We start from the raw sequence: 112,313 nt of genomic DNA on the forward strand, positions 1-112,313 counted from the left end.
CACATTTTCAATGGGAGACAGGTCTGGACTACAGGCAGGCCAGTCTGGTACCTGCACAATTTTATTATGAAGCTTGGCATTGTCTTGCTGAAATAAGCAGGGGCGTTTATGATAACGTTGCTTGGATGGCAACATATGTTGTTCCAAAACCTGTATGTACCTTTCAGCATTAATGGTGCCTCCACAGATGTGTAAGTTACCAATGTTTTGGGCACTAATACACCCCCATACCATCACAGATGCTGGCTTTTCAAATGTGTGCCTGTAACAATTCAAACGGTTCTTTTCCTCTCTGCTCACAGTTTCCAAAAACAATTTGAAATGTGGACTCGTCAGACCACAGAACACTTTTCCACTTTGTATCAGTCCATCTTAGATGAGCTGGGCCCCAGGGAAGCCGGCAGCGTTTCTGGGTGTTGTTGATAAATGGCTTTCGCTTTGCTTAGTAGAGTTTTAACTTGCACTTACAGATGTAGCGACCAACTGCAGTTACTGACAGTGGTTTTCTCAAGTGTTCTTGAACCCATGTGGTGATATCCTTTACAAACTGACGTCGCTTTTTGATGCAGTACCGTCCGAGGGATCGAAGGTCCGTAATATCATCGCTTTCGTGCAGTGATTTCTCCAGATTCTCTGAACCTTTTGACGATATTACGGACCGTAGATGGTGAAATCCCTACATTCCTTGCAATAGCTCGTTGAGAAATGTTGCTCTTAAAGTCTCGGACAATTTGCTCACGCATTTGTTCACAGCCTTGTTTGTGAATGACTGAGCATTTCATGGAAGCTGCTTTTATACCCAATCATGGCACCCACCTGTTCCCAATTAGCCTGTTCACCTGTGGGATGTTCCAAATAAGTGTTTGATGAGCATTCCTCAACTTTCTCAGTCTTTTTTGCCACAAGTTGCCAGCTATTTGGAAACATGTTGCAGGCATCAAATTCCAAATGAGCTAAACTTTGCAAAAATCATTAAGTTTTCCAGTTTGAATGTTAAATATCTTGGCTTTGCAGTCCATTCAATTGAATATAGGTTGAAAAGGATTTGCAAATCATTGTATTCTGTTTTTATTTACCATTTACACAACGTGCCAACTTCACTGGTTCTGGGTTTTGTATATTACTCCTATTATTATTATTAATTCTATAATTTATATTCCTTCTATTTTATATATTCCTCCTTTTAGTTGTATTACTTCTATTGTTTATATTACTTTTTTTATTTATATCTCATCTATTTTTCTATTGTTTGTATTGCTTCTATTTTGTGACTCATATTACTCCTATAATTCCTATTCCTTCTACTTTACTATTATTACTAATACGCCTATTATTCATACTCCTCCTATTATTATGCTTACATCTAATATTTATATTAGTTTTGTATTGTTTTTATCATTTCAATTACTCCTAATATTTCGATAACTTTTTATTATTTCTAGTACTCCTGTTATCACTCCTATTATTGCTATTACTCCTAATATTTATATTTTGGTTCATTTCTATTTTTCACATTATGTATATTCTCCAATTATCACCATTATTAAAACAGTTATAATTTTCATCATAGGTACACTTCAACTGTGAGAGACAGAATGTGAAAAAAAATCCAGGAATTCACATTGTAGGAATTTTAAAGAATTTATTTGTAAATTATGGTGGAAAATAAGTATTTGGTCAACCATTCAAAGCTCTCACTGATGGAAGGAGGTTTTGGCTCAAAATCTCACGATACATGGCCCCATTCATTCGGATCAATCGTCCTGTCCCCTTAGCAGAAAAACAGCCCCAAAGCATGATGTTTCCACCCGCATGCTTCACAGTAGGTGTGGTGTTCTTGGGATGCAACTCAGTATTCTTCTTCCTCCAAACACGACGAGTTGAGTTTATACCAAAATGGATACATGGATGATACAGCAGAGGATTGGGAGAATGTCATGTGGTCAGATGAAACCAAAATAGAACTTTTTGGTATAAACTCAACTCGTCGTGTTTGGAGGAAGAAGAATACTGAGTTGCATCCCAAGAACACCACACCTACTGTGAAGCATGGGGGTGGAAACATCATGCTTTGGGGATGTTTTTCTGGACGATTGATCCGTGTTAAGGAAAGAATGAATGGGGCCATGTATTGTGAGATTTTGAGCCAAAACCTCCTTCCATCAGTGAGAGCTTTGAATGGTTGACCAAATATTTATTTTCCACCATAATTCACAAATAAATTCTTTAAAATTCCTACAATGTGAAGTCCTGGATTTTTTTTTCACATTCTGTCTCTCACAGTTGAAGTGTACCTATGATGAAAATTACAGACCTCTGTCATCATTTTAAGTGGGAGAACTTGCACAATCGGTGGCTGACTAAATACTTTTTTGCTTGTACCCCTATTATTCTTCCTATTACTAATTTGACTCCAAGCATTTATCCTGTTTTTTCCATTACTCCTATTAGTCATATTCCTTCTCTTATTTCTATTACTTTTATGATTTATATTCCTCCTATAATGCATTTTCCTCCTATTTCTTGTATGTATATTCCCATAGTTACTCCTATTCTCGCCATCCCTGCTAGAACCCTTGGTGTGTTCTGAAGCAGCAGTAGGAAAAAGTGGCCCCTACAGGGCCCGGCAGGAAGTGAAGCGGGGACAAAGAGTGGCGATTAAGGCTACGTGTGTCTCTGCTGCTGCGTTGAAGGTCAAAGGTCACCAGTTCCAACCTCCAAGCACTTGGCCAAAACACTTCCTACAAAGTTGTCCCAAAAGTAGACCAAATGGAGAGCTGCAGACGTTCGAATGTTCCCCAGAGAGGAGCTTATCATCTGTATGTGTGCGCGTATCTGACCTGCTGCAGATAAGAAGTCTCCCATGGTGGAGCTTCTCAGGTCCACGGGGTCTTTATCTTGCCTGCGTGGTTCCAGCCGCCCCCACCTTTCAACTGCTGCCGCAGACTGGGACTCGGCGTCCTCGTGTCCCTCATGTCCTTCTTCTCCTGGCAGCTTTTTTAATGAGACGCATGAAAGAGGCACACGGGCTGGGGGAGAAGAAGAGAAGCCGTCTTATTCGCCGCATTGCCCTGCAGCTCCAACGCATCCGTACTGTACTACAGTAGTAAAGCTGCTTTTCATTTGGACTTTTTCGGGCTGTCATTCCCTTTCATCTTTTCAGCATATTTCTCACCCCCACTTTCATGTCTGTCACAGTGGCACCGTGCGCACCACTTGGACCATTAAGAGACAGGAAATGCTGCAGACTTACCGCTGTGTTAGGCTTCATATACATCTCAGTTGCATTCGGGCGGAAGGCGGCGTACACCCTGGACAAGTCGCCACCTCATCACAGGTCCAACACAGATATCCAATGATTTGCCAATCCTTTTCAACCTACAGTTGTGATCAAAATTAGTCAACCCCCACACAATTTTGGTGTTTTAGAAAGTTGGACATTTATTCCGTATTTTGTTTATAGTCATATCAAATAAAGATGTGTCAAATAGACAAATGCAACTTAAATTGTAACACTGTATTTTACAAAATACCAAAAAAGGACATGTTTCTTAATATCTCCTTGACAAAATTATTCAACCCCTTGAAGATCATAACTCTTAAGAACAGAATAAGGTCTTTTCAATCAGGTGTTGAAAACACCTCTAGATGTGATTAGAACCATAACGAGCAACAATTAAACTGATTGAAAAAGAATGTGACGCTCAGCTTCTTGTAGATGGTCAATTGTGTATTTGCAACATGGTGAAGTCCAGGGAGTGGTCAAAGAAGTCAAGAGAGGAGGTCATTTCTCTTCATAAGAAAGGATATGGATATAAGAAAAAAGCAAAGACATTACACATTCCAAGTCACACAGTTGGGAGCATAATTCGCAAGTTTAAAGCTAAAGGCACAGTGGAAACACTACCTGGGCGTGGTAGAAAGAGGATGCTGTGTGCGTACAGTGGTGAAAAACCCCCGGGTAACAGCTGAGGAACTACAACAGGACATTGCAGAGGCGGGAACGCAGGTTTCGTCCCAGACAATAAGGCGCGCACTACGAGATGAAGGCCTCCATGCCAGAACTCCCAGGCGCACCCCTCTTCTGACTACCAGGAACAAGAAAATAGACTCCAGTATGCCAAAAATCATCTGGACAAACCCCAAAGGTTTTGGGAAACTGTTCTATGGAGTGATGAGACAAAACTGGAACTCTTTGGGCCTATGAATCAACGTTATGTCTGGAGGAGAAAAAATGAAGCTTACAAAGAGAAGAACACCTTGCCTACTGTTAAGCATGGTGGGGGGTCAATCACGCTCTGGGGCTGTTTCTCTGCCTCAGGTACCGGGAATCTCCAGCGCGTTCAAGGCATTATGAATTCTATTTCCTAGCAGGATATATTAGCTGCAAATGTCATGAAGTCAGAGACGAAGCTGAGGCTTGGGAGACGTTGGACCTTCCAACAGGACAAGGATCCCAAGCATACCTCCAAATCAACATCAGAGTGGTTGCAGAAGAAGGGCTGGAAGACTCTGGAGTGGCCTTCACAGTCGCCAGACCTAAATCCTCTAGAAAAGCTGTGGTGGGACTTGAAGAAGGCAGTTGCAGCACGCAAGCCCAAGAATATGAATGAACTGGAGGCCTTTGCCCAAGAGGAATGGGCTAAAATACCTGTAGATGGTTGCAAGAAGCTTGTGTCCGCTTATGTATCACCTTTGAAGGATGTCATTACTGCCAAAGGGTGTTCTACTAAGTACTAAAGATGCATGGAACTAGGGGGTTGAATCATTTTGTCAATGAGATATTAAGAAAAATGTAATTTTTGGTATTTTGTAAAATACAGTGTTACAATTTAAGTTGCATTTGTCTATTTGACACATTTTTATTTGATATGACTATAAACAAAATACGGAATAAATGTCCAACTTGCTAAAACACCAAAATTGTGTGGGGGTTGAATAATTTTGATCACAACTGTATTTTCAATGGAATAGACTGCAAAGACAAGATATTTAACGTTCGAACAGGAAAACTTTATTTTTTTTCCCAAATATTAGCTCATTTGGAATTTGCTGCCTGCAACATGTTTCAAAAAAGCTGGCACTAGTGGCAAAAAAGACTGAGAAAATTGAGGAATGCTCATCAAACACTTATTTAAGTTAAAGTAACAATGCTTGTCACACACACACACGAGGTGTGGCGAAATTATTCTCTTGACCCATCACCTTTGATCACCCCCTGGAAGATGAGGGGAGCAGTGAGCAGCAGTTGCGCCCAAAAATAATTTTTGGTGATTTAACCCCCAATTCCAACCTTTGATGCTGAGTGCCAAGTAGGGAGGTAATGAGTCCCATTTTTATAGTCTTCGGTATGACTCGGCCGGGGTTTGAATTCACAACCTACTCATCTCAGGGTGGACACTCTAACCACAAGGCCACATCCCACAGGTGAACATCCAATTGGGAACAGGTGGGTGCCATGATTGGGTATAAAAGCAGCTTCCATGAAATGCTCAGTCATTCACAAACAAGGATAGTGTCAATGCGTGGACTTTAGGGTTTGTTTTCCCGGAAGGCAAAGGAAAGTTGGCGTGGGCAAGGCGTAAAGGTAAGGACATACTTATTTATTACTATTAAAAAAGGTACAAAACTAAAGGCGCGCACAAAGGCGGAGAACAAACTTGACTAATGAAACAAAAACTAGCACTTGGGCAAAAAACTATGAACATGAAACAAATAAACACTTACTGTGACAAGGATAAACAAAACTTACGTGGCATGGCAAGGAGCATAACTATGGACAGTATCAGAGGTAGCATGCCATGAAGTGAACAGAGGTAAAGTCGCCAGGCTGACTTCCTGGCAATTTTCGGTTTAAATAATAATTACATGATTAGTTGCGTGACTCCAAATGTGAAAGAGGTGAAACTAATGGTTGCTATGGTGACAAAACAGGAGTGAAAAAACAGGAACTGAGTGTCCAAAAACCAAACAGAACATGACTTAAACCGAAACATGATGACAGACATGACAGAGGGTCACCACTTAATGAACAAATGCGTGAGCAAATTGTGGAACAGTTAAAGAACATTTCTCAACAAGCTATTGCAAAGAATTTAGGGATTTCACCTTCTACGGTCCGTAACATCATCAAAATTTTCAGAGAATCTGCAGAAATCATTGCACGTAAGCAATGATATTATGGACCTTTGATCCCTCGGGCGGCGCTGTATCATACAGTGACATCAGTGTGTAAAGGATATCACCACATGGGCTCAGGAACACTTCAGAAAACCAGTCAGTAACTACAGTTTGTCGCCACATCTGTAAGTGCAAGTTAAAACTCTTCTATGCAAAGCGAAAGTCATTTATCAACAACACCCAGAAACGCCGCCCGCTTCGTTGGGTCCGAGCTCACCTGCGATGGACTGATGCAAAGTAAAAAAGTGTTGTGTGGTTGGACGAGTCCACATTTCAAATTGTTTTTGGAAACTGTGGACGTCCTGTCCTCCAGAACAAAAAGGTAAAGAACCACTTGGACCGTTCTAGGCGCAAAGTTCAAAAGCCAGCATTTGTGATGGTATGGGGGTGTATTAGTGCCCAAGGCATGGGTAACTTACACATCTGTGAAGGCACCATTAATGCTGAATGGTCCATACAGGTTTTGGAGCAACATATGTTGTGGAAGTGCGACTTATACCTCGTTTATTTCATGACAACCTCCTTAAAGTTTTGCAATCAATCAGAAATATCAAGCAGCTAAAATGCACCAAACATGGTTAAGTGCAGGGAGTGTTTTGCCACTTTCCCAACATGTTTTGTGATGGATTAAAAAAAAATATATATATATACATATATGTATAAATAATTTTGATTTTTTTTTCTATAATAGACACAATGTCGAGTGAGCAGTTCGTGTCATGTGTGACCATGACTGTTGACATTTTGTGTTGGTTGGATGTTTTTTTTTTTTTTGCACCATGACTAGGGGAGGTTGTTTGCATTGGGAAATATAGGTGATTGCTGCACTGAGATATATGCAAGCAGTCTTTTAAAATAAATGCAATCTCCCTGCAGGCCAGATTTCTTATGTAACTCGTGATGTTTCTAGGGCCAAATTAAGACGAGGGCGGGCCGTAGCTAGTTTTATTGTTGCTGCTGAAATTTAGACATCTTAAAAGTGCTTTTAGTGAGCGCTACTTGGAACACGCGATTGTTTGTGTCTGTTGCTTTAATCAAATCTCTTGAAGTCTGAATATTTTTGTTATTTCCTTGCTTTTAGTCGAACTTTCCGAATACTTGTGTTCAGAGGACCTTATGACCCTAACACAGAGGTGTCAAACGCAAGGCCCGAGGGCCAGATATGGACCGCCATATCACTTATGTGTCTCGCGGAAGCCCATAGAAAAGATATGTCAATAAAGTACTTTATCTTCCCTTACTGGATACATTTAAAATGACATTTTGACCCAAAAAATGGTTATCTTTAAACTACTGTATCTAATAAAGCAACAAGTATTATATTACAATACATTTCAAGCAAGGTATCTTTTAAATAGTAACACTGCAAAAATGAAGATAGATTTTACAATAATAAAAAAAATTTTTTTACTGTAAATAAAAAAAACTACGGTACCATTTTTCCATGTACCATAATTTTACTATTATTTTAAAAGTGGAACAGTTTGTGTGCCGTGAAAAACAACATAAATGTTACGGTAAAATTTTGGCGACTGATCGGCCAGTTTTGTACTGTAAAATCTATAGATTTTTCTTTAGTGTAAATAAAAATATATTTAAAAATTATTGATAGTTGATTTAATTAAAATATTTTTTAAAATGCATAGCAATTGTGTAATGATATCATGAGGCGAATGCATACATATTTATATTCATGTATTATTCACTGTTGCAGCCATAACCTCAATTAAAAACAAATTAGACAGCCCTGGACTCACAATAGCAAATATGGATCACTTGGCGTGTTTCAATGCTGCCACCTAGTGGACATTTCTCTTCACTGCACCTCATAGCAAATAACCTATTAGATTTCTAAGAAATTATATACATTTTTATATATATTTGGCTGTCATTCCTGCTGCTGATGTAGTTGTTTAAAGTACATTAACAAATATTGCAGAACAAGTAAAGTGCATGAGTTCAGTGTTGAGCAAAAACACTTAAAGCAAGCTGGCGTGAAGGACTGTTTTTATTCAGCACTTTTGGGAAGGCACATATAGCAACAATATTATTATTAATAATAATACTTGGCAGCTGCTGAGAGTCAAACGACAGAAATGTAGTTTTGACGGTTGAGTAACATTCTTCCACAGCTTTGAGCAACAAAAATGTGCACCGACGAGCGTGACGGCCAAATGGCTGACAGGGACCGTGACGGATGTACATCGTTAGGATTTTATCGGTGATGATACAAACATTCCTCATGGGTACCGGTATTAAATATATGTAATTGGTGTAAACAAAGATGTAAAAAGATGCGTTTTCGTTAGCAGGAAATGTTGTACACCACCAACATCATGTAACATCTCACAGCAGGGAAGTATTTAATTAGCACTTGCTTCTGAAGTCTTTAACAAATCAAATACGCTGACAATGCAGTTATGTCATCATCTTGTCAGATCACAAAGATCCAACACTGAGTTTCTATTCATTATTACACTCAGCTGGAAATAATATTGATGTAATAATAATCGTATGTATGTCATGTGCAGAGCACAGACCTTTTACATCAGACCTGGGAAAAATTAAGGCCCGGGGGCCGCATGCAGTCCGTTACGCAATCTGGCCCGCCGGACATTCTCAAAATATTTTTCTTAGATCTTTAAGATGGAAACTGTAGCTGCCATTATGATGTGCAGTGATGTTTTTACATTACAGTAAGTCTTGATCTGCACAAAGTATTTCAATGGTTGGAATCTGTGCTTTTGCATGATATACGAGTTACTATGGTAATAGAATTAGTTTCTATGGTAATGTAAGCGACAGCAGGTCAGACGAGGCACTAAGCAGTGTGGGTGGGGAGCGTTTCCACAGAGTGTTTCCAGAGCGGCCAGCCTGAAATGTGGGTGTTAGGGACAGACGTGGAAGGATATTTTTACAACAAAGTTCTAAAGCAGGGGTCGGGAACCTTTTTGGCTGAGAGAGCCAAAAAGCCAAATATTTTAAAATGTATTTCCGTAAGAGCCATATAATATTTTTTTTAAACACTGAACACAACTAAAAGTGTGCATTTTTGAGTAAGACCAACATTTGTAGAGTACAATAGGTCTCTTATTCTTTGTAATAACATTGTTATTCTGAGGCTAACTATGGAGAGGGCGTGGCCCGCGGGCCTGCATTGAACTGGGGTGTGCCAGGACCGGCCTCGAAATCAGCGAGAGCTGCCTAGATGGCCCACCTGAGCCTTGTTATCTAATCACCTGTCGCTCTGTCATAAGCAGCAGCCAGGAGGAGAGATGGGGCTGGGGCTGGAGCCAGAGCGCGAGCGAGAGCGAAAGAGAAAAATACAATTGCTGGAAAGCAACTGAGAGACATATTGAAAAATAAAACAATAGTGTAACCCGGAAACGGGCTCTTATGTCGGTGCTTGGTGGTCTGAAGAACCCCCAGGAGGGCAAGCCCCACACTAATCAATAATAAATAAATAACTTCTTACCGCAACTTCTTGAACAGGTGCGGTAGTAAACGGATGGATGGGCTAAAAATGCATGAGAATGTTTTATGTTTTGAACATTATTTTTAACACTTTTTACAAGTGGAATTATTCATTATTTATCTTGTTAAACAATGTCAGCTCAGATTTATCCGAGACCCAGATGCAGTCATCAAAAGAGCCACATCTGGCTCGCAAGCCATAGGTTCCCTACCCCTGTTCTAAAGCTTAGTGATATATCAAATATATCAGATTGAAGGTGGGTTTGTTTTTACTCTTCGTGTTCATATTTCACTGTTTGTGTTGTATTTTTGTTGGGTTTCACTTGATTGTAAAATATGTCGAAGGAGAGGGGGTGTGAAATTCATATTTTGTCAATATTCAGTGTTCTATTGTTCATAGTTAATATTGTAAATCCCACGTTCTTTATTTTCATGTTAAATCTGGGAGTCTCATTCAGTAAAAAAAAGTAAAAATACCATTCCGTTTTTTAAGACAGTCTGTCATAACGTTTTTAGCATTCAATCAGACATTATTGTGAGGTTTTGTATTAGTGTTTCTAGAAATAGATATACCGGCCCCCAGACACATGTTTTTCTTTAAATTTTACCCTCTGGGTCAAAATAATTGCTAAGGCCTGATTTACATGATGTATCATATCAAATCAATATATTTGCATATTAGGTGTGTGCATTTAAGCAAGGTGTGTTTTGATGCCCCGCTGACGCGGCGTGATGGAATGGCATCAGACAGCGACTAATGAGACCTATCAACTGATGTTATCTTGCTTCAGTGCAGTCCTTCTCAAATAGCGGGGCGGGTCCGATGCGATGCCAGGGGAACATGCTTTTTTTGAATATGATAAATTGTATGTAGTACTTGGCTTTCCTGTAACCACAATGGAAGCGAGGAAAGACCGATGTGTTGATTCCTTTATTGTTAATAAGCTGACAGTGTTGTGCAGAGGTACAGTTATAACAATTTTATATACAAATTATAGTATTTATAGTCACGGTGGGGGGATAGGTTGATTGGCAACACTAAATTGGACGTGGTGTGTGAATGTTGTCTATCTGTGATGGCCCTGTGATGAGGTGGCGACTTGTCCAGGGTGTACCCCGCCTTCCGCCCGATTGTAGCTGAGATAGGCACCGATCCCCAAGGGAATAAGCGGTAGAAAATGGATGGATGTATAGTCACGGTGGAGGGTAGAGGGACGCAAAATATTTTCTTTTTCCTTGGGGGTGCGTAACAGAAAATATTTGAGAAGCACTGCTTCGAAGCAACTTTATGGATTATTGTATTACTTAAATGTTTCACTTTTTGGAGTGTATTATTAGCGTGAATGACTGTGAACGACTTTTGAGGAGAAAATATTGCGTGACAAACTTTTTTGTGGTGTTGCTTCCTTATTTGTGATTATTCCAGGAGCAGCAGCGGCACCTGAAGTGAATGTGACAGCCTGTCATAATTAGGACGGTCAGCCGGATAAAAAATACGGATAGCTATATCATTGTCCACCTGGAACCTGTAGAAAAAAAAATACTGGTACTCGGTATGCATCCCGACAGTGTCCTACAAGGACTTGGGCTTGTTGTCCCGGTTCTGCCTGTACTTCTGGTAGACCACGCCCAGTGTAGTGAAGAAGTTCCCCAGGTAGAGCACCATGTAGGAGCAGCCGCACATGACAACCTCGACACAACAGACAACTTTTGTTAACCTCCAACTTAATGTGCTCAGCAATGTGTGCGTGAAGGCTACACACCTGCCACTCTTTGCACTCGGGGAGCTGGAACATCTTGAAAAGTGTGACGCTGTTGTAGAGCTGCCAGAACTGAGGACGATGAGGAACATCTTATTCGATCATTTTCATGAGGGAGGATGCTGACGATAAGTGCTGCTTTAGCACACAATGGCTATTTGTATGGTTTGTCCATTACAAAATATGAAGAAAAGTCACGTGACTCCTAACCACAGAAAACCATCGCCGCTAGGAAACAAGAATAAAACACTATGTGACGTGTTGCTGTTCAAAACATCTGTGGATATACAAACGCATAGCAAATAACCTGATTTATTAACAAAGATTTAGTAAAAAAAAAAGCATAAAAGGATTCACTTCAGGATATTTTAAAGGATTGGAGAACTGTTTCTACTGGGCATTGTAATTGTATATAAGTTGCTTTTACTGAAATATACAGTGGGGCAAAAGAATATTTAGTCAGCCAGCGATTGTGCAAGTTCTCCCACTTAAAATGATGACAGAGGTCTGTAATTTTCATCATAGGTACACTTCAACTGTGAGAGACGAAATGTGAAAAAAAAAAATTCAGGAATTCACATTGTAGGAATTTTAAAGAATTTATTTGTAAATTATGGTGGAAAATAAGTATTTGGTCAATCATTCAAAGCTCTCACTGATGGAAGGAGGTTTTGGCTCAAAATCTCACGATACATGGCCCCATTCATTCTTTCCTTAACACGGATCAGTCGTCCTGTCCCCTTAGCAGAAAAACAGCCCCAAAGCATGATGTTTCCACCCCCAAGCTTCACAGTAGGTATGGTGTTCTTGGGATGCAACTCAGTATTCTTCTTCCTCCAAACACGACGAGTTGAGTTTCTACCAAAAATTTATATTTTGGTTTCATCTGACCACATGACATTCTCCCAATCCTCTGCTGTATAATCCATGTGCACTCTGGCAAACTTCAGACGGGCCTGGACATGCACTGGCTTAAGCAGGGGGATACGTCTGGAACTGCAGGATTTGATTCCCTGTCGGCGTAGTGTGTTACTGATGGTAACCTTTGTTACTTTGGTCCCAGCTCTCTGCAGGTCATTCACCAGGTCCCCCCGTGTGGTTCTGGGATTTTTGCTCACCGTTCTCATGATTGTTTTATATCCCACGGGATGACATCTTGCGTGGAGCCCCAGATCGAGGGAGATTATCAATGGTCTTGTATGTCATCCATTTTCTGATAATTGATTCCATAGTTGATTTTTTTCACACCAAGCTGCTTGCCTAGTGTAGATTCACTCTTTCCAGTCTGGTGCAGGTCTACAATTCTTTTCCTGGTGTCCTTTGACAGCTCTTTGGTCTTGGCCATAGTGGAGTTTGGAGTCTGACTGTTGGAGGCTGTGGACAGGTGTCTTTTGAACAGATAACGAGTTCAAACAAGTGCCATTAATACAGGTAACGGGTGGAGGACAGAAGAGCTTCTTAAAGAAGTTACAGGTCTGTGAGGGCCAGAGTTCTTCCTTGTTTGAAGTGACCAAATACTTATTTTCCACCATAATTTACAAATAAATTCTTTAAAATTCCTACAATGTGAATTCCTGGATTTTTTTCACATTCTGTCTCTCACAGTTGAAGTGTACCTATGATGAAAATTACAGACCTCTGTCATCGTTTTAAGTGGGAGAACTTGCACAATCGGTGGCTGACTAAATACTTTTTTGCCCCACTTTATATGTAAGTCATTTATTTGTAATTGTGGTGTGTAACTGCTGCCTTTTTCTGTCGTTTTTAGATGCATTTCTTTGTTTTGCTGCCCTTTTGGCCACATCACTCTTGGAAGAAATTTTAACCTGAATGAGTTAAACAGACTGTTGGAGATATTTTTTCAGTCTATTGTGGCCAGTGCCCTGTACTTTACAGTGGTTTGTTGGGGGAGCAGCACCAGCAAAAACGACTTAAACTGAATTGACTAACTGATCGGGAAAGCCGGCCAAACTATTGGCACGCAGTTGGAGGTTCCACTGTACATACAGTGGGGCAAAAAGTATTTAGTCAGCTACCGATTGTGCAAGTTCTCCCACTTAAAATGATGACAGAGGTCTGTAAATTTCATCATGGTCACCGTGAGAGACAGAATGTGGAAAAAAAAATCGAGGAATTCACATTGGAAGAATTTTAAATAATTTATTTGTAAATTATAGTGGAAAATAAGTATTTGGTCAACCATTCAAAGCTCTCACTGATGGAAGGAGGTTTTGGCTCAAAATCTCACGATACATGGCCCCATTCATTCTTTCCTTAACACGGATCAATCGTCCTGTCCCCTTAGCAGAAAAACAGCCCCAAAGCATGATGTTTCCACCCCCATGCTTCACAGTAGGTATGGTGTTCTTGGGATGCAACTCAGTATTCTTCTTCCTCCAAACACGACCTCTGTCATCATTTTAAGTGGGAGAACTTGCACAATCGGTGGCTGACTAAATACTTTTTTGCCCCACTGTAAAATTCTAAGATAAAAATACTATATAGTGATCAGGATATAAAATGACTTCAATGGGGATAAATATTTTTTTATCCGTATTGCACAGCACTAATGTTGATAAGTCTGTATGGGGGACACTGGCCCCCTGAAAAGACTACTTCCTGCTTTTTGGAGTAAAACAACATGTCACACTTCACTAGGATTCAGTGGACTGTTCCATTAACTCAAGAAGAATACAAAATATCCCAGCTAAAAATGTATTTTAGTTTTAAACTTACGTGACCAAAGAACAAGAAAGGCAGCAAGAAGGTGAGTCCTCGCCACATCCAGGACTGGAAGCCCTCTGAACAACAAGGACAACAAATTAGACTGCGGGTGTACCTAATGTTGTGACCAGCGCGTGTCCACTAACCGACGGTGAGGTCCATGTTGTGTCGTTCTCCCAGAGCTCGTAATCTGTACAAGCAGCCACTCTGATAGTAGTACTGTAGAAACTGCACAAAGCCTAACAAGGGGAAACATCAGCATGGAAGTGTAAAAAGAAGTGAACCGCTGTCAAGAGTCGATGCTGAAGACAGTAATACAACCGAGGACTAGTTCAGGGGTACGGAACCTATGGCTCTCCAGCCAGATGTGGCTCTTTTGATGACTGCATCTGGCTCTCAGATAAATCTTAGCTGACATTGCTTAACACGATAAGTAATGAATAATTCCGCTGGTAATCACAGTGTTAAAAATTACATTCAAAATATAAAACATTCTCATACATTTTAATCCATCCATCTTGTTTTCTACCGCACCTGTTCAAGAAGTCGCATTAATGGTAAGAAGGATTTTATTCATCATCGGTGAGCTTCCGGATAAAAATGTTATTAAAAAGAATAAAAGACTTATTATGTGAAGATCTGTCACTTCATTTCTGTTTTTGCTTCTTTGTTTCGTATTTACTTCCCATCAGTGCTTTTATTTTGTTTCCATTTCCTGTTTGTCCCGCTGAGCGCTGTGTTTTTTTCCCCTCAACTGCTGCCAATCAGTATGTTTCTATTTATGCTTATCTTGCGCGTTCCTCAGGGCTCAAAGATTGACTATTGTTTAGAACTGTACATGCAAGACTGCTTCATTCTCCTCTGTTGGTGATATTAAAAGCATCTTACCTGCGCCTTGCTCTCCTGGTTCCTGCATCTAGGGGTCGCTACTACTGCTGACATGCGAGTTTGTGACATATTATACTCTATAAATGTTGGTCTTACTTAAAAATGCAGACATTTAGTTGTATTCAGTGTTAAAAAATACGATATGGCTCTCACGGAAATACATTTTAAAATATTTGGCTTAAATGGCTCTCTCAGCCAAAAAGGTTCCCGACCCCTGGACTAGTTGGTACACTGGAAGCTAACACAGTGGTTGATTGGGGTGCACAAAATGGTCAATTCACAAATGAATTGTTTTTCTTATTCATCCTGATTCCAAATCAATTCGACATTTTCAAAAATCTATTTTCTTTTTATAAAAACCCATTAAAAAAACAAAACAACCAGGAGCTTTTCTGACTTGCAACCTGTTTTGAAAAAGTTTTACTATAATTATTATACAAATTAATACATTGCGGGAATCGGGCTTAAATAAGAGTTTTTTTTATTTGAAGGACAACGTGCAGCTACATTAAAAAGATTTAGCACCATGCTAATTTTTGTCTGTGGTCCTTTTATGGCACATTTAACATCTACAATTAAAGTTACGCAGGATTAAAAGTACATAACAAAATTTAAACTAATTTAAAATACAAGTGCAATACATATAGAAAGTGCCAGTTACAAATCAGTTGGCGGTCAAGTTACAGTGTTCTAGCAGCATCATTTCAAAGTGCTACAGTTTTTATCAAAATCCATTAACACAGCATGCAGTGCAGTAGCCATCTGATGGTACCCAGCAATAGCTACATATTGTATACTCTACTGGTACTGCAAAGGTAGTAAACAAGATTGAGATATTACACGTGAACACTAATACTCTCGCAGGAACGATCTGACGGCCTAATGAGTTTTGAAAAACGTTGACTCTATTAAGAATAGAAATTAAACAAAATCGCAATTCCAATGCGAATACATTTTTTGTGCACCCCTAATAAACAAATAATCAATCCGCAGAAGCAGGAAGTTGGAAAAAACGTTTAAAAAAAATAAATGTGGTTTTAATTTACTCGGGTGCACAACAAATTGATTCGCATCCGAATTGCAATTCTGGTTCATCCTGATTCAAAATTTAAAAATCTATTACATTTTTTTTTTTTTATATGTAAATCAGTTTCTAAAAATACATCTCCGTGCAACCAAAAGGAGCTTTTAAGACTTGTAACATGTTTTGAAAACGTTTCATTACAATTATTATAGCAAATAATACATTGCAAAAATCTGTTGTGAATTAAAAACATTTTTTTAACTGATTTTTGAAAATGTTGAATCTGTTTAGAGTAGGGATCAAAAAGAATCATAATTCAGATGTGAATCCATTTTTGTGCACCCCTAATAAACAAGTAATCAATCCGCAGAAGCAGGAAGTTGAAAAAACGTTTGGCATAGCTCGGTTGGTAGAGTGGCCGTGCCAGCAACTTGAGGATTGCAGGTTCGATTCCCGCTTGTTCCATCCTAGTTACTGCCGTTGTGTCCTTGGGCAAGACACTTTACCCACCTGCTCCCAGTGCCACCCACACTGGTTTAAATGTAACTCAGATATTGGGTGTCACTATGTAAAGCGCTCTGAGTCACTTGAGAAAAGCGCTATATAAATATAATTCACACACACACAAAAAGATAAATGTGGATGTAATTTACACGGGTGCACAAAAAATTGATTAACTTCTGAATCGCAATTCTGGTTCATCCTGATTACAATTTAAAAAATCCATTACATTTCTTTTTTTTTATATAAATCAGTTTATAATTGTAAAGTAAATCTGGGCATCTACATCAACTACATGATTTGCCTGAGAAGCTGGACAGGACAAAAAAATAAATAAATAAATAAAATCTGTTTATAAAAATACATCTCCATGCAACCAAAAGGAGCTTTCAAGACCAGTAGCATGTTTTGAAAATGCTTCATTATAATTATTATACCAAATAATACATCGCAAAAATCTGTTTTAAATGAAAAAAAACATTTTTTAATTGATTTTTGAAAATGTTGAATCTGTTTGGAGTAGGGATTAATAAGAATTGTAATTTAGATTTAAATCCATTTTTGTGCACCCCTAATAAACAAGTAATCAATCCGCAAAAGCAGGAAGTTGAAAAAACGTTTGGAAAAGATAAATGTGGATGTAATTTACTCGGGTGCACAAAAAATTTATTCACATCCGAATCGCAATTCTGGTTCATCCTGATTATAATTTTAAAAATCTATTACATTTTTTGGAATATGAATCAGTTTCTAAAAATACATCTCCATGCAACCAAAAGGAGCTTTTAAGACCTGTAACATGTTTTGAAAACGTTTCATTATAATAATTATACCAAATTATACATTGTGAAAATCTGTTGTAAATTAAAAACATTTTTTTAATTGATTTTTGAAAATGTTGAATCTGTTTAGAGTAGGGATAAAAAAGAATCATAATTCAGATGTGAATCCATTTTTGTGCTCCCCTACTAAACAAGTAATCAATCTGCAAAAGCAGGAAGTTGAAAAAACGTTTGAAAAAGATAAATGTGGATGTAATTTACACGGGTGCACAAAAAATTGATTCACTTCTGAATCGCAATTCTGGTTCATCCTGATTACAATTTTAAAAATCTATTAAATTTCTTTTTTTTTTAATATAAATCAGTTTATAATTGTAAAGTAAATCTGGGCATCTACATCAACTATATGATTTGCCTGAGAAGCTGGACAGGACAAAAAATAAATAAAATAATAAAAAATGTTCATGAAAATACATCTCCATGCAACCAAAATGAGCTTTTAAGACCAGTAGCATGTTTTGAAAATGCTTCATTATAATTATTATACCAAATAATACATCGCAAAAATCTGTTTTAAATAAAAAAAAACATTTTTTAATTGATTTTTGAAAATGTTGAATCTGTTTGGTGTAGGGATTAATAAGAATTGTAATTTAGATTTAAATCCATTTTTGTGCACCCCTAATAAACAAGTAATCAATCCGCAAAAGCAGGAAGTTGAAAAAACGTTTGGAAAAGATAAATGTGGATGTAATTTACTCGGGTGCACAAAAAATTGATTCACATCCGAATCGCAATTCTGGTTCATCCTGATTATAATTTAAAAAATCTATTACATCTTTTTTGAATATAAATCAGTTTCTAAAAATACATCTCCATGCAACCAAAAGGAGCTTTTAAGACCTGTAACATGTTTTGAAAACGTTTCATTATAATTTTTATACCAAATAATACATTGCGAAAATCTGTTTTATATATAAAAAAAAAAAAGTTTAATTAATTTTTGAAAATGTTTAATCCATTTACAGTAGGGATTAATGAGAAAAGAAAATGGATTCAGATTGAATCCATTTTTGTGCACCCCTAATAAACAAGTAATCAATCCGCAGAAACAGGAAGTTGAAAACGCGTTTGAAAAATTAATGTGGATCTAATTTACTAGGGTGCACACAACATGTATTCACATCCAAATCACAATTCTTGAATACATAATTTTCAAAACTTTTTTTTTTTTTAAAACAAATGTTTTAAAATACATTTTAGGCTATCTCCATGCAATCAGAATGAGCTTTTCTGACCTGTAACATGTTTTGAAAAAGTTTCATTATAATTATTATACAAAATAAAACAATTAAAAGATTTTTGAAATTTTTGATTGATTTAAGAGAGGGGGGGGGGGATCGCAATTCAGATGTGAATCGATTGTTTGTGCATCCCTAATAAACAAGTCTGGAGTATAAGGAAGTAAAAAAAAAAGTGGATCCATTTACTAGGTGTGAGCAAAAAAAAAATCTATAACATCTAAATCGCGATTCTTATTCATCCTGATTCTAAATTGTTTCATAATTTTCAAAAATATATTTTACAGTTTCTTTAAGAACCAATTTTCCATGCAGCCGGAAGCAGCTTTTCTAACCGGTTTAACCAGGATTTGGAATGGGATCAAATCATCAGGTGCCCAAAGATTCACACCACTAGTGGTGAACTTCTTTTTACACTTGAAACAATCAAGAGCTGTGAAAAAGGCGATAACGCGTGCGTTCGAGTAAGACTACATGGCAATTCTGTGCTAATAAAAGTGGTTAGCTTCTTTTTACGCTTGTGATGCCAGTTGGAGCGATGTCATACTTTGGTACAAGCAGTACGAGAGGAACTGGTTCCGGAACATCTGGTACAAAGTCCCCTCGGGCCTGCGAGCAGAGACGGCGAGAGTTTTTAGGCAAAGACCTTCGTGGGCGCTAGGGAGGCAACGCGGCGGGAAGCTGTCCTTACCAGGTGAGCATGACTCCGGACAGGAAGGTGAACACGTAGTGATGGAACACCCACCAGCCTCGGATCCTAGGGGCCACAAGGGACAACTTGGGTGTTTTTAAATACAAACAGCTGCACATGCCTTTTTTCCCCCTGTTTTTTATGCTTTCTTTAAAACAAAGCGCTCCATGGCAGAACCCAGCAGAGGGCGCTGTCTCACAAGTCCACGCGCTCCACATTTTCCAGCAGGAAAATGCTTTGGCAAGACATAACTGCACGTTTTACAGGTACAATAAAATGTATTACCCTGTAAACGTAAATATGAAATGTGTTCAATAACTGTCAGCAGGGGTGTCCAAACTTTTCCCACTGAGGGCCACAGACTGACGAATCAAAGAATGCGGGGGACATTTTGGTCATTTTCACCGTCAAAACCAGTATATTGTTTTCAAAAACTAAAAAAAAAAAAAATGCAGTTTCAGTAGAATCCTGAAGAGACAAAGCCAAATTTAAATGCTAAAAGTTACCAAGTAGGCTGGATAGCGTCAAGTAACAAAAAATTCAAAAGATTTTACTCTCTGGCGTGCACTTTTAACATGAATTGATTAACGTGGACCCCGACTTAAACCCCGATTTAAACAAGTTGTTACCATTTAGTGGTCAATTGTACGGAATACAATAAAGAGGGCTTCACGGTGGAAGAGGGGTTAGTGTGTCTGCCTCACAATACGCAGGTCCTGAGTAGTCAGGGTTCAATCCCGGGCTCGGGATCTTTCTGTGTGGAGTTTGCATGTTCTCCCCGTGACTGCGTGGGTTCCCTCCGGGTACTCCGGCTTCCTCCCACTTCCAAAGACATGCACCTGGGGATAGTTTGATCGGCAACACTAAATTGGCCCTAGTGTGTGAATGTGAGTGTGAATGTTGTCTGTCTATCTGTGTTGGCCCTGCGATGAGGTGGCGACTTGTCCAGGGTGTACGCCGCCTTCCGCCCGATTGTAGCTGAGATAGGCACCAGCGCCCCCCGCGACCCCAAAAGGGAATAAGCAATAGAAAATGGATGGATGGAAGTTAGCAAGTAGACTGGATAGCGTCAAGTAACAAAAAATATGTGCTAAATAAGTTAGCATGCAAACAATAAAATGCAAACAAGCCAACAATAGAGTGCTTACAGTTAGCATGAAAGAAAATCCAAAAGATATTACTCTCTGGCGTGCACCTTTACCATGAATTGATTAACGTGGACCCCGACTTAAACAAGTTGAATAACTTATTCGGGTGTTACCATTTAGTGGTCAATTGTACGGAATACAATAAAGGGGGCTTCACTGTGGCAGAGTGGTTAGTGTGTCTGCCTCACAATACGCAGGTCCTGAGTAGTCAGGGTTCAATCCCGGGCTCGGGATCTTTCTGTGTGGAGTTTGCATGTTCTCCCCGTGACTGCGTGGGTTCCCTCCGGGTACTCCGGCTTCCTCCCACTTCCAAAGACATGCACCTGGGGATAGTTTGATCGGCAACACTAAATTGGCCCTAGTGTGTGAATGTGAGTGTGAATGTTGTCTGTCTATCTGTGTTGGCCCTGCGATGAGGTGGCGACTTGTCCAGGGTGTACGCCGCCTTCCGCCCGATTGTAGCTGAGATAGGCACCAGCGCCCCCCGCGACCCCAAAAGGGAATAAGCAATAGAAAATGGATGGATGGAAGTTAGCAAGTAGACTGGATAGCGTCAAGTAACAAAAAATATGTGCTAAATAAGTTAGCATGCAAACAATAAAATGCAAACAAGCCAACAATAGAGTGCTTACAGTTAGCATGAAAGAAAATCCAAAAGATATTACTCTCTGGCGTGCACCTTTACCATGAATTGATTAACGTGGACCCCGACTTAAACAAGTTGAATAACTTATTCGGGTGTTACCATTTAGTGGTCAATTGTACGGAATACAATAAAGGGGGCTTCACTGTGGCAGAGTGGTTAGTGTGTCTGCCTCACAATACGCAGGTCCTGAGTAGTCAGGGTTCAATCCCGGGCTCGGGATCTTTCTGTGTGGAGTTTGCATGTTCTCCCCGTGAATGCGTGGGTTCCCTCCGGGTACTCCGGCTTCCTCCCACTTCCAAAGACATGCACCTGGGGATAGGTTGATTGGCAACACTAAATTGGCCCTAGTGTGTGAATGTGAGTGTGAATGTTGTCTGTCTATCTGTGTTGGCCCTGCGATGATGTGGAGACTTGTCCAGGGTGTACGCCGCCTTCCGCCCGATTGTAGCTGAGATAGGCACCAGCGCCCCCCATGATCCCAAAAGGGAATAAGCAATAGAAAATGGATGGATGGAAGTTAGCAAGTAGACTGGATAGCGTCAAGTAACAAAAAATATGTGCTAAATAAGTTAGCATGCAAACAATAAAATGCAAACAAGCCAACAATAGAGTGCTTACAGTTAGCATGAAAGAAAATCCAAAAGCTATTACTCTCTGGCGTGCACTTTTACCATGAATTGATTAACGTGGACCCCGACTTAAACAAGTTGAATAACTTATTCGGGTGTTACCATTTAGTGGTCAATTGTATGGAATACAATAAAGGGGGCTTCACTGTGGCAGAGGGGTTAGTGTGTTTGCCTCACAATACGCAGGTCCTGAGTAGTCAGGGTTCAATCCCGGGCTCGGGATCTCTCTGTGTGGAGTTTGCATGTTCTCCCCGTGAATGCGTGGGTTCCCTACGGGTACTCCGGCTTCCTCCCACTTCCAAAGACATGCACCTGGGGATAGGTTCATGGCAACACTAAATTGGCCCTAGTGTGTGAATGTGAGTGTGAATGTTGTCTGTCTATCTGTGTCGGCGACTTGTCCAGGGTGTACGCCGCCTTCCGCCCGATTGTAGCTGAGATAAGCACCAGCGCCCCCCGCGACCCCAAAGGGAATAAGCAGTAGAAAATGGATGGATGGACGTTAGCAAGTAGACTGGATAGCGTCAAGTAACAAAAAATATGAGCTAAATAAGTTAGCATGCAAACAATACAATACAAACAAGCCAACAATAGAGTGCTTACAGTTAGCATGAGAGAAAATCCAAAAGATATTACTCTCTGGCGTGCACTTTTACCATGAATTGATTAACGTGGACAAGTTGAAAAACCTATTCGGGTGTTACTATTTTAGTGGTCAATTGTTCGGAATATGTACTGTACTGTGCAATCTACTAATAAACGTTTCAATCAATCAATCAAAACCTGAAAAAATGGTTTCAAATGCTAGCCTCTTAATGTTAGCATGCATCAAGTACCAAATATGACTGAGGTCTATACCTACAATTATCTAAAAAAAGCTTACATATTAATGATAGCATGCTAAAAGGGATCATTCATCAAGTGACAAATTATTTGGTGCTGAGGTGTATACCTCCAATATTAGAAAAGCTAGAATTCTAACAGTATTACCCATACATGCTAACAATAGTATACTTACAATTAGCATTAGAGAAATACTAACATATATTACTGAAAAGTGTACCAAGAATTCTTTTTTTTAAATGTTAACCTAACGGTAGTATGCATCAAGTACCAAAATATGACTGCGGAGTGACTGAGGTCAAAATTAGCAATGTTAGCATACTAACAGGTATAGCAACAAAAATGCGCTGAGGCGTATACCTGCAAAAAATTTAAAAAAAGAAAAAAAGATAGCATGCTAATATTAGAATGGTAACAATCTGACTGTTAAAAAAAATAGCTCCAGGCTGCACTCTGGACACCCCTGAGTTAGAATACAGAACAAATTCTAGCATTTGGCCCCTGCTGGCCAATGTTAAAAGTGCATGCAGTTTATTAGTAGGTTGTCCTAATTGTGGACCTTGAGCCGTTGTTGATGAGGATGCTCTCGCGGATGGTGAGCGTGCAGTAATACCACACCAGCAGGAAGTTGAACAAGGCGTCTAAGGCTCTAGAAAAAGAAAAAAATTACTGTGACAGTCGATTGGCCAGAAATGTTGTTTATATGTCTGTCCATTACAGGTTTGTATCAAAAATCTAAATTCTAATAGAGATAAATTAATTTATGAGCTTCTGTTTTGGAAGCTTTTTTTTTTAATCGACAAAACCTAAAACCAGTGAAGTTGCCACATTGTGTAAATGGTAACTAAAAACAGAATACAATGATATGGAAATTCTTTTCAACTTATATTCAATTGAATAGACTGCAATGACAATATAGTTAATGTTCCAACTGAGAAACATTTTTTTTTTTTTTTGCATACCCTAACCCTAACTTAGAATTTAATGGCAGCAACACATTGCAAAAAAGTTGTCACAGGGGCATTTTTACCACTGTGTTACATGGCCTTTCCTTTTAACAACACTCAGTAAACATTTGGGAACTGAGGAGAGCAATTTTTTAAAGCTTTTCAGGTGGAATTCTTTCCCATTCTTGCTTTATGTACAGCTTAAGTTGTTCAACAGTCTGGGGTCTCCGTTGTGGTATTTTAGGCTTCATATTGCGCCACACATTTTCAATGGGAGACAGGTCTGGACTACTGTCTAGTACCCCCACTATTTTACTATGAAGCCAAGCCATTGCAACACATGGCTTGGCATTGTCTTGCTGAAATAAGCAGGGGCGTCCATAACATTGCTTGGATGGCAACATATGTTGCTCTAAAACCTGTATGTACCTTTCAGCATTAATGGTGCCTTCACAGATGTGTAAGTTACCCATGCCTTGGGCACTAATACACCCCCATACCATCACAGATGCTGGCTTATGAACTTTGCGCCTATAACAATCCGGATGGTTCTTTTCCTCTAGGTTCCAGAGGACACGATGTACACAATTTCCAAAAACAATTTGAAATGTGGACTCATCAGACCACAGAACACTTTTCCACTTTGCATCAGTCCATCTTAGATGGGCTCGGGTCCAGCAAAGCCGGCGGCGTTTCTGGGTGTTGTTGATAAATGGCTTTGGCTTTGCATAGTAGAGTTAACTTGCACCTCCAGATGTAGCGACCGACCGTAGTTACAGACAGTGGTTTTCTGAAGTGTTCCTGAGCCCATGTGGTGATATCCTCTACACACTGATGTCGCTTTTTGATGCAGTACTGCCTGAGTGATGGAAGGTCCGTAATATCATCGCTTACGAGCAGTGATTTCTACAGATTCTCTGGACCTTTTAATGATATTACGGACCGTGGATGGTGAAATCCCTAAATTCCTTGCAATAGCTCGTTGACAAATGTTGTTCTTAAACTGTTCGACAATTTGCTCAAGCATTTGTTGACAAAGTGGTAACCCTCGCCCCATCCTTGTTTGTGAATGACTGAGCATTTCATGGAAGCTGCTTTTATATCCAATAATGTCACCACACCTGTTCCCAATTGTACACCTGTGGGATGTTCCAAATAAGTGTTTGATGAGCATTCCTCAACTTTCTCAGTCTTTTTTGCCACTTGTGCCAGCTTTTTTGAAACATGTTGCAGGAATCAAATGCCAAATGAGCTAATTGCAAAAAAAAAAAGGTTTGCCAGTTCGAACATTAAGTACTATATTTCCTTGAATAACCACCGGGCATGTAAAATGCATCTGCTTTAAATTACGGCCGGGCAAAATTTGTTTCCCAAATTAATACGCGCATGCTTACTTTTACTGCCAGGTCAAATTTGTGACGTCACGAGTGACCTTTTCCCTGCCGTCATTCAAAACCGGAGGAGGAGTTTTATTGCTTTTACTGTGTGTAAACCAGGGGTCTTGTTCCACAGCCATACAGATCACACTAATGGTTGTGATATAAAACAACTTCAACACTCTTAATAATATGCGCCACACTCTGTGAACCCACACGAAACACATTTCTGGAGAACATATGCCCTGCAACACACCACAAACGCAACACAACACCTACCCAAAATGCAATGCATCCACGACTCCTGGCGACACCGTCAATACACCCGCTGGAACCAAACCCTGACCCCCCCCGTGCGTTGGTTGAGGTGGGCGGGGTTGAGGGCGCATATATAATAGCCAAGAGTCACGGATACACAGCATTATGGGTAATCCCTATGCTGCGTTTATAATGTGCCACAGAGCCAATGCTCTCCAGAAATGTGCTTGGTGAGGGTTCACAGAGTGTGGCGCATATGTGATATAAAGTTGTTTATATCACAAACATCAGTGTAAAAGGTATGGCTGTTGACCAAGTATACATTGCAATCTCGTATAAGAAGCAGCGAAATGCATGCCTCCGGCCGGCACGCAGACAGCATGGTGAAAAAGTGGGCGCGATGACATGCTGTAGAGCAGTGATCCCCAACCACCGGGCCGCGGACGCAGAATAATTTTATATACTGTATATATTTTTTTTTTATCACATAACATTTTTTACTGCATGCCATTGGTAAGCGCAGGGGTGAGCAGAGGTTTTTAAATTATTAGTCCCTGCTTACTTTTACCGCATGATTTGAATAAGCGCAGGAGTGAGAAGAGGTTTTAAATTAATTAGCGCCCCGGCGGCTATTCAAGGAAATACGGTATCTTGTCTTTGCAGTCTATTCAATTGAATATAGGTTGATGATTTTTAGTAGGAAAAAGGAAAGCTATAATAAAGGAGATCAAGCATGTGAAATGTGACCTAAAACATTGCCTGTACGGTAAATACAAGTTTTATGATGGCCACAGCTTGACCTTGGAACAGATATTTTGTCTTTGCACTACTTATTGCTTAGTTATTTACACCTGAAGTCATGTGGCGCACACGTTCCCACCTGTAGCTGAACAAAAAGCGACAGGTGAAGGAGAAGAGGAAGAGGATGACGGTGAGGACCAGCTTAAATTTCTCATATTCGTCTTTGTAGGCGAACCTGTGGCGTGACAAAGGACATTTAGGACGTGAGCGTCAGCAAGGCCGTCGCTATGACAACGGGTTGCGGGCGCTTACTTGGACTGCTTATTGAGGAGCGTGACGTTGACGTTTCCTAAAACGAGAGTGAGGTACAACCTGGGAAGAGGAGGAAGCGGGAGTCAGTGGCACGTTAAGGCTTCGCTACACAACGCGGCGAAGGAAATACCCGTTCTTCTTTGGCAGGAAGGCTTCCATCTCGGAGAAGGCGTTGTCTCTCTCTTCAATTGACATCTTGATGTCGGCGATGGACTCCGCTTCCTGCCGACTTAACTTGAGCTCGGGATGTTTGACTTTGCATCTTAAAAAACCCCCCAAAAAAAGAACAGTACAAAAGTGACAAAAATGTGTGTAGTTCAGTGGTTTTTAAACTGTTTTTCCCAAATGCCAGCTCAGAAAACACTTTGGTCTCTAAATACCACCGTAATGACCAGTAGCACAGTAGGCCTATATATTCATTAAAAACAAGGCAAAGGTTTTATTTAACGAGCAGGGTTTCCCCTACATGTAGTTGATCAAGGCGTATCGCCACATCTTTGAAATAAGTTGTTTTTTTTACATTAAAACACTTTTTTTTAACTTGGAAAAATATACCGTATAAATATAAGTACTGTATATAGTCTATTATTTGCATAGCAGCCATAATAAGTTTGAAAAACATTTCAAATATAAATAAATAAATGTAAATGGGTTGTACTTGTATAGCGCTTTTCTACCTTCAAGGTACTCAAAGCGCTTTGACACTACTTCCACATTCACACACACATTCACTCACTGATGGAGGGAGCTGCCATGCAAGGCGCTAACCACCACCCATCAGGAGCAAGGGTGAAGTATCTTGCTCAGGACACAACGGACGTGACGAGGCTGGTACTAGGTGGGGATTGAACCAGGGACCCTCGGGTTGCGCACGGCCACTCTCCCACTGCCCCACGCCGTCCCAACAGTGTTATTAAAAAGAATAAGACACTTATTATACTCTAAAAAATGTTGGTTTTACTTAAAAATGCACGCATTTAGTTGTGTTCAGTCTTAAAAAAATATTATATGGCTCTCACGGAAGTACTTTTTAAAATATTTGGCTTGTATGGCTCTCTCAGCCAAAAAGGTTCCCGACCCCTGACCTAAACAGTTGACATAAGTGACTAAATAAAGCTTGCCTAACTTGCAATAATGACCTAACTAGCTTAGCATATATTTTATTGCACAAAAAGAAGGCAGAAAAAATGTCCAGTCTAAATTTGGCACAGTAACCGTGATATGAAATTTTCTTATTGTCAGGATATATTGTCTACCACACCCTTCCCAAAGTGCATACCATTGCACTACAGGAATTACCTTCTTTTCCGGATTACAAGGCGCACTGCTGATGAGCGGGTCTATTCAGGTCAAATTTCATACAAAATGTACACCACATTACAAAGCGCAATAAAGGGGTATTTTTTTTTTTTTTTCCTAAATGTAAAAAGACTTCCTTGTGGTCTACATCAGTGTTTTTCAACTAGTGTGCTGTGAGATACAGTTTGGTGTGCTAAGGGAGATGATCTAATTTCACCTATTTGGGTAAAAAAAAATGTTTGCAAACCAGTAATTCTAGTCTGCAAATGATGTGTTGTTGTTGAGTGTCGGTGCTGTCTAGATCTCGGCGGAGTAACCGTGTAATACTCAGATCCCACACATCAGTATGAGACAACTGGTAGCAAATTGCTTTGTAGATGTCGGAAACAGCGGGAGGCAGTGTGCAGGTAAAAAGGTATCTAATGCTTTAGGGGAACATTATCACAATTTCAAAAGGGCCAAAAACAACAAAAAATATCATGCATAAAAACATCCGTTTGTGCTTTATTTTGAAAAAAAAAAAACAAAAAAAAAAAAACATGGCTTTCGATACTCAATGCTAACTCAGAAATACGCCAACTTTTCCTATGTTATCGTGCTATCGTTTTATGCTCGTATTTTAGCTCATTTTATTTGTTTAAACCTAAAAATAATGGCTTTTGATACTTTACACAATCTTAGCTAACTTTTCTCACGTCATCATGCTAACCTTAGCATGCTATTGTTATTGTGTTATTGTTTCATGCTAGCATTTTAGCTAATTTAGCTAAGCAGGGTTTCCCCTACATGTAATTGATTACGGCGCACCGCCACGGCATGATACATGCCACCACATTTTAGAAATAAGTTTCTTTTTTTTTTACTTGAAAAAAATATAAGTAATATATTGTGAATTTATTTAGTGAATAACATTTATATAGCGCTTTTCTGTAGTGCTCAAAGCGCTTTACATAGCAAAACCCAATATCTAAGTTACATTTAAACAAGTGTGGGTGGCACTGGGAGCGGGTGGGTAATGTGTCTTGCCCAAAGACACAACGGCACTGACCAGGAAGGCGGAAGTGGGGATCGAACCTGGAACCCTCAAGTTGCTGGCACGGCCACTCTACCAACCGAGCTATACCGCCCCTTGTATGAATAGATGTACTGTGTATAGTCTATTATTTCCGTAGCAGTCATAATACATTTGAAAAACATTACAAATATCTTGGATAAAAACTTTATTTTAAAAATGTTTAATAAAATCATGGTTTTCAATACTCAATGCTATCTTAAAAGGATGCTAACATTTCCTATGTTGTCAAGCTAATGTTTTATGCTGGCATTTTAGCTAATTGTATTTATTTACACCTAAAAATGATGGCTTTTGATACTTTACACAACCTTAGCTAACTTTTCTCACGTCATCATGCTAACCTCAGCATGCTATTGTTATTGTGTTACTATTGTTATTGTGTTAACGTTTCATGTTAGCATTTTATCTAATTTAGCTAAGCAGGGTTTCCCCTACATGTAAGTGATCGTGGCGCACCGCCACGGTATCATACATGACGCCACACCGTCAAAATACGTTTTTTTTTTAATACCAAAACACTTTTTTTCACTTGAAAAAAATATAAGTAATATATTGTATGAATGGATGTACTGCATATAGTCTATTAGCTGCATAATAACACTAAATTGGCCCTAGTGTGTGAATGTGGGTGTGAATGTTGTCTGTCTTTCTGTGTTGGCCCTGCGATGAGGTGGCGACTTGTCCAGGGTGTACCCTGCCTTTCGCCCGATTGTAGCTGAGATAGGCGCCAGCGCCCCCCGCGACCCCAAAAAGGGAATAAGCGGTAGAAAATGGATGGATGGATAGCTGCATAATAAGTTTGAAAAACATTTTTAATATGATGCATAAAAACTTTATTTTGATTAAGAAAACAAAAAATAATGGCTCTCGATACTCAATGCTAACTTAGAAGTACGCTAACTTTTCCTATGCTAACGTTTTATGCTCGCATTTTAGCTCTTTTTTTTTTGTTTGGACCTAAAAATAATGGCTTTTGATACTTTACACAATCTTAGCTAACTTGTCTCACGTCATCATGCTAACCTCAGCATGCAATTGTTAGTGTAATCGTTTCATGTTAGCATTTTAGCTAATTTAGCAAAGCAGGGTTTCCCATACATGTAAGTGATCGTGGCACGCCGCCACGGTATGATACAAAATAGTTTTTGTTTTTTTATAGCATCCATCCATCCATTTTTCTACCGCTTATTCCCTTCTGGGGTCGCGGGGGGCGCTGGCGCCTATCTCAGCTGCAATCGGGCGGAAGGCGGAGTACACCCTCATACCGAAACACTTTTTTTGACTTGAAAAAAATATAAGACATTTTTTGTATGAATGGATGTAACCTCAGCATGCTACTGTTATTGTGTTAACGTTTCGTGCTAGCATTTTAGCTAATGTATTCAGTTTCAACCCCCGGGCCAGAGGTTCACAGCACAGATAAAAGGCCCATCAAATTTTTCGCTCGAATTTTCTACTTTTATTTATTATCAAAGCACACACTTTAAAAATGTCAATGTTGATGATGCGCATTTATTACAAAAATAAAACGAAGGTTACGGTAAGCAGAATAATCGTTGTTTATTTAAAAAATACACATTAAGGCTAAAAAAGTGTGATAATCACCCTAATCTTACACTTTATTGATTTTCATCGTAATTAATGTCTGACATTCCACATTGGATGTTTTTTTTTATTTTAATCGCTCTTCATACAAGCTAGCTAACACAGAGGCAAACGTCGAACTAGCGGAGTGCCGATAAAGAGAGATGTCTCAGAAAGTCCGCCCTGAGATCGGTAGATTGTGAATTCAAACCGACTGAGTCATACCAAAGACTATAAAAATGGGACCCATTACCTCCCTGCTTGGCACTCAGCATCAAGGGTTGGAAATGAGGGTTAAATCACCAAAAATGATTCCCGGGCGCTGCCACCGCTGCTGCCCACTGCTCCCCTCACCTCCCAGGGGGTGATCAAGGGTGATGGGTCAAATGCAGAGAATAATTTCACCACACCTAGTGTGTGTGTGACAATCATTGGTACTTTAAAGGCCTACTGAAATGAGATTTTCTTATTTAAACGGGGACAGCAGGTCCATTCTATGTGTCATACTTGATAATTTCGCGATATTGCCATATTTTTGCTGAAAGGATTTAGTAGAGAACATCAAAGATAAAGTTGACAACTTTAGGTCGCTAATAAAAAAGCCTTGCCTTTACTGGAAGTAGCAGACGATGTGCGCGTGACGTCACGGGTTGTAGGGCTCCTCCCATCCTCACATTGTTTACAATCATAGCCAGCAGCAGCTAAAGCTATTCGGGCCGAGAAAGCCACAATTTCCTCATTAATTTGAGCGAGGATTAAAGATTGGTGGATGAGGAAATTTTGTGTGAAGGCCTAAGAAAAAAAAAAAAAAAGTAAAAAAAAAAAAAAGACGAGAGCGATTCAGACGTTTTTAGACACATTTACTGGGATAATTCTGGGAAATCCCTTATCTGCCTATTGTGTTGCTAGTGTTTTAGTGAGTTTAATAGTACCTTAAAGTCGGAGGGGTTTGGCCACGGGTGTGTTGACGCCAGAGTCTCTGAGAGAAGTCACGGCAGCTGCAGGAGGACGCTGGCTCCGCTGATCTCCGGTAAGAGGCGACTTATTTCCACAATTTTCTCACCGAAACCTCCCGGTTGACATGTAGTCGGGATCCATGTTCGCTTGACCGCTCTGATCCATAGTAAAGCTTCACCTCCGGGAATTTTAAACAAGGAATCACCGTGTGTTTGTGTGGCTTTAGGCTAAAAGCTTCCCACCTCCATCTTTCTACTTTTACTTCTCCATTATTAATTGAACAAATTGCAAAAGATTCAGCAACACAGATGTCCAAAATACTGTGTAATTGCGCGATGAAAAGAGACGACTTTTAGCCTTAAGTGGTGCTGGGCTAAAATGTCCCCTCCAACCAATAACGTCACAAACACGCGTCATCATACGGCGACGTTTTCAACAGGAAACTCCGCGGGAAATTTAAAATTGTAATTAAGTAAACTAAAGCGGCCGTATTGGCATGTGTTGCAATGTTAATATTTCATCATTGATCTATAAACTATCAGACTGCGTGGTCGGTAGTAGTGGCTTTCAGTAGGCCTTTAACTTCAACTTTAACGACGCTGACAAAATGTAAGGGAGAGTGAAGGGCCTATAGAAGATGAGAAAGAGGTTTTGCTAACATTTCAAAGTAAATAAGACAGACATCGTGGTGAAATGTTAGCGCTGTCAAACAGACATGCCACCACTAGGGGTGTAACGGTACGTGTATTTCTATTGAACCGTTTCGGTACGGGGGTTTCGGTTTGGTACGAGGGTGTATCGAACAAGTTTGTAAACTAAAGTCTTAGCAAGCTGCTCTGCTTTCTGCCTCTGTCTGAGCAGTGAGCAGCCAGCATTGTCCCGCCCACACAACCATCTGATTGGTTACATACAAAGCCAATCAGCAGTGCGTATTCAGAGCGATGTAACAGCCAATCAGCAGTGCGTATTCAGAAAGCATGGAGACAATGCTCCGGAGTCGAGATGAGCAGATATGTGTTTAGCAACTGACATGGTACACTCCCCAAATTATAAAAAACACTTCCCAGTCACAACTATTACAAACATCACTATGAGCCCGTTGATCTTCTAGAAACTTAAACTGCAGCTCAGCTCGCTCATGGTTGAGGTGAAGGCTAATTAGTTTTTAGCGTTACGTTAGCTCATTTTTCCGTGTGTGTGTGTGCATGTGTGTGTGTGTATAATAAAAGTCAACTACAGGCTTCCCAAATGCTGTAATAAATGAAGCATGATGAGTTGACTTGAAACTGTTTAATGTTGCACTTTTTATATGTAGAAGAAAGGTTTTGTCATTTTATTTAATCCGAGCAACAACTTGAGGCAGTTTAATGTGGATTAACATTGGCAGAATTATTATAGTGTCCCCAATGTTAAAAGGATACAGCCATTGTTTACAAATTTGGTAAATAAATAACTAAAAAAAATACATTTTGTGGTTTTCTTACTGTACCGAAAATGAACCGAACCGTGACCTCTAAACCGAGGTACGTACCGAACCGAAATTTTTGTGTACCGTTACACCCCTAGCCACCACACAAAATCACCGCATTAACGATACATCCATCCATCCATTCATTCATTTTCTACCGCTTGTCCCTATCAGGGTCGCGGGGGTGCTGAAGCATACACCAACGTTTCCAAAAAGCCTTCTGCTTATTTAAATTCAGCAAACAAGCAGAAAGAAGTTGAAGTCAGCCAACATTTTACATGTTTGACTTGCATAACAAATGTTATATGCAAACACATGTGAAGACATGTTAGCACCCACAGTGTGTATGTTCAGTCTAACCTGTTCTTTGTCCAAAGACCAAACATCCAATTAATACCTTTGACCATTGTCACTCAATGTACCATACTTTACTTTAGTAATCTTGACTGTTTTGAAACGTTTAAGAAACATTTGAAAACGTCTCTTTTTAGGAAATCCATCCATCCATTTTCTACCGCTTATTCCCTTTTGGGGTCGCGGGGGGCGCTGGCGCCTATCTCAGCTACAATCGGGCGGAAGGCGGGGTACACCCTGGACAAGTCGCCACCTCATCGCAGGGCCAACACAGATAGACGGACAACATTCACACTCACATTCACACACTAGGGCCAATTTAGTGTTGCCAATCAAACTATCCCCAGGTGCATGTCTTTGGAAGTGGGAGGAAGCCGGAGTACCCGGAGGGAACCCACGCATTCACGGGGAGAACATGCAAACTCCACACAGAAAGATCCCGAGCCTGGATTTGAACCCAGGACTGCAGGAACTTTGTATTGTGAGGCAGACGCACTAACCCCTCTGCCACCGTGAAGCCTTTTTAGGAAAGCTTTTAGTTAATGCACCTTTTAACTATCATTTTTAATCCACTTTGTATCCTTTTTATGATGTTGCCCCTGTTGTTTTCATTGAATTGTTGTTTTACCTCACCTATGTTTTGTACAGCGCTTTGTGATTGTATCTGTGAAAAGCGATTTATAAATAAAATGTACTTAATTACATGTACTTTAGTTCTTTTTTTTAATTATCTAATACTTGGCTCATGTTCATCGAGCTACACATTTTAACTACCGTATTTTTCGGACTTTAAGTCGCAGTTTTTTTCATAGTTTGGCCGGCCGGGGGTGCGACTTATACTCAGGAGCGACTTATGTGTGAAATTATTTACATATTACCGTAAAATATCAAATAATATTATTTAGCTCATTCACGTAAGAGACTAGACGTATAAGATTTCATGGGATTTAGCGATTAGGAGTGACAGATTGTTTGGTAAACTTATAGCATGTTCTATATGTTATAGTTATTTGAATGACTCTTACCATAATATGTTACGTTAACATAGCAGGCACCTTCTCAGTTGGTTATTTATGCCTCATATAACGTACACTTATTCAGCCTGTTGTTCACTATTCTTTATTTATTTTAAATTGCCTTTCAAATGTCTATTCTTGGTGTTGGGTTTTATCTAATAAATTTCCCCCAAAAATGTGACTTATACTCCCGTGCGACTTATAAATGTTTTTTTTTCTTCTTTATTATGCATTTTCAGCGGGTGCGATTTATACTCCAGAGCGACTTATATTCCGAAAAATACGGTTGTTGGTTTTTTTATGTAAGTGATATATAGTGATGCTCCCGTTGCTAAAGTGCTATTTCATTGTTATGTGCATTTATAAAGAGGAAAGGTCTTTATAAAAATCATTTTTAATTTCAACAAAGTCACATTGAGGCTAGAAAGTATGTTTTATTTGATTCCTCAAATAATCCAACAAATTAATCGGAAGAGGACTCGATTAATAAAATAATCGATAGCTGCAGCCCTAGACTAAACTGCAATTTACTACATTTCATGTAGGATTTGACAGGTAATTTACTTTCAAAATGTACATTAGGCAGTTTAGAATGTTGTTTTTGTTATCTTACAATAGCTAGTCATAATGACTGATTTGCATATTGCAGCTTCTGAATACTGTGATTTTTTTGGGGGGGTTTATTATCAAGCTAATAGCTTTGATGTAATGTTGTACTTTGACGTGATAAAGTAGCAGGAAAAAAGTGGTGATTCTTAGGGGTATATTTTACAGCACTTACCTCTCAGTCTTAAGGGCTAAGATAAAGGTCAAGGGGTTAAAGCGGCGGTCAGCAACACGCGGCTCTAGAACCACAAGCGGCTCTTTAGTGGCACCCAGGTGGCTTCGTGGAGCTTTTTCGAAAATGTATTGAAATTTAAAAAAAAATGGGGTGAAAAATATATTTCAAATTTCTGTAGGACAATCATTACACAAAGCTTCCTAATTGTTACAAAGCCCACTGTTGAATATGTTTGTGTTTATGCTTCACTGAGGAGATTATTTAGCCAAGCCCCGTTTTCTGCTGCTAATTTCAGCGGCCTTTGAACTCACCGTTGTGTGGACTGTGACTCAACAGTTTGTTTACCTGGATAACTTTTTCCAACGCTGCCACAGAAAGATGTGTTTATGCCACTCCTTTGTCTCATTTTGTCCACTAAACATTTTATACTGTGCGGGAATACACAAAGGTGAGCTTTGTTGATGTTATTGACTTGTTAATCAGGCATATTTGGTCAGTGCATGACTGCAAACTAATCGATGCTAACATGCTATTTAGCCTAGCTGTATGTACATATTGCATCATTATGCCTCATTGGTAGCTATATTTGAGCTCATTTAATATCCTTTACTTTTATCCTCTTTGTATATAATGTATAATTGCATGTCTCATGACATTATCTGTATGTAATATTGGCTGCATTTCTGATAGTTGTTTGTGTGCCATGTTGTTCCAGACCACTGCAAACATTACCTTTCTTGCCAAAGATTGTAATAACTCTATTAAAAGAAGACGGCCTGCCGTTTTATTTAACTTGGACACACATCTATACCTTTGGCCATTAAAAGCCAGTAATTTCCAGGAGTTATCTCACCTTCTGAGTAGCCTCCGATTTACTTATGTTTTCCAATGTTGTAAAAATGTGTACAATAAATATTACATTTCAGCATTTCTGTCAACGAAGATTTGATTCAGCCTGCGACACATAGTCATTTTGATAGTAGGCTATTATAGCTACTATTGACATTTACGTCATTTTCATTTTTTGCGGCTCCAGACAGATTTGTTTTTTGTATTTTTGGTCCAATATGGCTTTTTTGACGTTTTGGGTTGCCCACCCCTGAACAAGGTAAGGATTTACCTAAGAGGTCTGTGCGAATCCATCATTTTAGTCAATAAGCTTCTTTTTCTCTATCCTCTTGTTGTGGGGCAGACTGGCTCGTATATGCATATGCATTCTCTGCTGTTGCCATTTCTAATACAAAGTAGCGTATAGTTCAAACTTATATCTGTCGGTAGTCTCGCTATGGAAGCACCTCCTGAAGAGACGGTCAGAAAGCGGCTTGAAAACGGTCTGCACATAATTTTTGCAAAATGTTGCCAAAAGAACCACCATTACATGTTATGTAGACCACAAGGAAGTGTTTTAAATGTAGAAAAAAACATTGTAATATGAATACTTTGAACTTTAGAAAAATAAATATGACCTACAGTATTATTGTCTGTTTATTTGCATGGCATCAAAATAGAAATATGCTAAACCGCTCCTCCGTACGTCATCAGCCTGATTTGTGTAAACTACCCTGAAGTCTGAAATGCGGTGGAAACCCAAACCACACACTTCTACAGGAACTTAAAGGGAAACATTATCACAAAACCTATGCAAGCGTCAATATATACCTTGATGTTGCAGAAAAAAGACCATGTATTTTTTTTTTAACCGATTTCTAAACTCTAAATGGGTGAATTTTGGCAAATTAAACGCCTTTCTGTTTATCGGTCTTTTAGCGATGACGTCAGAACGTGACGTCACCGAGGTAACACACCCGCCATTTTCATTCTCACATTACAAACACCGGGTCTCAGCTCTGTTATTTTCCGTTTTTTCGATTATTTTTTGGAACCTTGGAGACATCATGCCTCGTCGGTGTGTTGTCGGAGGGTGTAACAACACTAACAGGGAGGGATTCAAGTTGCACCACTGGCAAGAAATCTGCCGCCAGACCCCCATTGAATTTGCCAGAGTGTCTACACATTTGACCGGCGATGCTAAGACAGACATGGCACAGAGATGTATGGATAACCTGCAGATGCATTTGCAACAATTAAGTCAACGAAATCACAAAGGTGAGTTTTGTTGATGTTGTTGACTTATGTGCTAATCAGACATATTTGGTCACGGCATGACTGCCAGCTAATCGATGCTAACATGCTATTTACGCTAGCTGTATGTACATTTGAAACTACATACCCACATTAGATGCGAAAAAAACACTTACTAATCGACGGATTTAAGTTGCTCCAGTGTCACAAGATGCAAAAGTCCTGATCGTTTGGTCTGCACATTTTACCGGCGATGCTAATAAGGCAGCCCTGCTATGGGCCACTTCATTAGGTACACCCATGCTATGGCCGAATAGCGTCAATAGCTATTCGCTCAATAGCTTCAATTTCTTCTTCAATTTCGTTTTCGCTATCTGCCTCCATACTCCGACCATCTGTTTCAATACATGCGTAATCTGTTGAATCGCTTAAATCGCTGAAATCCGAGTCTGAATCCAAGCTAATGTCGCTATATCTTGCTGTGGTAACCGCCATGTTGTTTGTATTGGCAGCACTGTATGACGTCACAGGGAAATGGACAGTCGCAAAGCAAATAGCGAAAATCAAGAACTTTAAAGCTTTTTTTAGGAATATTCCGGGAGGTGTAAAATTTTGGAAAAAACTTTGAAAAATAAAACTAGCCACTGGGAACTGATTTTTATTGTTTTTAACCCTTTTGAAATTGTAATAATGTTCCCCTTTAAAGCTCCAGGAACTTAAGTTTCCTGAACTTTGGGAAGAAAAAAAGCCTATCGAGTCTTACTCTTCTAGTGATGCAGAAAGATCTTTCAGCTTCTTCCTCTGACGCTCGATGGCGGTGGAGCAGCTGACTTGCAGTTTGGTGACTTCCTCAAGTTTCAGTTTGTACAGGCGATGGGTGTCCTGGCAGGAGACGAAGCAGATTAGATCAGTCCACTGCTTCGAATCATTGGCACTTTAACTTTAACTATGAAGGTTTATGGCAAGCTGGGGTCTATCTCTGCTGCCATTGAATAAGGAATAACTGTGAAACACAGGTATAAATGAAATTTCTACCACTTAAGGCAGGGGTGCCCAAACACAGACTGATAAATCAAAATATGTGGGTTCCACTTTGGTATTTTCTACCTTCAAAACCACTACAACGTATAGATATTTCCCCAAAGAACTACAAAATTTAATTTCAATAGAGGTTTCATGGGAATGCTGAAGAGACAAAGCTGCCCAGATAGTCTCACATAAACAAAAAATATGGGCAAAATGAGATAAAAACAACAACCTAAAAATAGAATGCTTACAGTTAGCATCGGTGAAATACCAAAATACATGACACTGAGGTCTAGACCTGAGAAATTAACTAAAAACAAAAACTAGCATGTAACAAAACATATGAAGCTGAAAGCTAAACTGTAACAAGCGTCAAGTACGAAATATATTACTCTGAGCTGTGTAGCTGAAAAATGTTTTTTAAAATGTAAGGATGCTAACATTATCATGCATCAAGTACGGCGTAATCTGAGGGTTACTGGTTCAATCCCCACCTTCTACCATCCTAGTCACGTCCGTTGTGTCCTTGGGCAAGACACTTCACCCTTGCTCCTGATGGGTCCTTGCCTGGCAGCTCCCGCCGTCAGTGTGTGAATGTGTGTGTGAATGGGCGAATGTGGAAATACCGGGCTCCTTAAAAAGGGGTAGAAAAGCGCTATACAAGTACAACCCATTTACCAAAATGTAACTAAGGTGTATACATGCAAAATTGGCTTTAAAAAAAAAAAGTTATTTAGGTATCATTCATGAAGTAAAAAAAACATATGACACTGAAAGTGGGACTGAAGGGAACAACTAAAAGAACATTCGTCGTTGCTGCTCGCAAACCCCGGTGCCGCTCGCAAGTGTAGCAACTTTACACTAGAGGCTAGGAGCCACTGTGTCGAGTTAGCTTGCTACCATTTGACGATTTAATTGAACACAATACAAAAAAAGATCACTTTTATAGAAAAATGATAAGATAAATGATTAGCATAAGGAGGGCGGATCCCGGCGACGCCTTGTTCCCGCCCACCGGGCTGCACACGGGCTAGCACTGTCCAGCTGACGTTCGACCACAAGCTAACACCTCTCTTTCTCTCTCTGTCTCAAACACACGAATGGGGGAAATAAAACTCACTTGAATTTGTTGGTAGTCCTTCTCTATGTCACCCCATTCTCGAAAACACTCCGACACGCCGGCTGGACTGAACAACATGTCGCCAAGACGTCCAGGAGTTGGGAAATGTTCTTGTGATGAGTGTGTGCAACAGTTGTTCCGCAACAGTCTTTCCTCCGGCTACTTCCGGTCAAACCTTTCCAAATAAAACAACGAATTATGGTTGCCATATGAGCAAGTGCACGCACCAAAGACGTCTTGTGGACTAGTTTGGTGGTATATTTTACGTGCACTTCTCGGAACAAATTTATACTTCGTTGTCTACCACTTTTAATACATCCGTGTAATAAAAGCACAGGAAACGACTTCTGTTTATTGCGGTTAATATCGGTAGCTTGACCAAGCTGTCAAAAATATCTCCGTCTGTGTGACGAAGGTGCAATATGCTAATTAGGAACGCCAGCGTCCAATCAGATGTTGGCTTTTTGGCCGAACTAATCAGATGTTGACTTTTTGGCCAATCAGATTCTGCGGTTTAAAACCATTGTGTGTCAAAATGACAAAACAAATATTAATTACTCATCTTTATTCTTTGCATTTTAATTTTTTTTAGCCAACTTTATATGCTCTTGTTTATTTAGGAAGATACAATAGAATAGAATAAAAAGTACTTTAGTGATCCCTAGGGGAAATTCAGCACCACAGTTCACTCAAAATAGACAATAATAATAATAAAAAATATAATTTATATCATATATGATATATGAATAATATAAATATATTCTACATATATTCTACATTTAAGTGCAGCCAAGAAGGAACAAATGTTATGTTTTTAGATCCTAACTTAGCTGTATTTATATTCCTATTTTGACCTATTAAATGTTTTTATATTTGACAATGTTTGCTGAGCCACAGAAAATTGTCCATCTAGGTGGACTGTAAATATTTATTATATTCTAATATTCTACTGGAAGAAAAAAAACAAACTAATATGGCTTATGTTTTGTTTTAACATAATATAAATCAGTCAGACTGATTGAGAAGAAAGGAAACTACTTTTATCCATTTATTTGTTTCTATTTAAATCATATTTTCAACATGTATAATATGTCAATCACATTCAATAATGTCACTTTTTTGACATTTACTTGACAGACTTGAGTACTCTTTCAGCCACTTTGAAAAAAATAAATATTTTGAATTTTATTTAAAATTGGAAACAATAAAATTGTACTTTAAATATTTTTTTCATTTGATTTAAAAAAAATAAAAATTAAAAAATTAATTGATTTCCACTCAAACAGCACGACCAATTCCATTGAGCTACTTTACGGTAATTTGTTATTAAATATTTTAAATTTGCCCATCGATTACAATCATTATCAAAGACAAGAAAACCATTTTTTTTATTTTTTTTTTGCAGCCCAACATGTTAAAATCGTCTCGTCGCTTGGTGACTAGCGATGCAGCAAACAGGAGCAATCAATTCTACCGCAATATCACTTCAAAAATGCATTTAATCACGTCAACAAGACTTTATTTACGTTCCGTAACCTGTATAATAACCAAACTGTAGCGACATTGTTATTGTAAGAGCGAACACTGAAGAACTCTCTTACTAGCATAGTGACACATTTTCATGCTACAAGCTAACTACGGAAAGAGATAAACTAGCTTCTACGACAACACTCAAAGTGTTTTAAGTTCATAATACACAACACCAATCTGTACTAATTGAAAAACATGAACAATCATATTACAGTACCTGTTAAATATTTGCCCATTTTTAATATTTTGGTTGTACACTGCTAGCTCGTTAGCATATGTACTGGAGCTGTAATAACAAGCATGACGTGCTGCGTGTATCATGATCGATATTTAAGTGTGAGTCACCCGATGGACAGTTGTGCGTTTGCTCCAGCTGGCCGGGGACGTTTTTTTCCGTTTTATTCGGGTAAGCGCGCCATTTATGTCAAAATAGCTTGGCTCCAAGCTCCATATTTACAGGGTCAAAGTCACCTTCACCTCACTCTCTCGGCCCCCGTCTGCTTCAACGTCTCACCCTTCCTTCGTGCTCGCTTCTAGAAGCCGTAGTTCATCCTCAGTATATTCAGCTTCAAAAAAAGAAGGTTGTGAATCCTCATTTGTACAAAAATAGTCGTCTTTGTTGTTTGTTATCGATTCTGCCATGATTAAAATAGACACACAGACGTTTGTTTAAGGAAGTAGGAACACACAATTGTTGCCGGAAGTGCGTTGTTGCGGAAACGAAAATCAATGGGCTGAAGAAGTTAATTAGATTAAAAAAAATAATATTGTTATGAACATGTCTGTTATTAAATTCTATATATACTTGCAGTGTGTATATAAAATGTTGATAGAGGGTTTTGAAATCGTTTTAGAGGACTTTGAAGGCTAAAATGTTGACTCACTTTTTAAAATCATTTTTAAAATCCTAAAAAAAAAAAGAACTGTGTTCTTGTCTCTCATAATGACAACATTCCCAAAAAGAAGTGCAGTTCCCCTTTAAAGTGAATATTATCTGACCCTTTGGTGAGCAAAATTGTATTATTTTTATTGTTTAATGGAAATTCATCCTTTTAAAATTATGCAACAACAGCTAAAAAAAATTAAGAACCAACACAACTATGAAAGAGTAAACACAATTTTCCCTGTAAAAAGGGTCAAAGTGTGCAGAAAGTTTTTTTTTTTTTAATATTAAGAGTGGTAAGGAAATCTGGCATTGATATTAGTTACGTCTCCTAATTACACGTCAGTTAATGAGATGAGATCAATGTTTACAAAGGACGTTATTTGAAGGTGTTGCAGGTTTCAGCTGGACTTGAGCATGGAGTGAACATGAGCCCTGGTGAGAGAGTCCATGTAGCTGCTGTAAGCCGGAGGATGCTCGGCTTCACAAGTGGAACCGACACTGTTGCCGGAAGAGTCGCCCGGGGAAAGATCCTGCACAACAAGACTCGATGAAGTCCCGAAGGCAAACGTACATATTGCCGGGTGTGTACCTTTTGCTGCATGATGTGCAGCGGCGTCACGGCGTTCTTTCCACGGGGCTGCGTCTCCTCAGGAGATGCATCAACTGTGGAAAATGATACGCATCAGCAAGTGCAAACAAAGACATGCAAAACTGCATGCGGATATGTAAGCAACAAGTTATGTTTGTGTATACCTTGCTTCTGGTGTCTGTGGCTGTTTATCTTTTGATTCCTGTGCTATTTTTGAATGATTTATGAGAATAAATCATAGTCTTACCTGCACCTAGCCTCCAGAGTTCCTGCTGCATCTTGGGAGAACAATGCGCGCAGTAAAATGCGACCCAAGCGTAACACAAAATACAAGAATCCCATTACCTGCATTGGTAGCCGCCTCTTGTTAGCAGTTTTTTACTACTTAGAACGTACACATTGTACACATTGTGAATAATGGGCAAAATTACAAATTAAGTGCAAATTTAGTCATATGTACTTACTATATATATCTGTCTGACAGTACAGTATATTTCTTATTTTCTATGATTATGTAGACTATATCGTGTAAAAAGTAGGTGTGTAACGGTACACAAAAATGTTGGTTCGGTACGTACCTCGGTTTAGAGGTCATGGTCCGGTTCATTTTCGGTACAGTAAGAAAACAACAAAATATAAATTTTTGGGGTATTTATTTACCAAATTTGTAAACAATGACATAACATACACATAAACACAGGGTCCATTGCCAGGGTTGATGTGGTTAACATATATAAAATAAAAACTAAATAAGATAAGGCTCAGAATGGTTTCTTAACAAAACCTTTCTACATCTAAAGTGCTTTTTTCGATTGATTGATTGATACTTTTATTAGTAGGTTGCACAGTACAGTACATATTTCCATACAATTGACAACTAAATGGTAACACCCCAATACGTTTTTCAACTTGTTTAAGTCGGGGTGCACATTAATGAACATTAAACTGCCTCCAGTTATTCCTCAGATGAAATAAAATGACAAAACTTTTCTTCTACATATAAAAAGTGCAACATCAAACAGTTTCAAGTCAACTCAGCCTCAGATTAACTTTTCTTTCCCGCCACCAGCCAGGCTAACTTGGTAGTAAGAGAATATAGGGGCTTATTGTTCTTCCACCATAGAAGTGGGTCAAAATCTAGTTTTAATGCATTACAGCAACCCCCCGTGACCCAGAACGGGACAAGTGGTAGAAAATGGATAGATGGATGGATGGATAGATAGATAGATAGATAGATAGATAGATAGATAGATAGATGGATAGATGGATAGATGGATAGATGGATAGATGGATAGATGGATAGATGGATAGATGGATAGATGGATAGATAGATAGATAGATAGATAGATAGTACTTTATTAATTCCTTCAGGAGAGTTCCTTCAGGAAAATTAAAATTCCAGCAGCAGTGTAAAGAGTTGAGATCAATTTAAAAAAAAAGTAAAAAGTAAATGAATGGACGAATGGATGGATGGTTGGTTCGTTTTAAATGTGCCGCTATAAAATCTTTTGTGATTGCTTTAACCCTGCCTGGCTGGCCGAGTAGAAGTTGCTTGAATGCGGTGTTGGCACCACATTCTTCTTTCTCTTCCTTAAAGCGAGGTTGACTTGGGGGTGGTGCCGCTTCAAAGGGGTTAGCATGTTTGACGTGTTGGCAGAAGCATACTCTACTGCTGCTGAACAATGTCGGCAAACCTCCGTCCTCCATTCTTGTATCGCACCGCGAAGCCGAATTGTTCCCAAAGGGGAGATGTTAACGAGGCAGGAGGGTCTTCCAGCTCTGGCTTTTGCATGTTGTCCTAGCCCGGTCGCCGCTAGTCTGCCCTGTGTTGTGCCTCGCTTTGCATTGGTTACACAACCTGCGGTGCGCTACCTAATATGTCCGTGTGGAAACTCGTTCGCTACACCTCCGAACCGAACCGAAACCCCCGTACCGAAACGGTTCAATACAAATACACGTACCGTTACACCCCTAGTAAAAAGTAGGTACATTATTTCATGTAATAACATTAAAAAGGGTATTTTGAAGGCGGCAAATAGTTTTTCTTGGTCCATGTGTGAAAATATTTACCTATATAATATTTAAAAACTGTTTATCTCTAGTCTGTTGTATTCCCAACCATAAAGAGTGGAGGGTTAGAGCAGTACAGATGCTCACTTGTACTTTATTGGCAACTTCAGTGCAGTTACAATTCCAAGTGACTCACGCACACTAGCCCGCTTACTTCCGGTACCGTGTGTCTCACTCTAAACATTCCCCCCTGCAACATGTATTAATATGATGGAGTATCAACATAACAATCATATTGTAACAATAACAATACCTACTTTGTGTAAACAAAGTGCGTACCTGAGTGACGTCTTGAGGTGTGTTGATTATAAAACCTGGAGAAAGGTTTTCCTCTTTTCCTAACAAGACACAAAGAAAATGGATGCCTGGCGATTTGCTGTTGTTGTTTGTTGTTGTTGTCAAGTCAATAATGTTACTTTTTGGATGGCGTCCAGCAGGCGCAGACGGTTACCAAGGCGATGAGGAGGACGATGCCGCCGGTGGAGAGGAAGATGTAGATGGAACTTCTTTCTGGAAGGGGAATAGTGCAGTGACAACAACAACAAGAGTGACCCATGACGGTTTACTCACTGTAGACACTCAGTCTGACCGGCGGGCTGGTTGCCGTGCCAGCGGGGTTTTCCACCACGCAGCCGTAGACGTCGTCGTCCGCCATGGTGACCCGAGTGATGGTCAGGTTCTTGTGGTCATGTGACAGCACCAGCCTGCTGTCGTTGCCCAGCGCCGCGCCGCCTTTCAGCCACCTGTAGGAGGGCCTGGTGCCCGCGGCGTGCCAGCAGGTGAGGACCACGTTGTGACTGCGCTCCAACACGGAGGTGGCCTCCAGGAGGACCGAGGGTTGGGACAGCGGCTCTGTGTGTGTGAGAGGTGACATATTCAAGGTTGGATTATCAATAAAGCTTTCAGCAGATGTCTTTGACCTCTTCCAGGCCGAGGAACCAAAACTGAAACAGAGACCCCAACTTTCAGGTCTTGTATAAAGATCTTTGAAAAGAAACTCAATTCAACAGCCTGCCAGAGACCCTTTTTAAAAAAAAGGCTAAAGAAATCTTTTTAATCAGGCTTTTTACTGATCATCTTCAACTCTTAACTATTATTTTATTAGGTTAATAGGTCTTCTTCTAGTTTTTTTTCTAGGTCTTATTCTGGTTGTTTTTATAAGTCTTCTTGTAGATCTTCCTCCAGGTGTTCTTCTAGGCCAGGGGTCGGCAACCCAAAATGTTGAAAGAGCCATATTGGACCAAAAATACAAAAACAAATACGTCTGGGGCGGCAAAAAAATAAGAGCCATATTACATACAGATAGTGTGTCATGAGATACAAATTGAATTATGAGGACTTAAAGGAAACTAAATGAGCTCAAATATAGTTACAAATGAGGCATAATGATGCAATATGTACATATAGCAAGCCTAAATAGCATGTTAGCATCGATTAGCTTGCAGTGACCAAATATCAATCAATCAATCAATCAATGTTTACTTATATCGCCCTAAATCACTAGTGTCTCAAAGGGCTGCACAAACCACAACACAAACCACTACGACATCCTCGGTAGGCCCACATAAGGGCAAGGAAAGCTCACACCCAGTGGGACGTCGGCGACAATGATGACTATGAGAAACTTGGCGAGGACCACATATGTGGGCAACCCCGCCCCTCTAGGGGACCGAAAGCAATGGATGTCGAGCGGGTCTAACATGATACTGTGAAAGTTCAATCCATAGTGGATCCAACACAGCAGCGAGAGTCCCGTCCACAGCGGAGCCAGCAGGAAACCATCCCAAGCGGAGGCGGATCAGCAGCACAGAGATGTCCCCAACCGATACACAGGCGAGCGGTCAATCCTGGGTCCTGACTCTGGACGAACGGTCCATCCTGGGTCCCGAATCTGGACAGCCAGTACTTCATCCATGGCCATCGGACCGGACCCCCTCCACAAGGGAGAGTAGGACATAGGAGAAAAAGAAAAGAAACGGCAGATCAACTGGTCTAAAGAGGGAGTCTATTTAAAGGCTAGAGTATACAAATGAGTTTTAAGGTGAGATTTAAATGCTTCTACTGAAATATGTCTGATTAGCACTCCACACAAGTCAATAACATCAACAAAACTCACCTTTGTGCATTCATGCACAACGTTAAAAGTTTGGTGGACAAAATGAGACAGAAAAAGAAGTGGCACAAAACACGTCCTAGAAAGTCGGAGAAAGTTGTACATGTAAACAAACTAGGGTGAGTTAAAGGACCGTCAAAGTTAGTAGGACAAAACAGCGCTCGCCAAATACTCAAATCAGTGAAACATGTTTAATGTAAACAGTGTGCTTTATAACAATTAGGGAGGTTTTTGTCATGTTTGTCCTCCTACAGAAACCATATTAAAACAAAAAAATGTTTTTTCCCCCTCATCTGGTTTCCATTTTTCATATATTTTTTAAAAAGCTCCAGAGAGCCACTAGGGCGGCGCTAAAGAGCCGCATGCGGCTACGGAGCCACGGGTTGCCGACCCCCATTTTAGATCTTGCTATAGGTCTTCTTCTGGGTTTGGTCTAGGTCTTCTTTTTGAATTTTTCCTAGGTATTCTAGTTTTTTATAGGTCTTCTTGTAGATCTTTCTCTAGGTGTTCTTCTAGATCTTGCTATACGTCTTCTTGTAGGTCTTCTTCAAGGTTTTTTCTAGGTCTTCTTCTATAATTTTTTGTAGGTGTTCTTCTAGTTTTTTTTATAGGTCTTCTTGCAGATATTTATGTTGGTCTTCTTCTAGATCTTCCACTAGGTCTTCTTCTAGATCTTGCTATAGGTCTTCTAGGTGTCCTTGTAAGATTCTTTTCTAGATGTTCTTCTAGTTTTTTTTATAGGTCTTCTTGTAGATCTTTTTGTTGATCTTCTTCTAGATCTTCTTACAGGTCTACTTCTAGATCTTGCCATAGGTCTTCTTGTAGGTCTTTTTCAAAGTTTTTTTTCTAGGTCTTCTTCCAAAACAATTTTGAGGTGTTCTTCTAGGTTTTTTTTTTATAGGTCTACTTGTAGATCTTTTTGTTGGCCTTCCTGTAGGTCTTCTTCTAGATCTTCTTACAGGTCATCTTGTAGATCTTATTACAGGTCTTCTTGTAGGTCCTTTTTTAGGTTTTTTGTAGGTCTTCTTCTAGATTTGTTCTCGGTCTTCATCCAGATGTTTATCTAGGGCTGCCTCTAGTTTTTTTGTAGGTCTGCCTCTAATATTTTCTAGGTCTTCTTAAAGATATTTTTGTTGGTGTTCTTCTACATCTTCCTCTTGGTTTTCTTCTCGATCTTGCCATATGTCTTCTTTTAGGTCTTTTTCTAGGTTTTTCTAGGTCTTCTTCTAGATTTTTTTCATAGGTCTTCTTGTAGATCTTTTTGTTGGCCTTCTTCCTGATCTTCATCAAGGTACTCTTCTACATCTTCTTCCAGGTCTTCTTGTAGATCGTGTTATAGTTCTTTCTCCAGGATTTTTCTAGGTCTTTTTCTAGATTTTTTCTAGGTCTGCTTCTAGGTTTTTTTACAGGTTTTCTTGAAGATTGTTTTGTTGGTCTTTTTCTACATCTTCCTCTAGGTCTTCTTCTTCTAGATCTTCTGCCAGGTGTTGTTCTCGATCTTGCTATATGTCTTCTTTTAGGTCTTCTAGATTTTTTCTAGGTCTTTGTCTAGTTTTTTTTATAGATCTTCTTGGAGATCTTTTTGTTGGTCTTCTTCTACATCTTCCTCTCGGTCTTCTTCTAGATCTTCTTCTCGATCTTGCTGTATGTCTTCTTTTAGGTCTTCTTCTAGGTCTTTACTTGGTCTTCTTCTAGATTTTTCCAGGTCTTCTAGTTTTTTGTTTTTTTATAGGTCTTCTTGTAAATATTTTTGTTGGTCTTCTTCTAGATCTTCCTCCAGGTCTTCTTCTAGATCTTGCTGTAGGTCTTCTAGTTTTTTTTTTTTATAGGTCTTCTTGTAGATCTTTTTGTTGGCCTTCTTCTAGATCTTCCTCTAAGTCTTCTTCCTGGTGTTCTTGTAGATATTGTTATAGGTCTGATAGGTCTTCTTGTAGGTCTTTCTCCACGTCTTTTCTAGGTCTTCTAGATTTTTTCGTAGGTCTTCTTCTAGACTTTTTTCTCATTCTCCTCCTTTTTTTTTTTCACTAGCTCTTCTTGAGGATCTTTTTCTTGGGGTTCTTCTACATCTTCCTCTATGTCTTCTTCTAGAATTTCTTCCAGGTCTTCTTCTAGATCGTGTTTCTAAGTGAAGTGAATTATTTGTACATCTATATATGAACTTCTTTTTTGTATTAAAAACTGTTCAACTTCAATTCAGGTCACCTCCCGTCATTTTAGCAATGGCATAAAAGGATCTGGGTGGACTCCTCCCTCCTAAAGGCAGGGTCCCAATAAAAGAAATGAAGGACTTTGGACTTTTTACCGTCCACGGTGAGCGTGATGCTTCCCTCCCCCGTGAACGTATCGTCCGTGATGGAGACCTCCACATCGTACGTGCCCTCGTCAGACAGCCTCAGGTTGTGCAGGAGGAGCGATCCGTTGGGGAATATCAGGATGCGATCGCGATACTCGGGTCTGAGCGTGCCCACGATGTCCGTACCGATGGACTGGACGACGGTGACCGACTTCTCCCTGCGCAGCTGCCACTTGATGACGGGCAGGTCGGCGCTAAAGCTGACGTAGGACGCGGCCAGGAGGGCCTCGCCGCCGACCGTGCCTGTGATGACGGCGCTGGGAAGCGTCATGTTGACGGAGAGCACGCCTGCACAGAAGAGCAGAGGGATGCAATGCTGAGTGCGGGGGGGGGGGGGAAACTAAACCGGCTTGATGGTGAGGCACTTTGCGTCGCCATGGCAACCGCTGCCCAAAGTCTGTGGGCTGCATGGGCCGGCATCTGCTGACAAAGATGGCCATTGTCCTTCTCCTGCCAGTTGAGGAGCAGTACAGCTGCTACGCTAACGTGCTACGATGCTAACAGCGGCGTGACTCCGCAGCTTGCAACAATGGCTGCAAAACACAACTTTCAAATATGTCAACTCTGCACTTTTTCTGTTCGCACTACAAGCCAACTCTGACCCCTGGAGATGTTGAACATTTATTAAATTGAAGGAAAAATGTATATTAAATACCATCAAAAGAATATGTGATTATTGTCGGATAATTACAAAGTGAAGGCAAAGAAAACTTTAAAAAAAAGTGAGGACTAACCGTGGAAGAAGTCCAGACACGACAGAAACAAAATCCATGGGTATATATGGACTTTTGGGGGCGGTTCAGCCATCATCACCATTATCATTATGACTGTCCAGCTCCGTTTGCCCCGCCCCCTTCGCCCGGAAGATGACGTCACGACGAGCCAGTCAGCTATTGGCTGGCTGACTTTGCAGACAGAGCGCATTGGAGTGTGAGCGTGCGTGTATGCTGTGCGCCAGTGTTAGTGACGTCACATGCCTGCTCGCTACGTCACCGCGCACGTGGCCCTTGCACTTTACCATTTAGATGTTTAAAGAAGCTACACAAATGTCGATTTACAAAAGTAAAACCTTCATTTTCTATTTAGCTTGATCATTTAAAATGAGCAAATGAATTTTGGAAACTGATGAAAAATACAAAAGCCCTTAAATTGATTTAGTTATTGCAGAAAAGGTGATTTTTTTTGGGTCATTATTACCTATTGTTACATTCTATTTGTATTTGCTTTAGCTTTCTTTTTTACATGTTTTGTAAAAGACAGTATTTTCTCAACCTGTTGTTTAAATTTGTTGAGATTTATTAAAAGTGCCTTAAATGTTGTGTACATTGAAAATGTATGTTTTCATGCACATTGTTCAATTGGAAAAAAATAAAAATAAAAGTTGTTAAAAGAAACTGTGCTTGTTGAATTTGGTAACAGGAAACATAATTTGAATTAGTAGAAAACGTTGTATTGGCACCAGAACAAGTTTTGGCATCAAATAAAGACGAACATAGAAAAAAATACAATATTTTTGGTGAATTTTTTTTTTTTAAATCATGTCATGTTTTCGATGCCAATATTCATATTTATTACACTTATATTGTTTTTGTGTGTTTCATAAGTTTTTATGTTAAACTTTGTTTCCACATTTGCTGTTTTTTTTGACGGTTTGGTTTCTTTTTTCCCGGTTTCCTTTCTTTTCTTTACTGTTTCAAACTAAAAGCGAGTGTGGACGGGTGCCCGTGTCATGTAGTTTCGTACATTTTTATTGTTTTTGTGTGTTTCACAGGTTTTTGTGTTAGACTTTTTTTCCCCATTTGCTTGTCTTTTTTACGGTTTCACCTCTTTTTTTTACTGTTTCAAACTAAAAGCGAATGTGGACGGGTGCCCGTGTTATGTAGTTTCGTACATTTTTATTGTTTTTGTGTGTTTCACAGGTTTTTGTGTTAGACTTTTTTTCCCCATTTGCTTGTCTTTTTTACGAATTTGCTTCTTTTTTTTACGGTTTCAAACTAAAAGCGAGTGTGGACGGGTGCCCGTGTCATGTAGTTTCGTACATTTTTATTGTTTTTGTGTGTTTCACAGGTTTTTGTGTTAGACTTTTTTTCCCCATTTGCTTGTCTTTTTTACGATTTCGCTTCTTTTTTTTTACGGTTTCAACCTAAAAGCGAATGTGGACGGGTGCCCGTGTCATGTAGTTTCGTACATTTTTATTGTTCTTGTGTGTTTCACAGGTTTTTGTGTTAGACTTGTTTTCCCCATTTGCTTGTCTTTTTTAAGGTTTCGCTTCTTTTTTTTTACGGTTTCAACCTAAAAGCGAGTGTGGACAGTGTGGTGTTATGAGCTAGGGCACGGGTGTCAAACTCTGGCCCGCCGTGTAATTTCATTTGGCCCTTGAGGCAATATCAAATTAATATTAGAGCTGGCCCGCTGGTATTATACAGCGGTGGTGCCACTGTAACACCGCATTTACCGCAAATACTCATACTTGCCAACCCTCCCGATTTTCCCAGAAGACTCACGAATTTAAGAGCCCCTCCTGAAATCCTCCGAAGGCAATCTTTCTCCCGATTTCCACCCAGACAGCAATATTGGGGGTGTGCCTTAAAAGACACTGCCTTAAGCGACCTCTACAACCTGTTATCACATCCTCTTTTCCTGCCGACAAACAGCGTGCCGGCCAAGTCATATAATACATGCGGATTTTACAGCAAGTCATACTTTGTCAACAGCCATACAGGTCACACTGAAGGTGGCCGTATAAACAACTTTAACGCTATTACAAATATGCGCCACATTGTGAAACCACACCAAACAAGAATGACAAACACATTTCAGGAGAACATTTGCACCGTAACACAACATAAACACAACAGAACAAATACCCAGAACCCCTTGTAGCACAAACTCCCCCGGGACGCTACATTATACACCCCCCGCTACCACCACATTTTTTATTTTCATTTTATTTAATATGCCATTGATGTTTTTTTGTTAGTTTTTCGAAAGTTGATTTTTCACTATTAAGTTATATAAGCGTTGCTTGTTCCATATTCAGTGTTAAAGCAAATCAGTGTAACAAACTGAGCAATAATTAACGTTTTATTGATGCACTTTTTCTTGCTTCTTCAAGGCTTAAATGTTTGATTCATTCATTATTGTTATTTTATTTTCAAATGTATTATTAGCCTGTGGACATTTTTTTTTTATATTTACCTCAGAAGGCTGCAAACAGAAAAAAGGCATTACATTTTTATTTTATTTGACATGCCAATGATATTTTTTTAATAATTATTATTATTTGAAACTAAATTTTGCATGACACTATAAAGTTATGTAAGCCTTGCTTGTTCAATAATCAATGCAAAACTTGTTTGGGTTCCTATTAAAAGCCTAATTTGTTCAACTTTGGGCAGCGGCTTTTTTCAGTTTTAAATTTTGGCCCACTCTGTACTTGAGTTTGACACCCCTGAGCTACGGAATTCAAAAACTACACTACCCAGCATGCAACAGTAGTGATGAGCCTGCGCGGTAGGGCCGTGGAGGAGGCTGTATGTCGCCTTTATATTGTTATTGAACTATTTAGTTTATTGTTTCTCATTTGTTTGTTATTGTTGGAATTTATAATAAACATTAAAACAATTAGTGAAGACAGCAATGTTAGAATTTATAAATAAAGGATTAAAAAAAATAAATGATTTAAAATAAAAAAATTAAAAAAAAAGGTTGTATGTCGCCGGCAGCTAGAATGTGGTTATGAGTACGCTGTGCGAGTAAACGTTGAGAACTCAGCCAACACGCCTCGTCTGCATTATTTACAATTAGACAGACAACACAGACGGGTGCCTGTGAGCGTTATTTACAACAAGTTTACCCGGAAGCAGTTTTACTAGATTTAAGCTTGCACCTAAAACACCGTAGAAGAAGACGGGAGGACCGAGGAGCTCTGAATCAAGATTTTAAAAAGCATCAAAATATGAAATTACGCAGCAAAAGTAATTTTGTACATGAGTAGGCCTGTATGTGTAGTGCTTCCAGTATTTTTAAACTCTACATAGTGAACTAAATGTATTACTTTTTGACGACTTACCTCGTTCGTAAATCTCTGGAAGTGTTTTGGCGCCATTATGAAAAGGTGCACTTTTTTGTTTTGCACACGGCCTGCAGGTGGGCGTCTGGAAAGGTCACACAAAGTCGTTTCAGTGCCCTCAAACAATAATATAAAATACAATAAATTAAAAAAAAAAGAAAGTTAAAAAGTATAATATCTTTACCTTGCTGTCTACCAAACGGCAGACGACGAGTTCCGCCTTTCCAAAGTGGCCACGCCCCGTGTGTACTTTGATGCACCGGAAGTGACGTCATTAAATAGGCCGAGGCACACACAAAATTAATAAATGAAGTGATTTTTGGTTTTACACTGTATGAACAAACATTTGAAAAGGAATTCTACCTTTGCAACCTTAAATATTTTATTGGCTAAGTTTTATATTGATAAATGTAAGTTTCTTAATACCCGTCCTATCTTTTGTGCCTTTAAAAAAGATCTGGAACTTTACATTAAAACACTCTCTACCTCTAACAACAAAAAAGCTGTGAAAACGATGATGCTGTGTTCCAAATTTAAGTTGTTGGATGAATCTAAATAAGCCTACGGCTTTGCATTCTATTTTTATTATTTTGAACTTACAACCCCCTGGCGCTGTTTTGTACTGTTTTCATAATATTTTATAATGTTTTATATTGTTGTTTGACTTATTGTTTGTAATTGTTGAAATTTATAAATAAACCTTTAAAAAAAAATAAAAAATATGAATAAATGAAGCGTTCGGTACAAAGGGATGTTTGGTGCGATCGAAACGTTCGTAAACCAGAACGTTTGCAAATAGAGGGGTTCATGAAATCAATGTTCCATTGTATAGAGCAGGGGTCCAAAAACTACGGCCCGCGGGCCGCATCCGGCCCTACAGCGTTCAAAATCCGGCCCGCGGGAAGTCCCAAGTTAAAAAAAAAGATAAACAATTATTTTTTTAAATCTGTCCTTTCTAATTATTTTCTACTGTTTGTTACTCTGTGTCTCCTAGCCGCTCAGGCAAATCATATTGTCTAAAAATGCAATCGTCCATCAATGGATTCCGCACTTGATGTCATGTTTCCAGTCAATTAAGTCAATTAGTCCGGGAGGAATATATATGTATGCATATGTATATTTGTGAATGTGAATATATATATATATATATATATATATATATATATATATATATATATATATATATATATATATATATATATATATATGTCTTGATTGGATTATCCAGAGAATAGTGCTCGATACCGTGGTAGAGCGCAATATGTAGGAGTGGGAAAAATCACAAGACTACTTCATCTCTACAGAACTGTTTCATGAGGGGTTCCCTCAATCATCAGGAGATTTAATGGAAGCCTTCACATACAATGGTTTATATAGAGCACAGAGTGGGTGGGTACAGGCAGGCGAAAGGTCTGGTGATTGGCTCATGTGTTACCTAGGAGGTGTTTCCGTCTGTGGCGGCATGTTGAAATGATTTCACTGCGCTTGTTGAGGGATGATAGATCTGGATGATATATAATAAACAGTTTCTCTTTTAAGCATAGGTTGCATCTTTCATTACCACTGTTGAAATGTAATGTTGAATATTCAATAACATGGCAAATTCTTGCATCCAGCACACCTTACAACAGTGGTAATAAAAGATGCAACCTATGCTTAAAAGAGAAACTGTTTATTATATATCATCCAGATCTATCATCCCTCAACAAGCGCAGTGAAATCATTTCAACATGCCGCCACAGACGGAAACACCTCCAAGGTAACACATGAGCCAATCACGACGCCCCTACGCCTGCCTGTACCCACCCACGCTGTGCCCTATATAAACCATTGTATGTGAAGGCTTCCATTAAAATCTCCTGATGATTGAGGGAACCCCTCATGAAACAGTTCCGTAGAGATGAAGCAGTCTTGTGATTTTTCCCACACCTATATATATATATATACACACACACATATATATTTTATCTCAATGCGGCCCCCGAGTCAATAAGTTTGGGGACCACTGGTATTGAGTGTGAAGCGACTGGGATGAGAATCAGCACCTCCAAGTCCGAGTCCATGGTTCTCGCCCGGAAAAGGGTGGAGTGCCATCCGGGTTGGGGAGGAGACCCTGCCCCAAGTGGAGGAGTTCAAGTACCTCGGAGTCTTGTTCACGAGTGAGGGAAGAGTGGATCGTGAGATCGACAGGCGGATCGGTGCGGTGTCTTCGGTAATGCGGACGCTGTATCGATCCGTTGTGGTGAAGAAGGAGCTGAGCCGGAAGGCAAAGCTCTCAATTTACTAGTCGATCTACGTTCCCATCTTCAACTATGGTCATGAGCTTTGGTTCACAGTTGGGAGAGTGGCCGTGCCAGCAACCTGAGGGTTCCTGGTTCAATCCCCACCTTCTACCAACCTAGTCACGTTCGTTGTGTCTTTGAGCAAGACACTTCACCCTTGCTCCTGATGGGTCCTGGTTAGGTAGACAGTGTGTGTGAATGGGGGTGAATGTGGAATTAGTGTCAAAGCACTTTTGAGTACCTTGAAGGTAGAAAAGCACTATACAAGTATAACCCATTTACTATTTAACTCATTTACATGACACACAAAGCTTCAAAAGACAAGGGATATTTTTGTTCACTTTTGTCTAAAAGCGCCAAATTTGGCACAGGTGTAGCTCAGGGCATACTTCAAGGATTTAGCCAGGGCGCCCGTGCCGATGGCCTTTGGGGTCACCACTTGTAACAGCTTTTGTCTGTAACATTTGAAACAGATGAGCTACAAATGTAAACTTGGTGTCTAATTCATGTGTTCTGACAATTACAAATGTGTTGGAATGCTCTTTTTTATTTTTGGGTGTGTCTAGACCCCTTATTTGCATATTTCCAAGTGGCGTTACAATGCATGTGTATAGTAAATGGTAAATGGGTTATACTTGTATGGCGCTTTTCTCCCTTCAAGGTACTCAAAGCGCTTTAATGCTATTTCCAGATTCACCCATTTACTCACACACTGATGGTGGCAGCTGCCATGTATGGCCCTAACCAGGACCCATCAGGAGCAAGGGTGAAGTGTCTTGCTCAAGGACACAACGGACATGACAAGGATGGCGGAAGTCGGGGGATTCGAACCAGGAACCCCTAAATCTGTAAAATATTATACAGTATTTAATGACAGCTTCCAAAAAATACTGTAAAAAAACTAAATGTGACAATATTAAATATGTAAAATATAACCGAATACTTGATGTCAGCTTAAAAAAACACTGTAAAAATATTAAATATGTGAAATATCTTTAAGTATTTAATGTCAGCTTACAAAACCACTAAAATATAATTATGTCAATATATTAAATATATAAAATATCATACAGTATTTAATGTCAGCTTCAAAAAACACTGTAAAAATATTAAATATGTAAAATATCATAAAGTATTTAATGTCAGCTTACAAAACCACTAAAATATTTAATATGTCAATATATTAAGTATACAAAATATCATACAGTATTTAATGTCAGCTTCCAAAAATACTGCCAAAATATAAAATATGTAAGAATATGAAAAATGTAAAATATTATACAATATTTAATGTCAGCTTCCGAAAAACACAAAAATACAGTATTTAATGTTAGCTTCGGAAATACACAAAATACGAAATATTTAAAAAAATATCAAATCTGTAAAACAGTATGTAGTATTTAATGACAGCTTCCAAAAACAATGTAAAAATACTAAATGTGTGAAAATATTAAGTATGTAAAATATCATACAGTATTTAATGTCAGCTTAAAAAAAACCCTGTAAAAATATTAAATATGTAAAATATCAAAGTATATAATGTCAGCTTCCAAAACTATATATTAAATATATAAAATATCATACAGTATTTAATGTCAGTTTCCCAAAAATACTGCCAAAATATAAAATATGTAAGAATATGAAAAATGTAAACTATTGTACAGTATTTAATGTCAGCTTCCGAAAAACACAAAGTATGTAAAAAAATATTAAATATGTAAAATATTATAGTATTTAGTGTTAGTTTCAGAAATACACAAAATATGAAATATTGAAAAAATATTCCATCTGTAAAATATTATACAGTATTTAATGTTAGCTTCGGAAATACACCAAATACGAAATATTTAAAAAACTATTAAATCTGTAAAATATTATACAGTATTTAATGTCAGCTTCCAAAAAATACTGCCAAAATATAAAATATCTAAGAATAAGAAAAATGTAAAATATTACAGTATTTAATGTCGGCTTCCGAAAAACACAAAATATGTAAAATATTATACGGTATTTAATGTTAGCTTCGGAAATACACAAAATACGAAATATTTAAAAAAATATTAAATCTGTAAAATAGTATGTAGTATTTAATGACAGCTTCCAAAAACACTGTAAAAATACTAAATGTGTGAAAATATTAAGTATGTAAAATATCATACAGTATTTAATGTCAGCTTAAAAAAAAACTGTAAAAATATTAAATATGTAAAATATCAAAGTATTTAATGACAGCTTCCAAAAAACACTGTAAAAATACTAAATATGTGAAAATATGAAATATGTAAAATATCACATAGTATTTATTGTCAGCTTCAGAAAAAGACCGTAAAAATATTATACATGTAAAATATCATAATTTGTCAGCTTCCCAAACCACTAAAATATTAAATGTCAATAAATTAAATATATAAAAATATCATACAGTATTTAATATCAGCTTCCAAAAATACTGCCAAAATATATGTAAGAATATGAAAAATGTAAAATATTATACAGTGTTTAATGTCAGCTTCCGAAATACACAAAAAATGTAAAAAAAAAAAATATTAAATATGTAAAATATTATACAGTATCTAATGTTAGCTTCGGAAATACACAAAATATGAAATATTTAAAAAATATTAAATCTGCAAAATATTATACAGTATTTAATGACAGCTTCCAAAAACACTGTAAAAATACTAAATATGTGAAAATATTATGTAAAATATCATACAGTATTTAATGTCAGCTTAAAAAAAACACTGTCAAAATGTTAAATATGTAAAATATAAAGTATTTAATGTAAGCTTCTAAAACCACCAAAATATTAAATATGTCAATATATAAAATATTATACAGTATTTATCAAAAAATACTGCCAAAATAGAAAATATGTAAGAATAAGAACAATTTAAAATATTATACAGTATTTAATGTCAACTTCCGAAAAACACACACAAAAAATGAACTATGTAATAATATTAAACACGTAAAATATCATACAGTATTTAATGAGTAGTACTACTACTAACAATAATGGATTAGATTTTATATGGCGCTTTTCTATTACTGGATACTCAAAGTGCTCACCGAGAAGTGGGAACCCATCATTCATTCACACCTGATGGTGGTAAGCTACATTTGTAGCCACAGCTGCCCTGGGCTAGACTGACAGAAGCGAGACTACTAGTACTATTTGCAATCAAGTCCCGACACACAAAGCTTCAAATGAGGACGACAATGCATGGCGACACTTTATTGACACGCTGCTGCAGAAACAATATCAAATCAGCGACGATGCAACAACAAATGATCTTTGCGTTTCGGGAGTGCGTTTAGATGTGCATAAAAATACATAACCATGCAAGTCACGGTTTCTAAAGTGGTGAACATCCACGAGTAAAATGGACACTTATTTTGTTCTACACAGTAATGTCAGCGAGACAAGTGATTACACACGTAGGCGCAATTGTGTGAAGGAATGCCAGTGGAGCGTACTTTGTAGCGACACACAACATCATCAGCTTTTCACTTTGCCAAGTCAAGAAAGCTTGGTCCTGTGAGGTTGCATCGACTGGCAGGGCAAAAAAGTAGGAGAAAAGAAACTCCTGTGAGGTTGCGTCGACTGGCAGGACTCAAAAGTACGAGAAAAGAAAGTCGAGGAGAGGAAAAGAGGGAGCGTGAAGAGGTAGATGAACAATAAATACAGTATGTGCGTGCAACAACGCTGCTGACGACACTTTTGTTACTTTACAGTGACAAAATGTCGCTTTTAGTGGTGGTTTGGTGGTGAACCCAGATGTGACACAATGTGTCAACTAACCCAAAAGGTGGGAGTGCTGAGTCAGCGATATCATCGATGGTGGGAACATTGCAGGCAAAAAGAAGAAGCTAGTATCAAAAATAAACTACTTTCGCCGTCAGTCACAACATTAAGACACTTAAGGATGGAATGATTGACACCAGAAGCTAAAAAAAAAAAAAATCATGGATGAATAATTAAGTGTCCCGAAATAAAAACTCTTATTGTGAAAGAACGTCTAATTGTGTCTAACAAGACATTTTGCATTATGGTTATATCACATTTACCTTTTCATCTATTGGTCTTGTTTTCTAGGTTGTTTTTTTTTTTTTTACATGTTTTGTTTGGCAGGGAGCTAAAACTGCTGTGTTCGATGCCGGGTCCGGAGAAGCGAGCCGCTCAGTTCTTCAGCACCGCGTCGTACATCTGGAACACGTACTGAGACACTTCCGGGGCCCGACACTTGAGAGAGAGCTGCAGGACCAGTCAGGACACAACAGTCAGTGACACTTTCATGCACCTTTTTCAAAAGCTCCTTTAAATCGTTTCATTCAAATGTCCGCTTCCAGTAAATATGAAATATGTAAAATATCATACAGTATTTAATGTCAGCTTCCAAAAACACTAAAATATTAAATATGTAAAATATCATACAGTATTTAATGTCAGCTTCCAAAAAACACTGTAAAAATATAAAATATCATACAGTATTTAATTTCAGTTTTGAAAAAATACATGGAATATGTAAAAATATTAAAATGTGAAATATTATACATTATTTAATGTCAGCTTCCGAAATACACAAAATATGCAAAAATTACTAAATATGTAAAATATTCTACCATACTTAATGACAGCTTCCAAAAAACACTGTAAAAATATTAAATATTTAAAATATCATACAGTATTGAATGTCAGCCTCCAAAAACACTAAAAATATTAAACATATGTAAAATATCATACAGTATTGAATGTCAGCTTCCAAAAACACTAAAATATTAAATATGTAAAATATCATACAGTATTTAATGTCAGCTTCCAAAAAACACTGTAAAAATATAAAATATCATACAGTATTTAATTTCAGTCTTGAAAAAATATATGGAATATGTAAAAATATTAAAATGTAAAATATTATACATTATTTAATGTCAGCTTCCGAAATACACAAAATATGCAAAAAAATTAAATATGTAAAATATTATACCATACTTAATGACAGCTTCCAAAAAACACAGTAAAAATATTAAATATTTAAAATATCATACAGTATTTAATGTCAGCTTCAAAAAAACACTGTACAAATATGACATACGTCAAAATATTAAATATGTAAACGATCATACAGTATTGAATGTCAGCCTCCAAAAACACTAAAATATTAAATATGTAAGATATGATACAGTATTTAATGTCAGCTTCCAAAAACACTAAAATATTAAATATATGTAAAATATCATACAGTAGTGAATGTCAGCTTCCAAAAACACTAAAATATTAAATATATGTAAAATATCATACAGTAGTGAATGTCAGCTTCCAAAAACACTAAAATATTAAATATGTAAAATATCATACAGTATTTAATGTCAGCTTCCAAAAAACACTGTACAAATATGACATATGTCAAAATATTAAATATGTAAACGATCATACAGTATTGAATGTCAGCCACCAAAAACACAAAAAAATTAAATATATGTAAAATATCATACAGTATTGAATGTCAGCTTCCAAAAAACACTGTAAAAATATAAAATATCACACAGTATTTAATTTCAGTTTTGAAAAAATATATGGAATATGTAAAAATATTAAAATGTGAAATATTATACATTATTTAATGTCAGCTTCCGAAATACACAAAATATGCAAAAAATATTAAATATGTAAAATATTATACCATACTTAATGACATCTTCCAAAAAACACTGTAAAAATATTACATATTTAAAATATCATACAGTATTTAATGTCAGCTTAAAAAAAACACTGTACAAATATGACATATGTCAAAATATTAAATATGTAAACTATCATACAGTATTGAATGTCAGCCACCAAAAACACAAAAAATATTAAATATATGTAAAATATCATACAGTAGTGAATGTCAGCTTCCAAAAACACTAAAATATTAAATATGTAAAATATCATACAGTATTTAATGTCAGCTTCCAAAAAACACTGTAAAAATATAAAATATCATACAGTATTTAATTTCAGTTTTGAAAAAATATATGGAATATGTAAAAATATTAAAATGTGAAATATTATACATTATTTAATGTCAGCTTCCGAAATACCAAAAATATGCAAAAATTACTAAATATGTAAAATATTATACCATACTTAATGACAGCTTCCAAAAAACACTGTAAAAATATTACATATTTAAAATATCATACAGTATTTAATGTCAGCTTAAAAAAACACTGTACAAATATGACATATGTCAAAATATTAAATATGTAAACTATCATACAGTATTGAATGTCAGCCTCCAAAAACACTAAAATATTAAATATGTAAAATATCATACAGTATTTAATGTCAGCTTTAAAAAAACACTGTACAAATATGACATATGTCAAAATATTAAATATGTAAACTATCATACAGTATTGAATGTCAGCCACCAAAAACACAAAAAATATTAAATTTATGTAAAATATCATACAGTAGTGAATGTCAGCTTCCGAAAACACTAAAATATTAAATATGTAAAATATCATACAGTATTTAATGTCAGCTTCCAAAAAACACTGTAAAAATATAAAATATCATACAGTATTTAATTTCAGTTTTGAAAAAATATATGGAATATGTAAAAATATTAAAATGTGAAATATTATACATTATTTAATGTCAGCTTCCGAAATACACAAAATATGCAAAAAAATATTAAATATGTAAAATATCATACAGTATTCAATGTCAGCTTCCAAAAAACACTGTACAAATATAAAATATCATACAGTATTTAATTTCAGTTTTGAAAAAATATGGAATATGTAAAAATATTAAAATGTAAAATATTATACATTATTTAATGTCAGCTTCCGAAATACACAAAATATGCAAAAAATACTAAATATGTAAAATATTATACCATACTTAATGACAGCGTCCAAAAAACACTGTAAAATATAAAATACGTAAAATATCATGCAGTATTTAATGTCAGCTTCAAAAAAATACTGTCAAAATATAAAATATGTAAAAATGGGAAATATGTTAAATATTATACAGTATTTAATGTCAGCTTCCGTAAAACACAAAGAATATGAAATATGTAAAAATATTAAACATGTAAAATATAATAGTATTTAATGACAGCTTCCAAAAACCACTGTAAAAATATTAAACATGTAAAATAGCATACAGTATTTAATGTCTGCTTACAAAAAACACTAAGAATATTAAATATGTAAAATATCATACAGTATTTAATGTCAGCTTCCAAAACACAAAAATATTAAATATGTAAAATATCACAGTATTGAATGTCCCCTTTCAAAAACACTGTAAGAATATTAAATATGTAAACATATCATTCAGTATTTAATGTCAGCTTCCAAAAACACAAAAATATTAAATATGTATAATATCACAGTATTTAATGTCCCCTTTCAAAAAATACTGTAAAAATAAAAAATGTATAAAATATCCTACAGTATTTAATTTCAGTTTGGAAAAAATATGGTCAAAATATGGAATATGTAAAAAACAGTAAAATGTACAATATTATACAGTATTTAATGTCAGCTTCCGAAATACACAAAATATGCAAAAAATATTAAATATGTAAAATATTATACCATACTTAATGACAGCTTCCAAAAAACACTGTAAAATATTAAACATGTGAAAATATTACATATGTAAAATATCATACAGTATTTAATGCCAGCTTCCAAAAAATACTGTCGAAATATAAAATGTGTAAAAATATTACACAGTATTTAATGACAGCTTCCAAAAAACACAAAAAATATGAAATATGTAAAAATATTAAACATGTAAAGTATGATAGTATTTAATGACAGCTTTCAAAAAACACTGTAAAAATATTAAATATCTAAAATAAAATACAGTATTTAATGTCTGCTTCCAAAAACACTGTAAAAATATTAAATATGTAAAATATCAAAGTATTTAATGTCAGCTTCCAAAACCACTAAAATATTAAATATGTCAATATATTAAATATATAAAATATCATACAGTATTTAATGTCAGCTTCCCAAAATACTGCCAAAATATAAAATATGTAAGAATATGAAAATGGATACATGGACGATACAGCAGAGGATTGGGAGAATGTCATGTGGTCAGATGAAACCAAAATAGAACTTTTTGGTATGAACTCAACTCGTCGTGTTTGGAGGAAGAAGAATACTGAGTTGCATCCCAAGAACACCATACCTACTGTGAAGCATGGGGGTGGAAACATCATGCTTTGGGGCTGTTTTTCTGCTAAGGGGACAGGACGATTTATCCGTGTTAAGGAAAGAATGAATGGGGCCATGTATCGTGAGATTTTGAGCCAAAACCTCCTTCCATCAGTGAGAGCTTCGAATGGTTGACCAAATACTTATTTTCCACCATAATTTACAAATAAATTCTTTAAAATTCCTACAATGTGAATTCCTGGATTTTTTTTTTCACATTCTGTCTCTCACAGTTGAAGTGTACCTATGATGAAAATTACAGACCTCTGTCATCATTTTAAGTGGGAGAACTTGCACAATCGCTGGCTGACTAAATACTTTTTTGCCCCACTGTAAGTAAAGTCTGAATGTCATTAAAAGAGTCAGCACCATCTTTTGATTCTAACTTTACACTTTCCATATGTTAATAACATGACGGCGAGCCCATTTTTTTTTTTTATGTACTCCTGTTTTATTTCACTTCATACACTCTCTTTACCAAAGAAGTCGAGTCTATCGCTTTCCTTCAGTTTTCCCTTTATTTGTGCAAATTTGGAGAAATATGACTTTTTTTTTTCTTCCTGAGGTCAGTGAAGCAGCATATTATGTATTAATATTGAGTCTTTAGCACATACAGTGGGGCAAAAAAGTTGAGTTTATACCAAAAAGTTCTATTTTGGTTTCATCTGACCACATGACATTCTCCCAATCCTCTGCTGTATCATCCATGTATCCATTTTGGTATAAACTCAACTCGTCGTGTTTGGAGGAAGAAGAAGACTGAGTTGCATCCCAAGAACACCACACCTACTGTGAAGCATGGGGGTGGAAACATCATGCTTTGGGGCTGTTTTTCTGCTAAGGGGACAGGACGATTGATCCGTGTTAAGGAAAGAATGATTTGGGCCATGTATCGTGAGATTTTGAGCCAAAACCTCCTTCCATCAGTGAGAGCTTTGAATGGTTGACCAAATACTTTTTTTCCACCATAATTTACAAATAAATTCTTTAAAACTCCTACAATGTGAATTCCTGGATTTTTTTTTCACATTCTGTCTCTCACAGTTGAAGTGTACCTATGATGAAAATTACAGACCTCTGTCCTCATTTTAAGTGGGAGAACTTGCACAATCGCTGGCTGACTAAATACTTTTTTGCCCCACTGTAAGTAAAGTCTGAATGTCATTAAAAGAGTCAGCACCATCTTTTGATTCTAACTTTACACTTTCCATATGTTAATAACATGACGGCGAGCCAATATATATATATTTTTATGTACTCCTGTTTTATTTCACTTCATGCACTCTCTTTACCAAAGAAGTCGAGTCTATCGCTTTCCTTCAGTTTTCCCTTTATTTGTGCAAATTTGGAGAAATATGCCTTTTTTTTTTCTTCCTGAGGTCAGTGAAGCAGCATATTATGCATTAATATTGAGTCTTCAGCACATACAGTGGGGCAAAAAAGTTGAGTTTATACCAAAAAGTTCTATTTTGGGTTCATCTGACCACATGACATTCTCCCAATCCTCTGCTGTATCATCCATGTATCCATTTTGGTATAAACTCAACTCGTCGTGTTTGGAGGAAGAAGAAGACTGAGTTGCATCCCAAGAACACCACACCTACTGTGAAGCATGGGGGTGGAAACATCATGCTTTGGGGCTGTTTTTCTGCTAAGGGGACAGGACGATTGATCCGTGTTAAGGAAAGAATGAATGGGGCCATGTATCGTGAGATTTTGAGCCAAAACCTCCTTCCATCAGTGAGAGCTTTGAATGGTTGACCAAATACTTATTTTACACCATAATTTACAAATAAATTCTTTAAAACTCCTGCAATGTGAATTCCTGGATTTTTTTTCACGTTCTGTCTCTCACAGTTAAAGTGAACTTATGATAAAAATTACAGACCTCTGTCATCATTTTAAGTGGGAGAACTTGCACAATCGCTGGCTGACTAAATACTTTTTTGCCCCACTGTATTATCTATATGTAATATTGCCTCCATTTTAGCTTGCATAGATTGTTATAAATCCATTCGAAGAAGACAGCCCGCCATTTTCTTTAACTTGGACCATTGGCCATTCTAAGCCAGTAATATCTAAACGTTATCTCACCCTCTGAGAAGCCTGTTTTACTAATGTTTTCCAATGTTGTAAAAATGGGTAGAATAAATATTGTATTTCAACATTTCTGTCAACGAAGATTTGTGTCAGTCTGCAACACAGTCATTTTGATAGTAGGCTAATATAGACACTTAAGTCATGTGTCATTGCAGCATCGCGTGGACATCGGGGGCGGTACCTCTGGATTGGCAGACCGGGGTGGTGGTTCCTCTCTTTAAGAAGGGGGACCCGAGGGTGTGTTCCAACTATCGTGGGATCACACTCCTCAGCCTTCCCGGTAAGGTTTATTCAGGTGTACTGGAGAGGAGGCTACGTCGGATAGTCGAACCTCGGATTCAGGAGGAACAGTGTGGTTTTCGTCCTGGTCGTAGAACTGTGGACCAGCTCTATACTCTCGGCAGGGTTCTTAAGGGTGCATGGGAGTTTGCCCAACCAGTCTACATGTGCTTTGTGGACTTGGAGAAGGCATTCGACCGTGTCCCTCGGGAAGTCCTGTGGGGAGTGCTCAGAGAGTATGGGGTATCGGACTGTCTGATTGTGGCAGTCCGATCCCTGTACGATCAGTGTCAGAGCTTGGTCCGCATTGCCGGCAGTAAGTCGAACACATTTCCAGTGAGGGTTGGACTCCGCCAAGGCTGTCCTTTGTCACCGATTCTGTTCATAACTTTTATGGACAGAATTTCTAGGCACAGTCAAGGCGTTGAGGGGTTCCGGTTTGGTAACCGCAGGATTAGGTCTCTGCTTTTTGCAGATGATGTGGTCCTGATGGCTTCATCTGACCGGGATCTTCAGCTCTCGCTGGATCGGTTCGCAGCCGAGTGTGAAGCGACCGGAATGAGAATCAGCACCTCCAAGTCCGAGTCCATGGTTCTCGCCCGGAAAAGGGTGGAGTGCCATCTCCGGGTTGGGGAGGAGACCCTGCCCCAAGTGGAGGAGTTCAAGTACCTAGGAGTCTTGTTCACGAGTGAGGGAAGAGTGGATCGTGAGATTGACAGGCGGATCGGTGCGGCGTCTTCAGTAATGCGGACGTTGTACCGATCCGTTGTGGTGAAGAAGGAGCTGAGCCGTAAGGCAAAGCTCTCAATTTACCGGTCGATCTACGTTCCCATCCTCACCTATGGTCATGAGCTTTGGGTCATGACCGAAAGGTTAAGATCACGGGTACAAGCGGCCGAAATGAGTTTCCTCCACCGTGTGGCGGGGCTCTCCCTTAGAGATAGGGTGAGAAGCTCTGTCATCCGGGAGGAGCTCGAAGTAAAGCCGCTGCTCCTTCACATCGAGAGGAGCCAGATGAGGTGGTTCGGGCATCTGGTCAGGATGCCACCCGAACGCCTCCCTAGGGAGGTGTTTAGGGCACGTCCAACCGGTAGGAGGCCACGGGGAAGACCCAGGACACGTTGGGAAGACTATGTCTCCCGGCTGGCCTGGGAACGCCTCGGGATCCCCCGGGAAGAGCTATACGAAGTGGCTGGGGAGAGGGAAGTCTGGGTTTCCCTGCTTAGGCTGTTGCCCCCGCGACCCGACCTCGGATAAGCGGAAGATGATGGATGGAAGTCATGTGTTGCCTTCATTATGACACTTTTGTATTTTTGGTCCAATATGGCTCTTTCAACATTTTGGGTTGCCGACCCCTGCCCTACACGTTATGTATAAATGATATACCGTACCGTGTAGTTGGGATTGCCCGGTTGGATGCGGAGCTCAGCCAAGATCCAAATGCCGTTGGTGAGTTTGAGGGACTGGTAGAGCATGTCCTGACCCTCCACGTTCCTCTTGGCGATGGTGTAGATGTTGTTGTTCTGCAGCTTGCCGGACACCATGTCTGCAAGAATCGAAGAGTTGCTGGGATAAAAACGAACAGCAAATAGCGACCTAGTCCAATATCAATCTAGTGAAACAAGACTTCTACGGGGACGAGGATGATATATTAGGAGTTTCGATTGACAAGACGGCCAGCTAGCTACTTTGCTCTACTGCGTAGAATGATAGGAAAGACGTTGTTGTTTCCTTCGGGACGATGAGCAGAAGCTGGCGTGTCCTATGAGAAGCGTGAAGGCAAAACACAAAACAAAGTAAGGACTTTGACGTCTTTCATTGGGACAAAAAGACAATAAAAGAGCAGCCAGAAAGGGCTTGTAATGGCTTTCAAGGAATTAAAAAGTGAAATGTCATTGTTTTCCATGTTATTTCAATGCTGACATTAGCGGTTGTCAATATTTTTCGGAATATTATTCCCTTTTGGGTCGCGGGAGACATGTTCAAGGTTATTGTGTTAGCTTTATGAAAATGTACTACCCAGTCAATCATTTGCACTTGTTTCTGTGTATTGACAATCAAACAGAGTGGGCAGTCTTGTATGAATATTACAAATTGACTTCATAAATACATCTCTACTCATTTCAATCATCTATTTTGATAATAAGGGGTTATAAAATTTTTTATTTCATTTAAGGGTGTCACCGAAAAATGTTTGTCCTTCGGGGAGGGGTCATGTCAGAAAATAACACGGACATAAAATATTCATTGCCGTTTTGTCGTCAGACTGCTGACTTTACAATATTTGATACCCTTTCTGTAACAGAAGTTACTTATTATTTGTTAGCTTAACATTACTGTTTTTCTTATCGTGCTCTGTGTTGTGTTTGCTCGTTTTTCCTGTGTTATCTTTTAACCTGTACAGCACTTTGGCTACCCCTGTGGTACATTTTAAATGTGCTTTATAAATAAAGTTGATTTGATTTGATTTAAAGACATACAGTAGGCCTAAAAGTACTTAGTCAGCCACCAATTGTGCAAGTTCTCTCACGTAAGTGACTGCAAGGCGTATTTGTTCAACAGCCATACAGTTCACACTCCTTGCGTCGGTTTAGGATGGCCGGGGTTGTGGGGGGGGGCGGGTTAAGTGGTAGCGGGGGTGTATAATGTAGCCCGGAATAGTAAGGGATGCATGGGATTCTGGGTATTAGTTCTGTTGTGTTTATGTTGTGTTACAGTGCGGATGTTCTCCCGAAATGTGTTTGTTATTCTTGTTTGGTGTGGGTTCACAGTGTGGCGCGTATTAGTAAGAGTGTTAAAGTTGTTTATATCACAACCCTCAGTGTAACTTGTATGGCTGTTGAACAAGCATGCCTTGCAGTCACATGCGTATGTTGGCAGAGGCACACTACATATGACCAATCGGCACGCAGATTGCATGTTGTAAAAGCGGGCGCGACGACATGTTTTAGAGGACGTTAAAAGCATTGCCATCACGATACGCCCTCATTATTGTTGACCGGGTGAAAATCGGAGAATGTTCGTCCTGGGAGAAACACTGTAATCCGGAAAAATTGGGGGAGTCGGCAAGTTTGCAACTGAGCCACATCAGGGTGATCAAAGAGCGGCTTGCGGCTCCGGAGCCGCGGGTGGCCGACCCCTGCTCTTGTGCAAAGCTTTTCCAAGCGGCGTTTGAAGCATGATACTGATAAAGCATGTCCCCCACGGGACCCACCCTGGAAGGACTGGCATAATAGGACCGCTTTAAGCGGGCTTGTTCTAGTACTAAAAAATAACTTCCGCTGTGTCATCACTTTAAGCTGTTGTCGCAACGAGGGGAGACCTACCTGCATTTAGGTGGCACTCCTTTATCTGGTACTGCAGCTCGTTCTCATTGGGGATGTCTTTCCAGGTGGCAAGGAACACCTGGCGCTCTGAAGACACACATTGTCATTTTATTCCACTACGGCTCGTTTTTGGGGGGAGTTTCCACTCCGAGTTGTATAGGTTTGCCAGAAGAATAGCTAGTTTAGTAGAACAATTCGGAGTGGCAGACTAACCCATTTTCCCATCCTCCACGAAGAAAATGTTGAGCGGGATGAGCACGCTGTAGTAGAAGACGTCGATGTTGTTCTTCACAGCCACCTGGGCGGAAAAGAAATAGGGCATGAGTTAGGGTCGGGCGATATGGCCTTTTATTAATATCTCGATATTTTTAAGCCATGTCACGATACACGATACATATACCGATATTTTGCCTTAGCCTTAAATGAACACTTGATGCATATAATCACAGCAGTATGATGATTCTATGTGTCTACATTAAAACATTCTTGTTCATAATAATAGTGCCCTAGAGGAGGGGGTTGACCACATATGCAGTCCTCTCCAAGGTTTCTCATAGTCATCATAGTCACCGACGTCCCACTGGGTGTGAGTTTTCCTTGCCCTTATGTGGGCTCTACCAAGGATGTCGTCGTGGTTTGTGTTGTGGTTTGTGCAGCCCTTTGAGACACTAGTGATTTAGGGCTATATAAATAATCATTGATTGATTGATTGATTCTGCATTAATATATGCTCATTTTAAACTTTCATGCATAGAGGGAAACCGAAATTAAGTCAATTTACCAGTGCTGTATTTATTAAACAGTTATCAAGCAGTGGCACAAACATTCATTTTATTTTAAAACAGAAAGTGGAAGATTGTCAGAGACCTTTTAAAACAAGCTATTAGTGCACTTTTGTGCATGATGTCACTAAGATGACATATCAAAACAATACTAAAGTGCACTTTTTGTACAGAACGCCACTATAATAGTCTAAAACAAATAAAGTGCACTTTTGTGCATGATGTCACACAAGATATTTCAATAACTGTCAAATAAAAATTAGCTGCATAATAGGAAATACAATTGTTTATGTCCTTAGCTATGTGGAAGCTTCCTGCCGACGTTATCTCCTTCAGTTGTTGACTAATTTTTTTCATACGGTGTTGATCTGGAAATGGTTGGCATTTTGTGGGTATGGCACCGAACAAAGATGTTGACATGTAGCATTTCAAGCACTCTTTATTCTCTAGCGCAGTGGTTCTCAACCTTTTTTCAGTGCTGTACCCCCTGTGAACATTTTTTTAATTCAAGTACCCCCTAATCAGAGCAAAGCATTTTTGGTTGAAAAAAGAGGGATAAAGAAGTAAAATACAGCACTATGTCATCAGTTTCTGATTTATTAAATTGTATAACAGTGCAAAATATTGCTCATTTCTAGTGGTCTTTCTTGAACTATTTGGAAAAAATTATATAAAAATAACTCAAAACTTGTTGAAAAATAAACAAGTGATTCAATTATAAATAAAGATTTCTACACATAGAAGTAATCATCAACTTAAAGTGCCCTCTAATAAAGATAATAGAGATCCATCTGGATTCATGAACTTAATTCTTAACATTTCTTCACAAAAAAAGAAATCTTTAACATCAATATTTATGGAACATGTCCACAAAAAATCTAGCTGTCAACACTGAATATTGCATTGTTGTATTTTTTTCACAATTTATGAACTTACATTCATATTTTGTGGAAGTATTATTCAATAAATATATTTATAAAGGATTTTTGAATAGTTGCCATTTTTAGAATATTGTTTAAAAATCTCACGTACCCCTTGGCATACCATCAAGTACCCCCTGGGGTACGCGTACCCCCATTTGAGAACCACTGCTCTAGCGGGTGACTTTTCAAATGATGCTACAAATTAGCAGTGCTGCTACTTTTTGTAGCAACGCTTTTGCCGGATACTTGTTCGATATCTTCCCACTTGAAGCCAAACCACCGCCAGAGGACAGACCCCATTTTTTGTTTTTTAGGAATTCTTCCTTCATTTGTTACCAGATTTGCACCTTCTTTCTCTCATATTGCCACTCGCACGGGTCCGCTAGCATCACAGCTAATGTTACCCATGCTGCTACCTCTCTGCTCCGCAAGGGCGTATGACGCAACAGTATGTGACGTATGTAAGAAGGTGAGCTTGTTTTAAGTCTCTGTGAAAAGTAGAGACAAGAAAGAGTAAAAAAAAAAGCCTGCAGTGTAATGCCCGCAACTGCGTGAGAACGTATACTCGAGAATCACGATATAGTCATTTTCTATATCGCACAGAGACAAACCTGCGATGTATCGAGTATATCGATATATCGCCCAGCCCTGGCATGAGTCCTGTCAGCAGGTGAACTTACGTTTTTTTTGGGCGGCATAGCTCGGTTGGTAGAGCGGCCTTGCCAGCAACTTGAGGGTTGCAGGTTCGATTCCCGCTTCCGCCACCCTAGTCACTGCCGTTGTGTCCTTGGGCAAGACACTTTACCCACCTGCTCCCAGTGCCACCCACACTGGTTTAAATGTAACTTAGATATTGGGTTTCACTATGTAAAGCGCTTTGAGTCACTAGAGAAAAGCGCTATATAAATATAATTCACTTCACTTTTGTACGTGTCTCTTTACCTGCAGATTGTTGAGAGGGTCCATCTTCATGACTGGTCCGATGGTGTTGATGGGCAAAGAGAGGTCAATGCTCTGGCTGGGCATGAGCGGAGTGTGAACGGGCAGCGGGCTCGTGGGTATCATGCCGAAGCTGCGGGAAAAGCCCAAAATTGAAATGCTCAGCAAACGGCGCTCGTTTGGTTAGGAACACGCGCGCGGCTTCGGAGCACACCTGTTTTTGTTGAACTGGACGGCAAAGTCGGTCATGTGCTGCAGGGCCTTGTTGGTGAAAGACATGTCCATGTACATGTGGCCCTGGCGGCGAGAGAACGTTCCAGAGATCTCCAGTCCCTTGGCTTTCACCGCGGGCAACCACACCTAGGGGAAAGGTGTGGTTACACTCGTTTTAATTTAGGAGGCACATTTCCATGGGGCCTGCTTGTAACAGTATATATATATGTGATTATAAACATATGATAGATTCATTGTAATTTGCAACAGAAACTGTTTTCGATTTTTATATTTGTTTCTAATGGATTACTTCCTTTGAAATCATAAATCAAGTTGACAAGCAGATATTTAAGTATTACATTTTGACAACCCAAAAAAATGCTTGGAGATCCTGCAGCATGATCAGATATTATTCAAAAGCTTGCAGTACATTTGCATGTCAAAATTGAAAGAAATAATTCATTTAGCCAGAAAGTGCTTTTTTTCTCCAGCCTTTTACAGGCCACAATAAAAAATTTTGGCTGACCACATAAAATGATGTGGCACACCACTTTAAATGATGTTGCTGGTCAATTTACATTATGTTGTGGGCCAAGGAAAACAAAGTGGCAGGCCATTTTAATGATGCTTCAGTGGCCTAGTGCTTAGAGTGTCCGCCCTGAGATCGGTAGGTTGTGAGTTCAAACCCCGGCCGAGTCATACCAAAGACTATAAAAATAGGACCCATTACCTCCCTGCTTGGCACTCAGCATCGAGGGTTGTAAATGGGGGTTAAATCACCAATAATTATTCCCGGGCGCGGTACCGCTGCTGCCCACTGCTCCCCTCACCTCCCAGGGGGTGATCAAGGGTGATGGGTCAAATGCAGAGGATAATTTCGCCACACCAAGTGTGTGTGTGACAATCATTGGTACTTTAACTTTAATTTTAATGTTGCAGGCTACCTGAAACGATGTGGCGGGCCACCTTAAACAATGTTCCTGGCCACATAAAATGATGTGGCAGGCCGTTTTAAATTATGTTGCGGGCCACCTTAAATGATGTGGCTGGCCAACATAAACGAGGTGACGGGCCACTTTAAACAATGTTCCTGGCCAAATAAAAGGATGTGGCAGGCCGTTTAAAATGATGTTGCGGGCCACCTTAAATGATGTTGCTGGCCACCACAAACAATGTGTCGTTTCATTTTAAATTATGTAGTTATGGGTTGTACTTGTATAGCGCTTTTCTACCTTCAAGGTACTCAAAGCGCTTTGACACTACTTCCACATTTACCCATTCACACACTGATGGAGGGAGCTGCCATGCAAGGCGCCAACCAGCACCCATCAGGAGCAAGAGTGAAGTGTCTTGCTCAGGACACAACGGACGTGACGAAAATTATGTTGCGGGCAACCTTAAATTATGTTGCAGGCCACTTTAACGACGTGGCGGGCCCCCTTATATGATAATACTGGCCACTTTAAATGATGTGGCGGGCCATTTTAATTAATGTTGCAGGCCACTTAAATTATGTTGCCGGCTACCTGAAACGATATGACAAGCCACATCAAACGATGTGGCGGGCCACCTTAAACGATGTGGCGGTTCATTTCAAATTATGTTGCGGGCAACCTTAAATGATGTTGCAGGTCACTATAAACGATGTGGCGGGTTACCTGAAACGATATGACAAGCCACTTTAAACAATGTGGCGGGTCATTTTAATTGATGTAGCAGGCCACTTAAATTATGTTGCCGGCTACCTGAAACGATATGACAAGCCACGTCAAACGATGTGGCGGGCCACCTTAAACGATGTGGCGGGTTACCTGAAACGATATGACAAGCCACTTTAAACAATGTGGCGGGTCATTTTAATTGATGTTGCAGGCCACTTAAATTATGTTGCCGGCTACCTGAAACGATATGACAAGCCAATGTGGCGGGCCACATCAAACGATGTGGCGGGCCACCTTAAACGATGTGGCGGTTCATTTAAAATTATGTTGCGGGCAACCTTAAATGATGTTGCAGGTCACTATAAACGATGTGGCGGGTTACCTGAAACGATAATGCTGGCCATTTTAAACGATGTGGCGGGCCATTTTAATTAATGTTGCAGGCCACATAAATTATGTTGCCGGCTACCTGAAACGATATGACAAGCCACATCAAGCAAACGATGTGGCGGTTCATTTAAAATTATGTTGCGGGCAACCTTAAATGATGTTGCAGGTCACTATAAACGATGTGGCGGGTTACCTGAAACGATAATGCTGGCCATTTCAAACGATGTGGCGGGCCATTTTAATTAATGTTGCAGGCCACTTAAATTATGTTGCCGGCTACCTGAAACGATATGACAAGCCACATCAAGCAAACGATGTGGCGGTTCATTTAAAATTATGTTGCGGGCAACCTTAAATGATGTTGCAGGTCACTATAAACGATGTGGCGGGTTACCTGAAACGATAATGCTGGCCATTTTAAACGATGTGGCGGGCCATTTTAATTAATGTTGCAGGCCACTTAAATTATGTTGCCGGCTACCTGAAACGATATGACAAGCCACATCAAGCAAACGATGTGGCGGTTCATTTAAAATTATGTTGCGGGCAACCTTAAATGATGTTGCAGGTCACTATAAACGATGTGACGGTTTACCTGAAACGATTTGACAAGCCACGTCAAACGATGTGGCGGGCCACCTTAAATGATGTGGCGGTTTATTTGAAATTATGTTGCGGGCAACCTTAAATGTTGTTGCGAGCCACAATAAACGATGTGGCGGGCCACCTTAAACGATGTGGTGGGCCAATTTAATTGATGTTGCAGGCGACTTAAATTATGTTGCGGGCTACCTGAAACCATTTGACAAGCCACATCAAACGAGGTGGCGGGCCACATTAAATGATGTGGCGGTTTATTTAAAATTATGTTGCGGGCAACCTTAAATGATGTTGCAGGCCACAATAAACGATATGGCGGGCCACCTTAAACGATGTGGCGGTTCATTTGAAATTATGTTGCGGGCAACCTTAAATTATGTTGCAGGCAACGTTAAACGATGTAGCGGGCCACTTTAAACGATGTGGCAGGCCTCTTTAAACAATTTTCCTGGCCACGTAAAATGACGTGGCAGGCCATTTTAAATTATGTTGCGGGACACACAGCATCAGAATAGGCCAGTACAATTCTGTAAAATGTGAATTACAATTTTTTATATTTATGAATATTTTTAATCTAAAGTATGACAGTAACCATTTAAACATTAAAAACTGGAATGAACATAGGTCTCATAGTCTAACTGGCAAGTTAAAAATATCCAGAAGATTATTAAATGTTCTCACAGCTTTGGGTGCCACGTAGCCTCCAGATGCGATGGCCATGCCCGTGGAGAGCTCAAACAAGTCGTTGAGGCCGCTGCTGCTGACAGCCGGAGGTGCCGGAGTGGGTGATGGAGCAAACGTGCTAGGAACAGATGAGGGAATGAAGTTCTGGCCCACCTGAGGGGAATGTCACGGCGAGAGTACAGGGTCATAAAGACAACCTCCATAGCAATACAGAGTGAGAAGAAGGAGCTATGAAGCTTAGAAGAATCACACAAGAAGACCATGCAAATGTTCTCCACTGTAGAAGAAAAGCTAATGTGAAGAGGTGAACAAAGTCGAGGAAGGCGGTCTGACTTTTCATGCTTTTGCCCAGATCACACCTTTAAATGCTCGGTGATGTCATAACAGTGACTAACCAGCATAAAATGTGCATGGCTAACATTGACTGGGTAACACAAAATGTGCATGGTAACATTCACTGGCTAATATGAAAAGTGCATGGCTATTATGGATTGGCTAACAAAATGTGCATGACTAACAATGACTGGCTAACATAAAATGTCCATGGCCAACATTGACTGGCTAACATAAAATGTGCATGACTAACATTGACTGGTTAACAGAAAATGTGCATGACTAACATAAAATGTGCATGGTTAACATTCTCTGACTAATAAAAAAATGTGCATGGCTAATATTGACTGGTTAACATAAAATGTGCATGACTAACATTGACTGGCTAACATAAAATGTGCATGGCTAACATTGACTGGTTAACAGAAAATGTACATGGCTAACATAAAATGTGCATGGTTAACATTCACTGGTTAATAAAAAATGTGCATGACTAACATTGACTGGTTAACATAAAATGTGCATTACTAACATTGACTGGCTAACATAAAATGTCCATGGCCAACATTGACTGGCTAACATAAAATGTGCATGACTAACATTGACTGGTTAACAGAAAATGTGCATGACTAACATAAAATGTGCATGGTTAACATTCTCTGACTAATAAAAAAATGTGCATGGCTAATATTGACTGGTTAACATAAAATGTGCATGACTAACATTGACTGGCTAACATAAAATGTGCATGGCTAACATTGACTGGTTAACAGAAAATGTACATGGCTAACATAAAATGTGCATGGTTAACATTCACTGGTTAATAAAAAATGTGCATGACTAACATTGACTGGTTAACATAAAATGTGCATTACTAACATTGACTGGCTAACATAAAATGTGCATGGCTAACATTGACTGGCTAACATAAAATGTGCATGACTAACATTGACTGGCTAACATAAAATGTGCATGGCTAACATTGACTGGCTAACATAAAATGTGCATGGCTAACATTGACTGGTTAACATAAAATGTGCATGACTAACATTGACTGGCTAACATAAAATGTGCATGGCTAACATTGACTGGCTAACATAAAATGTGCATGGCTAACATTGACTGGCTAACATAAAATGTGCATGGCTAACATTGACTGGTTTACTTAAAATGTGCATGGCTAACATTGACTGGCTAACATAAAATGTGCATGGCTAACATTGACTGGTTTACATAAAATGCGCATGGCTAACATTGATTGGCCAACATAAAATGTGCATGGTTAACATTCAATGGCTAACATACAATGTGCATAACTAACATTGACTGGCTAGCATAAAATGTGCATGACTAACATTAACTGGTTAACATAAAATGTGCATGACTAATATTGACTGACTAACATAAAAGGTGCATGACTAACATTGACTGGAAAAAATAAAATGTGCATGACTAACATTGACTGGCTGACATAAAATGTGCATGACTAACATTGACTGGCTAACATAAAATGTGCATGGCTAACATTGACTGGTTTACATAAAATGTGCATGGCTAACATTGACTGGCTAACATAAAATGTGCATGGCTAACATTGACTGGTTTACATAAAATGTGCATGGCTAACATTGACTGGCTAACATAAAATGTGCATGGCTAACATTGACTGGTTTACTTAAAATGTGCATGGCTAACATTGACTGGCTGACATAAAATGTGCATGACTAACATTGACTGGCTAATATAAAATGTGCATAGCTAACATTGACTGGTTTACATAAAATGTGCATGGCTAACATTGACTGGCCAACATAAAATGTGCATGGTTAACATTCAATGGCTAACATACAATGTGCATAACTAACATTGACTGGCTAACATAAAATGTGCATGGCTAACATTGAGTGGTTAACATAAAATGTGCATGACTAATATTGACTGGCTAACATAAAAGGTGCATGACTAACATTGACTGGAAAAAATAAAATGTGCATGACTAACATTGACTGGCTGACATAAAATGTGCATGACTAACATTGACTTGCTAACATAAAATGTGCATGACTAACATTAACTGGTTAACATAAAATGTGCATGACTAATATTGACTGACTAACATAAAAGGTGCATGACTAACATTGACTGGAAAAAATAAAATGTGCATGACTAACATTGACTGGCTGACATAAAATGTGCATGACTAACATTGACTGGCTAACATAAAATGTGCATGGCTAACATTGACTGGTTTACATAAAATGTGCATGGCTAACATTGACTGGCTAACATAAAATGTGCATGACTAACATTGATTGGAAAACATAAAATGTGCATTACTAACATTGACTGGCTAACATAAAATGTGCATGACTAACATTGACTGGCTAACATAAAATGTGCATGGCTAACATTGACTGGTTTACATAAAATGTGCATGGCTAACATTGACTGGCTAACATAAAATGTGCATGGCTAACATTGACTGGTTTACATAAAATGTGCATGGCTAACATTGACTGGCTAACATAAAATGTGCATGGCTAACATTGACTGGTTTACATAAAATGTGCATGACTAACATTGACTGGCTAACATAAAATGTGCATGGCTAACATTGACTGGTTTACTTAAAATGTGCATGGCTAACATTGACTGGCTGACATAAAATGTGCATGACTAACATTGACTGGCTAATATAAAATGTGCATAGCTAACATTGACTGGTTTACATAAAATGTGCATGGCTAACATTGACTGGCCAACATAAAATGTGCATGGTTAACATTCAATGGCTAACATACAATGTGCATAACTAACATTGACTGGCTAACATAAAATGTGCATGGCTAACATTGAGTGGTTAACATAAAATGTGCATGACTAATATTGACTGGCTAACATAAAAGGTGCATGACTAACATTGACTGGAAAAAATAAAATGTGCATGACTAACATTGACTGGCTGACATAAAATGTGCATGACTAACATTGACTTGCTAACATAAAATGTGCATGACTAACATTAACTGGTTAACATAAAATGTGCATGACTAATATTGACTGACTAACATAAAAGGTGCATGACTAACATTGACTGGAAAAAATAAAATGTGCATGACTAACATTGACTGGCTGACATAAAATGTGCATGACTAACATTGACTTGCTAACATAAAATGTGCATGACTAACATTAACTGGTTAACATAAAATGTGCATGACTAATATTGACCGACTAACATAAAAGGTGCATGACTAACATTGACTGGAAAAAATAAAATGTGCATGACTAACATTGACTGGCTGACATAAAATGTGCATGACTAACATTGACTGGCTAACATAAAATGTGCATGACTAACATTGACTGACTAACATAAAAGGTGCATGACTAACATTGACTGGAAAAAATAAAATGTGCATGACTAACATTGACTGGCTGACATAAAATGTGCATGACTAACATTGACTTGCTAACATAAAATGTGCATGACTAACATTAACTGGTTAACATAAAATGTGCATGACTAATATTGACTGGCTAACATAAAATGTGCATGGCTAACATTGACTGGTTTACATAAAATGTGCATGGCTAACATTGACTGGCTAACATAAAATGTGCATGACTAACATTGATTGGAAAACATAAAATGTGCATTACTAACATTGACTGGCTAACATAAAATGTGCATGACTAACATTGACTGGCTAACATAAAATGTGCATGGCTAACATTGACTGGTTTACATAAAATGTGCATGGCTAACATTGACTGGCTAACATAAAATGTGCATAACTAACATTGACTGGCTAACATAAAATGTGCATGACTAACATTGACTGGAAAAAATAAAATGTGCATGACTAACATTGACTGGCTGACATAAAATGTGCATGACTAACATTGACTGGCTAACATAAAATGTGCATGGCTAACATTGACTGGTTTACATAAAATGTGCATGGCTAACATTGACTGGCTAACATAAAATGTGCATGGCTAACATTGACTGGTTTACATAAAATGTGCATGGCTAACATTGACTGGCCAACATAAAATGTGCATGGCTAACATTGACTGGTTTACATAAAATGTGCATGGCTAACATTGACTGGCCAACATAAAATGTGCATGGTTAACATTCAATGGCTAACATAAAAAGTGCATATCTAACATTCACTGGCTAACATAGGCAGACACCAGAGGTCAGATGGGGCCACGACATGCAAAGTGCGACAAAGCGAGCTTCTAGTTGAAAGCGTGCAAGAACAGCAGTGGTTGTCAACTGGATGGTAGCAGGCAGGCAAAGAGAGACGGGCATGACTTACAGCTGGACTTCCACCAACACCTCCGCCGAGGTCTCCCCCCAGCTAGAAAGAAAAGGAGCAGGGCCACCCAGGACAGAGCATCCAAACATCACACACACAAAACAAAGACAAGAGAAACTTTTCTTAGCGACCGCTCTCACTTCTGCAATAAAACAACAATAGAAATGATGTGTGACGTGTGTGACTTCAGGGAACATGCTTTTATTGCTATTTCAGCAAAGTAATGGGTGTAAATTAGAGTTGTTTATGCTTGAATGTTTGTCATAATATCCGCAAAGTTAAGTGAACAAGGTGTGTTATGGGTGACCATGTTTGTTTACTTTTTGTGTTGGTTGCATTTTATCCGCCATGACTAGGGAAGGTTGTATGGATTGGGTCATATAAGTAGCGTATTTTCCGAACCATAGGGCGCACCAGATCTTGGCGCACTGCCGATGAATGGTCTATTTTTGATCTTTTTACATATATAAGGTGCACCGGATTTTAGGGTGCATTAAAGAAGTCATATTGATATAATTTTTTTTCCAAATGTAAAAAACTTCCTTGTGGTCTACATAACATGTAATGATGGTTCTTTGGTCAAAATGTGGCATAGATTATGTTTTATAGATCATCTTCAAGCCGCTTTCTGACAGTCGCTTCAGAATGCGCCGTTTTGTGGGCGGTCTTATTTATGTGGCTCACCTTCGGCAGCGTCTTCCACCCGTCATCTTTATTGTAGCGGTGTAGCGTGCAAGGACGAGGGTGGGAAGAAGTGTCAAAAGATAGAGCTAACTGTTTTAATGACATTCAGACTTTACTTCAATCAATAATGGAGTAGCATCTCCTCATCCGGAAACAACAACAAGACTGAAAATGTGTCCCATGAAAAAACGTATTACCGGAATTCTCTAATAACTAAAGTTCCCTGGGTCAATAATGTAAACTCACTACACCGGTATGTTTTAGCACTTTCATGGCAAGTTTAGTGACAGATATAAGTAAGAACTTTACATTACTTTATATTAGAAATGGCAACAGCGGGGGATGAATATCCCATACCATCACAGACTACAAAGGCGGACTTGCGCAATTTTTCAGGACTTATGCAGATCCCAAACACAGATCAGCAGGTACCAGAAGGTAATTAAAGTTGCTTTTGCATAATACTGTGAAACAAAACGCCAGATATGAACTACCTTATACACACACACACCATATTAATACTCCTGTTGAAGCACAGTACAATCCATCAAGCGGTGCGGCTTCATAGCTTACCAAAGTCATACTAAAACATTTTGATAGATTTTTGAGCGCGGTGTGTAATGTTCTATATTTTCAATGGAACATATAAAATGTTGGTGTTGTTTACTTGAGTCATATTGCCATCATAGTGCAGCCAAAGACTATAAAAATGGGACCCATTCCCTCCCTGCTTGACACTCAGCATCAAAGGTTGGAATTGGGGATTAAATCACCAAAAAGGATTCCCGGGACCGGCCACCGCTGCTGCTCACTACTCTTCTCACCTGCCAGGGGGTAATCAGGGGGTGATGGGTCAAATGCAGAGGATAGTTTCACCACACCTAGTGTGTGCGTGAAAATCATTGGTACTTTAACTTGAACTACACTTATATCTTATGTTTGACTGCCATCTACTGGTCAGACTTATCATTACATCATGTACCAAATAAAATACCTTCGAGGTAGGTAAGCGCAACCAAACGTATTCCTTGGCGCACCGGGTTATAAGGCTCGCTCTCGAGTTTTGAGGGGAAAAAAGGATTTTAAGTGCGCCTTATAGTATGGAAAATATGGCAAATGCTGTGCTTTCAACTGTTGACGTCTCACGGACAACATTGAAGACGCCCGACATTCAAAGTGCTCACCAAGCTGTCCAGGCCCCCTCCCAGGAGGTCCACAGCGCCCATCTGCATGGAGGACACCTGGGGGACATTGACAGGAGGGCCCAGGTCCAGGTTGAGCAGGTCACCCAGCAGGTCGCCCTGGCTAGGGATGACGTGTGGCTGGTCCATGGCGGCCGATGGTCCGCCGCTCACCGGACTCTCGCCTGTGTCGATGCTGTAAAACAGGGGTGTCAAACTCAAATACAGAGTGGGCCAAAATTTTTAACTGAACAAAGCCGCGGGCCAAGGTTGAACAAATTAACCTTTTAATAGGGATCCAAACAAGTTTTGCATTGAACATTGAACAAGCAAGGCTTATATACAGTAACTTTATAGTGACATGCAAAATCGAGTTTCAAATAATAATAATAGTAATTAAAAAATATCAATGGTATATCAAATAACATTTAAATACAAATTGAATGCCTCTTTTCTATTTGCAGCCTTCTGAGGTAAATATCAAAATATATTGTAGCGTCCAGAAAGAGTTAGTGCTGCAAGGGGTTCTGGGTATTTGTTCTGTTGTGTTTATGTTATGTTGCAGTGCAGATGTTCTCCCGAAATGTGTTTGTCATTCTTGTTTGGTGTGAGTTCACAGTGCGGCGCATATTTGTAACAGTGTTAAAGTTGTTTATACGGCCACCCTCAGTGGGACCTGTATGGCTGTTGACCAAGTATGCCTTGCATTCACTTACGTGTGTGTAATAGCCGCATATATTATGCGAGTGGCCCTGCACGCTATTTGTATGGAGGAAATGCGGACGTGACGACAGGTTGTAGAGAATGCTAAAGGCACGCCCTCAATATTGTTGTCCGGGTGAAAATCGGGAGAATGCTTGCTTGCCCCGGGAGATTTTCGGGAGGGGCACTGAACTTCGGGAGGATTGGCAAGTGTGAGAAATTGCGATGTTACAGCCAGGGGCACAGAAAGGGGGGGGTAAAGGAGACGGATTCTAGGGGCCCATGATGGAGGGGGGCCCAAAGAGGCCCCTAATGATGATGAAATTATGTGTTGGGGGCCCTGTAAAGATTATTTTCATGGGGCCCAAAATCCCTAGCGGCGCCCCTGGTTGCAGCAGCACCCCTGCTGTGTAATAACGGCCGGCCAGCTGTAATATTAATTTGATATTGCCTCAAGGGCCAAATTAAATTACACGGCGGGCCAAATTTGGCCCGCGGGCCAGAGTGTGACACCCATGCTGTAAAGTGTTATCAACATGAGGCACAATAGGCTGTAAAAGGTTGTATTCTCATGTTACTTTAAACAATTAAATTTTTTCCAGGTTAAAGTTAAGGTTATTTTTGTAGGGCCGCACAAAATTACAAAGAAAAAAAAATGACTTTATATATAGCGATAGGTAAAAATGGCCAGTGAGTATAATTCCATGTTGAGTCAAACCTGCTGTGCTGGACCGGGAGGTGTTTCCGGTGGATTCCGTGGCTGCCCTCTACAAAGGCGCTGGGCGGCTTGTGATAGACCGAGGCCAGGGAGCCGATATGGCAGATGAGCTCATCCAGCAGAGTGGGCTCGATCAGATCCGTCTCCTCGGAAATGAGGGGCTTCTCGGACAGCACCACCTCCTTGGCGGTGACCGGGTCGGTGGAGAGCAGGCGCCAGTAGATGTAGCCTCGATCGCGCAGGTCCGGGTTGTCCGAGTCCTGGAGAAGAAGACGCCAGGTCAACATTCAGCGGTAGAAGAAGCTGTGTGTTAGAAAAAAAAGCGCTCACCTGAGTGGCCAGACTGAGGACCTGCTGCACCAGCTCCTGCGTCTCAGATGGCTTCTTCAGGAAGAGTTTGACGATGGCGGTCAGCAGAGTGAGCTGCACCTGGAAGGCAAAGCACACATTGTTTAACCGGACAGCCAGCAGTATGCCATCGTGACAAGATTGTAGACCAAATCTACCTGCGTGCTTTCATCATGGAAGCCCTCCAGGAAGCTCTCCAGGAGCTCATCGGCGTTGTCGATCCTCTCCGCGTACTCGCCGACGATCCAGATCATGGCGGCGCGAGCGTCTGGCTCATCCAGAGAATCCAAATTCTCACAGAGTGTGGCGATGATGCTCTCGTACCTGAGAAGGAAGCATCCGCTCAGTACGCTCAAAAGACCTTTCATTAGGTACACATGCACGGTCCAATTAGCCAAGAGCTCTTGTATGAGATGTCAGTGGCTTGGGGCAAAAAGGCTCAAATGGTGGAGCGGCTTACCACCATCAATGTGATCATTATATATTATTAAATGTAACTTAGCACCATCACTGTGTTCGTTGTTATTTTATTATTATTATAATTGTTATAAAATGAAGCTCTTAAACATCTATGTGGCTTGGATGGTGGAGTGGCTTACCAACATTACTGTGTTCATTATTAATGTTTTCATTATGAAACACATCTTACCACCATAAATGAGTTATTTATTATTATTATTATTAGAAAATGTAACTATCTTACCATGATAAGTTCATTATTCTTATTAAATTTATCTTACAATCATAAATGAGTTCATCCATCCATTTTCTACTGTTTGTCCCTTTCAGGGTTGCGGGGGTTAGCTGGAGTCTATCCCAGCTGCACTCATCGCAATAGTTTTAATATTATAATTATTATTAAATGTTGTGCACCACCATCAATAAGTTCATTATTGTTATTAAATGTATTTTGCCACCATCAATGACTTCATTATTATTATTCAATGCAGCTTACCACCGTCAAGAAGTTAATTGATATTTAATTTGGCTTACCACCATCATCGTGTGAGTATAGTATACCGTATTTTTTGGACAATAAAGCGCACTTAAAATCCTTTTATTTTTAAAAAAAATCAATAGTGCGCCTTATAACCCGGTGCGCCAAATGAACGGAATAATTCAGGTTGTGCTTACCGACCTCGAAGCAATTTTATTTGGTGTATGGTGAAATTATAAGTGTGACCAGTAGATTGTGGTCACACATAAGAGATAGGTGTGGACTGCAATATGACGCCAGTAAACAACACCAAAACTATAAATGTTCCATTGAGAAAATAAAGAACATTACACACGGCACTCAGAAAAATGTCTAAATGTTTTAGTAAGACTTTGAAGCCGCACCGCTTGATGAACTGTCGGCGCATTACGGCTACCGTAGTCAGAGATACAAGTATTAGTATAGTGTGTGTGTATAAGGAGCGCAAAATGGCACCCATTAGCAGACATTATCTGGCGTTTTGTTTCACAATATTGTGCAAAACCAACTTTTCTTACCTTCTGGTACCTGCTAATGTGTATTTGAGATCTGCATAAATCATGAAAATTTGCACAGGTCCGCCAATCATACTTGCCATCCCTCCGGATTTTCCCGGAAGACTCCAGAATTTCAGTGCCCCTCCCGAAAATCTCCCGGGGCAACCATTCTCCCGATTTCCAATATTGGGGGCGTGCCTTTAGCGTCCTCTACAACCTGTCGTCTCGTCCGCTTTTCCTCCATACAAACAGGGTGCCGGCCAAGTCACATAATATATGCGGTTTTTACACACCCATAAGTGAATGCAAGGCATACTTGATCAACTGCCATACAGGTCACACTGAGGGTGGCCGTATAAACAACTTTAACACTGTTACAAATATGCGCCACACTGTGAACCCACACCAAACAAGAATGAAAAACACATTTCGGGAGAACATCCGCACCGTAACACAACATAAACACAACAGAACAAATATCAAGAACAAATACCCTTGAAGCACTAACTCTTCCGGGACGCTAATATTTATACAGCCCCCAACCCCAAACCCACCCACTTCAGTCCCCCCCTTCTTTTTCAATATCTTCTTGTCATGGGGCCTTCACCCTCTGCTGTTGCCATTTCTAATATAAAGTAGCGTAAAGTTGTCACTTATATCTTGCTATGGAAGCGCTAAAAACTAACACTGTAGTGGGTTTACAATATTCACCCACGGAATTTTAATTATTAGAGAAATCCGGTCGGACAGTTTTCAGTTCGTTGTTGCACTAGGAGCCACGGGTGAGAAGATGGTGCTCCATTCTTGTTTTAAATAAAGTCTGAATGTCATTAAAACAGTAAGCAACATCTTTTGACGCTTTTTCCACTCCCGTCCTTGCACGCTACACCGCTACAACAAAGATGACGAGCAGAAGACGCTGCTGAAGGTGAGCCACGTAAATAAACCGCCCACAAACCACGCATAGTGAAGCAACTGTCAGAAAGCGACTTGAAGATCTTTAAAACATAATCTATGCAACATTTTGACCGAGGAACCACCGTTACTTGTTATGTAGACCACAAGGAAGTGTTTTATATTCAGAAAAAAATCATAACTTGACCCCTTTAATGCGCCTTATAGCCCGGTGTATGAAAAAAGACCTGAATTGACCCGCTCATCTGCAGTGCGTCTTATAATCCGGTGCACCCTATGGTTCATAAAATACGGTAACGTAAGTATAATGGGTCGTCATTGTAAAGTGCTTAAAGTCACAAGAAAAAGTGTGAAGGTGACTTGATGACATACTTGTTGGGGTACTTGCGGAAGATGTCCCTGATGACCACAATAGCCTCCTGAACCACGTAGTTGACTTTGGTCTGGATGAGGTCCAGCAAGGTGCTGACACAGCGTTCTGCCGATTGCTGGAAAATTGAGGACAGGGTGACATCATCATTACTGTGTTCTGCATGGCTTTTACAGAAGATTTGCATGGAAACAATTGAGAATTCCACTACGTAGCCGACACGTGTCGCAGAGGTGGCATCTGTAAAGCTGAGGTTTATAGGGGAAGTGACGCAGCGGTTGGTACAGTCTACTGAATATGCACAAGTCAAGAAATAGACCGGGTGAAAATCTTATTGATGAGCATGTCTTACCTCAACTTTGATAGCACAGCGGCCAATGGCGCGTACAGCCTTGCGCACAAAGTCAACATCCACTTCTGTGGCGTATTCTTTTAACTCAGCCAGCACCTGTAAATACATTAAATTGACTCTTACACATGGATTCAGTTTAGTCTCACTGAAATCATTTATTGATCTTAAATATTTTTAATAAAATATATTGGTATTAGTGCCACTACTCGTTTACTTTCCCAAAAGTAAGATGGTTTTATGGTTCCTTTTTCAGATCTGGCGTTTTGTTTCGCAATATTATGCAAAACCAACTTTTCTTACTTTCTGGTACCAGCTGATGTGTATTTCAGATCTGCATAAGTACTGAAAATTTGCACAGGTCCGCCATTGTAGACCGTGCCGACACCGTTGTCGATAAGCTTATTTTTCTATATCTTCTTGTTATGGGACATTCATCTTCCGCTGTTGCCATTTTTATTATGAAGTAGCGTAAAGTTCTTGCTTATATCTGTCATTCGACTAGCTATCAAAGTGCTAAAAACTGTAGTGCGTTTATATAATTCACCCACGGAACTTTAGTTATTAGAGGGTTCCAGTCGGACGTTTTTTTCCAGCGTTGATGTTGCGTTGAGCCACAGCTGAGAAGGTGCTGCTCCGTTATTGTTTCAAGCAGTCTGAATGTCATTAAAACAGTTAGCTCCATCTTTTGACACTTCTTCCACTCCTGTCCTTGCACGCTACACCGCTACAACAAAGATGACGAGGAAAAGACGCTGCCGAAGGTGCGCCACGTAAATAAGACCGTTATTGATTTAAGTAAAGTCTGAATGTCATTAAAACAGTTAGCGCCATCTTTTGACACTTCTTCCACTCCCGTCCTTGCACGCTACACTGCTACAACAAAAATGACGAGGAGAAGACGCTGCCGAAGGTGGGCCACGTAAATAAGACCGTTATTGATTTAAGTAAAGTCTGAATGTCATTAAAACAGTTAGCTCCATCTTTTGACACTTCTTCCACGCCCGTCCTTGCACGCTACACCGCTACAACAAAAATGACGAAGAGAAGACACTGCCGAAGGTGGGCCACGTAAATAAGACCGTTATTGATTTAAGTAAAGTCTGAATGTCATTAAAACAGTTAGCGCCATATTTTGACACTTCTTCCACTCCCGTCCTTGCACGATACACCGCTACAACAAAGATGACGAGGAGAAGACGCTGCCGAAGGTGGGACACGTAAATAAGACCGTTATTGATTTAAGTAAAGTCTGAATGTCATTAAAACAGTTAGCTCCATCTTTTGACACTTCTTCCACTCCCGTCCTTGCACGATACACCGCTACAACAAAGATGACGAGGAGAAGACGCTGCCGAAGGTGAGCCACGGAAATAAGACCGCCCACAAAACGGAGCATTCTAAAGAGATGCTCAGAAAGCTACTTGAAAATGTTCTGTAAAACATAATCTGTGCAATATTTTGACCAAAGAACCAACATTACATGTTATGTAGACCACAAGGAAGTGTTTTAAATTTATAAAAAAATCATAATATAATTTAATAATAATATAATATGAGCCCATTAATGCGCCTTATAATCCGGTGCGCCTTATGGTCCGAAAAACACAGTAAATCAAGTGATTAATCGATTAAATCGATAATCGGTCAAAGAAATAATCTTTTGGTGCAGCCCTACTTTAATGACAAAGCGTTTAATACCTGGGCAATGTTAGCCTGAGAGGCCAAGCGGATCATGATGTCCAGTTTCTCCAGTTTCACGTAAATGGGGTCGTTGTACTTGACGAAGAACACTTTGATTTCTTGCTTCAGGATCTCAGGCCTGCACACAAACGGAGTGTGAAAGCCAGGGACCAAACGCAACAGTCCACGCTACAGTCTGACATACGACACCTTTTTTGCACTATGAGGTTGATGTTCCTCAGCGCCACGTACTGGACCTCGGGTTCTCCGGAGAGCAAGGTGACGAGGGGCGGGGACAGCTTCTTCAGCAAGGTGTTGTAGTAGTCAGAGTCTTTGGGCAGAAGCTCCAGGAACTTCATCAGCACCTTGACCGCCGACAGAACCACGGCAGAGTTGGCGTGGGAGAGCCGGGGAGTGACGCGTTCGCAAATGCTTTAAAAGAAGGAAAAAAATGACCATCAATTCAAATGTAAATATGCTGATGGAATCTGTCTCGTACCTCTGAGCCTCGCGCTCATCTTTGGGGTTGTAGTTAGACAGGCAGTCCAGGATGAAGATCTGACCCCACTCCGTGCACTCGTTAAGGGCCGTCAGCAGCTTGTTGATGTTCTGGGGGTTGAGGTCCAGCAGGTTGCTGTTGGGGTGAGACTCGCTGATCTCCGACAGGGCGGCCACGGCGTTGGCGACGACCTGAGGGAGAAGGATTTTATTTCAGTAAACAACAACACCCTTTCTTTCCACCAAGGCAGACCAGGGCAAATTAAGGCATGCGGCTTGTTGAGTTTTTCAATCTGGCCCGCTGGATATTACCAAATAATTTTTTTAGATCTTCAAAATCAAAACTGTAGCTGCCAATATGATGTGCAGTGATGTTTTCAAATGACCGTAAGTCTTGAACTATACAAAGTGGTTGGAATCTGCGCTTTTGCATGATATACTAGTTACTATGGTAATCTAATTAGTTATTATGGTAACCTAAGTCACAGCAGCTCAGACGAGGCACCAAGCAGTGTAGATGGGGAGCGTTTCCCCAGCGGCCAGCCTAAAATGCGGGTGTCAGAGACAGACACAAGGGGAGATTTTTACAACAAAGTTCTAAAGCTTAGTGACATATGGACCCCGGGAAGACTAGCAGTCGCTTTGGCTCCAGCTAATGGGGATCCATTCAATAAACAATAAACACATCAAATATATCAGATTGTAGGTGGGGGGTTTTTACCCTTTGAGTTCATATTTCGCTGGTTTTGTTATGGTTTGCTTGATTGTAAAATATGTTGTTTGAGAGGGGGTGTGACGTTCATATATTGTCAATATTGTCGGGACGGCGTGGCGCAGTGGGAGAGTGGCCGTGCGCAACCCGAGGGTCCCTGGTTCAAATCCCACCTAGTACCAACCTCGTCATGTCCGTTGTGTCCTGAGCAAGACACTTCACCCTTGCTCCTGATGGGTGCTGGTTGGCGCCTTTCATGGCAGCTCCCTCCATCAGTGTGTGAATGTGTGTGTGAATGGGTAAATGTGGAAGTAGTGTCAAAGCGCTTTGAGTACCTTGAAGGTAGAAAAGCGCTATAAAAGTACAACCCATTTATCATTTAATATTCAGTGTTTTATCGTTCACAGCTAATATTGTAAATCCCACATATAAACTCAACTCGTCGTGTTTGGAGGAAGAAGAATACTGAGTTGCATCCCAAGAACACCATACCTACTGTGAAGCATGGGGGTGGAAACATCATGCTTTGGGGCTGTTTTTCTGCTAAGGTGACAGGACGATTGATCCATGTTAAGGAAAGAATGAATGGGGCCATGTATCGTGAGATTTTGAGCCAAAACCTCCTTTCATCAGTGAGAGCTTTGAATGGTTGACCAAATACCTTTTTTCCACCATAATTTACAAATAAATTCTTTAAAATTCCTACAATGTGATTTCCTGGATTTTGTTTTCACATTCTGTCTCTCACAGATGAAGTGTACCTTTCATGAAAATTACAGACCTCTGTCATCATTTTAAGTGGGAGAACTTGCACAATCGCTGGCTGACTAGATACTTTTTTTGCCTCACCGTACATTCTGGTGTCATTCAGCAATAAAACGTAAAATTTAATTCCGTTTTTAGCATTCAGACATTATTGTGAGGTTTTGTATTAGTGTTCCTAAAAAACAGATATACCGCCCCCCAGACAGATTTTTTTCTCTTGATCTGCCCCCCTGAGTCAAAATAGTTGCCCAGGCCTGCTCTAAGGCCTGGATACCAACCATGGGGTTGGAGTCGGCGATGAGATCCCTCAGCGAGTCCAAGAAGCCCTGGTCCTCCACCATCTGGGCGTTGATGTCGTGAAGCTTGGCCACGCACACGGCCGCGGTCTTCCTCACGTACGGGTCCTCGTCCTTCAGACACTTCCTCAGTGGCTCACACAGGTACTCCGTGATCTTGTCCACTCGGATGCAGCCCATAGTGCGGACGGCCAGGGCCCGAATGAGGGGGTTTGGATCCTCGCAGTCCTGGACAAGAATCACAAAATATCTTAGCAAATTATTATTAGCTGAGTTAGTATTATCTGAGTAATTGTGCTGAAATATGGGGAAACAACTACAAATGTGCGCTACATTTGTTAACTGTGTTACAAAAAAAATCAATTAGAATAATACATAATGTTGGATATAGAGAACATACAAACCCTTTATTTATTGAGTATAAAATATTAAAGCTTGATGATTTGGTAAAATTGCAAACAGCTAAAATGATGTACAAAGCAAACAATAACCTGCTACCAAAGAATGTGCAACAATTCTTCTCAACTAAAGAGGAGAAATATAACCTTAAAGGAAAATCTAATTTAAAACATTTGTATGCACGTACTACACGTAAAACCTTTACCATATCAGTATGTGGCATTAAATAATGGACTGGATTAAGTAAAGAAGTTAAACATTGGACTGATATGATCCAGTTTAAGAGGCTGTTTAAATTAATAGTGCTTACAAACTACAAAGAAGAAGAATTATGAGAAACACTTTCAACCTTATTAAAAATAAGATATTCTTCATCTCAGTATGTTGGTAATGACTGGATTGGTTAACTACATGTTACAGAACTGTTGTATTGCTCATTCACGGATGTCATTTTGCTGTAAGGAAAGTCAGTAGATGAATGTATGTACAGTATTTGTGGGCGCTCTGACGTGGGAAAGAGGTAGGATTAAATAAGCTTTGCTTCTTCCTACTCCCTTTCGGGCATGAGATGTGAGGTAATATTGCATTGTCTGATGTATTGTGTTGTAAATATTCATGTTCGAAATAAACTAAGGCTTCACGGGGGTAGAGGGGTTAGTGCGTCTGCCTCACAATACGAAGGTCCTGCAGTCCTGGGTTCAATTCCAGGCTGAGGATCTTTCTGTGTGGAGTTTGCATGTTCTCCCCGTGAATGCGTGGGTTCCCTCCGGGTACTCCGGCTTCCTCCCACCTCCAAAGACATGCACCAGGGGATAGGTTGATTGGCAACACTAAATTGGCAACACTAAATTGGCCCTAGTGTGTGAATGTTGTCTGTCTATCTGTGTTGGCCCTGCGATGAGGTGGCGACTTGTCCAGGGTGTACCCCGCCTTCCGCCCGATTGTAGCTGAGATAGGCGCCAGCGCCCCCCGCGACCCCGAAAGGGAATACGCGGTAGAAAATGGATGGATGGATGGAAATAAACTAAGAAAAGAAAAAGAAGGAAAGAATTTTCGGACTTCATTGAAGAATACAGCGGTACCTCGTCTCGTGGTTTGCATAGGGGCGCCGTGGCTCAAAAACAAGAAGGTTCCTGTTCGAATTCAGCTTTCGCTATCTTAGGCACTGCCGCTGCATGCTACCTTATGGTAAGTTGGGTGCGTTTTGCACGTGACATCAACGAATGCATGCCGTCACTACTGGGTTTTTTTTTTTTACTAAATAAAAGCTTGTTTTAATTCACAGTCTGGGTAACAGCTTGTCATTTGCCAAACCACTGGTGAGAAGCACTGATCAATGAATGTAGTCAAGGAATAAGCCTAAATGTAATATTTGAAAGTGTTGTTTAGTAACTGTTAACTTGAAAGAAAGGTCTTATAGCAGGGATGTCAAACTGGTTTTCATTTAGGGCCACATGGCAGTTATGGCTGCCATCAGAGGGCTGTTTGTAATAGTGAATAATGTATGAATTTGCCTCTGAATTTCATTATTAATTACCGTATTATTATGCAGAAAATGCATAATAAAGAAAGAAAAAAACATATATAAGTCGCACTGTAGTATAAGTCGCATTTTTGGGGGAAATTTATTTGATAAAACCCAACACCAAGAATAGACATTTGAAAGGCAATTTAAAATAAATAAAGAATAGTGAACAACAGGCTGAATAAGTGTACGTTATATGAGGCATAAATAACCAACTGAGAAGGTCCCTGGTATGTTTACGTAACATATCATGGTAAGAGTCATTCAAATAACTATAACATATTGATTGATTGATACTTTTATTAGTAGATTGCACAATTCAGTACATATTCCGTACAATTGACCACTAAATGGTAACACCCGAATAGGTTTTTCAACTTGTTTAAGTCGGGGTCCACGTTAATCAATTCATGTTATGATATAGAACATGCTATACGTTTACCAAACAATCTGTCATTCCTAATCGATAAATCCGATGAAATCGTATACGTGTAGTCTCTTACGTGAATGAGCTAAATAATATTATTTGATATTTTACGGTAATGAGTTAACAATTTCACACATAAGTCGCTCCTGAATATAAGTTGCACCCAAACTATGAAAAAAACTGCGACTTATAGTCTTAAAAATATGGTATATAAATTGTTTTATGTAGACTGTCGATTTTACAGTAAAACCTATACATAGACAAAATTTTACTGTAAAACATTGCGTTTTTTTTTTTTTTTTTCACAACATTTGACGGGAAATGAAATAACAGTACCACTGTGTTTTGGGCCGGTTTTTAAGGAAAAAGCTGGCAGCTTAGTTGCCAGAATTTTACCGTTTCATTAGTTTTTACAACATTATATTGTTGATTGAAAAACAGCACGAGTTCATTTTTTATTCTTGCAACTTAGCTGCCAGTTTTTCTACCGTAAAAACAAATGTACCGTCTTTGCATTTACAGTAATACACCGTTGAAAACAACAAACGTAGATTGTACGGTAAAAAACTGGCAGCTCAGTCAACAAAAATTTCACGCAAAAAAACAGTAGTAACTTTTTTCAATTTAAAGTAATATGCTGTAAATAATGCAAAATGTATTGTCATTTTTATTAATTTGATGGGTAGTTTGCTGTAAAGTTAAGTATTTTTATTTAGACAAAAACATGTTTGGAACGCATGATAATATACTGTAATATATGTTGCAATATTGGATACTGTTAAAGTTTAAAAGGTATGCAATTTCAAGTAGTACATATATTTTTTCTGTCGAAATGAAAAAAAAACTATTTCATTTAGTGAAAAAATTTTAAGTACTTTATTGACACATCATTTCCCGGTGTTTGCAGGCCAGATAAAATGATCTTGATCTGGAGTTTGACACCTGTGTCTTATAGCGTTTACAAGATTGCTTATACTTTGTTTACGGCAAAATGCAGTTTTTGCAGACAGGCAAAATAAAGTAAAAATGTTGATATAAGTGTTTTGTATCGGTCGATATCGATATTGGTTTAATATTTGACATTTTTTAGAAAATAAAATATATTAAATGTCAACATTTTTATTTCTTATGTAAGCTGATTATAATCCCCTCAGCTATCAAGGCAGAAAGGAAAGGAAATGTCAACACAAGCATGGAAAACACAAACAATCAATGGAAACAAAATTGTATTATCACATTAACAATAAGCGCTTAAAATGAGAGTGCAGAAATAAAGAATATGTACGAAATGCCAATGTGCTTTGAGTTCCTTAAAAAAAGGTAGAAAAAGCGCTAGACAAGTACAAAAAAAAAAAAGCTCAATAAAGTGTAACAAAATGGTGCAAAGGGTGAAAATGTAAAAAGAGAAACCTGAGAAGAATTATTTTCTGCAGGTTTAACGGCAGGAAGTTACAGCTGTGCTCTAAACCGTGCTCGATTGGTACCGAACCGCAGAATAATTTTTTATTAATTGTTTTTTTTGTTTTTTTAATTCAATCAACATAAAAAACACAAGATACACTTACTTTTTCATGACAAAAACCTCCCTTTTTCATGACAAAAAAAAAAAAGCGCTTTGGTCTGACTATGGTTCGTTTGAAATTTGAAAAAAAATCTGAAAAACTGAAATAATGTCAGTTTTATCCAGAATTTATTTGCTCTCTGCAGCACTCGTATTCAGTTTTTCTTCTCCCTCCATGCAAAAATCAACAGCGAGACATCAAGATGGCCCAACCAAATTTGACAGATAATACAGTTACCAAGTACCTAGTAATCCGCTGTGGACAGACAAAGCCAAGCAATGCAGGTTAAGCGAGAGGTGCGCGCTCCCGCGAAGGAAATACATTTTTGGCAGGAAATCACATTTTAGCACAACACAGGCAAATACAAACAAAACAAAACAAAACACAGGCGAAAATCGACAATCAAAAAAAAACAAAAAAACAAGCAGACCATAGTTTTTACCCGGATTAGGTAGGATCGGTAAAAAAAAAAAAAAATCCCTGTCCCTGGGATGCAGAGACTTCCGGAAATGCGCGTCCTTTCCACAAAAAGTTAAATAACGCCAACACTGACTGATGCAAAGTGGAAAGGTGTTCTGAGGTCTGACGAGTCCACATTTTAAATTGTTTTTGGAAACTGTGGACCTTGTGTCCTCCGGACTAAAGAGGAAAAGGACCGTCCGTACTGTTCTAGGCGCAAAGTTCAAAAGCCAGCATCTGTGATGGTATGGGGGTGTATTAGTGCCCAAGGCATGGGTAACTTACACATCTGCAAAGGTACCATTAATGCTGAAAGGTACATACAGGTTTTGGAGCAAAATACGTTGCATTCCAAGCTACCTCTTTTTCATGGACGCCACCTCTTTTTCATGGACGCCCCTGCTTATTTCAGCAAGACAATGCCAAGCCACATTCTGCACGTTACAACAGCGTGGCTTCATAGTAAAAGAGTGCAGGTACGACACCGGCCTGCCTGTAGTCCAGACCTGTCTCCCATTGAAAATGTGTGGGGCATGATGAAGCCTAAAATACCACAACAAAGAACCCGGACTGTTGAACAACTTAAGCTGTACATCAAGCAAGAACGGGAAAGAATTCCACCTGAAAAGCTTCAAAAAATTGGTCTCCTCAGTTCCGTGTTGCATGTCACTCCCACTGATCAGTAATCACTTCCTGCGTTGCTTGGTTACCAGAAAGCGAGTGCCTTTCTTCATGCAATCAATCTCACTCTGCAACTTCTATTTTCCGGAATAAAAATGATCGAACCTTTTATCCAACGCATTTTTTTTATTGATTTCGATTACTTTTCTATCGCAATATTTATTGACATTGTTTCATTGCCCAGCACTAGAAAATAATGTTCACACCAAAAAATTACCGAAACAGAACCAAAACTTTGGCCCAAGAACCAAAGTAGGGACCAGACCGTGGGTTAACTGTACCGTGGGTATTTTATTTATGTCATGTATCTTTCAGTGTTACCATGTACTCAAGAATAGCCCCTGGTAGTGCTCGTTTGTGCTTGTGGAAAAGCGACATGTGCAGAGAAAAGGGGTGTGGCCTTGCCTTGACGAAGCTATTGACCGCCATGATGGCCATGTCCGGCTGGCTCTTGGCGTAGTTCATCAAGTAGAGGTACACCAGCTTCTTCAGCTCCAGGTTGTCGGTCTGCATGCAGTTGACAACATCCGGGAACAAAGAGCTGCAATGAAAGAAAGACCCGCTCAGAATTCAAGCGACGCTGACTCGAATAAATAAATCAACCGTGACAAGTTATCGAGCTGGTTGCTTTGGAACTTACCTGACGTCTTTGCCCACCGTCATGGCGGCGATGACCTTCTTGACCGCCTCCTTTCGCTTCTCCTTCTTCTCATTGTTCAGCTCTGCCTTCAGCTCAAATATCTCCCCTGAAGGAAGACGGTCACAGGTTGGTACTTTACTGTCAGGCTTGCTGATGTGGAACGATAGAGTACTGTAACTTGTTTACTCACCTTTTTTGTTTGTTGTGAAATATTTGGAGTCAGTCATGATTGTAGTTCTTGTAGTCTGCACAAAATTGGACCGCAGTAAAACACCAAGAAATGGGAATTTGACAATTTCCTGCGGAGGCCAAACCGGTGGCAACTACTGATATGAAACACCATTTTTTTTTACTGACGCACTGAAGTAAATTGGGTACTTTAATGCATCCACAAGTGCACAAAAACTTGCCCCCCCAGACTTTGTAGCCAGGAGTCAGAAAAAATTGAGTGTTTGTCAATTACCCGTGAGTCAGTGAAAAACAAAGATTTATCAAGTACCCATTAATCCTTGAAAATCTGAGTCTTTTTGTATTACCCATGAGTCAGTGAAATTGAGTCTTTGTCAACTTCCTGTGAGTAAGTGAAAATCGAGTGTTTATCAAGTGCCGATGAGTCAGGGAAAATTGGGAGTCTTTTTTGTATGACCTGAGATTCTGTGAAATTGAGTAATTGTCAAGTACCCGTGAGTCAGTGAAAACAAAGTCTTTGTCAAGCGTCCGTGAGACGGTGAAAGTCTAATCTTTGTCAAGTACCCTCGAGTCTGTGAAAATGTTGTTTTTCTGGAGTACCCGTGAGTCGGTGAAGTACCTGGGAGTCAGTAAAAATCACATCTTTGTCATGTGCCCATGAGTCAGTGAAAATACAATCTTTGTGGGGTACCTGGGAGTCAGGTCAAATTCAGTCTTTGTCAAGTACCCGTGAGTCAGTGAAAATCGAGGATTCATCAAGTACTCATGAATCGTTGAAAAGCTGACTCTCATTGTATTACCCGTGAGTCAGTGAAATTAAGTCTTTGTCAACTTCCTGTGAGTAAGTGAAAATCGAGTGTTTATCAAGTGCCGATGAGTCAGGGAAAATTGGGAGTCTTTTTTGTATGACCTGAGATTCTGTGAAATTGAGTAATTGTCAAGTACCCGTGAGTCAGTGAAAACAAAGTCTTTGTCAAGCGTCCGTGAGACGGTGAAAGTCTAATCTTTGTCAAGTACCCTCGAGTCTGTGAAAATGGAGTCTTTTTGGATTACCCGTGAGTCAGTGAAGTACCTAGGAGTCAGTAAAAAATTATTTTCCATGTACGCGTGGGTCAGTGAAAATCTAATCTGTCAGGTAAAATCGAGTCTTTGTCAAGTACCCAGGAGTCTGTGAAAACCTGAGTCTCGCTGTGGTACCCGAGAAATAGTGAAAATCGAGTCTTTGTAGAGTACCTATGAGTCAGTAAAAATTGAGTCTCTGGCAAGTGAAAATCTAATTGTTGTGGGCTACCCGTGAGTAAATGAAAATCAAGTCTTTGTCAAGTACCCATGTGTCGGTGAAAATCAAAGATTCATCAAGTACCCATGAATCGTTGAAAATCTGAGTCTCATTGTATTACCCGTGAGTCAGCGAATTTGAGTGTTTGTCAAGTACCTGTGAGTAAGTGAAAATGTAGTGTTTATCAAGTACCGATGAGTCAGTGAAAATTAGGAGTGATTCAGTGAAATTGAGTCTTTCTCAAGTACCCGAGAAACAGTGAAAACAGAGTATTTTTCAATCGCTCGTGAGTCTTTGTCAAGTACCCTTGAGTCTGTGAAAATGTGGTTTTTCTGGAGTACCCGTGAGTCGGTGAAGTACCTGGGAGTCAGTAAAAATCACATCTTTGTCATGTGCCCATGAGTCAGTGAAAATACAATCTTTGTGGGGTACCTGGGAGTCAGGTCAAATTCAGTCTTTGTCAAGTACCCGTGAGTCAGTGAAAATCGAGGATTCATCAAGTACTCATGAATCGTTGAAAAGCTGACTCTCATTGTATTACCCGTGAGTCAGTGAAATTAAGTCTTTGTCAAGTACCTGTGAGTATGGGAAAATGTAGTGTTTATCAAGTACCGATGAGTCAGTGAAAATTGGGAGTCTTTTTGTATTACCTGTGATTCAGTGTAATGGAGTCTTTGTCAAGTACCCGTGAGTCAGTGCAAACCCAGTCTTTGTCAAGCGATCGTGAGTCGGTGAAAGTCAAGTCCTTGTCAAGTATTTTTGAGTCTGTGAAAATTGAGTCTTTCTGTAGTACACCGTGAGTCAGTGAAGTACCTGGGACTCAGTAAAAATCATATATTTGTCATGTGCCCGTGAGTCAGTGAAATTCTAATCCTTGTGGGGTACCTGGTAAAATCGAGTCTTTGTCAAGTTAGTGAAAACGTGAGTCTCGCTGTGGTACCCGAGAATCAGTGAAAATCGAGTCTTTGTCAAGTGAAAATTTAATTGTCGTGGGCTACCCTTGAGTAAATGAAAAGAGTCTTTGTCGAGCGCCCGTCAGTTGTTGAAAGTCGAGTCTTTGTCAAGTACCCTTAAGTCCTTGAAAATTGAGTTTTTCTGGAGTACCCGTGAGTCAGTGAAGTACCTGGGAGACAGTAAAAATCACATTTTTTTCATGGGCCCGTGAGTCAGTGAAAATCTAATCTTTGTGGAGTACCTGGGAATCAGATAAAATTTAGTCTTTGTCGAGTACCCAAGAGTCAGTGAAAACCTGAGTCTTGTTGTGTGGTAACCGAGAATAAGTGAAAATCGAGTCTCTGTCAAGTACCCGTGAGTCAGTGAAACCTGAGTGTTTGTCAAACGCCCAGGAGTTGGTGAAAGTCGAGTCTTTGTCAAGTACCCTAAAGTCTGTGAAAATTGAGTCTTTGTGGAGTACCCGTGAGTCGGTGATTGAACCTGGGAGTCAGTAAAAATCACATCTTTGTCATGTGCCTTTGAGTAAGTGAAAATCTAATCTTTGAGTCAGGTAAAATAGAGTCTTTGTCAAGTACCCAGGAGTCAGTGAAAACCTGTGTCTCGTTGTGGTATTCGAGAATCTGTGAAAATCGAGTCTTTATAGAGTATCCATTAGTCAGTGAAAATTGAGTCTTTGTCAAGTGAAAATCTAATTGTTGTGGGCTACGCATGAGTAAATGAAAATTGAGTCTTTGTCAGGTAACAGCGAGTCAGTGAAAATTGAATGTTTACCAGGTACAGATGAGTCAATGAAAATTGGGAGTCTTTTTGTATTACCCGTGAGTCAGTGAAAACAGAGTCTTTGTCACGCACCCGTGAGTCGGTGAAAGTCGAGTGTTTGTCAAATACTCTAAAGTCTGTGAAAATGGAGTCTTTGTGGAGTACCCGTGAGTCGGTGAAGAACCTGTGAGTCAGTAAAAATCACATCTTTGTCATGTGCATGTGAGTCAGGTAAAATTGAGTCTTTGTCAAGTACCCAGGAGTCAGTGAAAACCTGAGTCTCGTTGTGGTACCCGAGAATGAGATAAAATCGAGTCTTTGTAGAGTACCCATAAGTCATTGAAAATTGAGTCTTTCTGTCAAGTGAAAATCTAATTTTTATGGGCGACCCGTGACTAAATGAAAATCGAGTCTTTGTCAGACACCTGTGACTCAGTGAAAATTGAATGTTTATCAGGTACAGATCAGTCAGTGAAAATTGGAGTCTTTTTGTATTAACTGGTTGGCCCTGCGATGAGGTGGCGACTTGTCCAGGGTGTACACCGCCTTCCATCCGATTGTAGCTGAGATAGGCACCAGCAACCCCCCGCGAGCCCAAAGGAAATAAGCGGTAGAAAATGGATGGATGGATTGTATTAACTGTGATTCAGTGAAATTGAATCTTTGTCAAGTACCCGTGAGTCAGTGGAAACCGACTCTTTGTCAAACGCCCGGGAGTCGGTGTAAGTCAAGTCTTTGTCAAGTACCCTAAAGTCTGTGAAAATTGAGTCTTTTTGGAGTACCCGTGCGTCTGTGAAGAACCTGGGAGTCAGTAAAAATCACATTTTGAGTCAGGTAAAATAGAGTCTTTGTCAAGTACCCAGGAGTCTGTGAAAACCTGAGTCTTGTTGTGGTACCCGAGAATCAGTGAAAATCGAATCCTTGTAGAGTACCCACAAGTCAGTGAAAATGTAATCTTTGTCAGGTGAAAATCTCATTTTTATGGGCTACCTGTGAGTAAACAAAAATCAAGTCTTTGTCAGGTACCTGTGAGTCAGAGAAAATTGAATGTTTATCAGGTACAGATGAGTTAGTGAAAACTTGAGTTTTTTTGTATTACCCGTGATTCAGTGAAATTGACTCCTTGTCAAGTACCCGTGAGTCAGTAAAAACAGAGTCTTTGTCAAATGCACGGGATTGAGTCTTTGTGGAGTACCCGTGAGTCGGTGAATAACCTGGGAGTCAGTAAAAATCACATATTTTTCATGTACCTGTGAGTCAATGAAAATCTAATCTAGTCAGTGAAAACCTGAGGCTTGTTGTGGTACCCGAGCATCAGATAAAATCGAGTCTTTGTAGAGTACCCATAAGTCTTTGTGAAGTGAAAATCAAATTTTTATGGGCTACCCTTGACTAAATGAAAATCGAGTATTTGTCAAGTACCCTGAGTCAGTGAAACTAGAGTCTTGGTCATTTACCTCTGAGTCTGTAAAAACCAAGTCTTCCCCAAGTACCCGTGAGTCTGTGAACATCGAGTCTTTTTGGAGTACCCATGTCAGTTATATTCGAGTCTTCCTCAACCAGATGTACAAATAGTGACATGTTATGTCCCTTCTAAATAAAAAAAAATAATAATTTTAACCAACTCGTTCATGAAGAGAAATGTTTGAAGACCAAATAGACACTTTAAAGGCCTACTGAAAGCCACTACTACCCACCACGCAGTCTGATAGTTTATACATCAATGATGAAATATTAACATTGCAACACATGCCAATACGGCCTTTTTAGTTTACTAAATTGTAATTTTAAACTTCGCGCGAAGTATCCTGTTGAAAACGTCGATATGATGACGCGTGCGTGTGACGTCTCGGATTGTAGCGGACATTTTGTTCCAGCCCGATCTCAGCTATAAAATCGTCTGCTTTAATCGCATAATTACACAGTATTCTGGACATTTTGTTGCTGAATCTTTTGCAATTTGTTCAATTAATAATGGAGACGTCAAAGAAGAAAGATGCAGGTGGGAAGCGGTGTATTGCGGCTGCCTTTAGCAACACAAACACAGGCAGTGTTTCCTTGTTTACATTCCTGAAGGTGAAGCTTTACTATGGAACAGAGCGGTCAAGCGAACATGGTTCTCTACCACATGTCAACCGGCAGCTTTCGGTGAGAAAATTGTGGTAATAAGTCGGCTCTTACCGTAGACATGAGCGTAGTTTTTTGTTCCTCGTGCACCTGTCAAAGAGCTAGCTGCGACTCTCTTGCCTCCTCCGCACACACCCGTGGCCACACATTTCCGACTTTCAGGTACGACTATATAATCTCACTAAAACACTAGTAACACAATAAGCAGATAAGGGTTTTTCCAGAATTATCCTAGTAAATGTGTCTAATAACATCTGAATCGCTCCCACTGCCCTCGCTTTTATTTTTGTATTTTTTTATTTCTAGTCCTTCACTCTCACTATCCTCATCCCAGAATCTTTCATCCTCGCTCAAATGGGGAAATCGTGAGAAAATTATGGTAATAAGTCGGCTCCTTACAGTAGACATGAGCGGAGAGCTTGCGTCGCTCCTCCTGCACCTGTCAAAGAGGCAGCCGCGGACTCTCTTGCCCCCTCCCACCGGCCGCCCCCGACCGTCGGATGCTTCCACCGTGGAGGAGGGAAAAAAATAAAAAATCTCAGCCCGGCCCTACTGGCTGCCTTCGCCTCCTCGAGAAACGTGGCTTCCCTCGGGGACACTGGTGGTCACCACACCCGTGGCCACACCCCTCCAACTTTCAAGTTGTAAAGGTACGACCATATAATCTCACTAAAACATTAGTAACACAATAAGCAGATAAGGGACGGCGTGGCGCAGTGGGAGAGCGGCCGTGCGCAACCCGAGGGTCCCTGGTTCAAATCCCACCTAGTACCAACCTCGTCACGTCCGTTGTGTCCTGAGCAAGACACTTCACCCTTGCTCCTGATGGGTGCTGGTTGGCGCCTTGCATGGCAGCTCCCTCCATCAGTGTGTGAATGTGTGTGTGAATGGGTAAATGTGGAAGTAGTTTCAAAGCGCTTTGAGTACCTTGAAGGTAGAAAAGCGCTATACAAGTACAACCCATTTATCATTTATAAGGGATTTTCCAGAATTATCCTAGTAAATGTGTCTAATAACATCTGAATCGCTCCCACTGCCCTCGTCTTTTTTTTTATTTTTAGTCCTTCACTCTCACTTTCCTCATCCACGAATCTTTCATCCTCGCTCAAATTAATGGGGAAATCGTCGCTTTCTCAGTCCGAATCTCTCTCGCTGCTGGTGGCCATGATTGTAAACAATGTGAGGAGCTCCACAACCCGTGACGTCACGCGCACATCGTCTGCTACTTCCGGAATAGACAAGGCTTTTTTATTAGCAACCAAAAGCTGCGAACTTTATCGTCGATGTTCTCTACTAAATCCTTTCAGCGAAAATATGGCAATATCGCGAAATGATCAAGTATGACACATAGAATGGACCTGCTATCCCAGTTTAAATAAGAAAATCTCAATTCAGTAGGCCTTTAAACACCCCGGGCAGTCAAAATCTCTTGTAATGGAACGGGACCGGTGTACCTAATGGAGTGTCCCAAGTGTACCTAATGGAGTGTCCCACACTAAAGCTTAGTCGCTAATGTTATTAATATCACAGTAAATGTTTACTAAACCATCATGTGACACGAACAATGTATCTGTGGGCGACACAACACAAAGTTTCACCTCGCTCGAACGTCATTTGGTCTGAAATGAAGCCTGCCAGATGTTTGCTAATGCTAATGCTAATGCTAAAGGCGTCAGCGGGCGACTTGTCCGATCTCCATCCAATAGCGAACACAGTCAAAAATAAATGTCGGACAAGATAAATGAATAACTTATGTATTTTTTTTTTATTTGTGTCTTTTTTAAAAGGTTAGATGCGGCATCAAGGGAGCAGAGCCCGCTGGCCCACTTTCCATTGGCGCTGGATGACAACATCTTCGGTCGTGACTAAACGTATGCGGACGTGATCTGACAACGCAAACCCAAAGCCAAGCCTCGTTTTGTTTACATTTCGACAAAGTAGAAGCCTTCACTTACCGGAATGAGGGATGACAATCGGTCAAATCTTTCAAAATGTGCGCAGGACGAAGGTTAGTCCTTTGCCTGGTCGGAGGAAGATGGAGAATGTGTAAATCGATGAGACGTTCAGGGACCGCTTCGTGCTTCCTGATCCACGTCGCGATGAAGTAGTGACATCAAGTCGAAATTCAACATCAAAAAATGTAAGTAACAATCCGAATCAATTTTACATTTGCTTTTCCTTTTTTTTGCGTGAGTAATACACTATGTTCTGCTGTTCTCAACTGGTTTGACTGCTGGCAATGGTACTTTCCCACCGTTTGCGAATGCATCACCGCATTGCCAAAATGCCTGTTTAGTATACTTAACGTTTACAATAAAAAAATTATAATTCAACTCATTAACTTTTTATAATCCATATGTACCTGAATAAGTTAAAGATTTATGGAAAAAATCTTGAATAATTTCTTCATTTTTGAAAGTCTCCTCTCTGAGCTGCTACCTTACCGTGGTAGAGGAGTTTGCGTGTCCCAATGATCCTAGGAGCTATGTTGTCTGGGGGTTTTCATGCCCCCTGGTAGGGTCTCCCAAGACAAACAGGTCCTAGGTGAGTGATCAGACAAAGAGCAGCTCAAAGACTTCTATGGAATTACAACGAAATGAACCCAGATTTCCCTCGCCCGGACGTGGGTCACCGGGGCCCCGCTCTGGAGCCAGGCCCGGAGTTGGGGCACGATGGCGAGCGCCTGGTGGTCGGGCCTGTTCCCATGGGGCCCGGCCGGGCACAGCCCGAAGAGGCAACGTGGGTCATCCCTCCAATGGGCTCACCACTCATAGGAGGGGCCATAGAGGTCGGGTGCATTGTGAGCTGGGCGGCAGCCGAAGGCAGGGCACTTGGCGGTCCGATCCTCGGCTACAGAAGCTAGCTCTTGGGACGTGGAACGTCACCTCACTGGGGGGGAAGGAGCCTGAGCTAGTGCGCGAGGTAGAGAAGTTCCGGCTGGATATAGTCGGACTCACCTCGACGCACAGCAAGGGCTCTGGAACCAGTTCTCTCGAGAGGGACTGGACCCTCTTCCACTCTGGCGTTGCCGGCAGTGAGAGGCGACGGGCTGGGGTGGCAATTCTGGTTGCCCCCCGGCTCAAAGCCTGTACGTTTGAGTTCAACCCAGTGGACGAGAGGGTAGCTTCCCTTCGCCTTCGGGTGGGGGGACGGGTCCTGACTGTTGTTTGTGCTTACGCACCAAACAGCAGTTCAGAATACCCACCCTTTTTGGGTACACTCGAGGGAGTACTGGAAAGTGCTCCTCCGGGTGATTCCCTTGTCCTACTGGGAGACTTCAACGCTCATGTTGGCAACGACAGTGAAACCTGGAGAGGCGTGATTGGGAAGAATGGTCGCCCGGATCTAAACCCGAGTGGTGTTTTGTTATTGGACTTTTGTGCTCGTCACAGTTTGTCGATAACAAACACCATGTTCAAACATAAGGGTGTCCATATGTGCACTTGGCACCAGGACACCCTAGGCCGCAGTTCCATGATCGACTTTGTAGTTGTGTCATCGGATTTGCGGCCTTATGTTTTGGACACTCGGGTGAAGAGAGGGGCGGAGCTTTCTACCGATCACCACCTGGTGGTGAGTTGGCTGCGATGGTGGGGGAGGATGCCGGACAGACCTGGCAAGCCCAAGCGCATTGTGAGGGTCTGCTGGGAACGTCTGGCAGAGTCTCCTGTCAGAGAGAGTTTCAATTCACACCTCCGGGAGAACTTTGAACATGTCACGAGGGAGGTGCGGGACATTGAGTCCGAGTGGACCATGTTCCGAACCTCTATTGTCGAGGCGGCTGATTGGAGCTGTGGCCGCAAGGTTGTTGGTGCCTGTCGTGGCGGTAATCCCAGAACCCGTTGGTGGACACCAGCAGTGAGGGATGCCGTCAAGCTGAAGAAGGAGTCCTATCGGGTTCTTTTGGCTCATAGGACTCCGGAGGCAGTGGACGGGTACCGACGGGCCAAGCGGTGTGCAGCTTTAGCGGTCGCGGAGGCAAAAACTCGGACATGGGAAGAGTTCGGGGAAGCCATGGAAAACGACTTCCGGACGGCTTCGAAGCGATTCTGGACCACCATACGGCGCCTCAGGAAGGGGAAGCAGTGCACTATCAACACCGTGTATGGTGCGGATGGTGTTCTGCTGACTTCGACTGCGGATGTTGTGGATCGGTGGAGGGAATACTTCGAAGACCTCCTCAATCCCACCAACACGTCTTTCTTTGAGGAAGCGGTGCCTGGGGAATCTGTAGTGGACTCTCCTATTTCTGGGGCTGAGGTCGCTGAGGTAGTTAAAAAGCTCCTCGGCGGCAAGGCCCCGGGGGTGGATGAGATCCGCCCGGAGTTCCTTAAGGCTCTGGATGCTGTGGGGCTGTCTTGGTTGACAAGACTCTGCAGCATCGCGTGGACATCGGGGGCGGTACCTCTGGATTGGCAGACCGGGGTGGTGGTCCCTCTCTTTAAGAAGGGGGACCGGAGGGTGTGTTCCAACTATCGTGGGATCACACTCCTCAGCCTTCCCGGTAAGGTTTATTTAGGTGTACTGGAGAGGAGGCTTCGCCGGATAGTCGAACCTCGGATTCAGGAGGAACAGTGTGGTTTTCGTCCTGGTCGTGGAACTGTGGACCAGCTCTATACTCTCGGCAGGGTTCTTGAGGGTGCATGGGAGTTTGCCCAACCAGTCTACATGTGCTTTGTGGACTTGGAGAAGGCATTCGACCGTGTCCCTCGGGAAGTCCTGTGGGGAGTGCTCAGAGAGTATGGGGTATCGGAATGTCTTATTGTGGCAGTCCGCTCCCTGTATGAGCAGTGTCAGAGCTTGGTCCGCATTGCTGGCAGTAAGTCGGACACGTTTCCAGTGAAGGTTGGACTCCGCCAAGGCTGTCCTTTGTCACCGATTCTGTTCATAACTTTCATGGACAGAATTTCTAGGCGCAGTCAAGGCGTTGAGGGGTTCCGGTTTGGTGGCCACGGGATTAGGTCTCTGCTTTTTGCAGATGATGTAGTCCTGATGGCTTCATCTGGCCGGGATCTTCAGCTCTCACTGGATCGGTTCGCAGCCGAGTGTGAAGCGACCGGAATGAGAATCAGCACCTCCAAGTCCGAGTCCATGGTTCTCGCCCGGAAAAGGGTGGAGTGCCATCTCCGGGTTGGGGAGGAGACCCTGCCCCAAGTGGAGGAGTTCAAGTACCTAGGAGTCTTGTTCACGAGTGGGGGAAGAGTGGATCGTGAGATCGACAGGCGGATCGGTGCGGCGTCTTCAGTAATGCGGACGTTGTATCGATCCGTTGTGGTGAAGAAGGAGCTGAGCCGGAAGGCAAAGCTCTCAATTTACCGGTCGATCTACGTTCCCATCCTCACCTATGGTCATGAGCTTTGGGTCATGACCGAAAGGATAAGATCACGGGTGCAAGCGGCCGAAATGAGTTTCCTCCGCCGGGTGGCGGGGCTCTCCCTTAGAGATAGGGTGAGAAGCTCTGCCATCCGGGAGGAGCTCAACGTAAAGCCGCTGCTCCGCCACATCGAGAGGAGCCAGATGAGGTGGTTCGGGCATCTGGTCAGGATGCCACCCGAACGCCTCCCTAGGGATGTGTTTAGGGCACGTCCAGCTGGTAGGAGGCCACGGGGAAGACCCAGGACACGTTGGAAAGACTATGTCTCCCGGCTGGCCTGGGAACGCCTCGGGATCCCCCGGGAAGAGCTAGACGAAGTATCTGGAGATAGGGAAGTCTGGGCTTCCCTGCTTAGGCTGCTGCCCCCACGACCCGACCTCGGATAAGCGGAAGATGATGGATGGATGGATGGATTTTTGAAAGTCATTTTAAAATACATTTGCATTCCAGTAATATTCCATCATCATTTAATATTATTTTATATACCGTATTTCCTTGAATTGCCGCAGGGCATATAGTATGCGCCCTGCCTTGAATTACTGCCGGGTCAGTGAAGTGAAGTGTGTTATATTTATATAGCGCTTTTCTCTAGTGACTCAAAGCGCTTTTTACATAGTGAAACCCAATATCTTAGTAACATTTACAACAGTGTGGGTGGCACTGGGAGCAGGTGGGTAAAGTGTCTTGCCCAAGGACACAACGGCAACAGCTCGGATGGCGGAAGCGGGGATTGAACCTGGAACCCTTCAAGTTGCTCTACCAACCGAGCTATACTGCCCAAACTCGCTTCACAAAATAATTAGCGGATGATTAGTATTACCGCCTGGTCAAACTCGTGATGTCACGAGTGACACTTCCCCTGTCATCATTTTTAAAATGGAGGAGGCTGATTTTAATACCGGTAATTTGAAATCGCATTAAGGGAAGAAGATTAAGAGCTATTCAGTAGGATTTAAGGTCCAAGCTTACATCACACTCAAATTTTTACTGCATGGCTTTGGTAAGTGCCGGAGTGAGAAGAGGTTTTAAAATAATTAGCGCATGCTTACTTTTACCGCATGCCTTTGGTAAGCGCAGAAGTGAGAAGAGGTTTTAAGTTAATTAGCGTCCCGGTGGCAATTCAAGGAAATACGGTATTCATTATTTTTATTATCCTATTCAATACCTTTTTTGCAACCTCTCTATCCTTGCATCATGCTATATGCCACATGTGTCCACCTCAAAGCCCTGGGCCCAGAACTGGACCGCCAAATCCTTTTATCTGGCCCGCAAAAGCCTGGAAATCCAACCATCCATCCATTTTCTACCGTTTGTCCCTTTTTTGGGTGCATTAACAAAGTATGTTATATGTTCCTACTATATGTATTTGTTCTTTTTATTTTGGACATTAAAACATACAGTATGTACTGCACGCAATTGCATATATTTTAAACTTTAACATGATGTAATAATACACAATATTAGGTTATCATATGTTGTAATTTTGTCAAAATAAAAATGAATACTCAAATATCTGCTTGACCTCTGATTACCCATCAAATTGTACACAGTAAAAATGACCATTTTTTGGACAAATTTACAATAACATTCTGGCGACTGAGCTGCTAGTTTTTTCCCCTCAAAACAACTTTGGTACCATTTTCCATAAACAGTCAATTAAAGTACCAATGATTGCCACACACACACTAGGTGTGATGAAATTCATCCTCAGCATTTGACCCATCCCCTGAGGAGCAGTGGGCAGCAGCGGTGGCCGCGCCCGGGAGTCATTTTGGTGATTTAACCCCCAATTCCAACCCTTGATGCTGAGTGCCAAGCAGGGAGGTAATGGGTCCCATTTTTATAGTCTTTGGTATGACTCGGATGGGGTTTGAACTCACAACCTACCGATCTTAGGGCGGACGCTCTAACAACTAGGCCACTGTAGTACACTATAAAACAACAACCAAAGATTTTGCAATTAAAAACTGGCTGCTCTTTTACATGAATTTTACCGTAAAAAACAGTGGTATGGTTTTTCCATTCCATTTACATTGTTATGCTAGTAAAAAAGCGAGTGTAAAAAAAGATAATCAAATGTATATGAATTTATATACATGTATTATATATACACACATTTATAGTCATATATTATTCATTTACAAGCAGCGCTCTGAAGGCAACCATAACTTTAATGTGGCCCTCGATAAAAGTATAAGCGATAAAACATTGAATATTAGGAATATATGAAAGATAAACTCATGCCTTTTTTACTTCCCTGACGACCTCAAAGTTTTGTATTCAGATATGTCAAGCAGCTAAAATGTGCCAAACATGGGGAAGTGTGGAGTTATTATTCTTATTCCAATGTTTTGTATATCACTCTTGAATTTATAGTTTTGTAATGTTTTAATTATATTGACCATGATTTACAATGTCCACGAAGTTCAACGAGGAGGAGGTGTGTATTGTGCGACTGTGTGTTGACTTTTTTTGTTGGTCATGTATACCACAAGCTTTGTGGATTGGGTCATATACATTAATGCTGTGCTCAAGTCCCTCCCAAATGAAACTCATGGTCATTGACCATCATTTCTAACTTCGCCCACAAAAGGTGGCAAGAACATTCTTAATTGATTCAGATGGAACTAAATTGAGGCAAAAACATGCCGCGGGCCAATATTGTTAAAAAAGTGTTTAAAGTAAAAAAATATATATATATTTTTTCAACACTTGTCAGTGGGGACTTTTTGTGTGTTTTTTTTTTTAAACTGCAATTCCTCAAAAAAAAAAAAAATAATAATAATTTAATGACTTATTGACCTATTTAGACTCCACATGAAATATCCATCCATCCATTGATTTTTTACCGCTTATTCCTTTCGGGTTGCGCAGGGTGCCGGAGCCTATCTCAGCTGCATTCGGGCGGGAGGCGGGGTACACCCTGGACAAGTCACCGCAGGGCCAACACCAGGGGTCCCCAAAATTTTTGACCCGGGGGCCGTATTGGGTTAAAAAAATTTGACCAGGGGCCGCGCTATATATATATATATATATATATATACACATATGTATATATATACATATATGTCTATGTATATATATATATATATATATATACATATATATATGTAGGTGTGGGAAAAAATCACAAGACTACTTCATCTCTACAGAACTGTTTCATGAGGGGTTCCCTCAATCATCAGGAGAGTAAAAAATCTCCTGATGATTGAGGGAACGCCTCATGAAACAGATCTGTAGAGATGAAGTAGTCTTGTGATTTTTTCCCACACCTACATTATGCGCTCTACCACGGTATCGAGCACTATTCTCTGGATAGTCCAATCAAGACATATATATATATATATATATATATATATGGTGGCAGAGGGGTTAGTGCGTCTGCCTCACAATACGAAGTTCCTGCAGTCCTGGGTTCAAATCCAGGCTCTGGATCTTTCTGTGTGGAGTTTGCATGTTCTCCCCATGAATGCGTGGGTTCCCTCCGGGTACTCCGGCTTCCTCCCACTTCCAAAGACATGCACCTGGGGATAAGTTGATTGGCAACACTAAATTGGCCCTAGTGTGTGAATGTGAGTGTGAATGTTGTCTGTCTATCTGTGTTGGCCCTGCGATGAGTTGGCGACTTGTCCAGGGTGTACCCTGCCTTCCGCCCGATTGTAGCTGAGATAGGCGCCAGCGCCCCCCGCGACCCCGAAAGGGAATAAGCGGTAGAAAATGGATGGATGGATGGATATATACATACACACACACACACACATATACATATATATATATATATATATATATATATATATATATATATAAATATGCAAACAATATAAACTCTATTTTCCTTAAACTGAACAAAAGTCATATGTCCACTGATGTTTAAAAACTACACTCGGAGTCTAATTTATGTTTCCCCAAGGATTTCGCCATTTCTTCCCCTTGTGCACTAATTGACTAAAAGATCGCGCACTAATTGACTGAAAGATCGCGCACTTGCCGCCTTTGTGATATCAACTATCAGAGAAAGAAACTCTTCATTTAACATCATGTCCTTTTTTGCTGCTTCAACACAGCTCTCCCGTCCCAAGGCAAAACCCAGTAACTCAATTTTGGTCAAAACTGAGCTGATAATAATTTTGGAGTTACTAGGTGATATGCTGTACATTAGTGTATGCGATATTGTAATTTGTTCCGTAAGTAAGCTGTTACGCGCATGGCAGGACCTAGCAACTACCACATAACCGCGTAGATACAACAGAAAAACCTAGTATCTCAAGGGACCAATCGGAGCTTCTTTGTCAGTCGCCTTATTGTCTTTAATGAGACATTTGCACCAATGGGGGCCGACGGTCAACCTGATTATGTGATATTATGGCACGAGGGGATATTTGGAAGATTGGCCCAGGACGTTGCAAGCACCTTCAATTAAATGTATTGTTCTTGATTCTTCCCCTTGCATACTCTTTTGGGCAGATAACTGTGGAGGTCAAAATAAAAACTGGACGCTGTACACGGCTCTTGCCCAATGTGCAAACGCAGAATGGGGCCCAGCCGAGATTGTGATAAAATATCTGGAGAAAGGGCACACGTTCATGAGAGCAGATTCAATCCATGGCTCAATCGGCAAGAAAATGAAAGCTCAAGAAAACATCTATACGTTTGACGACTTTGTAGACCTTTGTAAGACAGCATCAAGATAGATTGGTTTTCCTTTGTTTTCTCAAAATCACCTAGAAGTGAGTTACTAGGTTTTGCCTTTGGACGGGAGAGCTCAATCAACACAGAAAAAGGTAAAGTGAAATAACAGTCAGACAGGGCTTTTCTGTCGTAACACACGTACACACACACACATGTGCTCTGAATACGCACTGCCGATTGGCTCTTATCGCTCTGAATACGCACTGCTGATTGGCTGTTACCGCTTTGCGTGTAACCAATCAGATGGTTGTGTGGGTGGGACAATGCTGGGTGCTGTGTACTGACAGAGAAGAGGCAGAACGGAGCGGAACAGCTTTTTAAGACTTTCGCATATGTTCGTGCGGAAACTCGTTCGGTACACCACCGAACCGAAACCCCCGTACCAAAACGGTTCAATACAAATACACGTACCGTTCCACCCCTGATATATATTGTATTGTTTTTTTTAAATGTAATATATCCAAATGGGATGCTCTTATTTTTCAATGTGAAAAACTTTGGACATCCCCTGCAATAAAATACCGTAATTCCTTGAATTGTCGCAGGGTATATAGTATGCGCCTGCCTAGAATTACTGCCGGGTCAAACTCGTTTCGCAAAATAATTAGCGCATGTTTATTAGCATTACCGCCGGCTCAGGATTAACGCCGAGTCAAACTCGTTTCGCAAAATATTATTTTTATTAGCGCATGTCTAGAATTTCCGCCGGGTCAAACTCGTTTTGCAAAATAATTTGCATATGCCTAGAATTTCCACCGGGTCAAACTCGTCACGTCACGAGTGACACTTCATCTGTCATCATTTTCAAAATAGAGGAGGCTGATTTAAATAATTTGAAATCGCATAAAGGGAAGAAGATTAAGAGCAATTAAAA

The 112,313-nt window shown here is 39.9% G+C and overlaps 3 protein-coding genes across 6 annotated transcripts; all 3 read right to left on the reverse strand.

Moving 5' to 3' along the window:
- Positions 1 to 8,170: 8,170 nt before the first annotated feature.
- Positions 8,171 to 39,149, reverse strand: tmem120aa (transmembrane protein 120Aa). 2 transcript variants are annotated; one of them, XM_061899018.1, is made up of 12 exons: positions 38,988 to 39,149; positions 37,605 to 37,723; positions 26,356 to 26,487; positions 26,226 to 26,285; positions 26,053 to 26,148; positions 23,151 to 23,240; positions 19,326 to 19,391; positions 19,182 to 19,243; positions 14,285 to 14,377; positions 14,151 to 14,215; positions 11,418 to 11,486; positions 8,171 to 11,344 (listed from the first exon to the last, which is right to left on the reverse strand). In XM_061899018.1, exons 1-12 carry the CDS (start codon positions 39,063 to 39,065, stop codon positions 11,228 to 11,230), a joined length of 1,047 nt encoding a protein of 348 aa, XP_061755002.1. In that variant the 5' UTR covers positions 39,066 to 39,149; the 3' UTR covers positions 8,171 to 11,227. The 2 variants fall into 2 exon arrangements, with proteins under 2 accessions (XP_061755002.1, XP_061755003.1); XM_061899019.1 differs by lacking the exon at positions 38,988 to 39,149 and adding an exon at positions 38,362 to 38,547.
- Positions 39,150 to 39,537: 388 nt separating this feature from the next.
- On the reverse strand, positions 39,538 to 52,838 carry hepacamb (hepatic and glial cell adhesion molecule b). 2 transcript variants are annotated; one of them, XM_061899021.1, is made up of 8 exons: positions 52,785 to 52,838; positions 52,601 to 52,671; positions 48,478 to 48,816; positions 44,633 to 44,914; positions 44,479 to 44,572; positions 44,342 to 44,400; positions 41,993 to 42,066; positions 39,538 to 41,933 (listed from the first exon to the last, which is right to left on the reverse strand). In XM_061899021.1, exons 3-8 carry the CDS (start codon positions 48,797 to 48,799, stop codon positions 41,802 to 41,804), a joined length of 963 nt encoding a protein of 320 aa, XP_061755005.1. In that variant the 5' UTR covers positions 48,800 to 48,816; positions 52,601 to 52,671; positions 52,785 to 52,838; the 3' UTR covers positions 39,538 to 41,801. The 2 variants fall into 2 exon arrangements, with proteins under 2 accessions (XP_061755005.1, XP_061755004.1); XM_061899020.1 differs by lacking the exons at positions 52,601 to 52,671; positions 52,785 to 52,838 and adding an exon at positions 49,263 to 49,398.
- Positions 52,839 to 58,105: 5,267 nt separating this feature from the next.
- On the reverse strand, positions 58,106 to 103,550 carry ap2b1 (adaptor related protein complex 2 subunit beta 1). Of its 2 annotated transcripts, XM_061899022.1 has the most exons (22): positions 103,332 to 103,550; positions 96,259 to 96,313; positions 96,069 to 96,174; positions 95,834 to 95,969; positions 90,358 to 90,603; positions 88,604 to 88,794; positions 88,315 to 88,536; positions 88,123 to 88,243; positions 86,425 to 86,520; positions 86,075 to 86,190; positions 83,473 to 83,638; positions 83,297 to 83,395; positions 82,967 to 83,226; positions 81,550 to 81,742; positions 79,682 to 79,723; positions 75,015 to 75,170; positions 71,684 to 71,829; positions 71,473 to 71,602; positions 69,039 to 69,123; positions 68,826 to 68,912; positions 66,891 to 67,045; positions 58,106 to 59,140 (listed from the first exon to the last, which is right to left on the reverse strand). In XM_061899022.1, exons 2-22 carry the CDS (start codon positions 96,293 to 96,295, stop codon positions 59,066 to 59,068), a joined length of 2,865 nt encoding a protein of 954 aa, XP_061755006.1. In that variant the 5' UTR covers positions 96,296 to 96,313; positions 103,332 to 103,550; the 3' UTR covers positions 58,106 to 59,065. The 2 variants fall into 2 exon arrangements, with proteins under 2 accessions (XP_061755006.1, XP_061755007.1); XM_061899023.1 differs by lacking the exon at positions 79,682 to 79,723.
- Positions 103,551 to 112,313: the final 8,763 nt, after the last annotated feature.

The sequence above is a fragment of the Nerophis ophidion genome, linkage group LG04 (genome assembly GCF_033978795.1).
Source record: "Nerophis ophidion isolate RoL-2023_Sa linkage group LG04, RoL_Noph_v1.0, whole genome shotgun sequence".
NCBI lineage: Eukaryota > Metazoa > Chordata > Actinopteri > Syngnathiformes > Syngnathidae > Nerophis > Nerophis ophidion.

Coding starts and splice junctions, on each gene's coding strand:
- tmem120aa (XM_061899018.1), bottom strand. CDS start 39,065: ATGTTGTTCAGTCCAGCCGGCGTGTCGGAGTGTTTTCGAGAATGGGGT. Junction 26,149..26,225: donor CTCCTCAATAAGCAGTCCAA/GTAAGCGCCCGC, acceptor GTCACGCCACAG/GTTCGCCTACAAAGACGAAT. Junction 14,216..14,284: donor CAACATGGACCTCACCGTCG/GTTAGTGGACAC, acceptor CTTGTTGTTCAG/AGGGCTTCCAGTCCTGGATG.
- hepacamb (XM_061899020.1), bottom strand. CDS start 49,350: ATGATAATGGTGATGATGGCTGAACCGCCCCCAAAAGTCCATATATAC. Junction 44,915..48,477: donor CATCACGCTCACCGTGGACG/GTAAAAAGTCCA, acceptor TCACACACACAG/AGCCGCTGTCCCAACCCTCG. Junction 41,934..41,992: donor TGCACATCATGCAGCAAAAG/GTACACACCCGG, acceptor CTTGTTGTGCAG/GATCTTTCCCCGGGCGACTC.
- ap2b1 (XM_061899022.1), bottom strand. CDS start 96,295: ATGACTGACTCCAAATATTTCACAACAAACAAAAAAG. Junction 79,724..81,549: donor GAGGGGGCCTGGACAGCTTG/GTGAGCACTTTG, acceptor TTTTCTTTCTAG/CTGGGGGGAGACCTCGGCGG. Junction 59,141..66,890: donor CGGGCAATCCCAACTACACG/GTACGGTATATC, acceptor CTGGTCCTGCAG/CTCTCTCTCAAGTGTCGGGC.